General features: G+C 38.3%; 1 protein-coding gene across 2 annotated transcripts; it reads left to right on the top strand.

Annotated features, from left to right (window-relative positions):
* The first annotated feature begins 4,341 nt into the window (after positions 1–4,341).
* Positions 4,342–78,269, top strand: LOC137257711 (1-phosphatidylinositol 4,5-bisphosphate phosphodiesterase gamma-1-like). 2 transcript variants are annotated; one of them, XM_067795105.1, is made up of 33 exons: positions 4,342–4,549; positions 23,849–23,998; positions 26,764–26,857; positions 27,463–27,510; positions 28,376–28,457; positions 29,426–29,506; positions 29,655–29,704; positions 30,137–30,185; positions 31,137–31,238; positions 31,494–31,609; positions 32,245–32,330; positions 32,767–32,887; positions 33,256–33,341; positions 33,618–33,700; positions 33,973–34,107; positions 34,708–34,821; positions 35,503–35,672; positions 36,335–36,535; positions 37,392–37,514; positions 39,319–39,496; positions 40,130–40,198; positions 43,681–43,784; positions 45,330–45,475; positions 48,956–49,104; positions 58,779–58,875; positions 60,575–60,665; positions 61,346–61,516; positions 66,047–66,155; positions 66,895–67,009; positions 72,508–72,666; positions 73,253–73,341; positions 73,467–73,651; positions 74,706–78,269. In XM_067795105.1, the coding sequence occupies exons 1-33, from the start codon at positions 4,357–4,359 to the stop codon at positions 74,752–74,754; spliced, it is 3,795 nt and encodes a 1,264-aa protein (XP_067651206.1). In that variant the 5' UTR covers positions 4,342–4,356; the 3' UTR covers positions 74,755–78,269. The 2 variants fall into 2 exon arrangements, with proteins under 2 accessions (XP_067651206.1, XP_067651207.1); XM_067795106.1 differs by having other exon boundaries at positions 4,355–4,549; positions 60,575–60,660; positions 61,341–61,516.
* The last annotated feature ends 27,418 nt before the right edge of the window (positions 78,270–105,687 follow it).

The raw sequence follows: 105,687 nt of genomic DNA, 5'->3' as shown, positions 1-105,687 counted from the left end.
AATCGAACCTACAGGCCTTCGGCGTGAAAGATGAATCAACCACTGCGTTACCTCATTGCCATATGTGCTTTTGGACATAGCCATAGGCAACACGGGTTGTTGATTTGGGGACATATGTAAGTTTGAACGGCAGCTGGGTTCTATCCACGAAATAACTATACCAAATACCACGTACAGTGGTTCGCCCTGAATTAATTTCATTGTGTTGATATTTTCAACAGTGCTCTCCCAAGCTTTAAGTATTTCAAGAGTTATGTCCCTTCCACCACATATCTCTGGGAAATCTCTTCAGATGTTTTCCTGTGTGCTACGAATTCATCGGAAGTTGGGCTACTCGCATACTGAACAATGACAGTACTTCATCACAACTGTCAAACTATCTACAACAGTAAGATTTCCTGTAGCTCTCAATATAAAAGTAAGTACTACTTTCCTTAAGACTACCTTCAGATGTATTTCACTTGAGTGACTCAGTATTGTCTACCTGCAAATGTGTTTCTGTACATACATTTTATTTATTTATTTATTTATTTATTTATTTATTTATTTATTTATTTATCTGTTTGTTTATTTACACGAAAGATAAGATAAATAGCTTACAGCTATTCCAGTCAAATATATATTGAACTGCATCTATCCTGTTTACACATTCGAGACTGTATAACAGATGGAAATGTCCTGATTAATATTCATGCGAAATCGATCTCTTGAAATATATTGAGTTAGTGATTTTAGTTTTACGCTGCAGTCGATCAGAAATATTGCATCCATATGGCGGCGGTATGTAGATAATCCAGTTTGTACCGGACAAGCCATTGCTCAACAGCATGAGCATCGATCTACGCAGCTGTGTTACGATGGCGTGTGTCGATCAAGTCAGCGAGCATGTCCACCCTACCCCTTTAGTCGCCTCGTAGAACAAGCGTGGGTTGTTGAAGAACGATTATTTACAGACCGTTACCTGAAATTTTGGTGAGTGCGGCGAAAAGCCAAACTCACTCACTCACAGGAAGCACAGCCAGGATATGCTGTGATTCAAATAAACAATCACATGCTCCTTGCACGTCTAATGAACGCGAGTGAGTTGAGTTTTACGCCGTTTCAGCAAAATACCAGATATACGGCGGCGGTCTGTGAATAATCGAGCCTGGACCAGACCATCCTGTGATCAACAACATGAGCATCGATCTGCGCAAATTTGAACCGATGACATGTGCCAACCAAGTCAACCGAGTCTGACCCCCGATCCCTTTACTCGTCTCTAACGACGAATATGTAGTCGCCTTTTATGTCAAGCATGGCTACCCGGACCGTCAAGGGATTCTAAGGGACGTAACTCTACACAGCGAAATCAGCTCGTGGACAACCGGGAACTTATAAAAAGGTTCATCTGAGGTTGAACTGATTCAGATATGTGAGACAGGGATGGGCAGGAAACGATTAATAAACTCAAGGCAAACGACTGTAGGTGTCATTCTATCAAGTTAACCAACCGTTCGCGGAAATTTGATTAAAGATAAGAACTACCAGCATTACACGCGTAACGCTTCCCTAAGCTGTAATTGTCTACCGCCCACCATCACACCGTTTGTCATCGTGGTGAGGAATAGCAAACAGTCGATCTGTCATCCCAGAAATCGATTAGATTAGATTACAGATTAATCAAATATTTTCTCATGCGAATCATCTGATGTTACACATCTTGATCACAACGACTGTTGCCTTTCGATCTCGCTATCAGAGGCGGGGAAGGATGCAGGGTTTTGTACAATGCAGGCGGAATTTGGACCAGTTGTTGCATAATTAAGAAATAAAATTCGGTCTACCATAAATATATCCAAAAAAGTGGGTGATTTTGCGAGTATGCCACTAGCCGATGCCAATGCATATATATCCATACAGATGAAACATTTCCAAAGGAATGGAAAAATTGTCACATTGTGCCCCGCGAATCACTACATTGTTTAAGATGCTTTACGAAATGAGTGGAAAACTTTGTTATTTAACGAAATTTATTATAAATATGCATCATCCCCCTTGTTAAAGCAAACACATTTTTGTTAAAAGTGTATTTTTATAACACACATAACAACACTTGTGACATTTAAAGAAAGATCACATCACCACATGTGTACCGTTGGCAAAATTTGTGAACTCTCTATCTTATTATCTATTTCCAGAGTAACAACAATTTCTCTGAACATGCTTTCAATCCAAGCTCTTTTAATACGTTAATGTGTTTTGATACGTTAATGTGTTTTGATACGTTAATGCCCTGTGAATTACGGACATGTAACCCTCACGTATGTTTCAAGGATTTGTTTCGGCACGCGACAATACATACTACTCATCAAAAGTTCAGACTCATTCGTGTAAATGTAGCCACTTACTTCAGTCCACTGTTCTTAAGTAAAGTTTGCACAACAGTCCTTACTGTTTAAAGATACAGTTTACACACGGCCGGATGTATTGCAAAACAAATTCGTAAGGTGGAAAGGATTATTGTCATGAGTTCAATAAGTGATGACATTCAACAAGACTTTACAAGACTTTACACCAAAACGCAACATTTACAGTTTTCATGCCTCTCATCGACTTGATGCAATTCTTCTGCGTAAGGTTTGCGGCTGGTTCACCCAGGTTAGTGGAAAATTCGTCTTTGACGTAACCATATATATACAGACAAAAAAGTTGAGTGCTTTAAGCGAGTCTAAACTTTTGATGGGTAGTATACATATCGTGCATAGTTCCGGACAAATATCGAGTGACCCGTGATTTAGTCTGTTGTTCAGCGCCGCTCTCGGCCCAGCTCTGTGAAGCCAGACTGTAATTAATCACATCTGGATTAGTGATTAGCTATCTGACTGACTTCATGTTTTAGCTAGGTCCTGCAAACCTAGAAAGGTAGGCCACGGCTCCTGTTTGTCTCCTATAGGTGATAACACCAGACCACGGATTTATAATTCTTGTAGCATACCGACGGAGAAAAGAAAGTATCCACCTGGCGCCTTATTATTTCCCCCAAAACAAACAAGCCGCATAGTTTGCAAAGTGTTTTGATCGTGACTTTAAAGGAACGAACTGGTTACGCCAAGTGTTGTTGTGTTCCATAATCCTCAAATATGTGATGTGAACTTCAAGTGTGTAGGGGCGGTCGGGCTGTCAAATGGTTACGCAGCTCATTCTCGGGTTCGATTCCCCACATGGGTACAATGTGCGAAGCCCATTTCTGGGCGAAACGTGTAGGAAAAAGAAAACCACCGTATGCACACTTTGCGTACATCGGCAACTTTAACTTATACACTGTGCTCTCGGGCTTTTATGTTTATATCGACTCGTGAACATCCGGGTACGAATAGATCTTCAGTAACCCATGCTTGTCGTAACAGACGACAAACTGTATCGAGTGGTCAGGCTCGCCGACATGGTTGACACGTGTCATCATATGCCGGTTGATGCTCTTACTGTTGATCACTGGATTGTATGGTCCAGACTCGGTTATTTGCGGACCGCTGCCATAAAGCTGGAATATTTTTGGTCATTGCTTCTACAAACCAACCAGTCCATCTTTAGTGTTTATACCTACATAAAACAAAACAAAAAAAATAAATAAATAAATAAACATCATTCAGCTCCACCTCTGACACTGGTTATAAACACGGGCAAAGGAAGGTCAATCGTTCGTGAGAAAAAGACGCAAACAACTTTGCATGTTACAAGTCAAAATTGGCAATTGCTTCTGACATTTATTCGGTTACTGATGTGCTACATTCGGACTTGACTTCCACATAGGTGCCATAAAACTTTTTCAAACTCTGAATGTGAATTGGAATGTTGGAATGTTGGATCTTGAGTGTCGGATGATTAACTCAAATGCATGTGACCATTGTGCAATGTGAAAACTATCTCAACATCAAAAGATCCTGAAATGAACCGCATCTGTCGCATTCGTTGGTTTCACATTAACATAGGAATTCTCCATTGACAACTAGTTTGAATATCCCTTTCGTTTGCAAGGGAACAGCTGACACTATTAATGGAATTGATATGGAATTCGTTAAGGGAATCGTACTTTGGGAGAATGCATGCAACACCGAGCTTCCCCACTTCTGAACAGACATGCACGCATTACTTTCCAATCAATCTGAGCTCGTGACGCCTGACTACAATAGAGATATTGCTGTCTAATCTAATCCCATATTTAATGCCCTTAATCATTAATTCGTGCGTGCGTGCAAATTACATACCATCAGCAATCCGATGTAGCTAAACACACAGAAGCGACAGGCGTTCATTTGAAAACAACATTAGTCGGGCGGGTAGTAGTATTTGGAGAACAGTAGCAGAGAATCAAAGATGGCCGCCCCCATCACAAACGGTGGGTTGCCTGGCCCAGACGTTGTGGAAGTATTGCGGCCAATTGAAAGGGGTCTGGTCGCTACCGTCTTCTTTTATCGAAAGAAGCCAGAAAGAAGAACCTTACGGATCAAATTAGAAACTCGACAGTTGATGTGGATCAAAAGTCAGGGGAGCAGGCCAGAGGGAACGGGTGCGTGTCAAACTTCTAAGTTCTATTCCTCGTTTTAACTTGGTGCCAGATTTTGAATAATGGTCCTCCTCTTGGAAAAAAAGAGATTTTCGCTTATTTTGAGAAGATATAGTTTCCGTTTCTTCAGCAGAAGAAAGCGAATACATTGCATAATAACCGTGTACACACAGTCGAAAACTGAGCATTTTTTCACTGAATGTCAAAGGTGACTAATTTTCAGCTCTTTGAAAAATTCCAATCAGTCATGCAAGAATCAAGGACACATAGTTACTGAATTTTCGGGGACTCATGTCAGTCAAGTATTATAAAGTTAAAATATTTTCTTAAATATCACTTCGTATGTTTTGAATTGTGGTTACCAAGTAACACTTAAAAAGTTGTCTTCATTGTAATTAATGTAAAGATATTTAAATGAGTATTATATAATTTATATAAGTGTATTTGTTAGTACCTGTCATGGATTTACAGGACCTATTCAAAGTCCAATATTTAGACCCACTTCTTCTTCAGCAAGTGACAATGAAAATTCCTGAATTGTAATTAATATTTCGTGAATTCAAAATGAGGCAAATACGATACACATAGTGATGATTATGAATATTTGTTCACAAATACAATGACAAGTCAAAGCTTATGAATATTTTGGCCTGCCTGTAGAATACAGCACAACAAACTTTAAAAACCCGTAATAATACTCCCTTTACATAATTGTAGGTGATTAGGGTTAGGGTTAGGTGAGGTTAACCTAACCCTACCAGTACCATCATCACAAGAAGTTGTGGTGCTGTATTCTAAAGGTGCTCCAATATAATCTCTGAAACAGTAACAAGATATGATTTTATACACAGATTGACCGTGTTTGGTGAAACAAAATAAATTATACCCTTCAAAGATTTAAGTTAAATTATGTTTTTGACAAAGTTCACAGCAATAATTTTGACAGTATTAATTCATCAAGGCAATGACTAGTAGGAACGAATGTTGATTACTGTATTACAGTATAATTCTGTAAGGCTTAGATATGATCCATTGCGCAGATCTTGCGACACTTGACAGTTGGTCAGTTGGTCACTATCTTGTCTGGTCCATACTCTATATTTACAGACCTCTGCCATATAGCTGGAATACTGCAGAGGAAAAAAGCGGTTTTGAAAAAAATTTGTCTAGTGATGCAAGTTAGAAAGTGAAATCTGGCAGGGATACGGTTCCATTTATGGAGTATGTAAGTGAAATGTAACAGCCCAAATATTATCCCTGTTCCTGTTAATTATGTAAATATATACCAGCAGCAGCCATGGTAGATGTGGCTTGTATTTTCATTCCAACATGGCCAGTGAAAAGAACAGCTTTGTTTTCCTGGATGCTATGGTTTAGTGCTTCTGAATTTAAGAAACCACAAGGACTTTTTTAAAAAATACCAGTTTTGCACATTATTGATTGTTTTAACCTGGCATGCCAAGGGTACTCTGAGTAGAATCCTAGATAAATTTGATTGAAAACAATGTTATTGTCTTTTCTTGCCAATTAGCATGATTAGACTAATGAATTGTTTATGTAAATGTTCTAAGAATGTTTTTCTTAGTGATTGTGTTTTCACTGTGATGACAACTGTGACCTTAGACTAATCTTTAGTATCTTACTGTGCAGTGAGAGACATAGCCACTGGCTTGCAAGCCCATGACTAGTGAAAATTCAGTCAGGCCAGGAAATCTCCACAGTCACTGGCCAAACTGACCAGTAAAGTTTCACAGGGTCATTTTGTAAATATATCGCTGTCTCCGACTTGTTGAATTAATTATGAACTTTTAAATCATGCAAGATTATCATGATTATGGTCTGACAAAAATATTCATCATATCAGCAGCTTAATGATGAAACCCGTGTCATATCGGCAATATCTTGTTCTCATCTTTATTTGCAGTCTTTTTGTGCAGCTTCTACATTCAAATTTTGGGCTAGAAAATTATTTTGTTGGCTTGTAAATTTCAGGCATAGCTGCCCCGACTTGGTAGCAAAATTTGGAAACTATTTTGCACACAGTGAATATGTATTGTTTTGCTTGAAACAAACAATTGTTGTAATATTAAAAAGCAGTCATTGAGATGAAAGATTCAGAATCAGAAATTTAGGTCTCAAGCATTGCAGAAAGGGCTAGACAGACAGAAAAATAATGTGGCTAAGGAACTGTGACAGATTGTCTACAGATTACCATACTAATTGTTGATGTTTTTGGGGTTTTTTTTCATGCTATTTTTGAAAGCATATTTATAATGACCTTGATGTCAAAACAAAAGTTGTTGAATGTGAATTCTTTACAGTTACATGATATTACATGGGAACATTGTGGACCCTTGCTGTGGTATATTGCATAAGAGGATAAATGGGATATTTCAGCCTACAATTCTATTATAGAGCCCTTGTGTTTGGAATGTATGGAGCTCAAAAATTCACCCAGAGAGTTTATATATACCTTTTCTAAATAAATACAAACAAAGCCTGCTTCTACACATTATACTTTTTCATCAAGCAGTGTCACGGTAAAAGTTTTTTACACAATTTATGCATCCACCACTGACCTGACAACAATGAGACCGAACCAGGCACGGCAAAACCCTGCCGCCAGTACCATTGGTAGAGACTTGTGAAGTCATGGCGTCACAATGTGAAAACATGTTATGAAGTCATGAACCACACTGCCACCAAGATGCTTCTCTAAGTAAAGGCACATGCGTCCACAGTATTTTTGAGTGATGAGTACACACTCGTACGAAATGTGTAACGAGGTACACTCTGCCCCAATCTGGTCGTATGTAGTCTCCCTACCATTGCACATAGAAGCAGCATAAGTCTGTATTCATTCATTTGAGGAGTAGGGGCAGTGGGGTAGCTAAGTGGTCAAAGTGTTCACTTGTCACAACAAAGGCCCAGGTTCAGTTCCCCACATGAGTACAATGTGTGAGGCCCATTTCTGGTATCCCCCACTGTGATATTGCTGGAATATTTGTTAAAACGGTGTAAAACGATACTCACTCACTCACTTCAAGAGAAGTTGATAAAGTCATGCACCCCAGGAAGATGGGATGAGGTGGTCAGACTCACTGACATGATTGATACAGGTCATCCCACCCCAGTTGCCGTCATGTATGCATACGAAGTAACAATTATGTCACCACAGATCATGGTGCAGACCTCTTATTGAAACGCGGCTGTCATGTAGCTGGAATATTGTGCTGAGCATCAAACGAGATAAATTTCCAAATACTATTTTCCTGTAGACAAATCATTGTGTAAGAGTGAATTTCAGCAGTTTTTTTTTATATATATATGCTATAACCTAAATATATGATAAAGTGTATACTACAAGTCACACTGATCTTTTCATAATATCAAACCTTTTAGGCAGTAAATGGAAAATATTATTAAAGCTCACTTTTAGGATTAAAACTGAAATCAGCAGTATATCCCAAATGGGATTAAGAACATTCCCTGTTCATGTTAGCTTGTGATGTGATGGCTGACGCAAGGTCACTTGTGTTTCTTGGACAACAGGATCGTTCAGCCAGTCAGTCAGTCAATCCGTCAGTCAATCCGTCAGTCAATCTGTCAGTCAGTCAATCTGTCAGTCAGTCAATCTGTCAGTCAGTCATGGTCCACTCATGTGAGTTGTAGCGCAGTGATGTGCAAAGTTATGTCCCTTTATCAAGCAAGCATCCTGTCGATTTGAAGCCATGTTCACCCTCATGAATGTATTTGGTACTCTTATTTTCACTTTAACTCTACCTCTTTCAGACTAGTTGTTTGATTGGTTGTTGTTTATGGCCGCACTCAGCAACATTCCAGCTGTATGGTGAAGACCTGTAAATAATCAAGTCATGTCTAGGCAATCCAGTGATAACATCATGAGCTTTGACTTATGCAATTAGGATACAATGACATGTGTCAACCATGTCAGCAAGTGTTGAATATGTCATAGCAGCTTCACTCCAGGTTTTCCTCTTAGTTTTAGACTCTAACACTAGGCTGAAATGATGTACCAAGAATGAGTGTTTAACCATTTTAACGCACTCACTCACTCCATACGAGGAAGGGTGATTGGGTAGGTCAGTGGTTGAAGTATTAGCTTGTCACTGAAAACTTGGTTTCACTTCCCGCACTTAGGTGCAGTATGTGAAGTTTATTTCTGGTTTCCACCAGCAGTGATATCGTCATTTCTACCAGTGATGTAAAACTCACTCTCTCACTATGTGAAGAAGGCGGATCCGGTAGGTCAGTGGTTGATGCCTGGCTTTCTACACTAAACAATGGGTTCAATTCCCCCACATTGGTGCAATGTGGGGAGTCAATTTCTGGCTTCCCCAGCATTGATATTGTTGGAAAATTTCTGAATCTATGTAAAACCTTACCCACTCACTCATCAGGAGGCTCAGAACATATCAATCAAGCCTCTATTATACAAGATATACTTGATATACGGCCCATAATCACATCATGGTTGGAGGAAACAGAAGTGTACATGATTAAGAGCAGAGGAGGGTTGTTATGAAAATGACATATATTAGTTTCAAGGATAACACAAGGAACAGTGTATTACGTGGCCAGGTCTTCCAATTTAACAAGATAAAATCAGGACTAGTCAGTATGTTGTGTCTGAGTATTTTGTTGTGTTGTGGTAGTGTGTCCCACCGGGACGACACAATAACGCCAGCATTACTCTAGTCCTCTACAAACAGCAACACACAGACAAAACACCATGCATGCAGATCACTATTTTCGACCTGATGTTTGTCTTCCTCCTTGTTTGGAAAATAAATGTCTGCATGTTATACTGATATACAAATAGACAGACAGATAGGCCTGGTTGGAATGTTGATGTGCTGTATTCTGTGACTTTGCATTAAACCTTGTTTGGCCTACCCGGCCGATGCCATTGCAGGCCAGTGTTACCATGGTTGCTCTGTCAATACATCAGACTGAGGTTATATTGCAGGTAATGTCGTTCAGTTTTCATAGTAAATGTGCAGTGTACCAGATAAGTTTGCCTGCATAGCATTTACACAAGAATCGTTCCCATTACCTGATTGTTTTTCGTCTCTTGTGTTCAAATGCAAATGAGTCATTTGACTTTTGAATACGGTACTCTCTGTCTATCTGGACTCAGATTTCTGTATACACTGGACTGCACTTGCATAATCCTTCTTTATTTTAGTAATGGAAAGTGAATAAACAAGTTGTTGATTGGTTTTTGTATTTTGTCTTGCAGTAAAGGCTTGTTTACCTTTGATGCCATCAACACTAATTTATAAACTATAATTCAGTCAATAGATGGGTGAGGAAAAGAACTGACAGTTCTCCATCCGACCTTCAAGACATAGTGCTCAGCAGTGTTGCAGTAAAATGTCCGCCGGACAATACATTAACATAATATTAATGATATGAACCTTCAGGCAGATACAGGAAATTTCGGTGTAACTTGGGTTGCAGTCTAATTCAGACTTATTAGTCGGTCCCAAGCTGGACAGAGTGCACTATATTTATTCACATTTATTCAAAATTACATGTGGTGAGGCAGACTAATGGTTAAGGAGTTTGCTCATAAAGACCTGGGCCCTTATTCTTGAAGTGTTCATAGCCCTAAGAATTCTTAACTTTGATCGTAGCCAACGTGTTAAGAATGGGCTTAAGAAGTTTGTAGCACTACGAATGTTTCGAGAATAGCTAGCCTGGGTTTGACTCTGCAATTGCAGTGTTTGCCCAAGGCATAAAGTTTTGGGAGTCATCATGACTCCATGGTGTCATGTGAGGGAGTCATGGACATGTATTTGGGAGTCAACTTCAGTTTGGAACTTTCATCAAAACGTCAACTGTGATTGTTTTATAACAGCAAAAAACAAGGCAAGTCAGGATAGGTATTTAATCAGCACTGTGCAGTTGCCTGGCAAACATTTAGTTTTAGAAGTGTTGTCAGAACTATAGGCCCTGTAGCATTGTGTCAGCAATAACACAAGCTTCCAAATTCACTCTGCATTTGATATACAGAGGATGCTAAACGACCTTTCATGTACAATTTTGTTCAATTATTGTCATAAATGACACTTTTAGACAGGTTTTTGTGTTACATGCAGAATTTCTCTGCCTGTGATCAGGCAGTCACACTTATGAGTGACCCCCTTTCATTTAGTCACTTCTACAAGTAACAGGAAAATGTCTCATGTACGTGTTGAATCCTCTACTGATGTAATCAAAGTTTAATTAAACGAGTCAATGATTTGATGCTAAACCTTTAACAAGTTTAGTAAAAATGGTATTTCATGGAAACAAGTTTAGTATCCTGTTTACTACTCTACATACACTGATAGAAACGGCAGCAAAATTGCCTACAGTGTGATGACTCTCAGCTTTTCTGTGAATCTAACACCATTGCAACAGAGACATTAGCATTGTGATGTCATAACTTTAAACCATAATTATGTTATATGTCTTCATGTATTACACTAATATTGTAGTATAAATATTACACTGCAATATCTTCCAGGGGCCAGTAAGAATATTTGTGACAAATATGCAGATTTTCTGCATCATAGCAAATACTGCACATGGGTACAACCTGTGAAGCCCATTTCTGGTGTCCCGTGCTGTGACATTGCATGAAGATAGCTAGATACAATGCTATCTCATTGCATTCTCCTAGATGAGAGAAAACGTGTATGTTTGAGCTCCCATGGCTACAATGGGTGTAATGATGTCAAAAGAGATGAGACATCAAGAGAAAGTTATTTGCATGACATTCTCCATGGTTATGGAAAGAAGATGATTTCCATTAGCAAAACCTTCTGTATGTGCGCTGATCATGGAAAATTACCACTCAGAGTCTGAGGTTGTTGCTGGTGTTAAATTTGTCATCATTATTGATTTTTCAAAAATACCCTTAATAGTTTACTCTTATCAATTAGAAACTGGAAGTGTACTTCAGTGATTGGGACAGGGGATTTTGACAGTGAGCCATTTATAGGATTATTACCCATGTTCTGATTGTAGAATGGGCCACTGCCCTTTTAGTTTTACCAAAAGTAAACTTCAAAATTTTAATGAGCCATTTTTTATTTCAATTCTTTCCCAATCCCTGGTACTTATACATGCAGTATGATTTGAAGAACATGTTCCCTGAAAGGTCAGTGTGACCTGAATGTACTATGGGTTTAACAACTGATTAGAAATATTTCCCTTTCCTTTGGTGGAGATGAGGTTTTAATGTCATATGTGACAGGGAGGGCTGCTTGAACTGGACAGGAAAATAGTGCATTTGCTAGTAATTTCTCTTTCAATTTCCTTTGTCAATTTGTGTGAAGAAGGTGTGAATATATCATTGAATTTGTTGTGTTTGTTAGTTGTTGCTTAGTAGTAGTAAATGCTTTGTAGGTGACATAAATGTGTTTTGCCTTGAAGACATTTGTTAGAATTGATCTTCAGAGACTTGAGTTGTTCTTAGAGATGGCTGACAGGACTGGGTAGTTAGACTTGTGGCTGCTACGTGTCATGTTGTCCCAGTTGTGTAGACCGATGCTCATAATGTCAGTCACTGGATTGTCTGACTGAGGTCCCATAATTTGCAGACCACCATCATATTCCATATCTGGAATATGTTTTGCATTTAACTGCAAACAACAAACAAACCTTTCGCCACTTGAAGTTTCTGATGGAAGGAATATTCAGTATGCTGGTGGACATATTATGTGCTACTTTTCTGATGTTCATCAATTCAATAATGGAAGTTGGCCCATCTATTTTGAATGAGATCACTCCAAACTTATGGGTGATTTGAAGGCATACAGATTTTGTCACTAAGGCATGGCTTGAAACATTCAAACATCATATAATGACAAACATTATAAACATAAATTTATAAACAGTGAACAAGTGTCACATGCCACAAATAACACCTTCAGACAAAGTTATTGTAATATATTCAGTCAGACACTGGAGCCAGCAGGTTGGTGACTTCTGTCTGACCATTGCCAAATCTGCCAGATCTGTCAGAGGGTCAGGCACTATTCGTGAACACTGCTATGGACAGCCTTCATGGTGTATTGTGGTTGCTGGAGCGTCCACTCAGAGAGTGGAAAGTCATGGGTTTAATTCCTTGAGGCTTCATATCAAAAGCCATTAAAATATGGTACTTGTTGGTCCCTGCCTGGCATTTGGCATTATTGGGTACAGCAAAGACTGGTAAGCTCAGACTATAAGTTGGAGTCAATATAATGTGCCTGAGTGGAGTATTCATGCATAGCGAACCACTGCATGGTATTTCAGTGAGCTAGCACTATAAAACCAGCTTAAATCTGGGCAAGTACAAGCAGACACACATACACATGCATGCACGCCATCATATAATCAAAGTAATCTTAAGTACCATGTGAAACCCCATTTCACCTCACCTCACCTTTTATGTTACGAAGTTCTATGCTCTGAAACATTTTCACTTTTTTCTGTAATTAATCTGTAGTTAAGTATGCTTCATGGAAGCAGAAAGTAATGCACTGTCATTGTCGTTTATGTTCATCTCTCCCTATTCAGACTCACTAAGCAGATCAGAATAGAGGAATATTATGTTTAAAATCATACATAATTTCATTGTGTACAGCTTGGCTTTCTTGTGTACAGCTTGGCTTTCTTGTGCTTGAGTCATCCAGCCGATAAGTTCAGTGAGTGTATGTTATCTAATAGTTGTGTACGAGTCTGCCAAACATCTAGGCATGATCCAGACTTATACCATCACAACAACTATGTCATGTCTCAGGACAGTGTTCAAGAAGGTGTTTCAAAGTAACAGGACATTGGATCCTGTAAGTTTCAGATTTCTGTCTGACCCACTGAAAATTCACAGGACCCACAGAATAAAATTAGACAAACATTTCAGATTTGACATTTCTTGTAATTGGCAGTGAAATTATTAATTATTAAGATTTATAAACAGCAAACAAGTGTCACATGCCTCAAATAACAACTTCACTCAAAGACATTGCCGGCGGGTTGGTGATTTCTATCTGATCACTGGTGAATCTACCAGATTTGTTAGAGGGTCAAACGCTATTCGTGAACACTGCTCAGGGGCGGTGGGGTAGCCTAGTGGTTAAGGCATTCGCTCGTCACACTGAAGATCCGGGTTTGATTCTCCACATGGGTAAAATGTGTGGGGCTCATTTTGTGGTGTCCCCTGCCATGATATCGCTGGAATATTGCTAAAAGCGGCGTAAAACCAAACTCACTCTCTCACTCAGTATCTGTCTCATCAGTGATTTGATTTAAACATATTTTACTCTCAAATGTGAAAGAGATTGGGGACAAGTTACCCAACTTAGATTACTACTCCCTGATATTTACATACATGCTTTTTCTTATTTTATGTCGTAGGGAGGATGTGAGATGATATGTGATTTAAGGAGAGAAGAGAGGAAAGGACCCATCGTATGTGATCACATGTAAATGTTGTGATTTATAAATAAATTTTGTACACATTTGATATAGATTTTTTGATGACACATTCAGTCCATGTGAGTGGAATTTGGGATGTGTTAGAATTCTGTGAGCCAGTGCTGCATGGGTGTGCTCCAGATCCTTAACTGTTGTATCGTTCACCATGAAAAGGACCAGGACTCCAGATATTAAGCCCAGATAGAACATTGATATAACTCCATGCAAGCATTCAATACATAGCATTTACCAATGCTTTTATCACAAAGATTTTCTGATGTTGTGTTCAATATCCAGTGTGGCCACTGTCATGTGTTTTATGCAAGCAGGGCGCCCTAATGGACAAAATGGCCTGAGGCTTGAAGATGAGCTGAAAAACCCAACTGATCAGGTTACAAAGTATTAGATTCACTTGCCTGGAATGATCTGGAAGATAGTAATCGACCGCTCATGGTCATCTTTGAGAAGGATTCACACTTGTAGCCCATATTGATTCATCTTTATGTAAGAATTGTGAGTTTCTTGAACTGTAGCAGTGCATATGGCAGGGTTAGTGTACAATGGCAGAGTTTTATCTTAATATTTTCTCCATGTAGAATCATTAAACACATTCTCTTCCCACAGAGGTTACTTGCCATATCTTCCTACGAACCACTGTTCTAATACAGCGCTTTCATGATCCGAGTGTTCAAGAATCGTGATTGGTTGCCATCGGATTTAGTTGTGCAATCAGCGACGTCCTTTCAAAAGTAATTATTTGTAAGGCCTCAGTAATTTCCTTATGCATCGGGAAAACTAGACCCTCTTCACCAACAGGAGGAGCAAATGTTTCTTCCAGACAGAGCACATCCATGAAATGGTGATTCAATGGCGTCTCCATCGTCCTCGTTGACAAGAAATAAGCTAGCTTTTAAACTTGTGTGACACATCAACACAAGTCGCCTACTTGCTAAGGTTAGTCAAGGTGGAAGTAAGTCGATGTACCAGGCATTCTGATTGGATAGAAGAAGGGAAATACTTCGAGTTGCAATTATTTGCCGCTAGGGGATTTTATGGGAACCAGCAAATATTGCCATATTAGAATAGATATGACAAGTAACCTCTGTGGAAAGAGAATGCATTAAACAATGCTTTGGTCTGAATTCCTTAATCTCTGGGGTGGTGGGGTAGCCTATTGGTTAAGGCATTCGCTCGTCATGCCAAAGATCCCTGTTTGATTCCGCACATGAGTACAATGTGTAAAGCACATTTCTGGTGTTCCTCCACTGTGATATTGTTGGTATGTTGCTAATGCATCGAAAACTAATCTTGCACTCACTCACCAATATACAATGTATCTGCTAGTGGTAGTCTCATAAAACTTCCAAATTGATTCACAGTATTCCCATTGTCTATAAAAGCCTGAAATTAGGATATTTTAACCTAGGAAGGTCCAAACTTCCTTCAGCCTTGAAAACAGCCCCAGTTGACTTGCCTAAATAGTTCCATGTTAAGCAGACTTGTCAAGTTCTGAACTTACATTAAACTAAAACATAATACGAATGACAGTATGGTGTAATTTTCTCCATCACTAAGCAAAACTTTCCCAATGCAGCAGTGGAGCCTAGCATTATTTTCCCATGCTGAATAAGGCAAAATGTTATGGATGTCAAGTTCTTTTTTAATTATTGATGGTCGGCCCCACATTTGACTAACCTCGTGTGTATTCAGTTACTTACATGTGATATGTGTATCTATAGTAGTGTTGGGAATTGGTTGAAATCTTACAATTGATGATGGCTTCATTACGAATGAACAGTCATCAAAGAATAGTTGGTTAGGGTCATTTTCCTACCCAGGTAGTTTTTGCAGATATGTTTTAACATGATGCAACATGATACTTCAAAGTGAAAACCAATATATCATGAATATACACTTCCTGGAGTCTTCAAGAAATATTTTGTCATGACTTTTGAATTAATGAAGTGACTTTTCTAAGAATTAAAGTTTTCAGGCCCTGACAACATTGAAGAGATGTTCCATCATCAAATGTTTCAAGGACTAAAACAAAAGTTTTTAAGTCATTTGTGTTCCATTATGAGATTGATTGATTGGTCATTTGGTCATTGTGACCAGTCTTTAATTAATCGGAACACCATTAATCTATGATTCCGTAAGATATTGATTTGGCCTTGAAAAACTCATGAAAAGGCCCTGAAACTTATGGCTCATAACTGTATGTAACCTATATAATCATCAATGGCTTCTGGCCCTTAGAGTGTGAAAATTTGGCTGATGAAACATTACACAGTGATCAATTTAAGTAAATGAAACTTACTTGCACCCAGTGCAACCTTATCTCATGTTGCACCTGACAAAAAACAGGTTGCACTGACTCAGTTCGGAATTAAGTCAGGGATCCTTGTAATATGAATATTGAATGTAATTTTAGAGTTAGGCTTGGTGATTGCTTGTCTTTGCACTGTTTTGAGAAGCAGTGGAGTAGAATTGTGGTTGAGCATTTGCAGGTCATGCTGAAGATCTGGGTTTCATTCCCCATATGGGTACAGTGTGTGAAGCTGATTTGTGGTGTCCCCAACCAGAAAACCCCGTAAAACTAAACTCACTCACTGAACGGAAAAATGCTCATGGCATTGATCACTGGACTGTCGAGTTCTCCCTTGATCAGGCTTTTGGAATATTGCAGAATGCATCATTAAAACAATACACAGTGGAAGATGTTGTGCTGTAGTTCTGGTGAAAGTAATTGAAGAAATTACATGAAGGTACAGCACGATGTGTTGCTGTAACCATGGAAACTTATTGATGCTGCTAACTCAGATGCAACTCGGAAAGCTTTGATCATGTCATACCTACAGGTCTTTGACTTTCTCTCTCTTCTCAGATTATTTGCGTATGAAAAAATAACTGGTAGGCTTAAAGTGCATCAGTTATAACATGTTAACATCATCTGTTTTCGTCATTATCATGCCCATCAGGGATAGCAGGGTGTTTAAGTGTGTGTGAGATGAGTCTTCTACTTTTCCTGCTGAGCCTGCTTTTAAAGTATGCTAATTCATACAAGTGATGAAACTATTGTGGTATGAATAAATTCTCAATGTCAACACTCATGTTGATACATTACTTAGGTTCTGAATACGAATTACATTTTTGGCACAAGAATATCTAATATGATTATCGTAGTTAAAGTGGACAATTAAGAGACTGAAATTTCAGTTTTCAACATTTGATGGTTCAGTCTACTTCATGTTTTGTGTTTGTTAGATTAATTGCTGAGCTACATGACTACCATCCTCGATATCTCAAGGGTATACGTTCCGATAAATCTCCACTATACCCTGGACGCATCTACAGCTCTGCCCAATAAATTTATTACCTCCCTTGACTGTCTTTTGATCCAGTCAGGTGTCTACTCTGGGAAGTTGAGCGAACCAATCACAACTCACTTTCGTTTTTTGAATTATCTAACCTATTATACTTGGCAACAGAAACCATGTAGAGGTTCTCTGGAAGAATTAGAAGGCGTTCTTGCATATGTTGTTTTAAAGTTTCGGACCTGTCAATTTGTTTGTATGATTTCCCTAAAATCTAGGACGCACTGCGAGCAAACCTTTGCAGTTGCGACCGCTACCTTTGTTGACACTGGCAAGCTCAGCTATAACGGCGGCCTAGCTGATTGGCTACTGTGAGAAGGCGGAGCCAGCAAAGGGAGGTAATAAATTTATCAGGCAAAGCTGTAGATGCGTCCAGGGTATAGTGGAGACTTATCAGAACGTATACCCTGGAGATATCGAGGATGCATGACTACTGGTCAAGTCATGATTTGATTGTTGGTTGAGAAGTGATTGTTGGTTGACATTTGTTTGTTGGTTAAGAAGTAATTGTTGGTTGACATTTACTTTTTGGTTCAGATTTAATTGTGGTTTGAAACTTTTCTTTATTGTTGTTTGGGACGTATTTTGAATGTTGGTTAAGACTTGATTGTTGTTTGAAGCTTGATTGTTGGCTGACACAGTTGTGAGACAAGTAGAATATTTCTGAAAATCAAATGTGTGTGATTTACAGAGATTGACTCTTGTCCAGCTTCAAGTTCAGTTGAATGGTGGGAAATTGAATTGTGAAAAGTTGTAGACATGTCTTAGAGTTAATAAAAGCTTGAGCTCACTGACTTTTGAATTTCTGCATTGAATATGCAGGCAACTGAATGAATGAAGTGACACAGTCAGTAGTGGTCAGTCTGTGAGCACCTGTGAGAATTGGATCTTCAGTAACCCATGCTTGTCGAAAGAGGCAACTAACGGGTCTGGTGGTAATTGACAGATATCATTGTATCAAAATTGTGTAGACAGACGCACATACTATTGATCCCTGGATTGTTTGGTCCAGAATCCATTATTTACATTCCGCCGCCATATAGGAATAATACTGAGCAGGGTTCCAAGTCAATCAAATTAATCTGTAAGTGAGTGAATATGGTTTTACGGTTTTAGAAATATTCACAAACTGTGGAATTACCCTGAGTGTTATAACATGACAAGCAGGGATCCTGACCTGCCCCAGGTCTCTCTTAAAATACAAATTGGTCCCATGCAAGAGGTGAGATATACATGAACAATGACAAACTGAGTCAAGGTCAGGTGAAAGGCAATCAGCAATGTTGCAGAGCTTGGACATTAGTGCAGTTTTACCTCACCTCATTACAGTCATAGGTTGCTGGAGACCAGTTCCACTCCAGCTACCCATAAGTGTCTTATCTAGAGCTGTAGCAAATCCCCTAAGAATTACTTGGTAATGAATGTGAATGTTTGGTAAGGATGGAAATGTTGAAGAAAGAATACCAATATAGGGTAGCAAATGTGAGTAAGTGACAAGTAGTGATAAGCGAAAATTATAATAACTCGATCAAAAAAATGATTCAAAATGAATCTCGATTGTAAAAAAACATATTTTCGATTCATCAGAATTTTATTGTTTTAGTATAACATGCTTGAATTAGGTAAACTAGCCATTAAGTTTAATGAATATTCATGAACAAACACACTCTCAACAGTGTAAGGCCATGCACATTGTATTACTTTTACCACTTTGATTGTTTTATTTCAGTTCCAGGGTCTACTGCATGACAGTATTAGATATAAAAAAAAACAAAACAAATAAATAACATTAATTAGAAAAAAAAACAAACTTAGGAAAACCCCTTAAAAGTGTTTTTTATATTAAAAATGAATGTTCTTTGATCATTATCCATCACCTAAAGTTCACTGATATTCAATAGTGGATTTCATTTTCAGTTCCTAACACTAGAAACAAGTCAGCAGTTGGTGTATTTCACTTTGACATTTTAATCACATTATCATCAGATGAAATGCATGTAGAGTGTGGTCCAGCCTGGCCTTTTTTGTATTCTGTTTTTCATATCCTGATTTGAGAAATAACTCCCAAATTCAAGTAAAAACATTTTTTTATATATTTTGTTTTTTGCCCTCCCTCTCATTCAAGACCCACCCTCAAATTTGAAACATCACTTTGTCTGACAGTGAATGTTGGAGGACTGACCCAATTTGAATCATTGTACTTGATGCTTTGATTTCGTTCCTTATTTGTTCTGTAAAACACCTCAACAAGTACAAAGTGCTTTTTCTGAATACTATAGCAAAGTACTTTTCTTCCTATTGACGCTCAATATTACCACAGCAGAATCAAGCTGGACAAAATAGGGTAATAGTTCATTAGACCCGTCATCAGTGCATGATGGCCGTAATGTACTCTCATTCTTTACTGTGTTAATATTTACACAACATAAACAGTCAGAAAACTGCAGTGATCTGATAATGGTTTCCCAGCACCTAGTTTTGTATTTGATAAAACAATATAGTAAGTTTCCTTCCATTTGCAAGGTACACAACCTTGCATGTTAATGTTGATTTTCAGTAGTGGATATTTCAAGATATTTTGCCTCATGTTGTTAGCTATGAATTGATGAGACCAGTGTTAAATGTGTAGTCATTTGAATTTTGTTTGCTAATGGCTTTTTCTTATCGGAATTGATGCCACTGATTCGATTATTCCCTGGTATAAATAATAAGTAGTGTTAGCTGACAACTGATGTTCTATATAAGTGGCAGGCAGGATGAATTACACATATGTCAGACCTGGATTCAATGCGATTTTCGATATTGGACCCTCAATTTGATGATTTTCAATTAAATTCTTCATACAAGTAAAAAAAATTCAGATTTCATTCCACTCTCAGATTATTTATTCTTTTTGTGAAATCCATTGTCAGCTTGGTCCACCAACAATGTCTACCTACAACAAATTTTGTCATTTCATAATTAGCCCATCAACGAATCACATTTTAGACCTCCAAACTGCTGAAGTTAGAGTCAAAATTTAGTTCTGGCTGTGAACAAATAATTTAAATTTGTATTGAAATATTGAATCAATATAGTGTTGATGGTTATCGAAAATTGAAACTTTGATGTGGTCAGTATCAATTTTCGATGAATTCAACTGAATCTTTGCAGCATTAATATTAACAAGGATAGCAGAAAGGTAGATCAAAGGTTTAGGTGACCAGGTAACAGTAGTTCTAGTGCTGCAACCAGACTGCATAATTGCAGGATTCCTACTAATTGTACTTTCCTTGGCACTTTACTTGTAATCGTATATGCAAACAATGGCACAAATTTATAATTTGTAGTGCATTGTCATATATTGGGTGTGTAATTAATTTCATAATATGACTATTTTCATTGAAAGTGATGTCAAACATTGGGAAATCAAAATCAAAGTATTGAAACTTTCAAATTCTGAAAGAGGTGCTAAACTTCCTACATTGCTAGTATGTGTATGTGTATATGAACTGTGATATGAATCTCTGTAAGGAGCTTATTTTGCTGTACAGAACTAGACTTGATGAATTTATCATCAGATTTTTTTGGCTGTCAAAATGTCAAAGAGAAAGATAACATATTTTTTTCTCTTTTGGTTATTGGCCCACATTTCTTTCCCTATCTCAGGAAATCCTTTGCTGTGTAGCAGTTTGTTCACGCAAGTTGATCAAGCAGATATGATAAGATTCAGTATATGTCAGTCTTCATTCTTGGTAATCTTGAAAATTACCGTGACCATGTGGCGGTGAATACACTGCAAACTTAATTTGCTGGATTACGTGAATGATGACATGGATTTGGTTTAGTGTGTAACCAGATTTAAACTCAATCCAAGTACGACAAATATTCCCATTGAATTTTCAACCAATCATTTCCTACTAGAATACCAGGCTTGTCCTAAGAGGTGACTGAGTGGATCGAGTGGTCTGACTTGCAACAACCTTTGGTTCCATGATTGATGCTCATGCTGTTGATCACTAGAATGTTTGTTCCTGACTTGATTATTTACAGACTGACACCATATAAATGGAATATTGCTGAGATGCCAACACTCTGATTTTGTCAGATTTATTCAGAGTCATATTTTCAGATACAAAATCCACTCTCTGATTTGTCTTTACAATTTTTATGCAGAAGATTGTATGTTGCCTTGTTAAATCTAAAAGATATCATTGAGGAGGTCCCCCATATTCCCACCGTCTCAAAGGAGTGAAGCCCCAAAAGGGTCTTCTCATGCTCACCCCCAAATCTCATCTTTGTGGCTCTTCCAGGCTTTCTGCCAGGCATGACTCACTTTTTGTCCCTCCGGCATGTAACACGGGGGAAATATAGTCGACGCCTCGTCCGTCCGTAATCATTTTGTTTCTGGAGCATAACTCAAAAACCGTTCAATATTTTTAGACCAAAATTAATAGGTGTAATAATCTCAAGCTATGGTTGTGCTTTTTGCTATTTACGGATTTCAGGCATTTTTATTTTTTTTCTTTTTCCATGGAACATTTTTGTCCTAGTCTAATGGTGGTACGGGCTTTGTTTCCAGAGCAAACACTGTTCAATATTTTTCTGCAACACTGTCTAGATATTCAACTGAAAGTGGTGCTTTTACCGTTTTTTGTGATTTATTATTTTCTCGATTTTGATGGAAACGTTTCAGACTTTGTCTCAAAAGTGGGAAGTGTTTTTCATTTCCAGAACGGTAGATATATGTGGCAGACCCCAAAGTGGTGCCTTTTGCTGTTTACAGGTTTTTGTGATTTATCATTTTCTGGGTTTCCATGGAAATGGTTTGGACTTAGTCTCAAAATAGGGGGATGGGCTTCATTTCCGGAGCAGAACTCAAAAACGTCTCATTATCTTTCTGCAAAACTTGGCAGATATGTGGGGGAAACCCTAGAGTGGTGCCTTTTGCTATTTGCAGATTTTGGTGATCTATCATTTTCACATTTTCCAGGTTAAAGATTCTGACTAATATTCTCAGTAGGGATGGATGGCTTCATTTCATTGGTTCCCAATTGCGCAGATTGATGCTCATGTTGTTGATCTCTGGATTGTCTGGTCCAGACTCGAATATTACAGACTGCTGCCATATGGCTGGAGTTTTGCTGAATGAGATGTAAAACTCAACTCACTCTCTCACTCAATAATCCTTGCAGGGATTTAGTGGGAGAATTCGTCACATGTGACCCATGCTTGGTTGAAAAAAACCTGCCTTTATGATTGGTCCTGTGATCTAGTAGAAACATGTATGTACCAACCATGGGACAACCACCTATTGCAAAGTTGCTGCTGTCTAAAAGTGCCATTTGTCTTGAAGACAAGCCCAAAGGACAAGTGAACACTTCTTTCCACTGGCCCTCAGTTTGTATTGGTACATTATGTGAAGCTCATTTCTTCATGGGTCAGTATATCACAAATATTGCATAATGCATGCAGTGATAATTCAACAGCTGGTTGCTTTATTCCCAGAATACGATGTCATGCAATGTATTAAATCAAACAATGACAAAATTATTATTTGACAATGACAAATGTTCAAGAAATGTTGTCGATGTCAGCGTTAATCTATCATGACAACAGCTAGTATCAACATTACTGATAAATTATGATTAAACATTCTGTTTTACTGGTTACAAATAATGAATTGAATTGCTTAAGGGATACAGTTTTATCACCGAATACGCAAGTTTATTATAACACCCTTTAATATGTAGTTTCATTGTTGGATTTTATAGGCCCTCAACAGTTTTGTAGTTCTGTAGTTTGTTGGTAATGAATTTCGATTGCTGTAAAAATAACAAATGAGGATGAAATGGTTACAATGATTTGATTACTTGCCTTTGATTTCAACCTTGCTTTAGTTGTCCCAAAGTGGCAGTGGAGTAGTGTAGCGGTTACATACTGAGTTCGCTTGTCACGCAGAAAACCTTGTTTGATTCAGTACATTGGTACAATGTGTGAAGCCCTTTTCTAGAGTCCTTCGCAGTGATATCTCTGGAATATTGGTATATAGTTGCGTCAGACTAAAACTCACTCACTCACCCAATCACCCAACACACTTGTATATCCTGAGAAATGATTGTTTACATGCTTGAGTGTAATAACACTTTTCCTCACATAAAATAAATTATATTTTGTTACCTCTTCATTTTATGAATTATTTGATGTTACTGAATACCTACCATACAAATACAAAATCTCACGTTATATTATTGTAGTTAATTGTTAGTACAAATGGGCCATATTTAACACTTGCTCTCTAGACCCTTAACAACTAGAATTCTTGACAATCTTAAGTATATTAGTCATCAGTGGACCACCATGCTGACCTTAGTTTTGTGTGTTGCTTTCCAGTTGAACTGACCAGCTGACCCCAAGATTAACTCATTATTACACCCTCTCAACTGTCCTTATATGTCATTCTATTTTTTGTTTTTAGTAAATTTGCGAGAGGTTCGTGAAATCCGGTCAGGGAAGAACTCAAAGGAGTTTGACAAGTGGCTTGAGGATTCCCGGAAGGCCGACACAAAGGCATGCTTCACACTCTTCTACGGCAGTGACTTCAAACTCAAAAGTCTATCTGTTGTCGGTAAGGTCATTGTACAGTGTGAACATCTCATCCTTGTTTCTGTGAGGGATTTGTGTCTTAATATTTCTTTTATTTTGGGGCTATTGCAAGGGCTGATTAGTAAACAGTTTGGCTGGCAATTTTAAAACTATGTTTATAATATTTATTAATCATTGAAACAAAAGTGACTGATATTTTCTTAAGGTTTAGGGATGGTGGAGTAGCCAAGTGGTTAAAGCGTGTGCTCATTTCATTGAAGAGGCAGGTTTGATTCTGTATGTGGGAACAGTTATTGATGCCCATTTCTGGTGTCCACGGTTGTCATTTTACTGGAATATTCGCTAAATGTGTCTTAAAACTATGCTTAGTCACACACTTTTTAAGGTCTCAATTTTCAGTATATGAATGGCAAATAATACCATGAAATAAATTGCTTCAAATTAACAGTTGTTGCTCACAAGTCTGATGTTTTTATATGTTTAGTGTAGTAAGGATAACTAAGCAGTTATGTTTGTCCTTAGACATGACTATCGCTCACGTTTGGCGATGGAATAGCCTAATGGCGTTCGCTTATCACGGCTGAGACTCAGGCTCAATTTCCCACATGGATATCTGATATCCCCAGCAGGAATATTGCTAAAAGCAGCATAAAACTCACTCACTCACTAACATTGACTTGGTTGTTAGATTACAGCTGTCAATACATCAGTCACTCTAGACTCAATTACTTACAAACTGTTGTCATAGATGAGTATTCCTGATGTTCCATTAAAAACTGATCAGGATTATGCCGCTGTTCCATTACAAAGATCAGGCACGCTGTAATATTTTAAATTTAGGATTACTGTTTCGCAGTAAGTACTGATTCTAGTATTTCTGTTAAGTCCCATCTGAGATTCAAACCCATAGTCAGTCATGCATCTAATCACCAACACCAAGTCAGCTAACACAAGAATAGATAAAGTCTATATAGTGTTTTATATTCATGAAACTCTGTTGAAAACAAGGCACAAACCCACTCCTACATTCTGCCATGATGTTTTCCCTCTTAAATTTGTTCCATTTGGAGTGCTGACTCTAGAATGAAAAAATAAAGGTCGATGAGATTCTGAGATGAGCAAGGTGCACTGAAATGTAGCATGAAGCTCTACAGTTTTCTCGACTTCAACTGTCGAGGTTTTCAAGATAAAAGAGTGATATGAATATTTGATAAATAATGATTTCCCTTGGGAAATAGCTCTTCATTTGAAAATTAAAAACAAACAACTGTTTTCCAGCAGCTGGCGGAACTGTTTGGTTGCCATGGGGATTGCTGAAGCTTACTACTGTGAAGTTACTTACTTTGATTGCACTGCTTAGATTTGTTGGGATTGCATTTATCTTGGAAAAATCAGGGATGGGCCATGGTTATCATGGTTACATAACTGAGTTGTGCAGACAGTATTTTGGATATCAGTTTGTTTTCTAAAAAAATTAGAATGCAAAGTCATTTTTGATATGCCAACTTTGTGTGTCAATTGTGTTTGAACTATTGCTTTGTCTGGTCCAGAGGTGTGACCCATTCAGATAAATAGATGTATCCCATCCCCTAGACTAACAACTAGTCTCTGAAATGAACATATTTTACTGCAAAAAGGATCACAGTAAAAAGAAAATGATATAATGAAATGGAGACCTGATGCTTTCTTCGTTAACAACATTTAGACTTGCCACATTTTCTAGACATCTTGGATATATTTGCTTCAGTTTCTGTACGATAGACTACTCATCCCCTGGCTTTCAGAAATGCCAGTGGCTATGGGTTCAGATTCCAGTTAGATTCAGCCTAATTAGGTTTCTTGATTCGTCAGTGCCATACCAAGTTTCTTGGATATGCATCTTTTGAGAGATTGTTTTTCAGGGCAGTGTTAATATCTGTCTCTCCCTCTATCTGTTTTTCCAGTGAGAATCCATGAATAGTGCCCATGAATCTCATGCTTGTGTAAGCCTCTGCGGATTGTACATTGTAAGGTGCACAGATGCCCCTACGCTTTTGGCATAAATATTATGATTTTTCCCAATTAATTATGCCATTACACTTAATGTATGAAAATTACACTTTTTATACTGATTTTAGGACAATGAATAAAGTCTATTAAATTTTACAAGGAAGTGTTTAGTTATGTACTCATGTTTGGGTTAAGAAATGGCCTTACATTGATAGAAATCACTTACCCTTAGAATCACCCTCATTCCAATTAATTTTTAAGGAATTAAAGTATCATGTGTCACCTGACCAATAAGTTTTGATGAATGGAGTTTCATAGTGATTGTTGATGTGTATTTCTGTCTAGAATATTCCTTTCGTGAAAACGTGCACCATATTGAATCGACTCGAAGACAAGTATTTTTGGGGTGTACATTACACTTTGTGACATCCAGTACTACCCAAAATAGAGTTGGCATCTGTGTACGGTGTACTGAGTGCGGTTTTACCGATACATAGTAACATATAGCCAGTCTTCACTTGTCCAGTACATCAAACTGATTGCAAATGCAATATATTTTCTAACATGAAAATGCTTTGAGTGTTTCATTTAAAAACAACAATACAATTTAGAATAATGGGTTTCGTGTGAAATAACGTCAGCACTGGCAGATCGAGTCCTCAGACAGCATATAAGTGATATGAGTGATATAGTGAACATAAGTCAAGAATTGTCTTTAATGGCAGATAGTCTATAGACGCATGCACACCTTGGTTACCAATTCTGTTGCTGTGGCTTAGATGATGGTTGTTGTTGCAGCGAACTCCAAGGATGAGTTTGTGGTATGGATGAAGGGGCTGGACTACTTGGTGAGGGACACCAAGGAGGCTTCCTATCAGCTGCAACTGGAGAGGTGAGTGCCCGTGTAGTGGGGATAGTGGTGTGAGTAGTGTTGTGATCAGTCTAGTGTAGATAATGGTGTGTGGACTGTGGTGCAAGTAGTGGTGTGTAGATAGTGGTTTGAGTAGTTGTGTGTGGATAGTGGTACGGTAGTTGTGTATGGATAGTGGTGTGAGTAGTTTAGTGTAGATAGTGGTACGAGTAGTGGCGTGTGGATAGTGGTGCCAGTAAGGGTATGTGGAGACTGGTGCGAGTAGTGTGCGTGGATAATGGTGCCAATGGTGGTATGTGGATAGTGGTGTGAGTAGTGTTGGATAGTCTTGCCAATAGTATTGTGTGGATAGTGATGTGAGTGTCGGTGAGTGCATAGTGGATGCTGGAGTGAGCAGTATAATGTGACCACTGTATTATGTATAGTGGTATGAGCCAAACAGGGTCGAGTAGATGGTGGTGAAGTAGGTTAAAAGGTAATGCCTTAAGTTGCATATCCAGTAGTGCAACATTTTGCTACTGCCTAAAGTTACAATATTGTCTGTTGATAAACATTCGGCACTGTAATGGTGCATATCTTCTGTAACAGATCTAAACATTAATACTACTATCCCTACATTCAAACAGATGGCTGAGGAAAGAATTTTACATGATGGAGAAATCAGGATCCGAGATGTAAGTATAATATTGATGGCTTTATGTATCCTTTTATCGTCGTCACTGACATACTTAACACTTCGCAACAACAGCAGTTCAAGTGTGTATTGTGGATGCTGGTGATGTTGGCCATTGGATTGTCAGGTCCTAATTTGATTATTGACAGTCTTATAGCCTAAATGCTGTTGAGTTTTGCGGGAAACAAAAATCATTAAAACAACAAGGGTACTTCACTTACGGCTACTGCAGTGGCACTGATTATGATTATGCGTAAACCATACTTGTATTGAAAGACACTTGTTAAACTGTGATCTTGGGTGTGCAATCATTCTTGTGAATGTGAAATAGTTGCATTCTGTAAATATACTCGTGAACATATTTGGTTTATTGGTTGGATTAGCACCATCGGCAGCAGTATTCCAGCTTTATGGCAGCGTTGAAAAAGGTGCAATTCAATACATTTCATGAAATGACTGATTTCACAATCTGACTGTGACAGATACATACGTTACATGTGAAGAGCTGAAGGTTGCATGAAATAGACCCTACCCATATGCTTGCACAGTGCAAGTCACTGTATATGATATTTGATACAGAAAAATGTGGCTCAATTTCTGTTCACAATGAAATGTGAACTATGAGTGAGTTCAGTTAAGCATCTTGTCAGGATTGTTTCAGTCATAGCAAGACCATGTGTGACAAGTGAATCGCAAATATAATCCAGTATTTAGAAGCAAATGTGTCCTGTGTGTTCAAACAGAACCAGATATTTATGTTTTAAAATGTGCGCCACCAGCATCCATAAACTTCAAGTGGGTTGTATCGATACTCATTCTGTGCTAATGCAGTTTGTATACATTGTGTTGTCGACTGTGTGTTTCAGAGTGACCCTGAAGAATGTGAAGGCATGGCTACCCAGGATCAACTACAAGATGTCTACCAGCAAACTCAGAGAGACTTTCCAGGTTGGCACTGTACAAATTATGGTGACATAGCCCTGTCTTCAGGAGCACACACAAGGCCAGATACTGGGGTAGAATGGGTTTCCAGTGTCTGAGCTTGTCTACTTTTCTATATACTGGAGTAGATGGGTCCTTCAGTGTCCCATGTTTCTCTCCCTGGTGTCTATTGGTTTGCAACAGGTTTTCAGAATCCTTCAGTTGTCTCCTTGTATTCCCAGGACCACTCAGTTGTCTTCCTTGTATTCCCAGTGCCACCCTGTTATCTCCCTTGGATTCCCAGTACCACACAGTTGTCTTCCATGTATTCCCTGTACCCCATAGTAGTCTCCCTTGCATTCCCAATACACCTCAGTTGTCTCCCTTGTATTCCCAATGCTTCGCAGTTGTTATACCCTGCTACGAAGTAACTGGTATGTATATTCCATCTCTCCCGAAACTTTGTCCAGACCATATCTTTTAAAGTTTACGTGCTAGGTTCACCAAACTTCACACACATTAATCATTACCCATACATGTGCCATTTGCTATTTTGAAGTTTTTCATAATTTTGGCTTTTGCTATTTCCATGGAAACACGACTTAGTGCCAAATGTGTTTGATGGTTTTGTCCAGAGCATATCACGTAAAGTTTCCATCCGAGGTTCAACAAACTTCACACACATTAATCATTACCCACAGATTTGCCTTTTGCTGTTTTGAAGTTTTATCACAATTTTGGGGTTTATTTTTTGGAAACATGACTTGGTTCCAAATATGTATGATGGTTTTGTCTGGAGCATATCTCTTAAAATTTACATGCCAGGTTCACCAAACTTCAGACACATTTTTATCATTACTCGTTGATGTGCCTTTTGTGGTTTTAAATTGTTTTACACCACAGTTGTTTCCCTTGTATTGCTAGTACCCTACTTTCTTCTCACAAGGAAATCAGTATCAAATACAATGCCTTACCAGACTGACTTTGTATTGTAGGAGGTTGACTCGAGTGGTAAAGGAGAGATTGTGTTTGAACAGTTCTCCTGTCTGTACCACAGGCTGGTCCATGTGAAGAGTGTAAGTACACCTGCAGAAAGCCATCCTTGTTTCACAATTGATAAATGCAGCTAAGTGAACAAAATTCCTTATGACAGTCATAGATAATATTCAATAAAGTATTTAGAATGTTTCTACATCTTCCATTTCTTTTCTTCCTTGACTTCAGATTGCAACAGAACACTTCGAGAAGTATTTCGAATCTTTTGGTGAGGAAAGGTAGGTGTATGATAATTTTTGTTCACCACAGTTGATAATGCCTGTTTGTTTTCTTGAAGGGATGGATTGAATGCTTGTTTTTTTCAAAACATGAAAAAATATTGCTGTTGATATATTCAATATACTGCAACCCTAAGCAAACTTCCAAGCAAATGGAGTGGCTTTGTTCATCTGTGATGCACTGCCAGTGATGGGTCTGGATTAAGCATGTGGAGACAGGTGCTATAGCTTATCGTGAGTGTCCAATAAAGTTGATTAGTCATTGTAATCCAGTGGTGATGGACATGACTCAGTGTCAAGAATTGATTCTCATGATATGGTTGGAATATGTCTAAAATAAAACAGGAAACAAAAGGATTAGCTGTTGTTTCCCTTTGAATAAACGGAATTACTTTCCAAATATTTATATTGATTCAATCTATTCTTTAACAGGAGGATGACAAGTGAAAGATTCCAACAATTTTTACTCGAAGAACAAAAGGTGAGTGTGTTAGTTCGATTTGTTCCACATTTGTCGGTGGGAAACTTATCTTCAAACATGTCACATTAAATTCCAGGACAGTGATAGGCTGCCATGGTAATGAGCTAGGATCAGATAAAGACGTACTACTTTCTTAACTGTTATTTATTGATGAGTATATATAATGCTTCAGTCTTCAAATTTCACATACTTCTCAGGTGAAACATTATGATTTTAGAATTTTTAATAAATTCTGTTTTATGTGGTTTCAAACAGTGTTTTTTAGGTACCCAAATAGCATTCATTGTTGACCCAACGTTAGCAGACTTTGGCCCAACATTGGCAAACTTTTGGGCCAACTATGAATGTTGGGCCAAGTATGAATGGGTATGTTTTGAAATAACTTATATTATTAGCACTAGGTGAGAGATAGGTCACAGGTTATATGTGTGTAAGATGATGTAAAAGAACAGAGGTGTACAACAAACAGCTCAGGCAAATTCTTTAGTATTTCCTATCAATATCAATATAATACCCCTAACCTATGTTTTATATCCCAGTATCCCATTTTCAGTATCTGAAATGTAAGAACAAGTGATTTAGTTTTGTAATTCACTTGTAGAAAGAATTAGTATCAATATCATGACATCAGTACAAGTACTATGTCGAAATTCAAAGATTATGGTAGCATATTATCGTCATATCTGCGGCATCATGATTCTTCCATATAAACCCTTGAACATCCAGCAACATATGCTTGTCATAATGTGCGACTCATAGGATCGGGTGGTCAGACTCACTGACTTGGTTGACACATGTCATCATGTCCCAATTGTGTAGATTGATGCTGATGATGATCATTGGATTTTCTGGTCCAGACTTGATTATTTATGGATCGCCATTTATTTCTTTTAAGTGCAGTGTTAAACAACAAACAAATGATAAGTGCACATCTGTAATTTTGTGTTTCAGGATGTGAACGCTACGGACATCAGCTATGTGAGGAACCTGATGACGACGTTCCTGGACGAGATGGTGCGCGTAGCTGGTGGACTCTACTTCACAGAGATAGAGGTCAGTCGTTGTGCTGACCCATGAAGGCCTGGATTAGAGTTGAATGTGGTGTTAAACAACAAACATACACTGAAAGCAGATGTCACAGTGCTCGATCATAAGGTTGTCATGTTAGGTTAAGTCATGCACTGAAGTAATCTATAAAAATATGATGGAAAATCTGTCATGCATATTTGTCTATGTTCTTGCAAGATGCAAGCTATTTGTAGCCGTGTGGACTGAAGATGATATTCTTGTGTACGTCTGTGTTTTTAGTTCGAAGATTTCTTGTTCTCACCTCACAATACAATATGGGATTCACGAAACGATGCCATCACCCACGACATGAACGCCCCTCTCTCTCATTACTGGATAGCCTCATCTCATAATACGTGAGTATTGTTTCTGAAACACTCATGTCATATTTTTCATGGGGTTGTGTATGGGGTATGAAATAGTCATAAAATATTGTTTGCCACTTTCTAACATTAATTTGTGACAGCTAAGACCTGTGAAGATCTGGGCTAGAATTGGTCTTCAATATCCTATGCTGCTTGCAAGAGGCAAATAACACAATTGGATGGTCAGGCTCACTGACTTGCTTGACACATGTTATTGTTTCCAAGTTGAGTAAATCAGTGCTTATGCTGTTGATCACTGGATGTCTGGTGGCGTAAAACTGAACCCACTCACCCTGTTGTGACAGTTAATTTTGTCTGAACTGTCACTAATTCTTGGAATGAATCATTAAATCCAAAATGAAATCATGAATTAAATACAAAAGGGGTAACTCTTAGCGTTCATCGTCACTGTCAGTTTGTTATGAATATTGATATGATTTTTTTTTAAATTAATAATTTCAGGAGAAAGGGTCATTGGAGTAGCCAAGTGGTTAATGCATTTGCTCAAACCCTGGTTCGATTTACACATGGGCAAAATGTGTGGAGTCCTGCCATGATAATGCAGGAATATTGCTAAAAGCAGCATAAAACTAAACACACTCACTCACTCACTCATGTGGTTTCAGATACCTAACAGGTGACCAGTTGTCCAGTGAATCATCTGTTGAAGCCTATGTCCGGTGTTTGAGAATGGGCTGCAGGTGCCTTGAGTGTAAGTGAATTTTCAGTCATTGTCACGTAAGGGCTCAAGTTGACCATATTGAACTAATAAGAATCCAACTGGAGTTGCTTTTAGGACAGGCTTAAAATCACACTAAAACAGTCAATCAACAGATGTTGCCTTGCTTGCGTTTATGATTATTTGGGAATGTAGAAGGTCTGCATGCTACATATTTCTGATGGGGAGTGTTCATTAGAGAGGGAGCACTAGATATACTGGACAAGTTCGTGATATTGCTATTTTTATGATTGATATTTTGTCAGTGTGTCATTGAATAAATAGATCAGTATTCAAAATTTCAAGATTTGCATATATCCCTATCTATTTTTGCCCAGTATTCATCCCATTTATTGAACAAATGCTTCTTATTAGATACTTGTCTGTATGGTGGACAAAACTTGACATTATTCTGTTTTGGTTGTTTTAGTGGACTGTTGGGATGGCCCTGACAGTCATCCATACATTTACCACGGCCACACTCTCACGTCAAAGATCAAGTTCCTAGATGTTCTCAAAGTAATCAAGGAACATGCTTTCTCAACATCAGCGTAAGTAGACAGAAAATGTTAAATGGAGTGTGAGCTAGCATCAGATACTGGGTTTGTTCGTCATACATGTCAGAAACATATGAACGTGGGTCGAATCTGCGTTAGCTTTGATTATGTTTTTAGTTTTATGAGGAGCATACCAGTAACACCAAAATGGTAAATGTTAATCAGAGATCTACATGACTTGTCTCCCACATTGGGCCAAGATTTTGCTCACCGTGGTGTTGCTATTCGCTTACTAACATGAAATATAGCACCTTGTCCAGTACTCACTTTGTGAACCATCAGAAAAGTGACATATGTGACCCAACACTTCACTCATCTACCTGGTTGCACGACTCTGACTGATGTACGTCTTTATGTTGCAGGTATCCACTGATTCTGTCCATAGAGAATCACTGTAGTTTAGGGCAGCAGAGAAACATGGCTATGGCATTCAGAGAAACATTTGGTGGTGAGGAGGACATTTTCTTATATAACCAACATATCAGCATACTTTACATATTATATATTGTATTGAAAAGAAAATAGAAACATCTACTATCCGTCTAAATTTGTAGACTTAAGGCCTTAATATGTAGAAGATAGCATGTGCATGTACAACCAGTGTCAGCCACTGTTGTATATGACCGTACATCCTGCACTGCACATACGCGAATCACCGTACTTTGCAGTGTGTAATGTTTCAAATGCAGCATGTTGATTGAAACTCCTCCGATCTACGTTCCAGATAATCTTCTAATTGAGCCCATCAGTAAAGATGCAACCTCATTACCGTCCCCAGCACACCTGAAGAATAAGATTATTTTGAAGGTGAGTGTTGAAGCAGCCCTTCCGTGTTGCATGGTACTCTCAGTTTGGTTCAGTGTGCACTTGTCAAATGAAGTCTGATTTGTCAAATTGTTTTTAATGCGAGTTACAATGGCATCAGTTTGGTCAACATGGAAATGTAATAGTGAAGATCCTGTTGTCCAGTTGTAGCCTGTGAAGATCTACTCCTCCCTCACTTGTCCTCCCTCAACCAGCCCCCAATCACTCTCCACTCATTTCTCCAGCCTCAGTTAACCTGTGTTCTCTACTTGCAGCATAAGAAGCTCCCTGAGTGGGTAGATGGCAATGAGTGGAAGTACACAGTGTCCAACGATGACAGCAATGTGGATGTGGATCTCAGCTCTTCTGTGAAGAACGGGATGATGTACCTTGAAGACCCAGTCGACCATGTATGGTGCCACAAATTACTGTTACCATAGTTACGTCACAAGTGTATATAATGCCTTGTCATATGTACATTACATGTATGTATGTGTTATTGTTTGTCAAAGTAAATATTTTTTTTGTTCCGATTGCATCATGATTTAATTATACATAAGGAATATTAGTGCATTTGAAAAGAAATAATTATCTCTCTTTGGGCTTATTGTTAGAAAGTGTTTCTACATATTAATGCATGTTATATCTTGTGACTTTAACAGGAAGTTTAGACATTAAACATTTCAATAGCAAAAGAAAGTCTTACTTCAGCCTCAAAGCAGTAACAGTTATGCACAAGGAACAAGTCTCTTGTTCCTAAAATATATTTCTACAGTGGGGACATATGCTGGTCACAAGATGAAACCACATGAATTTTGTGGTCATGCTCTGTGGCTTGGATGATGGTATTCCTTGCATCCTGACCTCATTGGTCACCATATCAATCACAGGTTTGTCTGCTTCAGACATGATAACTCATGAACAGTCATATCATGGCTGTAGTCATCCTAAGTATGTTTTGAATCTTTCTCCTCATTGAGATGCCTGCTGTTATGTGTTATGTGTTTCAGACATGGCACCCTCACTTCTTTGTGTTGACTCACAGTAAGTTGTACTACACAGAGGAGACCCAGACGTCAGACATGGACGACGAGAACGACGATGATGACAGCGCATCTATTGAGGTAATGCTTTCATACAAGTGTGCATGAAAAATGGAAAAACCCCAGTAGTGTAAAAAGAACAGCTTCTATGCCTGATGGGTATAATGTATGAAGCCCTTTCATAGTGTACCCTGCCTAGGTATTGCTTGAGCACTGCTAAAATCAGGGTAAAACTAAACTCACTCACTCACCCCAACTGGACATCCTGACTCATCTGTCCTGATTGAATGCATACATCAGACCTTTGAAGTCAATAATAGACAAGTGCTCTGTCTTATGTATTGCAGCTTGGGCGACATTCAACTCGTGGCAGTAAAAAAATGTAGACCATTAGTACACAATGTAAATCATAACATGAATAAATATTTGGAGGATTCAAATAGTCTTGAATGATATCTTACTGTCTTACTACTTCCTGTAGGGACACTGGTGTAGCCTAGTGGTTAAAGTGTTTACTCATCACTCTAAAAACTGAGTTTGATTTCTGACAAGGGTACAATGTATGAAGCCCATTTCTGGTGCCCCCAACTGTGAGATTGCTGAACTGTTGCTGAAAGTGGTGTTAAAACACACTCACTGACTCCCTTTACTTTTACAAAATCTTGTATCCTTTTCCTTGGAGTGTTAAATGGCTTATATCATACACTCTAGTTCAATGTTGATATAAACTCTGTGATTTTCTCCCTGCACTTTATCAATCAGAACCGAGCAACAGAAGAACTTCACTTCAGTGAGCGCTGGTTCCATGGCCGCTTGGAAGGTGGGCGTCGACGAGCAGAGGAACTTCTCCATCAGTACAGCTACCTCGGTGATGGCACTTTCCTTGTCAGGGAGAGTGACACCTTTGTTGGAGACTTCTCTTTGTCCTTCTGGTATGTCTTATCTGTTTCTTGACCCACAACAATGATCTTTGGTTGTAATTCGTATAGGCATACGATTGTTATAGGATGACGGTTAGGTTCTGGAAATTTCCACAAGTACCCTGGAGGCATCAATGGCTCGGCTTGCTATTTTTATTACCTCAGCATTTTCACAGTAGCCACTCATGCTAAGCCGCCATTACAACGCAGCTTGCCATTGCCAACAAAGACAGTGGTTGCAGCCGCAAAGGTTTGTTCGTAGTGCATTAACAGGTCTGAAAATTTAAAAAGTACATGCAAGTACTCCTCCTAGCTCTTTCAAAGTACATCTGTACCGAGTGTGTTGCCATGTTTTATTGTTTAAATAAGAAGTGAAAATGATTTGTGATCGGTGTGATCAACGTCATACCATAAACACTTGATTGGATTTAAAGCCAGTCAAGGGAGATAATAAAATCATTGAGCCATTGATGCATCCAGGGTATTGTGGAGCTTTATCAGAATATATAGCTTGAAGATTATCAGGGATGCAATTTATGGGGATCCCAAACTTTTTGGGAAAATTGTTTCCATTCTTGTGTAATTAAGTTGTAACATTACAGATTGTGATGTTTGTTAACCTGCTCTCACGTTTCTTGAAGTTACTGTTATCTACACAGTCATCTATGTTGCAGGCGCCAGGGTAAGGTGAACCACTGTCGTATCCGATCGCGACAAGAGAGAGGTCAGGTGAAGTACTACTTGATAGACGCTGTGACCTTTGACTCCCTGTACAGCCTCATCACCCACTACCGACAGTTCCCACTCCGAAGCTCTGACTTCACCATGATCCTCAAGGAGCCCGTACCTCAGCCACAGAGTCATGAGGGCAAGGAGTAAGTAGGATCATGGTTTTAGTAGGATCGCTGAACAGCTTCATGCATCATAGATGAGGCTTCTCTGTACTACAGAGTCATAGCCTTAGCTTGTTTGACGTCGGAAATTCATCATCTATATACAACCCAGAGTCATAGTGTGATACACACCACCAAACCATATTGTTAAGCCATTTCTTTTATTACTGGAACTACAAGAAAAACATGAATGTTTTTCACAAAAAAACTAAAATGCCTCAGAAAGAAAACAATTCAAAATCATTCTTGATTGGTTGGTTTCCACCTTGGTAATCAAAATAGTGCAAATCTCTATCAACTGATAATGTCCTATAATGACCGTAATACTGAATGATAATTATCATTAAATGCTTTTCCAAATGATAGCACAGTGAACACTGAACTGTAACGTTGCTACCCTGATTGTCACTGGAATGTCATACTGCTCTTCCAAGGCACCAAATGCTGAATTTTTCTGTAAGCACATGTTGGTTTCCTTGAACTGTTTGTCAAAATTACTTGAATGTTTGTTGCATGACACTTCTCATCTCGATCACTGAATTGTTCAACGACCTTGCCCAGTTGCCAGAAACAAGTAACTCCATTTAGAGTTGCAGAGTTGCATCCCTTTGGTCCTCAGAAATCTGTTGTGAGCTTGGAGGTTCTAGGTGTCTTAACCTCATCCCATGATCATTAGTTTCAACACTGGTCTGAGACCTGGACATGCATTAAACAACATCAAGATGACTTGTAATATATCTGAAAGACACTGATCAAAGTAAAAGTACTCATCTTTCATTCAAACTAACTTCAATCCTTGATGCTTGATCAACGTTTTATGTCTGATGTGTTTCTACAGCTGGTACCATGACAACATGAGTCGGGCAGAGGGAGAGGATCTGTTGAAGCGGATGCCTCACGATGGCTCCTTCCTGGTGCGACACAGTGGGACTGACCAGTACTCTTATGCTATATCCTTCAGGTTGGTTGCAGCAGTCTGTCTGTTCAGTGCTGCGAATTGACAGTTGCAGTCAGCATGTATTTGATTCATGTTATTTCATATTGTTTACATACAGGTGGGGCAGTGGGGTAGTCTAATGGTTGAAGTGTTACTAGTGATCCTAGTCACATGACGCTCCACTTCTGTAATCATCAATATTACACAGAGTTATGTCCCTTGGAACGCTCGTTACAAATATCCTATAATGCAACTTGTAATGTGTGACAGTTCAAACTGTTCACCTTGATGTTTCAGCTGTTGATTTCAGGCAAGTCGTAAGGGATAACAGGTCTTTTAATGTATCAGTGGAAAGCTAAACTGAATGCATATGCCCCAATGTATATTTCAAACCAACATATTGTCGAAAAAGCATGAAATTGTGCCTTTAAACACCTGGGTTCAAATCCCTTCCAAGATGCAGTGTGGGAAGACCATTTCTGATACCCACTACAGTGATGTTCCTGGAATATTCCAAACAGTGGAGGAAATCAGTACACAAATATGTAATTTTTGGACTACATAACTTTTTGTATAATGGTGTAACCCTCATGTCATTGTTCCAGTTAAGGTGGGTTTGACTTGGTGCCATAAGGATCCTTTTCCAAATAGTGCCACGCCAAACTAATTTTTGGTTTTGATTTCAAGTGGGGAAAGAGTCATTCATCAAACACAGTGTATGTGTTGGAAATAATGCTTACTAGTTCAAACAAGATCAGTTGTTGCCACTTATTGAAGAATTATGTGTCATGAAATGCTGCATGAAGATGCTTTGTGAACAGCCACCTAACAGGGCTCGATTTAGTGCTTTGTTACTTGCAATGGGGCAAGCCAATATCACAAAGTGGAACCTAGTTATTAGACTAACTTGCACAAGGTGCAACTCCATATTTTAGTGGATGAACGTCTAAATAAAACATCTAAATAATTTAGTAGTACATTTCTTTCATTACATATTGGAAAAAGTTGTGCAAGTGGAATTTGGTGCAACTAGGTTTTTGTCTTAGGTTGCAGCTCGTGCAAGTAGATTAAGTTCTCTTAAATTGAGCCCTGCCTTATATAGCAGCTGCCAAACCAAATATGGATGGTGGGGTAGCCCAGCGGCTAAAGCATTTGCTTATCACGCCAAAGATTCCACAGATGGATACAATGCGTGAAACCCATTTCTGGTGTCCCCTGCTGTTATATTTCTGGAAAACTGCTCAAAGCAGTGTTAAACCATACTCACTCCTCTACAAATAGTTCCTCCCTTGAGCTACTTGTTTGGAATTAAACAAGAATGCCTACAAGCAAGAAAAGTGCAACTGTTCAAAATCAACTATTCCCATAGGATACCTTTGTAATAAACAAGCTTGGCTCAGGCTAGCTGGCTTCTGCCTGCTCTTACTAGAGATCCGAGTGAGTGAGTTTAGTTTTATGGTATGTGGCATGGCCTAGTGGTTAAAGCGTTAGCTCGTCCCCCAGATGATGGGGTTTTGAGTCCACAATGGGTACAATATCCCATTTCTGGTGTCACCTCCTCTGATATTGCTGGAACATTGCTGGAATATTGCTAAAAATGGTATATTACCATACTCACTCACTCCTTGACTCTAAGAGAAGGTGATAAAATCATGCACCAGGTGATCATACTCACTGACATGGTTGATACACATCATCCTGTCCCAGCTGTCATCATGGATGCTGAAATATTGCTAAAAGTGGGGTAAAACCATTCCTTTTCATTTACTGACTGTGAAACAGGCTGCACCTTGTCAGATGGCCTCAGAACGAACTTGTAATGTTTCAGGGCGGAGGGCAAGATCAAACATTGCCGGATCAAGCAGGAAGGACGACTCTTCCTCATCGGCAATGCCCAGTTCGAGAGTCTGGTGGAGCTGGTCTCGTACTATGAGAAAAATGCGCTGTACAAGAAGATGAAGTTGAAACATGCTGTCAATCATGAGGTTGTCGACAGACTGGACATGGTGAGAAAGTGAAAACATCTCAATCGCAAAGTCCAATGCAAATTGCTGACATCAACTAAAATGTCTCATGAGTTGTTACTGATACCGCACACTGATTTGAATAGTAATGAGACCTGATCATATAGTTCTGATGATGCAAAGGAGACATATGTGATCACCAAGAGAAATTGATAATTTACAGTAAAGGGCTACAATTAAGTTCAGTTGCATCTAAGTATGTAAATTACTACCTCATAAATAGAAAGAAATAACCATTGAAATTGTATTCCCTTTATCCAATATACAACTGAAAATGTCATAGTTCTGATTTCAATATGAAACTGATATTAATTTACATATGTATGAGTAAAATAATGCATTTGCCAGAGGTCAATGTCCAAGAATCCAGATGCCATTGTGAGTTCCTTCTGTTTCAGTGCGAGTTGTTCCTCTTTCACTTCAAGTTTTTCAGTCCTGTTTCAGTATGAGATATTCCCCTTTCATTGAATTATTCCCATTGAATTATTTCATTGAATTTATAATGAGATCTGGCCTTTTTGGCCTCTTACACTTTGAGTTCTTCCCCTCTATTATGAGTTATGCCCCTTACATTACAAGTTCGTTCTTCTTCATAATGAGTGGTTTGACTTTCAGGCCCCCGATGAGACAGGGATTTATGGCACACCAGATTTATATATCAATCCCAATGATTTCACAACCAAGGTAACGGACGGTGTCGGTCAACTTGTGGTGGTAGTTTGCATGTGATCTGTTATCGTGGGCTGGTTCACCGCTTTACTAATACCAGGTTTTCTTTCAGCAGTTACTTACATGCACTCGTTTCTAGTTCTCATAATCTGATCTTTCAATTTTCATTTGTTCTCTGAAGAAAGCAGTAACATCCAATTCACTGTTTGAATTATTCATAGTAAATTCACATTTATCAGAGTGGCATTAAATGTATTTGATTTCAATTCTCATGTCTTATAATCACCCCTCTAGTATTAGTCATGAACTAAGTTGGTGATGCCCAGTTAACTTAAAATCTTCTCCCTATCACACTGTTTAATCCAGCAGTGGAGTTAGTTTTGCCAATTTCTTGTGTCTCCTGCCATGGTATTTTATTAATAATACTAAAACTAGAAAAAACATAAAAAGTACACTTTCTAAACTCTCTTACTTTTAACAAGGAAGTACAGATCCTGTCAGTGTATAATAAAACCTTTTCCAAAAATGTATTCACCAAGTCCAGATTTGGAGAGTTGTTTGGCCTCTTGTATCACTGGAATTGTGTTGTAGTACTTTTTAAAGGATTTTATCTGAGTGACACTGATATATGGCTTTCGTCAGTTCTTCAACAAATGAAAGATTTAAAGAACAGATTTTGCACAGTAGGTGAACACTTTCTTCATGATCGCAAACATGCTACCTATCTTTCTGCCAAAGGGATTTATCTTCAGTTCTGAACAAAGTGCCCATGGTAGACAACATCAGAATGAAACAATTGATTTTTTCCAAAATTTTGAAATTGTTTAAAGTTTGGGATTTTTTTATATTTGTATCAATTTGAACTGAATTTCAACATGTTCATCATCTTTGAAGGATTTCTGGTCATGTAAGGGCTTAAACAAGATTCACTGTTCAAGGTTGCATAGTTTTGACTATTACCAAGTGAATTCTGACAAATTTTATAGATGCTAGGATAAAATACAGCCTCTGAACAGATCCACCTAAATCCTTGTCCAGTACAAAATATATGCATGGAATGTCTTGCACTTGAAATGTTTAGAAAGCTAGACAGCATGTTGTCACAGTGCATGGAATCTCAACTACAGCCAAATATGTGGTTCAAATTCCAGAAATAATCTTCCTAAAGCATTGGCATCAGTTTAGGGTATCTGCTTTTTTGTTTGATTCCATTAATTTGTGTCGTAAAATACTGTTTCAGCGTCTGCCTTTGATAAAAGTGCAGAAATGAACTGAAGTTTAAGTTAACCCATGTTTACAAATTTTATCTTGATGAGAAGTCAGATAGCTCATCCCAAATAATATTTTGTCAGGCTTTACAGTTTAGCTATGCCACTGAACATTTGCAAAGGAGCACCCATATTTAGTCATGCTCCTTGGCAGTTTTTGAGTAGTATATGGTTATTACAATCATCTTTTGTTTGTCTTTCAGAAGAGTTTTATTTTGAATGTTGATAGCATCAAGTAACCATGACGACACACCTTTCATTTTGGCTGCACTATCTTGGCATATTCGCCCTAAATAAACTAAGACTGATATGAGTGGTGTCAATTTGTTCCCAGTTTGGCGGCATGTCCTTGTGAGAGATGTCTGAAACTTTCAGAGAATTGGAACCACATGTTTCTCAGTTGACCTGAATAGATTTATCTCTTGAAAGTTTGAACAGCTGGTGATTGTGCTACGGGATAACCTATACTAACCATCAGCTGCTCTAACTGCTGACGCTTTTCTAGGCTGACGATGATGGGGATGCAACAGTTTACGAGTCGTGGGTATACCATCTTCCCAATAGTTATAGGTCCAAGGTAAGGATGAAGGATCATACAGTGCTACTCATATAGCCACACTTATATGTGTGTCGTATATCATAAAACTTATGATAGTGTGACAGAAATGAAAATATATTTAGAAATAATGTAGAAATGAAAAACTATTTTCCTTTAGACTCCTCAGAGGCTGTTGTTACTAATATCCCATTTTCACTGAGGTATAGTGTAGGTGGTTAGCATAGTGGTGAAAGCGTCCATCCAACATGCCCAAGACCCGTGTTTAATTCCCAAAATGAGTTCATTGTGTGAAGCCGTTTTCTGGTGTCCCACGCTCTGCTATTGCTGGAATATTATTAAAAGCAGCTTAGAACTAAACAAATTCACTAACACTGAGGTAAACTGGGCCAATGTGATCCAGTTCTGTAAGGTTCTCCAGTTTATTGTGTGGAGTTGTGTCCCTTGCACACCCCAGACTTCTGTAAACAAGGGCTCAAAGCTCAGATTACCTAGATGTCATTCTCACTGTTTACCACTTGTCTTTTTAGGTTTCACTAAATTGGTAAATACTAGGAACTAAGATCTGCATTATTTCAGGCTTTCTTCTATTTGTTAGCCTCGGAGAGTTGAGAGTCTCTAACTTTCATTTGGAACCAAAATCGTTGACCATTTTTTGTAACCTTTCTAATTGTCTACAAAGAGGGATTGCACCAACCTATTTCGAAGTGAAAGAAATTCCCAATTATTTGCTCTTCAGCATAAATTTCAACAACATGTTAAGTGCATCTGACTATTTTGTGACTAGGTAATTTCAGTGAGTGAGTTTAGTTTTACGCCACACTCAGCAGTATTCTAGCTGTAAGGTGACGGTCTGTAAATAATCAAGTCTGGGCCAGACAATCCAGTGATCAACAGCATGAGCATCTATCTGTGCAATTTGGAACCGATGACGTGTCAACCAAGTCAGCAAGTCTGACCACCCAATCGAGCTATTCGCCTCTTACGACAAGCATAGTCGCCTTTTATGGCAAGCATGGGTTGCTGAAGACCTGTTCTACCCTGGACCTTCACGTGTCTAGTTTGTTTGAAGTGATGTGTGCTTTCTTCACACTTGTAGGAGTGTATCAAATGTATGTGGTTGTTGTTGTAGACCATTGGAAACAGCATTGTGCTTTGGTTGCATGATCAAAGTCTTGTAATATCTGACACTGCTTGTCGTACTATCTACTTAGATAGCCTAACATTTGTGTTGACTAATACTTCACATTGTCTTGGCATTGGCAAGTTACTGCATGGATTCTCTTTTTCTTATTTTGTTGTTTAATTTTTTGCTTTTTTTATTTTGTGGAAAAGTCTTTTTTGTCTTGCTGTCAATGAAATTAAAGTTTTTGAATTCTAAAATTTGTGGATCTTCTGCGTAGTTCTTGAAAGTTTCTTCAATATTGTTCATGTTAAAGTCTGAAGGTATTTTGAATTTAAAAGAAAATAATCATTTACACTAGTAGATAAGGGAATGATAGCTCCCGTAGTCTATGTGTGGCCATGTCGGAGGGCAGGAGGCAGATTGAGAACAATGGTTTTGTGAAATAAAATTTATGAAGAATATTTTGTTTTAGAAAAGTTCATCACCAGTTTCCATATCACCTGCATTGCCACAAGAAATGGAATTGAGTTTTTATATTTTTATTCAGCTGAGAGTGAAGGCTCTCCATGACTACCAGGCCAACAGGGCAGATGAGCTGTCCTTCCTCAAGGAGGCCATCATCACCAACGTCACCAAGCAAGATGGAGGATGGTACGGCCATTTTGTTCGTTATGTCCTGTGTCATGTTTTTTGTGAAATGTTGCTATTTGTCACCAAACAAGATGGATGATGGTACAGTCATTTTGCTGATTATGTTCTATGTCTTATTTGTTACAAGTTGCCGCTCTTTGTCTCCATGGCATAAAACAATTTTGACTCAACTGATGTCATATTGTTGAAATGTTGTAAGCTGAAAAATGGGATGAGATAGGGATATACTCAGTTGCCCACATGGGCACAATATGTGAAACCCATTTGAGGTGTCCCCTACCTTCATATTATTGGAATAATGCTAAAAAAAAGGTGTAAAGGCACTCATTCTTTCACTCTTAAGTTTACTTAAAAGTTTGTTTCAGTGAAGCATAAGTGTCATTACCTCTTCACCGAAGAACATGCCATACTTCAAGATCAAGAAACAAGTAAAACCTAGCCATCCCTGTCACAAATGCACTGGGTGTTAAGTGCAGCTCCACATCAATTGCAAAACATTCTCCCCAGCAAGCCTTGATAGTCAATTTTACTTTATGAATTCAGACATTCAAAATCAAAGTAGTAGTAGTAGTAGTAGGAGGAGTAGTAGTAGTACTAGGAGTAGGAGGAGTAGTAGTAGGAGTATTAGGAATAGGAGTAGCAAGAGTAGTAGTAGGAGGTGGAGTAATAATAATAGTAGTAGTAGTAGCAGGAGTAGTAGTAGGAGGTGGAGTAATAATAATAGTAGTAGTAGTAGCAGGAGTAGTAGGAGTAGTAGTAGTAATAATAGTAGGAGGAGGAGTAGTAGTACTAGCAGAAGTCGGAGGAATAGTAGGAGAAGTAGTAGTAGCAGGAGGAGGAGAAGGAGGAGGAGTAGTAGTTGGAGTAGGAGGAAGAGAAGTAGTAGTAGGAGTAGCAGTAGTAGTAGGATGAGTAGTAGTAGTAATAGTAGGAGGAGTAGAAGGAGGATTAGTAAGAGGGGAAGTAGTAATCGTAGGACCAGGAGGAGTAGCAGTAGTAGTAGGAGTAGTAGTAGGAGGAGGAGTAGTAATAATAGTAGGAGTAGGAGTAGTAATAATAGTAGGAGTAGTAGTAGAAGGAGGAATAGTAGGAGGGGAAGTAGTAATCGTAGGACCAGGAGTAGCAGTAGGAGTAGTAGTAGGAGGAGGAGGAGTAATAATAGGAGTAGTAGTAGTAGGAGTAGTAATAATAGGAGTAGGAGGAGTAGTAATAATAGTAGGAGTAGTAATAATAGTAGGAGTAGTAGTAGAAGGAGGAATAGTAGGAGGGGAAGTAGTAATCGTAGGACCAGGAGGAGTAGCAGGAGTAGTAGTAGGAGGAGTAGTAGGAGTAGCAGTAGGAGTAGCAGTAGTAGTAGGAGTAGTAGTAGGAGGAGGAGTAGTAGTAGCAGGAGAAGGAGGAGGAGTAGATTTGGTGTTTGTTTTATGTTTTAGAGGAGTTATTTGTTTTGAGACATTTTGTTACTTAGAGAATGAGAAGTCAAATTGTTTATGCCGTAATATTTAGATTGTGAAAGTAAGTCATGTTTGTCTGCTTGGAAACCAGGTGGAGGGGTGATTATGGGGCGAAGAAACAGCACTGGTTTCCCTCCAACTATGTTGAGGAGCTGGACTCTGAGAATGATTCTGCTGAGTCGGCACCTTTAGGATCTCTACAGCAGGGTTCTGTGGACGTCCAGGGATGTATGACAGGTGAGAGACACATATGTGACAAGGACTGTACGGGTTTCGTGAAATTGGTTAGTTTTGTTGCTTTGTTGTTTAATGCCACACTCCGCAATTTTCCAATTATGAGATGGCGAACTGAAATTATCAAGCAATCCAGTGATTGACTTTATGAACATTGATCCACCCAGATGGGATATGAGGACGTGTGCCAGTCTGACTACCTGATAACACTAGTCAGCTTTTATGACAAGCATGAGTGGCTGAAAACCAGTTCTAATTCGGTTCTTCGCAGATGGAAGTTGAAACATTAAAAAACATTAAATGTTGTGCCCTTATTCAATCACTGACTGATCATTTTGAGAGAGTTATGTACTGAAGGGGTGACACTCTATTGTACAATGTGTTCCTTAGATTAATTTTCCTTCCTGTTCATACCCGTGAAGATCTAGGTGAGCATTAGTTGTCAGCAGCCCATGCAAGTAGTGCCAGTGTTGGCATACAACCTGCGATACAATGTATCATGATCCTAAAATTTTAGTCATACCAAAGTATTGTGCACTTGCCCTGCGATAAAATACGAATCCCAATAAATGGGTGGCAATACGATACATATCACGATACTAAGCTTTTAAAGTCTAACATCAACTATAAAATAGCTACGATCAAAACAATACCAGTTTTAAAGTATTTGTCAAATTCCGCCATCGTTGTTCAGTGTTTATTCAGAAACAAGATAATTAACTGCATGTACTTGTGAATGTTTATAACATGTGAGCATTATGTCTGACACAGTTCTTGACTCAAGAATTTAAGAGAAAACATTTACTTGTGAAGTTAAAATATGTAACCATAGATCTTAATCCTGAAACAAAAGTAGGTCTTTTTTCTTCACAGATGTCACAATTTGGCAATATTCAGCCTTAAACATCAATGTATTGTGACTCACTTGAAGTATCATATTGGGATTTGCAAGAACAGGGGTGCAAAAATATGTTGAAAAGTCACTTGGTCCTGACTAATATTCCACTTGCCCTGATTTTATCACACAATGCGTGATGTTAATGTTTACTGGACTATTTATGGAAGAGTGATAATTTCACTTTCTACTGGCTCTATTATTGCGAACTTTAATAGCTACATTATGAGCAGACATGAAATGAAATCCAAGATTATTTGCTGTTTGAAACCATAAGTGGAAAATATCTAGTAGTCCAGTGACAAGTAAGATACCATTATTTGATTGCCCGAAATGAAAATGCTTTGTCACGGGCGTCAGGCGATAGGATTTTTTAACCCCTGAACAATGTAAAACTTCGTATCGATTCACCATATTGGCATCCAAGGATTGATGCATCATTATATATTGATGAATCGTCACACCACTAGTCGGGGATTTACATTGAGTAATATATTTGAGGGTCCTGGGAATCAAACTCCTAATTTTCAACAGTCCTGGACTACGAGTTGGGGGTCCTAGACACTTAAATATTATTGTTTTAATGTGTTTTAATATTGTTGTAGTTACGGTTCTGTTATTGTAGTGTGTATGATGATCATCACATTGTTACAGTGATTGCATTGCAACTGATAGCATAACCCAGCTAGAAGCAGACTGACTCAGTGATAGCTTATTGTTACCTGATCAAAATTTTGACAAAAAGTATTTGGACTATTCCTGTGTCCATATGGATGCACCAATCAACATTGCTGCATCCATTGTTAATTTGTATAATTTGCAGGAATTTGTGTCTCGTAAATCCAAGACTCGTAAGTGGTGACTATTGGGTTGACACATGTCATCGAATCCCAGTTGAGCAGATCGATGTTCATGCTGTTGATCACTGGATTGTCTGGTCCAGACTCGATTATTTACAGACCGCCGCCATATAGCTAGAATCTTGTTGAGTGTGGCGTAAAACTAAACTGTCCAATAACACAACCACTCCTTCACTTGTTCACTGACACAACCACTCCTTCACTTGTTCACTTACACAACCACTGAATCACTTGTTCAATCACACAACCACTCCTTTACTTGTTCACTGACACAACTTACACAACCACTCCTTCACTTGTTCACTTACACAACCACACCTTCACTTGTTCACTTACACAACCACTCCTTCACTTGTTCACTTACACAACCACTCCTTCGCTTGTTCACTTACACAACCACTCAATCACTTGTTCACTTACACAACCACTCAATCACTTGTTCACTCACACAACCACTCCTTCACTTGTTCACTCACACAACCACTCCTTCACTTGTTCAATCACACAACCACTCCTTCACTTGTTCACTGACACAACCACTCCTTCACTTGTTCACTTACACAACCACTCAATCACTTGTTCACTCACACAACCACTCAATCACTTGTTCACTTACACAACCACTCCTTCACTTGTTCAATCACACAACCACTCCTTCACTTGTTCACTCACACAACCACTCCTTCACTTGTTCACTTACACAACCACTCCTTCACTTGTTCACTTACACAACCACTCAATCACTTGTTCACTCACACAACCACTCCTTCACTTGTTCAATCACACAACCACTCCTTCACTTGTTCACTGACACAAGCACTCAATCACTTGTTCACTTACACAACCACTCAATCACTTGTTCACTCACACAACCACTCCTTCACTTGTTCAATCACACAACCACTCTTTCACTTGTTCAATCACACAACCACTCCTTCACTTGTTCACTGACACAACCACTCCTTCACTTGTTCAATCACACAACCACTCCTTCACTTGTTCACTCACACAACCACTCAATCACTTGTTCACTTACACAACCACTCAATCACTTGTTCACTTACACAACCACTCCTTCACTTGTTCACTCACACAGCCACTCCTTCACTTGTTCACTTACACAACCACTCAATCACTTGTTCACTGACACAACCACTCAATCACTTGTTCACTCACACAACCACTCCTTCACTTGTTCACTCACACAAAAACTCCTTCACTTGTTCATGTACACAAGCACTCAATCACTTGTTCACTTACACAACCACTCCTTCACTTGTTCACTTACACAACCACTCAATCACTTGTTCACTCACACAACCACTCCTTCACTTGTTCACTTACACAACCACTCTTTCACTTGTTCACTTACACAACCACTCAAGCACTTGTTCAATCACACAACCACTCAATCACTTGTTCACTCACACAACCACTCAATCACATGTTCACTCACGCAAGCACTCAATCACTTGTTCACTCACGCAACCATTTAGTCAGTGTTCACTCACACAACCTCTCATTTACACAACCATTCAATGGCTTGTTTACTTACACAACCATTCAATGGCTTGTTCACTCACACAACCATTGAATCAATTGTTCACTCACACAACCACTCATTTACACAACCATTTAATGGCTTGTTCACTCACACAACAACTCACTCAGACACCTTCTGAATCACTCACTCACACAACAACTCACTCTTTGACTTCACTGTTCTAGAGGTGTCTGTGGGAAGAGGCAGGAACTTTGCCTTCAAGATCTTCAGTCGGTACCAGGCCCACCCACTGGAAGTCGCATGTGAGACAGACGCCGACATGAAGGACTGGATGGAAAAGATAAGCCATTGTTCCTCCAGTGCTGTGCAGAGGGTGAGTACAGTAACTCCTGGAACAGGGTCTTACCTGGCGGCATGCCAGTATAGACAGATAGAACTCAGAACTTATTACCTGGACTCCATGTCTGCTTAGACATATAGGAATCAGAACTTGTTACCTGGTCTGGGTTGAGAAAACTAGGGACTTTTTTTCAGTTGTCGGTAGCAATATGTTTAGGTTCCTTTATTCATTCTATATTTCATTCATTGTTTTGTTCATTCATTCTTTCATTTGCTCATTTGTTGTTTTACTCATGTGTTCTTTCATGTTGTCTTTCATCAGTTCATGTCATATTCATTCAGTCATTTCATTCAGAGCTTTCATTAATTCATTCACCCACTCCCTCATTCATTCTCTCATTCATTCATTTTTTTCTTTCTTCATTTGTTAGTTTGTATATATGTTATTTATATATGAGTTGTGAGAATAGTTTGCATTGGAGAGCCCTTAACAACTAGTTATACAAGTAGCCTAGTGCATGTTTCCTGGACCGTGTTTTGTCGGTATTTTGAATGTAGTTAGAGGCACTACCTAACTGTTTGGATCTTAAAACTGTTTACTGATTGTTCTCTTTTCCTTTCAAAAATTGAGTTCGTGAATTAAATCGATTTTGTTTTGATGAAGTCAATGACCAGTTGTTTCAGGTTTCATATTTGGTTGCTAATTGTGCAAAACGTATACTCATTGGTGTCCAATATGTTTTGGTACATCTTATGCAACCACTAAAAGTGGATGTTCATGTTTTGAGAGAAGGAGAGCATTGAGCTTTGCCCCAAATATAAATGCTTGTATCAACACTGCTAATGTTAGATAATTCTTTCAACTAATTTTGCAAGAATAGATAATGCATGTTGTAAACTAATGAACTTATTACTAAGTATATCCTTAGAAGCAGCAGTGTGGTAGAATTGTTGTTTAAGCGTCGCATTTGCTGATCACACGGAAGGCCCGGGTTTGATTCCCTACACATGGGTACATTGAGTAGAGCCTATTTTTGTGTCCCCCGCCATGATATTGCTGGAATATTGCTAAAAGTGGTGTAAAACTCGCTCACTCACTATTCTTATACAATTGGTAAAAATCATGAGTTTGTAGCAAGCTTGTACTGAGTTTGCATTAGGGTTAAGGGTCAAACATCTTCGATAATCTCCAGGGTATATGTTTCAATAAATCTCCACTATACCCAGGATGCAAATACGGCTTGATCCGATAATTTTAGTACCTTCCTTTGCTGGCTCCGCATCCTTACAGTGGCCTATCAGCTAAGTCGTTGTTACAGCCGAGCTTGCCTTTGTCAACAAAGATAGCGGTCATACCTGCGAAGGATTGTGTGCAGTGTGACAAAAATGTGGGGAGAAATTATACAGACAAATTGTGACTTGTCTGAAATTTTAATAAAAGTAGTTGCAAGAACTCCTTCTACAGCTTTCAGAGTACCTCTGCATCAGTTGTGTTACCAAATTTAATAGGTTAGATAATTTAAGAAGCAAAAGTGAGTTGTGACTGGCACCCTCAACTTACCAGCACAAATACCTAATTAGATCCAGGGGAGGTAATAAAATCATCGAGCCATTGATGCATCCAGGGTATATTGGAGATTTGTCGTACCGTATGCCCTGGAGATTATCGGGGATGAGGGTCAAAAGGAAGTAACTGTTCACATGAAGCATATATGTCTCTCCCTTGTTTCCAGATGTCGAAAATAACTAAACATGACTTTGAAAGGATGGTACGTAAGGGATTAACACTCAAGCTTTTTCCTATCATAGCTGAAAACAGGAGGATTCTTACATAGTTAAGAGTTGAGGAAAGACAATAAAATAAAGTAAGAGCTATGTTCAAGAGTAAGATTAAATTGATGTTTTTTGTCTTTTTCATTAAAAGTTGGAATAATTTTTAATTATGAGCATAAGTAGTTTTTGTACTTTTTAATGAACAACAATTTTTAGCAAATACAGGAGTGATGATTTTTGCCTGATTTCTAAAGATATCTCTTACGATTTGTTTTGAATGAGTAGTAGTTAAATCCTCTTTAACTCTTTAAGATTCCTCCTCCTGTCCTTTTGAAGCTTATTTTTATCATCTTGTTATGTATTGCACAGTTTGCAGATGTACCAACACATTACATTTTTTCTTCATTTGCTGTGCAGCATACGTGTAACTTTGAAGTCTTTATCCTGTGTACTGGAACCTTTATCCCTTCTTCATCCGCAGCACATGATTTGTTTCTTTAGCTCTGCAACTTGATGTAATGGCATCCCTGCATCTGCTGTTATTTTCATTTTTCTTAAGTTTTATGCAGTGGTATTTCATGTTAGCAATGTAGGTAGGGGTCAGTGTTGTGTTGAAGAACCACCTGTGTCAGGTTCAAAAGGAATTGACTGATTAAGGCTTGTCAGTTTATATATGTCTGGATGGATTCACATCAGTCATCAAACCAGGGACTTGTTTGTTTTAATGGTGGTCCACAATATTCCATGTCAGATTCTAGGACAAACTAAGTACACAGCAACAGATGTTCGATTCTGTGGAGAAATCCAAGTTTATTACAGTTCCATGGCAGCATACGTTGTCTGATAGCTGATTAGTTTTTATTGGGTCTGCTTATCAGCATGTGAGACTTGGTTGATTGCACATATTGTACCATGATAGCTTGGGTTATGCTCATTGTATCCACAAATATATTGTCTTGTCCAGGATGGAATATGTGCAAGCTAGTGTCAACATGATCCTTTGTACATGTGGGAAAATATTCAACTCTAGTATAAATACATGACATGATTTATAGATTAGAAATTATTTATATTGTTTACTCGATGTTTCAGAGCTAGTTCTTGTTCTTTCATCAGGTGAATGATTCCATTCACCTGTTCACATTCACGGAGGACGGATCAAGAATTAGCTCTGAGTAAAGAAACACTGAGTAAAGAATATAAAGCTGTTGTTACATAAAACATGTCATGTACTCATGTTCATCCAACTTCAAAATGTCTTTCAATAACAACTCGTCTGTCAACTATCATCCGCTATAACTGGGATTAAAACAAGAATGGGTGGGACTATAGTTTTATTCTGTGCCCTGTCACCAGCCACAAGTTCGGAAGTAAACTTTTGCACATTTATCCATTTGGAGGTTTTTTAATGTTAGTGGACATTTGACTGTTACAAAAGTCCATACAATACATGTTCTCTATCTTTTGCCTCTCTGGAAATATTTTGCCAAATCTTGCTTTTATGTCTTGAGAAATATAGGTTGACAAGCCTTTCCTCTGCTGCATGGACATTGTGTGTTGTGTGGATGATGACTGAGTCAATCTCTGACTTGACTACTAGCAACTTACTCCAGTGTTTTTGCTCCTGTGATTTATATATGAATTATCTCTGTTTGCAAGCATGTTTTCAGAAGCCCTTGAATTCCTTCAGATGGTACTGTCTGGCATTCTGTACCAAAGTTATATCTTTCCATTCATTGTTATATAGTTTAGAAACACCATATAGGCATGACTGAAATGTGAAATGTGAGATGTTTGAAATTTGTCCATAGCCAGTGATTTTTCCAGTGTCTTTGACATAACATGAATTGACAGTTGACATTACTTTTCCCTGGACTGTATCAAAATGGTTCATGGGAGTTCTTTTGGGCACATACCTTTCAAGGTTCGAGTTAGAATTTTTTTTGAGCAAACCATAATTGTCGTAAGAGGCGACTAATGGTTGGTCAGACTCGCTGACTGGGTTGACACATGATCCCCAGTTGCTTAGATCTGTGTTCATGCTGTTGACCACAGGATTTTGCCCCAAGGTCAAGGGCCTTGCCAACACCTCTACTTTCAACACTGAATGTTTTGTAGTTTAAAACCAAGTTTAAAATGGCTTTTTTTACAGGACTTTAATACTGAATGAAAAACAAACTTTTATATTTTGCTTTATGATCACAAACATTTTAGCTGTATTACTGGAACTGGACAGACATCAAGGAGTTTTTTGCTCTCATGTATTGTAAGGAACAGATGACATAATATTTCTATTTAAGAAATACAGTTTGCTCTACCACCATGTATAGTGTAATAAAGCACACTTTCACCCTGTACTATTATAGTTAAAACAAGAAGACGCTTGAGTCCGAGTGCTTTAACGATATAATAGTTCAGGGTGAAAGTGTGCTTTATTACACTATACATGATGGTAGAGCGAACTGTATTTCTTTTCTAAGATGCCGTATTTAATCATTTCTAAGACTAATTTCGATTAATCTAAGGCAGAAAACAGCGGTGTCTGTGACCTATATTAAGAATAATCCTCGTAAGGGGCTAACTGATGTGCTGTTCTTTTGACATGTCAGCCCCTTACGTTAAGACAAACGTTACTAGGAAAACAAATGATGAACAGTTTGGTGACAGTTTATGTTCGGGTTGAATATCTTCTCTACATCATTTTACATCTGTGATTCTCTTAAACCATATAAGGCAATATGACCATCTCATTTCTACTACCAACGAAAGTTTAGATCAGTAGATTCAACTGAAACTGACTAGTCATGCGCCATTCCGCGATAGCATTTTGGGAATGTAAACATCGCAAACATTACCATGTCTCTGTAAAATTTTTAGTTGAACTATGAGACATTTTATCTGTTGGAAAACAAAAACATAATGTTTCCACCAGTGATGTTAGCTCTGTGATACAACTGCAAACCAAGAAAAGGGATGGGATGAAGCAGTTTACAGTGGGAGGATGTACGAGGCTATGGCAGCTGACATCCATTGTGACATCAGTTACATTGTGACGTAATGTAAAAAAGTTCGATTACGAGAGGGCAGACTGGAATGGCGCAGTGACGTCACCACGTTGTGACATAATGCAAAAAGTGCACATTATCATCTGATAAAGTATTGTCGGCACCTTTGATCTTTCACCGACACATCTTAGAATTGTGCTTATGATATTTGACTTACTGTTATGACGATGCTAAGTGATTTTAGCCTGGTAATGGGTAGGCAAGGGAAGGTCACAGATGCCTATGTTGAGTCTGTGAGGTTCGGTTGGTTTATTGTATTGGTTAGCATTAGTCTCCCAACTCTTTTGTAGGAGTCTGTCATACTCCTCTTGCAGCGCTTGTCCAAGTTCCACCAGCATGACTTCTGGCCTGTGATGTTAACACACAGGTGCCCCTTTTCTGTCCCAGATGGGTTCTTTGGGGAAACAGCTCATTGCTGGATATGATATTGTGTATGGGTTACAGCTGCTGGAAGCCAACATTGACATTCATGCAGCATGATCATTTGGTTTTGTTGACTCACGGGGCATGGTTACGAATAGGTCTAGTGGGCAGCAAAGAGGACTTCCACTGAAAATCTGAAGTTTCTGTTTTACTGTGACTATAGCCACAAATACATAATTTATAGTAATGATGTATTATAAGTAGTGCTCTTAGAAAGATAATGATAACCCTTTCCAAGGTTGCAGATTTGTTAAGAGCAGATATGCATGTTGGACACATCAATCTCTGATTTGTCTTATATGATAATTGTCTAATTTGCAGAAATGTCAATGAGGAACATGTTGTCCATCAATTTTTCTCTAAAACTAATAGCTTTGTTTACAATTACATGTAACCATGCCCTGTTGTGGTTGTGATATATTGTAATGTTCATAAACGAACAAATTATGGTAAATAAAAATCAAACTATAACAAACTACCTTCCCATGTTTGGTATAGTTAAAGATACATTTCATAGTGCCCATCACGTGTTACTTATTTTGTTTGTAGGGTTAACATAAACTATGAGCATATTGGTAAATATCTCAATGCAATTCAAGGTCAGGAAAGGTCTTTAGCAACTCATGCTAGCAATAAGTGAAGGAACAACTTTGGAGGAATGTGTTGGAAGAACTTCAGGATAACAGGAGGGGTTGCTTACATCAGGGGCATTTCTTTGTGTTCAAAGATTTGACTTGTCTGACCAAGATTTGTTTCTGTACAGGCTGACTTCTTTAGTCCATTAGTCCTGACTTGATTGCATACAGACTGTTTGGTCCAGACATTCAGACTGTACATACAAGTTTCAAAAGACTTTATTACAGTTTGTAGACATAACAACTTGAATATTCATATGACAACCAATCAATGTATACAATCATGTCTGGATAGATTATACATACATGTAACTAAACTCACTTGTGAAAGAAATCTTCTCACAGATTAAGCGTTTGTGGCCGGTCACCTTCAGCACACTGGATGAAATGCTTGACGAGATATTTCGTGTAGTGAGCCTTGAAAGTTCTGTGATGTGGTGTCTGGGGGCAAGAAATGAACGTTGGTCAGTTTGACATTGGCACACTTGTGACTGGCAGTATTGTCACAAAATAAGATCACGTGTCAACCACATGATAGCATCTGTCTGTCAAATGATCGTAGCCGGTCACAAAACATATCCGATGTCATCCATGCTTTCTTGTTAAACCGATATCGGACTTACATTTCTGGATTAAAGTCTCTTCCAAAACATCTGGGACGTCTAGAATTTGCAATGACAAACGGCTTGATTTTGACTGATCCAGTTGAGTTTTGCACACAAGGCGATGGTGATTCTTTCTTTTGATTTCTTTGTGCCTGCCATTTTCTTGTTTGCCAGGTAATGAGTTTACATAGTAAACAAGAGCGAGCTATTGTTTGGATATCGCGGGAATCGGATTATCAGGGTCCGGACTAACGCGGCCTGACAGTATTCTGAAAACAAGTGAGGAATTATGAACTATCTGTCCCATGTGAATAGAATTTGTTGTCCATGCTAAAGTGAAGAGCTTTAAATGAGAGTTCATGTGGGACAGGTATTCTGTACTTGCGTGTTGTGGTTATAATCTTCTTTATATTACTCATAGTCTTCACTTGTGAGAGATTCTAGAAAATGTGTTTTCAGATCTCTATTTAAGACATCAGTTCAGTTGTGTCATAAAATCATGTTAAGCTGTCAAATACTGGAATATCTGGTCCAGACTCGATTACTTGCAGCCGTCAGTGGAAAAAATTGTGAGTGCTGCATTGAAAAACAAGCACATACACATTCACCCTGTCAACCACCAGGTAGGGCGGTGGTTTTGCCTAATGGTTAAAGCATCTGCTTGTCCTGTGTTCAGTCACAGGCAAACTGTAGTGCAAATGGTGTTGTGAAGCATAGAGAATATGATCAGTCTTCTTAAATGACAAAAAGTATTTGGACTATTTCTGCATTGGTATGGATGCATCAATAAACGTTGCGTCCATTGTTAATTTGTATAATTTGCAGCAATTTGTGTCTCGTAAATCCAAGACTCGTTGTAAGTGGTGACTATTTGGATCAGATGGTCTGGCTGACTTCAGAGACTCAATAATGCCCGATGGACTTCAGCAACCCATGCTTGCCATTAAAGGCGACTATGCTTGTCATAAGAGGCAACTAATGTGATCAGGTGGTCAGGCTCACTGACTTGGTTGACACATGTCATTAGTTTCCAATTGTGCAGATCGATGCTCATGTTGTTGGTCACTGGATTGTCTGGTCCAGACTTGATTATTATTGCTGGAATATTGCTGAATGCAGCATAGAACTGAACTCACTCACTCTTAAATGCGAGTGAAGCAAGCAAAGGTTGGCAATATACTTCCCTCGCTTCTTTTCGAAAAATACTTTTCATTTCAAAATATGACATCACCACCATCGAAGGCACACTCCCATTTCCTCCCTTTCTTTGTGCTCTCAGATTTCCAACCCCATATTTATCAGTTACTCTTGTGAAATATTGCCACTCGCGGTATTTAGATTTAGATTTAGATGACATTGCAGAATATTACTAAAAGCGAAGTGAAAACCAACTCACTCACTCAACTGCTAGTTTATTATATCCTGATTATTTACAAGCTGACTTCATTGTCTCCAAATAGCCTCTTCTCTCTGATGTTTTTCACTAAGCAATCTCATGTTGTAGGTGGTTATATTATAGCTGGTAGACACTGTGAAGACTAAGTTGCCTGAAAATATCAATACATTATAGGTCATGCAATATTTAGCGTCATTCACTGGCAGTCACATTTAAATGTCATTGCGAACACCCACCACATCAGCCATCAGTCATTGTTCCTTATGCACGTCGGCTGGCTGGAAGTCAGTAAACAAGATTTGCTAGTTTTTCAGCACTCAGTCCTGAACTATTCCTGAACTTATTAGTTCCCACCAAAATGGAAACCTGCCTTCTGTTCATCCATGGAATTAAATCACTGCAACTTGCCCTGCTTATATGGTTGTATCCATCCAGTAATTAGACTGAATCAGGTTACAGTAAGGACATGTAAAACCATGTTAAAGGCTATGACAAACAATTTTAATTAACTTTCGGCCTGCTGAAACTTTGTCTTGTGATACTGCATGTTTAGCTTTGTCCTTTTTGTGTGAAATTTGAGTCAAATACTCAATTATTTATGTCAAAGTTAATCCTGAATCTTTTGTCTAATGGTGTCGTGATCAATGGTATTTTGGTAATGGATTATCACTCAGTATGAACCCTGTGATCTTGAACTTGCTGTGTCAAATCGCCAGTTGTGTGGGATGTTCCAATAGACACTTGCTATATTTACAACTACCCAAAGAAGTATGTTTTGAAATCCTTGTTCATTAGTGTCTCTCAAGATTTCAAAAATAACTTCAAAGTGAATCCTAAATGTCAAGCTAAAATTATTAAAACACAGTCAGACCAATTTTTTTTTTCTGGTTTACAGATCCACCGGGGTCAAAGTTTTTTGAGAATAAGAAAACAAATAGAAAGGACTTTTCCGCACTCAAAAAATGATAACTTAGTGTTTTCATTGGCCAAAAATGTAAACTTACCAAAAATTGCTTTTAGATTTTGATTTTTATTTATATATGTACTTCATAAACTTCCAACAGTAAAATACTTTTAGTTTGGAAAAGGAATATTGCTTTGGTGATTTTTTTTTTTTTTGATAGCTCTTTCTCCCCCTGCCTTGATATAGGTTTTCCCAAGGTAAAAAATCTGTGAAACAAGAAATATAATTGATCTGGCCTTAAGAACAAGTTAGAATGGCTTTTGTTAGTACAACTAGACTTCTGTACATAAATTTAGATGTAATAATAATTCTGTTTTATGTATTATTCACAGGTAATTTAATGTTATTTGCTCTGTGATGTCTGAAGTCATGATCAGACTGTGATACAAGACTGATGCCTTTAATCTATCAAATGATTTTTCTCATTTTAAGGAGTTTCCGTCTTCAAGATTCGACTGGTTTCTAAATAACTAGTAGAATGCCATTGTCATGAGTCTGTTCATTAATTTTCAAGCTTGACTTGAGCAGACGTTTTCCCCCAATTTGTTTTGAATAGATATGACAGATGAGTCAATATATATGTGAGAATATGTACAGTGTATTATATGTATTAGTAATAACATCATGGTATTGTATGTAGCACTGCTCAACAAAAAGGTCAGGGGGCATGAATATTTTTAAGTGATGTTTGCTTTTTGTTATGAAAAAGGGCACAAAATTTCATACAAATATCACAAAATATGATGACCCCAGATGTAATTTGTTCAATAAGCTGGTATGTACGTAGCTGTCTTTACGTTGGACAAAATGACTAGGTTTCTTTATGGTCTGATTTGTTTTGTTTCAGACATCCGAACAGAAGATGCTGGAAAGGACGATGAGAATAGCTAGGGAGTTTTCTGATCTGATAGTCTATTGCCGAGCCGTCCCATTTAATCCAGAGGGTAACAGAAGGCATCTGTTTTTGTAGTTTAGAAATGTGTTAGAAAAAGGAAATATGGAGCTAGCTGTACGGCTGAAACAGTGTTAGGATGTTAAATTTTAACACTTTAATGTAGGCCTGTGGATTTCTGATGCAAAAAATATATCTTTTTAGGCACTATATTTTTCTTAAAATTGACATTGTATTTCCCTTATTAGTACTATCAGCCCCCAGCAAATAAAAGCTACCATATGATTTATTGTGAAAAAAATATGTATTAAGATTACAATGGAAAATTCAAAAGTTTGGAGGAATTAATGCAACATTGCATAGACTCTTACTCCCACTACTGACTGAACTTTATTTCAAATGAAAGCCATAGAGTTATGTCCCTTGGATCACCCTTTACGAATATCCCATAATGCAACTTGTCATTGAGGCCAGTTTGACACACCTCAACAACACCATGTGGGATAGTTTTCAATATATGAAGCAATTGTTTACATTCCATATGTTGGCAAGTGTTGTCTGTTTGGAATTTGTCCGACTTGAAGTTTCAGTTATCAATTTAAGACAAGTTGTAAGGGGTAGTATATGCTCCAAAACCTTGTGTTATTCTCAGTGAAGGAGCTGAGATCCAGAAATCTGTCTTTTCGTATTCCGAACTTTATTTGCACTGAAACCACTGTCAGTGGAAGTAGAGGTACAGAATTGACATCATAATATATCTTAATACGTGTATACATGTAAACAATGTGCATCAACATCTTCGCCAAGAAGTGAGTACAGATACAAGAGAGAAAAGGAAATAATCAATTGCGAAACATGCAGTTGGGGTTAGATTTTAGAGTAATGGTTTCTAACATTTTGTTAAGTGCATAGAATTTAAATTTTTTCTAGTTTTTGACTATTACAAAATAAGTTTGTTTAAAGAAGTTTAGTTGGGTCTAAAAATATTTTTGAAATAGCTGTTTTCTGTTATTTTCCCAGATTTGACTGTTTAAACAAGTAATGAAGTTCATCATCGAAATCAGTTGATCGTAAATGTCGACAATTTCTTTCTGTACTTGTACTTTTTGTCCTTCTGCCAGTTTCATTACAAACACTTTCTGGAAAATTTAAGAAAATTTCAAAACTTTCACATGATTCATTGGGAAGATGTTGCCATTATAACTTTCCACAGTTGAATGTTGATGTTACAGAGTTTGTTTTTATGTAAATTTTTTAAGATCCTGAGTTTGAAAACTTTCCTATACATTTTCTTTGTACAACAGCTTGTAGACGAGAAGAGATAACTTACATGCTTTTTCCAGATAGCAGTTTTCCTAATTTTAGTTAAAATGCCTAAACAACTCAAAACAGTTATTGATCTCTCGTTTGCAGACATTTGGGGGTCTCTTTTGTTTTTGTAAATTGGCACTATTACCCTTACAACGCCTTGAAATATAAATTAATAAAAACATGCATAGTATTTAATGCATGAATAGTATTTACAGTATACTACTAAATGATAGCTTGAGGTCCTACAAAGCTTTACTGACCATTGTGACATAATCAGTTACTGTGATATCACAATTATATGACATCACTATGATTTGAAATTTGAAACTTGTGATCAGTAATTGGTAAAACTTGATTGTTATGCTATTCAAAGGTAATTTTGAAAGTTGCAGTTTGGGTTTAAAAATAATTAATGATCTATTTTCACTGGTATTTTGCAGAAATCCCTGGTCCGTACTATGAGATGTCCTCATTTCCAGAAACAAAAGTTGAAAAATACATCAACCGCAGCAAAGCCAAGTTTTTCCTCAGATATCCTTTCACAAAATGCCATGTTTGCAAGGATTCTCTAATAAGAATGGGGCAGAAAACATCATCCTAGAGGAGTCCATACTTTTGAACATCAAGTGTTCATTGGCTAGAAACATTGAAAAAAAGTATCATGTCTGAAATGTTGTTATACAATCTATTTATCTTCTTTAAGGTAATGTCATGTGAAAGTCTCGAGGTTTAATAGGCCTTCCGCAACCCATGCTTGCCATGAAAGGCGACTATGTTAGAGGATCGGATGGTTGACACTTGTCACCAGTTCCTAATAGTGCAGTTTGATGCTCATGTTGTTGATCACTGGATTGTATGGTCCACCCTTGATTATCTACAGACTGCTGCCATATAGCTGGAATATTGGTGAATGCAGCTTAAAACTAAACTCATTCACTCACTCTTTAGGGTAATCTTATAAATGACAGATTTCATCGTTGTGTCCCTTGTTGGAGACTGAAACCAGCTGAGGGACATTAATGACAATGACATCTGCTTATTGGAAAACCTTAACTTTGAGAATGCTTACAAATATTTAAGTTTAATGTTTGAAAAGAAAATATGTAAAGTCCCCTGCTTAATTCTATTGCTGGGATGGGACTCCAGAGTACTCATATATAAGAGGATGGTGTTCAATATGAATGACTATACAAGCTCCTTAGCAACGCCACTTACCACCGTAGCCAGCTGAGTCGAGTGTACCCGAAAGGGCAGCGTGTTGACTCATCGAACTACGACCCAGTCCCAATTTGGAACACAGGATCACAGCTCCTGGCTCTCAATTACCAGACCCCAGACAAGGCCATGCAGGTGTACCAGGGGCGCTTCCTGCAGAATGGAAGGTAGGATGTTTTTGCAGTCTTTAACTGAGACATAGGAGAAGGCTTTGTCCACCTGTTTTATAGAATATGACTCATGAGGCATTTAGTCAATTTTCTTGTGCAATTGCAGACTACCGGATAACTTGTGTCACGTCACCCTAACCCCAACGAAAACCCCAAATCTTACACTAACACCTAAACCTTACACAAACCTTAAACCAAACCTTTACCCTAACCTAACCCAAACCCAAACCAAATGTAAACTTGTTTGCTTTCAAAAAGCCACTTTTCTGTACACATTTTTGCTTGATGTCTCCTATTTCTTTTATTCAAAATATCCTTATTGTCATGTTTCTGTAGCAAATTCTTATTTGTGGGTCTAGCATATTCTTATTTTTTGCTGTAACCTATCCCTATTTTTTTGCTATTGCTCACCAATATTTGTTGCTATGACTTATCCTTATTTCCTGTTATAACATATCCTTATTTCTTGCTGTAACTGATCCATGTTTGTGACTGTAGCTGATCCTTATTTGTGCGTCTAGCATATCCATATTTTTTGCAGTAACATGTCATTCATTTTTGCTGTAGCTGATCCATATTTGTGGCTGTAGCTGATCCTTATTTGTATGTCTAGCATATCCTTATTTGTGGATCTAGCATATCCTTATTTGTGCGTCTAGCATATCCGTAGTTTTTGCAGTAACATGTCCTTACTTTTTGCTGTAGCTGATCCTTATTTGTATGTCTAGCATATCCTTATTTGTGGGTCTAGCATATCCTTATTTCTTGCTGTAACAGCCATATTTGTGGCTGTAGCTGATCCTTATTTGTGGGTCTAGCATATCCTTATGTGTGGGTCTAGCATATCCTTATTTCTTGCTGTAACAGCCATATTTGTGGCTGTAGCTTATCCTTATTTGTGTGTCTAGCATATCCTTATTTGTGGGTCTAGCATATCCTTATTTTTTGCTGTAGCCTATCCTTATTTGTTTCTGAGTTTATCCTTATTTTTAGCTTACATCGTCCTTGCCCTTATTGATTGTTGTAGTTTAAACTGTCGCTGTGACACATCCTTGCATGTCACTGTGAAGCAGGGTTGGGTCAGGAGTATGTTAATATCACTGGATATCTAACCTATTGTATCTTGGGGCTGTTCATGATGTAGAACAATGAATTTGAGAATGAAACAAACTTAATCTAAACTCTCAAGGATGTATCTTGCCCACAGTATTGAGTTGAAGTAAGTTAGTAACTTCAGAATGAGGTCTTTCCCTGATCAGAAGCAGCAAAACTGAGAATCATTGAATTAAATCTGAAGTTTCAAAAAGTGAGGCATTTTTTTCTGAGAGGCCGACAGCAAGTGTGTCATGTATGCAGTCTAGAGTCCTTGATGAGGTAAACATTGGTTATATGCTGCCCAGGATCAAAATGATTTCTGTTCCTTAATATTGTGCTCATATCAAGTGTTAACAATAATTTGTAAAATTAATCTGTATTGGTAAATTAGCACTAGAGGCATCCAAGCTAATGGAATGTGCAGGATTAGGATTTCGTAATTTGCCCTAATTGAATTTACGTTGTTATAACTTCCATTCAAAACTTTTAAAACACTTTTAACAATGAAATGGGGGACTGATTTAAGAATTTCCATGTTCCAAGAAATTTATGATTTTACATTAAGTCTCATGCGGACACTTGAACTCAAGTGGAGTTGTGACAATCTCTGGGAAAAGACAACAGATTTTGGGTCTCTTTGTTGCCTGGAGGATTTGCTTAATTTTAAAACATAAGCTATACTTTTCAATGAGGCACTCTGATTTTAGATCTCAAACAAAATTACATGTAAAGGTAATGATCAGATTCATCAGAAGGCTTGATTTCAGAGATTTCCAGGATTTTTCATCCACACTGATTTTCTTAGAAGAAAATAGAGACATATATGTAACAGTGGAAGCTGTTTAAACAGGCACTTATAGGAACTGAGGAAATAATTTGGTTTAGACAGCATGCCGGATAGTAAAGGTGACACTGTTACTTACAACTACTGCTGAACCAGTTTTGTCCCTCCCATATACATTGTTGTATCTTGTGGTTCTCTGAATTACTGCATACGGAAGGAAGATATAACTTTTCTTTGTTGGCAACCATGTAGTTTCAACACAGGATTAATGGTGGACAATACACATCTGGCCGACTCCTTGCCATGTGCCGGATTAGACAGCGCTAATTAGTGTATAAACACATTTGGGCAGCTCATTTCATTCCAAGATCAAGTATTGACAGCTGACAGATTGCAGAGCTTTCAAATGATGGTAAATGTAAAAGCCAATAACAGGAATAAGATTTTATGCTAGTGTTGACAACTTGCCAGATTGGACAGCTGCCGTTTTTGAGAATTTTGACTGTATATGCATCCTTAATATCTCCAGGGTATATGTTTCCATAAATCTCCAATCTATCCCCTTGAAGCATCTACTGCTCAGCCCGATCATTTTATTACCTCCCTTGGCTGTCTCTTTATCTAGGTGTTCAGCATATCATCACAACTCACTTTCACTTTTTAAATTATCTAACCGAATAAACATGGCAACTCAAATCATGCAGAGGAACTCTGAAAGAAAGTTTCAACCTGACAATTTGTCTGTATAATTTCCCCAAAATCTGAGTCACACTGCCAGCAGATCTTCCCAGCTGTGACTGCTGTCTTTGTTGACAATGGCAGACTTGGTTGTGATGGTGTCTAAGCTGATTTGTGGCTTTGAGAATGGTGAGCCAACAAAGGGAGGTAATATAATTATCAAGCCGTAGATGCATTCTGGGTATCGTTGAGATTTATCAGAATGTATATGCTGGAGATATATAGGATAAATATATGTACCAAAATGTTAAATTTGGAATAAAACTTTCTGAGAAAATTACTTGTATAAAGTTCTTGTATTTTTGTTTTCTTCAGTCCCATCTGGGCTCTTAAAACATTCAAATGTGGCAGCCATATCTGTTTACACTTATCAGAGGGGTAAACAAGTCTTTGATCTGGACAATACCAGTTTCCTGACCATCATTTCGTGGAAGCCACGGTGGCTGAGTGGGTTAGAGAGCTGACCTTTGTGTGCTTGTGTTAAGGTGCCTGACAATGACAGTGTAGGTTAAAATCCCAGGAAGGACTTGACCTAATACAACTACAAGAATCTGTACTTAACCTAGAAAATGTAGTCCCAAATTTATGTAACATTTGTTACATTTAACCAGTTTCTAAATGTGTAGCCCATGAAGATACGGGATAGAATTGATCATCAGTAGTCCATGCTTGTTTTAAGAGGTGACTAACGAGATATGGTGGTCAGGCTCTCTGACTTGGTAGACATGTGTCATCAGTTTCCAAATGCCCAGATTGATGTTCATGCAGTTTATCACTGGATTGTCCGATTCTTGATCATTTACAGATTGTCACCATGTCGCTGAAATATTGCTGAGTGCAGCGTAAAACTCACAGGGCTGGATATTGCCCTGAATTTCATATTGCTATATGTTGCAAAAATATGAGAAATACTGCAATATATATTGTGATATACTTAGTGGAAGGTTTCTAAGTGCATACATCATAAATTCATATTGGCTGTCTGTGTACGACAACATCTTCTTACTTGCTGTTAAGCTATACTTTGAGGCTCCCCATTCTCATTGTGTATGGCTGTATGCCAGTGGTCTACAGATATGCAAAATCATATAGAGTCTTAATGTAGAAGGTTTTATTGAAGTACTGAACGACGTTTTGCTAGTATGATGATAAAGGTAATAGTGCAGTATGATTTTCATGTTTCGCGTTGTTTTCTTCACAGAATGCACTTCAGTGCTCTATATTTGTGTCATTACAGTTATGGTAGGTCAATGATTCATTCAGATTCAACTCCAGTATGTACCTGTGACAACATGAACTATTGCAAAAGGAAAGAATAGTATGATTTATGAATGTCGACCTCTTTAATGTAATAACACAGCACTTCGGAGTGTGTACTTGCTGTTGCATGATTTGATGAAATGAAGGAGCAATCATACGCTCAGAAATGTCTTGTTATTGAAGCTGGCATCCATAAATCTTGCTTTTCTTAAAAGTTGGGTCCATTTGAGGACACTCAGTATCTCCAAAATGTCACGTCTGAAATCATTCAACCCCACAAACCTTTTGGAAGAATATTTTGCTCTTTTGGAGCCACTTATAAAGGCACTTTCACTTATAAAATGTTACATGAAACCAACAGAAGTTAATGTATGTTTGGTACTATTACAGCACATTTGGTTGGAAATCAAGGGCAGATAATTCAAAGGGAGTTAACTCGGGATGACCCAATATTGTAATGATTCGCCACTAATGATGCTTGGCATACCTGGAAAAAAGTAGTCAGGGGTCATAATCATTCACATCCAGAATTTTCCATTTGTGTTTAAAAAGCTTCTTTTCAGTCATTTGAAAATGTTTTATCTGGTTTGAATATTGCTGATTGCGGCATCAACTAGGTTCAGCCCTCACACCTTGTCCTCTGGTTTCAGGTGTGGCTATGTTCTGCAGCCAGAGGTGATGAGGAAGGAGTGCTTCAACCCCTACGAGAAGAAGTTCCTCTCCCAGCTGGAAGTAGAGCCTCTTGCACTCACAATCAGTGTAAGTACCCTCTGATTTCTTCTCGTATACCATTCAAAAAGACTAAGGGATGTTGATTTACAAGATTGATAGCGTGTAAATGTTGAAGCCAAGGAGGAAACAGATGAAGAGAAATTCGGGGAAAATGTGAAAATTATTCCATTCTTTTGGAAGTGATTCCTCTGTATGGATATATATGACTTTTTCACATATGCATTGGCATTGGCTAGTGGTATGCACGCAAAATGGGATATCCCCTACTGTTTTGGAATGGTACAGTCATCCCTCACAATAATGCTCTTCGCGATACCTCAGTTTTTCTTAAAATGTGGGGTAATCCATGGCTGCCATAAAAAAGAATTGCTCAGCAATCACACACCTACAGGTCATCGAAAATGGCACATCAACAAATCCGTTGTTGAGCTCTGGTGGATCACTTAAACTAGTGAAATTCAGTGCAGATTGCAATTATCAGTGTTTATCGTGTAGATCCATGGTTTTTCAGATGCTTAAAACATGCAGGTTTTTCTCAATAATAATCAGTCAGTGAAGCATCATAGTAATTTATAAAAGACAACTTTACCAAAAAGACATCGGTTCCCAGTTGCACAGATAGATGCTCTTGTTGTTGATCATGGGATTGTCCACACTCGATAGGCAAAATCCTGAGTGTGACGCTAAACAACAAGCAAGCAAACAAATTGAAGAGACATCAGCATCAGCTTACTCCCATCTCTCACCATGTATTCTCTCTCTGCAGATTATTGGTGCTCGTCACCTGGTGAAGTCAGGGCGTGGCATTGCAAGTCCATTTGTTGAAATTGAAGTCATGGGAATCGAATGTGACAATCAGAAGTTCAAGACAGGAACCAAAGGTAAGATGTCTGATGTGTTCTCCAATAGTTCCTGGAAATGATTCCTGATCAGGAAAGTCCATAGCAACCTGTACTGATTATAAGAGGCGACCAAAGTTATTGGCTCGTATTTAGGTAATTTTCAATCATTGTCAGTCATTGTTTATCATGACCAATATTTTTAATGGATAAATCTTCTTTTAATTCTTTGACAACATTTTGGGGTCATTTCAGACACCTTCATCAGGTGAACTGACATAACTTTTCAGGGTCGTTTCAGTTCATCTGATGAAGGGGCCTGAAATGACCCCAAAACGTTGTCAAAGACTTAAAAGAAGGTTTATCCATAAAAGATCTTGGTCATCTATAACAACTTCTAAATGCTGCTAAAAGACATCATTGTCATCATGTCAAACAGGAATTGTTGGATGTACATATATCACAGGATTGTCGGATCCAGAGTCATTTATTTGCAAGGTGCTGGTATTTTTCGCTTTGATCATTGGATGTCAATCTCAACGGTACATGACATTATTGATCTCAACTCCATGGGGGCCATACAGCTCTTGCCGCCACTAGGCGCACTGAGTTAATAGGACTTTCTCATACTTATGAGGCACCCAATCACTGCTGGGTGGACTGGGACAGTCACAGTACCTTGTGCAGGTTTACTGCAGGTTACTGTACCTGCAGTCTAGTGTTCACATGGCCACCATCTGATCTACCAATAGATTCATGGGTTGTATTAAGTGCACAGGGTTGTGTGTTGTGCATTTGAGGTTGTGAAAACAGTGAAGGAGTATTGTGTGGCATTAAACAACAAATTTGATGAAGGTCGTTCTACAAAGGGGAAGTCCAGTTGCAGCAAAACACTGAACACCACATCATGTGATGAAGTAGTACATGTCATTGTTAGTATTTTAAGACAGGTTTGATGAAAGAACTATTGCCGCACTTTATATATATTCAGTCAACCACACAATTCACTTTTACAAGAACACTTTCTCTGGGCTTTTAAAATCCCAGGGACAAGTCAGTTTTCGTTTCAGGCAATCAGATTATGTTATCTTACTTGTCTGTAGGCTACTAGTTAATTTCCACTTGCTTTATCAGACTGTAGGTAAACGTGGATTTTATTTCATATCTGGTCAAAATGTAGCTATTACATTTCTCAATGATAATGAAGTAGAGTTATCTTTCTTTGCTATTTATCACTTCTCGATAAATAGTCCAGTAAACATTAACATCAAATACCATGTTGATTTATTCTTTTTTAATCAAATCATCATAAAAAAAAATCCACAAAATCAAGGCAAGTGGAAAATTAGTGAGGACAAATTACTTTCTTAAAGTCACTTGCCCTGTAGCAAATATTGTTTTTTCTTTAAAAAAAATTGGAACCCCTGTGACTAAATTGGGTGGTCAGACTTGCAGATTTGGTTGACAAATGCCATTGTATTCAATTGTGTATATCAATGCCTGTGATGTCAGCAATTAAACTGGCTTATTCAGATGCACTTATTTGCAGACTGCCATTATATAGCTAAAACATGGCTGAGTCCAATCAAAACCTACCTTTTCATTTCATCCCTTATAGTATAAAAAAGTTTTTGAAGTTGTGGTCAAACTGTCTTTTGAAATTCAGATTCTTCTGCCCAAGATACTTTTTGATAAGATCTTCAGTAATCCATGCCTGTTCTGACATGCGACTAACAGGATCGTGTGGTCAGACTCGCTGACTTGGTTGACATATGTCATTGTATCCCATTTGCGTTGATTAATGCCCATTGTGCTGATCACAGGATTGGCTGGTCTAGACTTGATTATTTACTGACTGCTGCCCTTTTTGTGGCCGCCATTAAGCGGCTGCAACGATGAACTGGTCTGTGCTATTTTTAATGTCACGCAAGGAAGTATGACTTTGCAAACACGTCGAGGCAGAGCCCAGTCAACACTTACACTGCGGTAAAGCAACGTCTCTTTAATGGGTCAGTTCGATCTCAATTTAAAGGTCACATGCAACGTAAAATACAACTTTGCAGATTCTGGTACCTTTCGGTATGCACTTACCGAAACAAATCATAAAAAATGCTAATTCAACCTATAAAGTTGAAAAAAAACGCGATGAAAAAAAGCCCGCGAAATCGGAGTTCAAACGTTTCACTAAATTCCCCCCAGCGCTGGGGGGAAAACTGGTTTCAACAGCTGTGCTGCGCTTCGCCCATAACGCATGCGCAGTGAATAGGTTCGCGGAACTTGAAACAGTATGCATGCCCAGCGTCTGAGGTCGTGAGCAGTAGTCTAATCTTGGTTGTGTACACAAACAAGTAAATGATCTACTCGTTACGTAAAAAAAACTTGTTGATTGTGGTAAGCAGTTTCGGTCACAGAGAAAGCTCAGTGTCTGGTTTATTCACACCTATATGTCTGCCTGCCTGTCTGCTAAAGACAACATGCAGTACACAGCTTCAATCATTGACCACGAGTAATTTGAACTTAACACCTATCAGAGTATGCGACATAAAGAAAATAAGTTGATTTATGACTCGTGCACCCGAGTCCCGTCTCTGCCACATTATGTAATTAGGCACGTGTGATACACATGACGTTTTTATGTCTGTGGGTTGCAAACAAACTACATTCACTTTTTTCGGATGACTGGATCTGACGGAAACTGGTGCAAACTCTTGTCAGTTTCAAGTCCTGCCTTGTACTTGGACGAATGACAGATTCCAGCCATCGAGCGCAAATTCGGAGAACATGTATTTTCAAAACCCAACATCTCTATATACATTCTTCATGGATAACGACTTGTTTTAGTGTGTATGATTTTGTTTGACAACAGTATATGAATCCATACTGAAACGACGCATAAAGTACACAAAAAGAAGTTGTTATCCATAAAGAATCTTACTTTCTTGTGACTAGCCATACCAGGGAGCCTATATAGAGATTATAGAGTATCCCTGGCCATACTTATAAAATGCCCATGAAACAGATCATCTGTCTGTACACACAATGAACCATCAGCAGATCAGCAAATGAAACAGCCAATCAGAATCCGTCGTTACACTTGAGTGCACATCCAGGTACTAAGACTGGGTTCGGTCTCCCGAGGGCTTCGTTTCGGGGGAAGTAAGCCCAAGTACAAAATATTGCACTTTTGAATCGCGATTGTACGCTTATAATTTTGTCTATTTGTTTTTTTAAAAGCAGCAATGTATATTATATGTCATGAATAAGTGATAAATGTGTTTTAATTACGTTCGATTTTTTGGCTGCATGTGACCTTTAAGAATGTCTGATATCGTGTAAGACAAACACAGAATGTGAAAAAAATATATAAAGTACAAAAGTTTAAAGCAATGATCAGGTAACGTCAGTATCATGTGCACTTTGTGGTAAGTCATGCAATTGAAATTTTACATGAAAACGGAAAGCCTTTTAACGCACATGTATTTAATGTGACACTTATAGTCCGCACGTATCTTATAAAGCATGTGTTCTGAACTTGAACTTGCATGTATTTTCAAATTTTTCATTTGAGGGCATGTAAATACTTTCAAAGATATTCCCCTAATGTTGTCTGTTTTTATTATGATTTTATGTTTCGAGGAACATTGCCAGTATTATTTATTCATATAAAGTTTATGTCAAGATTTGGATGAGTAATATCTAACTGAATACTCAGAAATGACCACTTACTTTTTAATGATGTAATACATCATTAGTAGGACTGTATTGTACATTATGTTAAACTTAATGTACTCTAACCTTCATTTTATATCCCAAATGTAAGACTGAATCAGGATTTTGTTTTGGGGATGGCCATCAGAAAAGGAACTGAACGTATCTGAAGAAAAGTTATAAAAATAAAATAATTACATTTCGATTTAGCCAATGTCACTCGACTGCCTACAATAGGTTATCACTTTTTCAATATATACTTTTTCACTCCTGTTAAACACTAGAGCCTTTATGTTTTTGTGAAAAAAAGAAATACTGACAATAAAGTAATTCTTTACAGCTGTGTACAGCAACAATACATGAATGGTAAAGTAATTATGTAATTAGGGTAAGTTAATCACATAACGTAAATATTAAGTGAAGATGTATGCAATTCTGTGGCACAGCTTTACCCTACTGTACAGCCCTGTACTGCATGAATAACAAAATATCTGACGTTTCGTTTCAATATATCTGATTTTCAGATGGGATAACCTACTGTGCCACTAATTATCTTGATAAGCACATACCACACTGCTATCAGATGGGTGAAAATTGATCTGATTAACAAGTGACATCCAAATATGACGACGATCTCAATTCACATGAAACCTATGGAGATGATAGAGAAACAGACAGGGACAGTCCTTCTGTGGCATTTTTATCGACAGTAAAGAGTGATCCTTTTTGGATCCTTTCACAGCACAAATTGTCCCTGATCCACATTCATAATATAAGGTCTACTTTTGTCCTTAGGCATATTTTCGAAAAAAAACAGCAAGTTCCCAGATGACAAACGTCAGTTTCACTTTGCAGCTGCTTAATGGCAGACGACACTAACGCCACCACAAAGCAGGATAACTGAGGGTGGCACGAAGCACTGCTGCGTAGAAAGGTCTATACCGGGAATATTTCTGAGTGTGGTGAAAACAAGGCTCTGACTCTCTCATAAAGTTCTTCCGTCTTGTGATTGCACTTTGAAAAATGTTTTTACAAAGTTCTCAGTTCAAATTTTAGAAACTTAACAAAAATACAATCTGAATGTCAAATATGTGTTGCTAGTACTCCTTGTCAGCTTTAATAATAAATATCAAGTTATCAAGTTGAAGTGAAAAATGATGATTTTTGGCGGAATTTGTCCTACCACCCACATCTGCTGTCTTTGAGAACCCTTCATGCTAACCTTTTCAAGGTATCATAATCAGAAACTACATTTAGACTCACGTTCCCAGTCAGGTTATCAGGGTTCTGATTGGTTCGATGAAAGGTCATGTTGACCTTACCTGTAATGGGATATTGTCAGTTCCATGTGGACCTGAAACATGATCCAATATAATGAGACTGAACATTGTTTAAATTTGGAACCACAATCAAATCAATCAGAAAATGGGATTTTAAAATGCCACACTGCCTTTGATAACACAAGCAATATAACACCTTGATGGACGAATTAAGAGGAAATGTTAACCTTTGAAAAGTACTTGTTGTCAAATCATTCTGTCACGTATTCTGCTGCACCTGCCATCGAACATTATCAGCAGCAATGACGAGTCATCTCTTACTGTACAATTGATTTAGTTGTCTGTTTCCATAGCAATTGAACTGGGTAAGGAAATGTAGAAATGTCATTTTGCCTCGTTTTGTGAAATTGAACTTATTATGTGAATACAACATTGATGTTTATGTGCCAAGTATTACCTTTGTCTCGGTCATGTTATGGTTTTTATGAATGTTATGTCATAGCATATGTGCCATCCCAGTTTTGGGTGAGAGTTGAGTTCTGCGTGTTTCAGTTGACAATGGTTTGAATCCGGTGTGGAGTGAAGGGTGTATGTTTGATATCTACTGCCCCGAAATGGCGCTCATCAGGTTTGCTGTCATGGATGAAGACATCTTTGGAGACCCCAACTTTCTTGGACAGGCTACTTTCCCTGTACCAGGCCTTCGCTCAGGTGAGAAACACGGTGGCATCCATCAGATCAGACATAGAGACGGGAAGGGATCATGACCCAGGATACTCATAAGGGAGAGGGCGCACAGGGAGGGGTTTGGTGACGTGAGTCTGATCAGACAGAGAAAATGGGGGAACATAACCCAGTCCAGACATGGAGAGGGAGTGTGACATCACTCACATCAGAAACAGAGAGGGTGAGGGGACGTGTCATGGGATAGACATAGAGTGGGAGGGGAATGGGAGACATCAGCCTTGTCAGATTAACTCAGGTTAGTCAGGGAGAGGAGGAGGGGAACATGACCCAAATCGTACAAGGAGAATTATCAGGGGACATGACCTAGGTAGGGGGGCATTGGGCAGATGACTCAAATACATTTGAAATGGTAGTTTGATTAAGCCTTCGATTCAGTTGATTTATTGTTCTCGAGAGAACAAAGCCGTTTGAATGGAGAAATGAACATGACATAAGTTTGTAAAGTACAGTAATTGTGTAGTGTGTACTTTTTTCATTAGACTTGAAATATATGATAACATCCACGTGAGAAAACGTTATGTTCATGAAATAATTATGCTGTGTGTCATAGGATTCCGGAGCATTCCCCTGAAGAATGGCTTCAGTGAAGAACTGGAACTGGCAGCACTAATGGTCAGCATCGACATGAGGAACCCCAAGGTCAGTCACGTAAATGCTCGCATACTCTCCAAACTTAAGTGCCTTACTTACCAATGTTGTTCTAGATTTACTCAGGAATGTGTCAATGTGAAGACTTCTCATAACTTGCATTGGATGTTTTACAGGAGGGTGAGGAGAGCGACATCTACGCCTCCATCCAGCAGCTGTGTGATGAATCAGACAACCTGGAGGCCGTGATCGAGGACCTGGACCGACGCGGGGATAAGGAGTCGGCCAACATCAAGCGGGTTGAGCTGGAGGAGACAAAGGGTCTGCTGCTGGCCAAGAGGGAGGAGCGGAGGATGAGAAAGTAAGTCATCCCCAAGCCAAGGAATGCCTGGATCGGGGGATTCCTGGTTGGAATGATTCTTGGATCAGGGAATGTAGACATTCCTTGAATGGGGGATATTTGGATCAAGGATTCCTTTTGGGAGAGTTTGAGAGTAATGTTGACATTTTACTTCATCTTAAACTATGACCTTCACTTTCATTTCTTTATAAGTTTGATTTGATAACATGTGCTGGGGGATTATGTCACCATAGTGACAATGCTTGTTGTATCTTGATCTGGAAACTCATGGATGGAGGGATTCATGGCATCCTGGATCTGAATTGGGAGACTCCTTGATCGGGGACTATAATACATTATTCGGATAAAAAAGGTTCTGCTTGGGAGCATTTGTTGTACAAGCTGACCAGGTTGTCTTCTGTTGTTAATTTGAGTTGAGCTTTTGAGGATTGAGGTTAAAATTAGTCCACAGTAGTTAGAGGCATTGATGCTTGTTGTGTAAGGTATCAATATGGGATCAACATTTTCATATGCTAACTGCATGGATTCACTAGATTCTCTGTCCAGAGTCAGTCAATTACAGACCAGTCTAATTTGCCTTCTAATAGGTCCCAGTGACCTACCTATTCTGTGTGTACAAGTTCTTGCTAGGACTTCATTTTAAGAGATGTGGAGCCAATTTCTGGTGTTGCTGGCCACTCAATAGCTATATTGCGGCCTCAGTGATATTCCTCCAATATTGTTACAAGCAGCATAAAACTATACTAGTCACAAGTCATTGAAAGCAGCTTTGAACCAAACTCATTCACTTACACATGTTCTAATGATCATAGTTTATGTAGTCAAATGTTGTGCAGTTTACTTGTCTCAATTATTTTACAAGGGGGATTGGGGTAGCCATGTGATTAAAGCATAGGCTCATCACACATAAGACCTGGGTTCGATACCCCACATGGACATGATGTAGGAAGCCCAATTCTGGTCTCCCCACCATCATTTTGCTTGGATATTGCTAAAAACAGCGTAAACATATACTCACTCACTATTTACAGTGACAACATATTTGTACTTCCAGATCTGCCATCAGACATCAAATCATCTACAGACGCCAGTCTAACAACTGAAAGAAGCAGCCATGTTTGTTGTATCATAGGAACCACAGCTGTGTACAGCGGTCAGCCGAGTATGCATAGATTATGTCATGTATATATGGGTCAATCCGTTATGTCCATTTATATAATATAGTATTCCTTGTGCAGAATATCCCATTTTGATGCCTCAAGTGTTCCTTACCAATGTTCATTATAATATCTGATCACCAGTGTGATACACATGCATGTTTAGGGCTGATGTTTCATGTTGGTTTGGCCCAGACCATGATAGCTACATGCAATTGCAAGGCTGTTAGAGTGAAAAATGCACCAAAACAGCTAGAGTCTGGTATGACCTTTACACAGCTTGCCTTAGGTCCGAGATTTAGAAGGAAGGGAAGTCACACGTGTGACCAGTCCAAGGAACATGTGACATGTGATCTGGTTTTTGATTGGATGAAATGGCCTCTCATTGTGATCATGGAGATGAAGTATCTTCATTTGTCCAGTCGCATGTTGATATCGGTCATAGTCAGATGAAGTTACATTTGCATGATAATACTTTTGGAAGCTCAGTGCAACAGGAGCTGGTTGATCTTTCATATGTGTTATGTATTGTGTAGACGAATGTTTTTGTCCAGAGTTGGGTACTGACATTTAGTGGGTTAAGGAAGATAGTCCCATTAATCACATGTATAGGGCTGCATCACAAATATTAACTCAGGGGTGGATCCAGTGGTGGGGTGTGCAACCCCCTCTTTCCTCAATTTTTATTCTCTGGAGGATTTCCCCCAAACCTTTGGACTTCAAGATATATGTGCAAAATCACCCCCCAAAGACCCCTCTCCAAAGTCTGGGATCCGCCCCTGTAAACATGAATGAACCATCATTGAATGAGATTCAGATGTCAAGTAACCAATGTACCCATAGATTTAGTTTAGAAATGGTCAGTCATGTTGTTTGACCTTAAACTAATACTAACCTACACAATCTTAGGCAAGGTCTTTAAATCTGATTTTGCACAGAAGTTTAAAAAAACAAATAGTGAAGTTTGTGCCAATGGATCTTAAACCTTAATCCTAAAAAACATAAACTAATCGTATATTGTCCATTCTCATGCAGTCTTTGAAACCGATGTTTTTATGGCCTTTATGGCATATGGTTAATAGGTCTTAGTAATGGGACAATGTATAAGCTGAAAAGAGGAAGGTTGAGTGTTATAAGGATGGATTAGTTAAGGATTAATAACAACCCCCTTGGACTCGAGAGAGCAGACCTAAAGATTTGCACTGGTTATATTTATAGCAAGGACGTCTGCAGTGGCCCCTGGCAAGACCAGTGGGATATGAGTTCAGTGATAATGCTACATATGAACTGTGGAACCATCTTTGTATGCAAGTTCCTGTTTACTACATAATGGATATCCTACAGTATGTTGTTCATCCGACACACTAGATGCTAATGTCTTTACAGTCATTCAAAGTCAAGACTTTTTAGATAATTTACAAGTGTTTCTAATCTGAAAAGTGTGAAAAGCGATTATTGTTTGAAATTGTAGCTATTTGCTGAAATGCAAGTCATGAAAAATATGTTGATACAAAAGGTTAGATTGTGAGACAACATGCCTAATTAACAAAGCTCACTTTGGAACATTGAGAATTGTTTGTGTTCATGTTTTTTCACTTACTGTCCAGGATTTATCACAAAAAAGTCCCTAAACCAAGAAGATGTTATAGAAGTCTGGTCCAGCTGTATTTTTACATCTGTGTTCATCAATAAGCTGAGTCTCATATAACTCAGTGTCCCATGTCCATAATATTATGTCTTCATTGTTTTACTATGCTTGAAAAGTTACTTTAGCAAGCAACTGAGATATTGCTGATGCGACTAAATCATTATTTACTCGCTCACTCATTAAATAGATGATTGTTTGAAAGTGATAAATATTGTTGAAATGAAACCTTGCAAACAATAGAAGTATTATGTCATGATCATTTCAGAAATGGTCCAAGCTTCTCACATGTGCCATAGTTAAGGACACAGTCTTTTAATTTTCATTAATACCTATCAAAATTACATATTTTCATCCGCATTTGACAATAAGAATGTGTGAAATGTCATTGTAATGTATCTGCATCTGTCATATTAACTATTAACAAATGTGATCTGCATGAAGCTCAGATGATTTATTAGTGAAAGAACAAATATAGCAATGTTCAGGGTATTACTCATAATCTTCACTTTTGAAAAATTGTAGAAAAATGTGTTTTCATATCTCTGTTGGAAACATCAGTTCATTTGTGTCATAAAATCATGTGAAGCTGTCGAATGCTGGTTTGTCTGGTCCAGAATTGATTCCTTGCAGCATTCAGTGGATATATTTATAGATGTTGCATTAAAAAACAAGCACATACACATTCACCCTGTCAACCACCAGTTAGAGGCTGTGGTTTAGTCTAGTGGTTCAAGCGTTTGCTCATTATGCCACGCTCCAATTTCAGTGGGTACACATGGGTACAATGTGTGAAGTCAATTTCTGGTGTCATCTCTCTCTCTTCTCTCCCATCTGCTGTAATATTGCTGAATGCCACAATGAGCCATACTCTTTCGCTCAGGATTCATGGTGACAGTAAATTGATGAGAATAGGTGGCAGTGAGAGGGGATTAGAATGAAAATCTAATGATTATATGTCATGACCAGAGTGTTCAAGGTTTATGTTTTTGTCCTTGATGGATATTCATTATGCGAATATGTGTTTATCATCCCACTGTATGTTAGGATTCAAAGTGGATTATTGACCCAACCCTCTCACCCAGTAGGATGGTAGTCATGTTCCAAATTAGTCAACCTTCATCTCTTTATGCTGATCAGGACCAACAGATTCTCTAGTTGCCTTAATCCATGGATGACTTTTGCGATAGTTTGCCAAATATTTGTCATTGTTTTGTTGCTTTTGGGGGTTTTTAGGGGTTGTTTTTTTAATGCATAGCTAGAAGTCTGAAGTTTGGACCAGGTGTATTCTCTGTGTTGCTGTTTTTTGTGAACTGGTTTCTTTTCATTATCTCATGGCTTCCAACAATCTTACAAATATGTTGTATAGTACTACAGAACAGGATGTTTCTAGTTTCTTTGAGCGTCATTTTAAAACATGGGAAGTACAACATGGAACAAACTTTATGGATAACATGCAGGTATGCTTGACAAGGGTACAAGAATATGTACTGAAACATCCCAATCAAGAATAGAAGTTTGGATCCATAAAGTTTGTTCTATAAGGTCACTCAGCTTTTGCTGAAGGAAGTATATACAGTTGGTTTTGGACAATTTGGAGGGTATCAAGATGTTTACACATCAATACAATCAGTTTTTTGTGATTCATAAGGCAGTAGTTTGATTTTTCTTTGCATTGAAACTGTTGTAATTCATCTTGGAGAGCAAGAGTCAGTATTGAAACCATGTTAAGTAATTAATTAGTAGTGAAACCGTGGTTACAGTTTGCAAATCATAGTGAAAGGGTGATAATTGTATTATGCATAGTGAAACCATAATAACACTATTGTGTATAGTAAACCATCGTTGCCATTTTGGAAACATGTAATTTTTATCTTAATCGGGCCTGCACATCTTTCTTCTGCCAAAAATGTCTGCTTGAAGAATTGGTACATAATCATTAAGCTACAATTCTGAAAACAGACCCATCATCATAACAAATGAATACAAAATGGAAGCCTGAGAATATTTCAGTTGAAACAATGGCTTTTATGGTTTTCTGTGCAAAGTAGTTACGTTTAGAGTGTGGGGGATCATCACTATGGGGTGTTAAGGATAAGACTTACCATTATCAGAGCCATATGATGACGTTGAGAAACGGATCCCCGGTGCCATTGTACATTGCAGTTCCTGTCTTTCACGTGACCTGTTGCTTTGTCTTTATCTACAAAATGGATCAATATATGTAATTTGTAGTTCTGTGTTAAAGCTTGAGAGTTGAAATCGCAGTAATGGTACAATAGCTTTGTGGAATTGCTTCCTGTGGTCCACAGTACTGCAGATAAGTAGGTCAGTATCAGGATCTGCTGAATGTTGGTTTGAATCAATGCCAGGATCTGCTGATTGTTGACTTGAGTCAGTGCCAGGATCTGCTGATTGTCGGTTTGAGTCAGTGCCAGGATCTGCTGATTGTTGATTTGAATCAGTGCCAGGATCTGCTCAGGAAGCAATCCTTGATTAACTGAGACATACAATTTCATAAAAAGTATTCATGGTTCTTACTTTTTTTTCATCAAAATATCTAAATCAGTGAGCTCCTCGAAACATGAAACACAGATACATCTGTTGAAAAAATCACATTATTTCCGAAAAAAGTAATTGGGTCTCTTTTCGGGTAAGCAAAGTAGATATTCAACCAAATGTTCCAAATGTTGAAAGTTAGATTCAGTTGATAGTGAATAAAAATGTACTGACATGATTCTTATTGTTCTGCTATATTTTGGACATCAGTCATTCTTTCGTCTGCGTTTGTCTCTGTGTTGAAAAAGCATTAGATTGTATATGTTATTTTTGTGATAACCCAAGTCAGCAGTATTTTATTTTGTCACAGTGACTTTTTTTGTAATCTTTACATATTATCATATTGATGAATTTGTGTTTTGATGTGTAGAATTTATGATTGTCAGTATATGTTGTTGAGACAATAAGGCTAGTACCATGGCTGTATATGGAATTCAAGGTTGTATTCATCACCAATTTTCTTTATTCATTGAACCAAGTACATGCTCCTAACTATAGCTCTTGTTCATTGGTTTTAATACATTATTCTTTGCTTTGTTATGAACACTAAATGTTAGGGTTCTTATCCAGCATTGTGGTTGAAGTGTTGGTTCTTCAAAATGAGTATTGAGTGGTAGGGAGGACAAGTATTGAGTGGTAGGGAGGACAAGTATTGAGTGGTAGGGAGGACAAGTTGGTAAAGTATTCCCTGGTCAATCCAGGGTTTGATTCCCGCTTTGGCATAGTGTGTAATACATATTCCTGTATATTCCTGTAGCCCCTCACTGAAATTTCTGGACTATTGCCCAAAGTGGTGTCTAAACCAGGGTTGGAAATAATTCTTGAATTGCTAATGTACTCTGGTACAGTGGCCCTGGTAAAATCACTTGCCCTGATAAGTTTTCCACTATACTAGCTGATTTTCTTGTTGATTATTTAAATAAACAACATAATTAACAATGGAAAGTCCACTGGACACCGATACAGAGTGATATACAAATGAGCTTGCCCGACAGAAAGAACCTCTAGACTTGCACGTCCAGCAGTGGGTTATTTCCACCCCAGGTAAACCCAACTCGCACAAAATGAATAACGGTTCGAAGTGCCATATTTGTAAATCCTGTTCCTACTGTCCCCATTGTAAATATAAAATATTGCTTTTGGTTCTAAAGACCCAGACTTGTCACATCAATGTTGACCTGTGAGAAATGGACCTCGTTGTCCATGTTTTTCAGTAAGTCTACCCTGTTTTATTTCAGCTTGCTCAAGTGTAGTTTATCTCGGTAAACTATAGCCATTTTGAAAAAGGTTCATTAACCAAAGAGCTTATGCATCCTTTTAATTTTCAAAAGAGATGTTAATCCTGTACATTAGCCTTTACAAGAACAAGATTATTGGTAGAAACTCTCAAAGCCTAGGGAGATCCCAGGAGATGCCTAGTGTTGATACCTGTATCCCTCTACCATTTTGTATATCTAAATACAGACAAGTCCAGCAATATGACTTTATCATTAGTCGAGCTTTGACTGTTTCACTCAACACTGCATGTATTTTGAAAGAACTTTCTTATATGGTATATATTCCGGTCAAGAGAGCTTTACATACTCTACAACCATGAACAGACCAGAATGTTTATATCTATACATGGATTAATCTGTAGTCGATGTTAAAGCATAATGTCTTTCACTGAAAAAGTTTTTTGTTATGCCATTTCTACATGTTTTGTAATCTTTACCAAGTATGCCTCTCATCACTTGGTGGATATGCTGGCATGATGTACTTTGTTATGAAACTCAAGGGTTCCCATTTGAAGATATAGGGGTGAAACGGTATACTGCGGTATTAGTAGAACCACTGAATTTTGCCCTCTGTTTGGTATACTGCAATGCAATCCAAAAATTTGAGCTTACATGAGCTTACATACCATCATATCTATCTTAATCATGAAATGACAGTTTTGTTCAATCAAAATTAGATAGATCATTGTTATATATTTTCCATGTTATTAAACAATATATAATTTGGCTCTTGTCAGTTTTCTGCATTACGATCATCTCAAATATCCAAACAGACCGAACCGAAGGCCTTGTACCACAATATGTACAGTACTGTGGTAAGAGCATGCCATTTCACCCCTAGTAACCTTTCGTCTGTTGACCTGATTCCTCATTTCCTTCAGATGTTCCAGACTGTCCATTAGAAGGTCATTTCAGATAACTTTCTCATCACAGTCAGACTTCCAAATTCTTTGTGTGATTGAATGAAGCATTCAGACAGCATATCCGATTTCTGTGTCTTGAAAATGATCTTATGGGGCCAGTTCAGAATGTAAGTAATAAGGGCAGCACCAATTTAAAGAATGTTCAAACATCTGATCTGTCCTTCAAGCCAAGGTATCCACACTCAAACTGGAATACCAAATGGATACTTGTGCTCTGTGTGGCTTTTCATGTACTAGAAGCAGTTTCGAAATCAGCTTGAAGAAATAAAGCCAAATCATTTAAGAAAACTGACATCTGATTGGCTCAAGAACCTGTGAGATATGCTATTCACAGTTTGCTAAGGATCAAACCATGGATTCAACAGAAAAGTATGATGTGGAGGCAAATTTGGTTAAATATCTAAGCCTGTTGTAAGGATGGATCCAAGTTTCAGTATGTGACCGCATCTTGTGGATCCCCGACGTGCTATTGACTGGTGTTGTGTGCTTGTTTATGACTTGTTCCATGGTATTCAAAATGGTTGATTGGTGCCATGAAAACAATTTTTAGGTGATCACTCAAGTATAAGGTGCATAAAGTTGGATTGAAGTGACATTTTGCCTAAAGAGGGGTTACCATATCATGATTTATCTACTGTTTGATGTATACAAAATATAAAGGTGACTATGTTTATCGCAAGAGGCGACTAACTGGATCGGGTGTCAGGCTTGCTGACTTCGTTGACACATGTCATTGGTTCCCAATTACGCAGATCAATGCTTCTGCTGTTGATCACTGGATTGTCTGGTCCAGACTTGATTATTTACAGACCGCCGTCATGTGGCAGGAATATTTCTGAGTGTGGCGTAAAACTAAACTCACTCACTGACTCAAAATATAACTTTACAATTTAAGTAGGATTGTGAATTTTTGCGATCCTTAGCAAAGTGTGAGTAGTATATATTTGCTGTGGATTCACTTGAAAAGACCTGTGGAGGAACTCAAGGATCATCTCAGAGAGGTATACTAGTGGAGTAAAATTTCTTAAAATAATAAGACTGTTCAATGGAAATGTTCTGAATACCATTTTTATGAGATATGTTAAATCTGACAGCCAGATTTGTGTTTTAATGTCCCTGTCCAACATTTGTCCCTGGTGTACATTTCACATCTTGTTGTCATGGAGCTGAGTTGTCCTCTGCCCATGTGACATGAGCAGGTGATGGAGATGAAGGCATCCTCTTTGTTCTTTCTCAGAAATACAAGATGACAAATGTAATGACGTTGTTTATGTCCATCCAGTTTGAGTTGAGCAGTTTTGATTGTTCTGTGTCAGTTTTCACAGTTTGTCCTTTAAAAGTGTGTCGTGAAATAAGATAGTTTAGCTCATGTAATTAAGGGGAAAACCTACAAGTTTTGAAGTGGTGTTTAAAAAAATGTCCTGCTTGTAACTCCAAGCCAGGGTTTGCTAGACGATGGCATGTATTTCTTAAATCAGAAGCAAAATGCTCTTAGGCCAGACCAATCTTATTTCTCGTTTTACGGAATTGTCCTCAGAAAACCTGAAGCCAGACAGGAAAAAAACTAGAAATAAAAATCACCAGTCAAAGTATTCCTTCTAAATACTAAGAATAGTTCACTTTTGACAATGTATGAAGTGTAAATGGGCCAAAATACAATCTAAAAATAATTCTTGGAAGTATACCTTTTTGGCCAATAAAAACATTAGTTTGGAGCGGGTAAAATTAATCTCTTTTGTTTATTCCTGTTCTTGTAAAAATGTTACCGAACCCGAAAAAACAAGAAATAATATTTGTAAGGCCTTACTTGCAATTGCTCAAAGAAGCAAAGTGCAGTGAAGTTTTTGTCCATACTTAATTGACTCAACTAGCAGCCCTAATTCCTTTCATAAACAGTAGTTTGTCTAATTTCTTGAAGCCAAAATGTTTCATTTTATTAATTATCTGGCTTGAATGTTCATTTATTACAAATATTAAAAACCAGATCCTTTGTCACAATGAATTAGGAAAGAAGATTCAATGACATGTTCAATGTTTGTGATATTTGTACCATGAAATGCACGACATGATTTTTTGTGGCAACAAATATTGTTAGAAGACATAATGGTGATCTGTTTTCAACTGTCAAGTCATAATAATTTCACAGTATTCTCACAGTTTAGAAGTACTGGAGATATGTGTTGGACATATTTTTGTTTTGGGTATATAAAGTTTGTACAGTGTGTAAATAACCTTTTTTTCACATTTCATGTAAATAACACTAGTGCTGATTTCTATAAGAATTTTAATGGAATAGTTTGAAATAGATTGGTTTTGTATTGTTATCCTACAGGTTAGATGCAGTCTCCTTATGACATCAAAGGACAGCTGTGTAGTATTAGGTATGAAGAAAATGAATATAATCATACAGTTAGTTCTTAATGCAGATATAGTGACATACAATGGCAACAACACCCAAGAGGCTTAAGGATGCACTATATTGTTCAGAATGGAATTACTTCTATCAAGATCTTTTTTAAATTATGTTTTATTTTTTTCATTTTCTTTTATTTTATTCATTTATGCATTTATTTATTTATTTTTTGTTTTGATTGAAATGATATCTGAAAAGTGATTAGTGATTGGCTGCAAAAGTAACTCATCCATCATTCAGATGGTCAAAGGTCAAAGTTCATGTTTATCTGCACATGTCAAGTTTTGCTTGAGGAATCTTTCATGTGAAATGCTGTGAGAAACAGATCTATTGAATGAGATTGCAAATAATAGGATCGTGTAAAGCTGTTATTAATTAATCAGCAAGTGACCTAGAATGTTAAATATGTTTACAGATTGGTCACAAGTCTGTTTAGGCAATTCTGTTATCTCAGTCATGCCAAAATATTGCTGCTGCCATAAATGTATGTCCCCTTTCTACACCATTATGCACTTGTCATAAACGTCTAGTTGATTGTTGTAATTCACTGATGATTTTTTTTGTAGAATAAGAAAAATGTTACATACAATTGTTTCCTTTTGTATATATTATTGAAAATTAACAATCAGAATGCTATCAAAACTTGAGAATGTCAATGTCAGTATGAGTAGAGCACAGATGATGTCTCTCAGACATCAATGACTAAGAATGTCTAGACTTTGAGTGTTCTGTTACAGCTAATGCTTTACTCTGGTAAGATTCAGCTCTGAATGCAGATCTGGGTGCAATCCAACCTTAGCATTACGACTACCTTGAGTCTATGTTAATTTATTGGAGTTACATTCACCTTAGCACTAAGAGAGTTTTGTACAACACCCTGTCCTATTTTCCATTAGAGGCCTGTCTGGTGAACCTTCTGCAGATCAAGGCCTTCTGCATGGCATGAGGGGGCAAGTGAAGCAATGACAGCATGAGAGCAGCGTTCCTGATGCCACTATCTGTAAGGGACAGCGGTTGACCCTATTCTCTGAGGTTTTGCTTGTCATTGTGCAGATGCACGTCCCTGGGATAGGCCTGAAACCTATGATCAGTGTTTAGGTTTGTTGTCCGATTTATAGAGTTAAACAAAAAAGTCCCTCATGCGTGTATCTTTAAAGGGGCACTGATGCGGAGCATTTTCCGTGGACTGGTGTAAACTTTTGTTATTGTTTTTCTCCCGTGAGTACCCGGATGATATCCCAGAATTCGTGACTGGTTCGTGACCTCTGCTGCGCAGTCCGTAAGCGCAATTGATAGTTTAATTATAGACAGATCAACTGAGGTGAAGTCAATTGTACTTCATTACAAATGTATTATGAAAACAAATGAAACACTTTGAAGGTTAATCATCTGCCAGTGGTAGAAATGGTAAAAAACTATTAGGACGGAAAAATAACGAAGCCAATGTACGTCTCTATATTTTGTCTCATAACCCTAATTAGTTTATTGTCATATTTGTATGATTCTGAAAATTAATAAAAGAACACACGATTTGCTTATACTCATAGTAAATTTCTAACACAACAGCAATATTTATACATTGTATAGATTGCCAATGTGGATCCTATTTCACACACATACGCGATCTAGTGTGTGTTTTCTGTCATACAGATTCTGCTGAATGCTACAACAAATAAATTAAAACAAAATGCAAATAATGAACGTAAAACAGACTAATTTTATAGCAACAGTGTCAGGCTACTACCTTGTTCAGGAATGTATCCATCAAAATCCACGTAAAAGAAATCGTATTCCATTCATCTGCAGCTGGTAAATAATCCTGCTCTGTATCGCGTGTCTTACAACTGTCTCATTTGCGAAAAAGTAACACATCGTTTCACGTCTTTCGTTGGTGAAAACTAGATAAACCTCTCATTGGTCTCCCAAGATAGCACACCTGGCAACTAATTGTATGATGTCCACTATTCTAAGTAATTTAGTTGACCAATATTGAGCAATCAATCAATCAACGCAAGGGTGGTTAATTCTTTGAAGGGAGGATGTTGTTTTTGCACTCACACTTTACGACAGGGTGTAGTCATCTACACACACTGCCTTTTGACAAATCCGCTAGAACAAAAGTAATTAATCAATCAGTGTGTTATCGGTTAATCCTTTGATCGATGTTTGTTTTTGTAACTCAGGTGATAAACCCTCTTGCATCACTTACATGCACATATTACATAACATACAATACATTTGCCATTACAGACCTTAATTTATAATGTTGAGTATTTACTCCAGACAGGAGAAATGCCAAATGGGAACCTTTGTTGAGTAACCGAAGTGGTGTTGCTACTAATTATACCTGTTATAAATTCATGAATTGACCATCAAGAGAATGATGACAAATAACACGTGTAGGTTTACACCATCAAACGCGAGTTACAGCAAGGAGGATGTAATCTCTGTGTCGCATGCAGCCTGAAAACACTTATGGGCCGAAACTGTTTTGAGGATACCAACGGAATTTCGTTACATAAGGAATACACACAGGCATTTGCTGTGTACTTTGGTAAATAAGTGAAATAAGTTTTTTTTACGTAAGACAATTTTCAGATTTCTCTACCAAAGCCAAGGTCATCGTTTTTTTTGTTTACGAATTCAAATAAATCAACTGTGTGTTTCATTATCATAAATAATAAACCATTGTAGCTACCAAAATTTACGTATGCTATTTGCTATCACAGCTCAACCAACACTCAAAACTACCTAAATATACAGCTTTGCAATCTTCCGTACTGAAACAAATGGCTTGCTACGTGCCTGTAGACATCATATTTTCATGTAACATGATTAAATATCGAGGTTAAAAACACAGAAATAGGATCAACTTGGATCAGTAAGTATACCATCCAAGCATCCGAAAAGAACTACACTGCTGGGATATATGGTTACGATCAGACAAGGAATACCATGGATATTTTTAAACAAATGGCATGTTATGGGCATCCGGCCTCCTGACTGTTTAAGTGAAGAAATTTTGCTAATATGGACAGGAGCCCAGTTCCTTTGTCCGTCACAGTCGAAGGAGTGGGCGCTGACCAATTTGCGGTCTGCTTTCGTAATTAGACCTTTGGCGAGAAGCATTATTCGCTCCGCATCAGTGCCCCTTTAACACGCATCCTAATGGGCAAATCATGATGGAAATAAAGAGGGCACTGCTAAGTTGAATACATGGGTTTATTGGTTGAAATCAGGTGGTACTGGTAACTGAAACCAGATAGATTTAAATGTTCAGTTGACAGGAACCATCTTAGAAGTTTGGTAATATCTTGACAAGAATCATATTGAAGAGCCGATTTTAAGGGACTGAAGAATTTTGGTGCCCATAGGTCTATAGAGATGCTCAGAATGTAGATTTGTGTCCAGTGTTCACAGGTGCATATCGTTGGTTTCAATTCTAGATTCTCCCTGATTATAGTTCTTGATTTCTGTGCACCATCCTCATAGGATCCAGTTAAGCAGCTCCTGACCTCATATGATAAAGTTACACAGTGAGGTAAAATTGAAATACTGTGCAAACTGTTCCTTTGTTCTCATTACAGATCAATTTTTAGTATGGAAACATTCTGTTTGTATCAGTATATTCATAAGAAATCAGTATTAGTTAACTGGTATTAGCAAAATGCGGTTCGGACAAAAAATATATTTGTTTCATTGTTCCCATGTGAAAGTTTTTTTGTTTTTTGGGGTTTTTTTTCAATTTATCATCCTAAAATCATTCAGGTCTATGTGGTTTTAATCACTACTACACCAGCACTAAGACAAGGATATTACTTTGTTCTCTTTCTTTTAAGAAGATTAAAAGATCTTGATTACTAGTACTGGTAACTGAATAAAGTAACTTATATGATTTGTTATAGAAGTTGGTTTTCAAACTGTTTGGCTTAAAATTCCAACTTAGAATTTCAAAAATGAAAAATCTAAATTAACATTCTATTAATAAATAGAATATTAATGTTAGCTTTTACTGGTTCATCACTATCTTGTGATAGAAAATCCACTTATCTTTGGGAAATTGGTAAATCTTGAGCATATCTGCATTTTGTTACTGGTGATTGTATGCATATTGCTGGGACCAGACATACATTCATTATCAATCTAAAGTAATTTTATGGGGTTTCCTTCAAATTTTGTTGTTAATGTCAGATTTTTAAATCAACTAATAAAATTACAAGGTACTTTAGTCATATTCATAGATTATTTTATCAAAGCTTCAGAATTCCTTGATGTAAGGATAGCTGTGTCTCACAATGACAAATTGTGTATGCTTATGTTTTCAAATGGCAAAATCCCTTGCAATGATCACAGGAAACACCTGCTTAAATGCAAAATCCTCATACACATGTGCTATTTATTCACAATGATATTGTCATGATGCCAAGTATTTATGAAACAATGAGAATCACACACAAAGATAAATCAGTCACTCACCTGAAAATCACAGGATTAAATTCATGATATGAATATGAATTACATCTGCCATTGTTTAAGTCACATTGCATCAGATTTGGAAATATCTACTTGTTACTTAACCAGTAGTTGGTGTTGTGGTGTTAAGAGTGAGTATTTGTAGAAAATTGCTAACTGGACCTGACAATTTTGGCTGCTACGAATTCCCCAGGTCTTGATTTGATTTGACTTTCGATAATGGACCTTCAATTTAAATCATTTCTTTTCGATCTTTTACACTCAAGGAAAAACATCATTTTTTGTGTAACTTTCAGAGTCGGCCTTTTAATATAAAATCCATCATCCACTTTGTCATGTCTACAAATGAAAATTCTCATTGGATAATTAACCTCACGTCAACCAATCACATTTCACCTTATTTCAGTGCTCGAAACTGCTCAAGTCAAAATTATGTTCTGGAAATATTTTAAGTAAGTCTTCAAATATTGAATCGAAATAGTAATAATGCTTATTGAAAATTGAAACTATGGTGTCAGATTTGATTTTCTATGAATCACACTGAATTGTTGCAGGCCTAAGTTATAAAACATGAATATTATATTAACTGATACAACTGACACCATGCTTAACATTGGTGTGTGTTGCCATCACTTTGTAAAATGGTGAGTAGGAAATATGCTGCTTCTATTTTGTAGGATAAAGATGATGTCACTGCAAGACTTAAAAACCTCCAGCTTCCTAACATTACAGTAAAAAGTGCAAATTTTAAATAAGGATAAAACTCCCTCATAGCAATGATCTGGACCAAATTTGATAAGAGAATCATACCAGGATGCTGTTGAGATGCAAGTTTATGTCATATGGACTTACAATTACTAGTATGTGATGATTATATTGATAATATGGGATCTCTTGCCACTGGACTGTGGTAAATGGATCTACCTGCAGAATTATTTCAACTGTTTTCACACATGTTTAGATTGACACAGCTTGAGGGACCAGGATATCACCTCATAAACTAGCAGCAATTCAATTAGGATCGGAAGGAGTTCCACAAACACCCTGACGAAAATTTATTGAAATGGTGTGGAACCGTAATTTATCTGAGTTTGTTGAGGAGAAAAATGTTTATGCTTTGAGTGATCATCTTGTGAGAATGCAACCACTAGAAAGCTGTATTAAAGATACTGTGTTTTACATTAATCTATCTGTAGATTTGGTTCCCAAATCGGTTCCCTGCAGATATATTCCCTGGTTACAAAATGTTCATAAGTATTTACGATATTCACATATGTACAATATATATGTATATTATGAACAGTTAATGTTTATATATACAATATTAATACTTAAATCAAGAACTGATCCCAAACCACATTTTAATGATGAAACGATCTCAAGGGATTTTAAAAGCAAACTTTACATACATGCATGACAGACAATGTGTTAGGGGATTTATCTAACTACAATTGTTTGTGTGCATGTAGCAGGCATTCTGATGATATCATGGATTTTCAATATTAAGTTTGGGGGAAGGTTTTTGAAAGATTTGAAGACGTGTACGTCAATTTTTCCTCTTGACGTTGCAAAGCAATCTCAACACATGGGACAATATGTTGTTCTGTTTGAGATTTACGTTACATATTGTCAAAATAACAAATATAGTCATATTGTATTAAAGATCTATATAAAATTCTTACCGAACTACACTGTTAATAAAGTACACCATGATTATTGTTGAAGAATAAAATATTTGTGCATAATGAAAATTGTTTGGTTGTACTGTTTTCTGTTTTGGTTTAAATTGTTGACATGCTTTCCATTCTAGACGTATCTATCTGGCGTACTTTGTGCGATTTGTTATCATTAATGACGATTATATGCCACATTGCAGAATCAAAATCAAAATATATTCGTCAGGACGTGGTTTCAACGTTTCTCCAATATTATCAACATTCGTAACTGCTCGTGTCATTTCGGAAAGCCGGATGGCGCTTCTTGGTCACGGGAAGGGACGAGTAGTTACGAATGTGCCATCAACCACACCCGAGTCCTACCGATATATTCTGATTGCTTACGAAGGACAACAGCATGGCTGACCAAGCTATCGACAGCACCCCGTATTCGAAAATCCCAAAATTATCCTTCGATCATAAGTGTAAAGAGAAATACACATCCATCGGCATCCCTGGAATAAGCAGGTCCACTAAAGGAGCCAAGTACGTATAACACAGTATTGGCCCTGCAAAGAAAACTCCCACTATGCAGAAAAATGTAAAATCGTAGGCATTTCGTATTTCGATCCAGTTTAAGCGATATCTCCACGGTAAAAGTGGACCACATATTCAGCATTTTCGGCACAATAGGAACGTTGTATTGAGATTTCCCTGAGAGAAAATACATTGAGTTCCTTAGCCAAAGAGCCATTTTCTCATCAGCCAAGCAGAGAAGCCTTACAAGATATTTCCCCGTGTCCATGGTAGGACAAAACGTACTGTTTATGACGAACACAAAGAGACCACTAATTTCCACTCGCTGTAAATCTAGTTAGTTATAAAGTTTTAGACTGAAATATACAGCAAGTGGTATGGACGAAACAAACTTATATTCGTCATTTCGTTGCAAGCCGGTTTTTACAATTCATCTATACCACTAACATCCTATGATAAAGGTTCAAACAGTATTTGCTCTGTGTTTGTTGCTAAGTGTAGTGATGCTACAGATGTGTTAGAGCCAACATTAGGATTGTACTAGCTCTTTACTCAATATTCCCTGAAAGGAGCATGCTGACTTCATTTAAGGGAAGGTAATTATTTCTCTTGCTCATGTTTCATTGCTGTGTCGTTTGAGAAGGCATGTTGTTTTGAGGTCTAACAAAATGGTACGTGAATTATTTCATTGTTAATATAATTTATCATTGTGTTTGAGACATGGTAATGCATAAAATATTTTTATTATATTTTTTCCAGGATTTATTGTAGTGTTTTGATAAACGTACTCAGTTTTCATGTACTTGTTACATTTCTTCATTCAATAGATTTAAAGTGTCTTTTATGGAGTTGGATGCTGGTTCATTTAGTTATTTTGTTCTAATGTTAAGGTTAATTTCCATATAATTTCAGAGCTGTTAAAGTAAATATATTTCATCTATTGTTTTTCTTTTATTGACTGTAATTTTCCTGGATGTGTAGTACTCTCGGAACTTGTTACGATTTTTTGTTGCATTCACAGTCAATGGTTTCATTCGTCTGAGACGATTTAGATAAGAATTATGACGGTGAAATATTATGACATGAACTCTGAACCATGAACTTGAGGAACATGAACTTGAGGAACATGAACTTGAGGAACATGAACTTGAACAAGAGAATGATCATGAGCATTTCCATGAGAAATGAAATAAAGGAGCACTCTGGCGATGACACGAGTCTTCATTTTGTTTACTAGGAAACAGTTCCCTTCGTTCCGAAACGTCCTTCTACAGTACTGTAACAGAGGTAACGCAATGTGGTTTGACCCGATACAGTGGAAGCTGTCAAAACCGGCGGCTGTCCAATCCGGGAAGTTGTAGACACTGGCATAAAATCTCCGCAGCTTGTACATTTATCATCAGCTCTACATTTCGGCACATTGTCTAAACCGGATTATTTATCAGTCCCAGTGAGTGCCGGTTTAGACAGCTTCCACTGTATATTGCAATTAATGCTTTGGTTTTTAGATATATTTTGAGTTCTTGTGGTAATTGTTGTGTTAGGTTTTGTTAAGGAATTTAGTATAGATTAATTTGCGGATATTATTTGAGATGGGCGAACGGAGGAACTCTTTCCGTAACGGCTGAGGTTGTATGCGATTCGTTCGGTTTTAAAAGAACGGATGATAAACACTGTCGCCCTATATGTGTTATTCTCAACTGTTTGTTTGTTGTTTAATGCCACCCTCTGCAATATTCCAGCTATGCGATGTCGTTCTGTACATAATCGAGTCTGTAAATAATCAATCAACAGCATGAGCATCGATCTACGCAATTGGGATACGATGACGTGTCAACCACATCAGCAAGCCTGACCACCCGGGTATGCTAGTCGCTTCTTGCGACAATCATGGGTTACTGAAGATCCATTCAGATCTGGACTTTTATTTACAAGCCGCACCCAGGTAGCTGGGATCCTACTGAGTGAGGCGTAAAACTGAACTCACTTACTCACTCACTCACTCACTCATACTCATCTATGATCGTGGATTTCATCAAAGCAGGAATAACTTACAACCAGTTAGTCTCCCTGAAATTGATAAACAAGCAAGACCTGCATCGCCCCGGGCGTACCTCCCACATTAATTCCTCTACGAAGTGATATAACTCGAACACTGTTCCTAGCGCCAAGTTTATTACATGTCTGATATCTACCACATGCAATTCGAGTTACGTAATACGATCCTTTGCACAGTGTATCGATTTTCGCTCCAGCCTTATTACTAGCTCAGATGACGTTAGCTGAAAACTGATTTGGAATGTAACAAAATACCAGTTGAAACAAATGGCCTTTCAATAGACGGCGAAAACAAAGTCGAAGCAGAGACATTGATTCAATTTATAGACACCTCGTCGCGGCAGCGACACGAGAGTCTTGCAATTAAGCAGCAACATCGTTTCATGTGTTTTCCTGTGGGTTGATGGATCGTCCATCTCAGGTGCGTTGATGGCACTGCCCAGAGGGTCTTTGTCATAAAAAACCCCCAAAAACCCGTTTGGAGGCAGCGAGGACAGGCAGGTTAACGGCAGGTGTTTTCAAGTGCAAACGCCATTGTACGATGAAACATATCTTGATATTAACTGTAAAGCCACATGTCAACATCAGCTGTAGGACAACTTGTCAACATCAGCTGTAAGACCACTTGTCAACATAAGCTGCAAGACTGTAGTCAACATCAGCTGTAAGACCACTACTTGTCAGCATCAACACCACTTGTCAACATCAACTGTAGGACCACTTGTCAACATCAGCTGCAAGACTGTTCTGGTGTTGCTGGTGGAATGGTTGATTACAGGTTGTTCCATGGTCCCGAGTGGGGCATGGGTTGATGTACCCTCGAACATAAACAAACATCGAGGGTACACCAACCCATGGGCGCCGAGGGACCAGTGAACAAGGTCTTTATCTTACCGAACACCTCAGTGTTTCTTTTGAATTATTTGAAGCATAGGTATCGGGTCCTACACTTCAGCCATCCTGTGTGAATCAGTTCATTTGAATCTTGAATCTTGCTGTTTTAACAGCAGGTATTGTCACAGTGAAGTCTCTGCTGTGTCATTCCCCTGCTTAAAATTCACTACGTTTTGTCAAAATGTATTCACTGGAATGCGAGGCAAATATTTTCGTAGCCATCGCTAGATTTGGTGGACGACACAAGAAAAATAGATTTAGAGTTATCTTCCTTCCATCGATTTGCATTCGCAAAACATCGGTAATTTCCGTGCATCGTGCGTGATTCAATATTATTCGGGATAGAAGAAGTACTTCCAAGAAGCACCGAATGAGTTGCCAGTGGCAGCGGGGTACATTGAAATGTACCTCATATGTAAGTGGGGCACATTGAAAATAAAAATAGAAGAGCGCTAAGCCAGTCAGAACACGACATTTATGTGTGAAGGTAAGATAAGATTTAATGTCAAACACCATTCAGTGTAAATGTACTCAGTTATATTTCGTGTTATCCAACGGTCGATACAGCGCAAAAGGGTGGCTAAGAAAAGAAGAGGTATAGGGACCTTGCCTCGTCCCAATGTCACGAGTCTCTTTGGAATAGCGGTGCTAGAATGGTTAAAGATGTAAACTCAAGTTGAACGAGTCGGTAAATACTTCTTGTTATCCTACATTCCACACAACCGCTATATGATGACTATTGAAGGAAAGTGTAAAGACCTTGTCTCGATCTCATGATTAATCTGAGTTTCTTTGGCACATTTCCAACACGGAGTCCCTGCTAGTTCCATGAAAAGACAATGGCGCTCTGTGAGCTAATGGATAACCAAGATGTCTCTCTCAAAGGAAACAGATGTTTCTCATTGATATTATGATTTAAATTTCTTATCAACACATGCTTGTCGTAAGAGACGATTAACTGTATCGGGTGGCAAGGTTCTCTGATTCGTCATCCATTGACTTATGGCATCGTATCCTAGTTGCGTAGATCGATGCTCCTGCTTTTGATCATTGGATTGTTTGGTTATTATTCGGATACTTACAGTCCGCCACCATATAGCTGGTATATTGCGGAGTTCAACGGTAATCAAACGCATAAATCATTTCTCAACGGCGTTGTTTATTTTTTCCTAATCACCCGCTCTGCACAAGTGGGTGTAGCTCAGTCAGGCGGTTAATACGTTCGCTTGTCACGTCGAACACCTTGGTTCAGTTCCCCACATTGGTATTTTATGTGAAGCCCCTTTCTGGTATCCCCCGAATATTGCTAAAACCGCGCGAGATGTACAATCTGAATGCCTCCGTAAGTGAGTGAGGGAGTGAGCATCGCGAAACGCCGATTCAGCAACGTGGCTGCGATTCAAGGCGCCAGTACCTAGGATCTGAAGGTTTACTGTCATCTCAGTTTGAGTTCCGGCGTTTTATAACCTTACACCAACATTTGTACAGCAGCACGGTTGGCCACAACAATCGCGTGATCAGTTGTCAAGTCATTGGACGTCAGTAGAAATATTGATTTCTTTGAACCGGTTACTGCACTTAGTACGCCCACAGAAAACTTGTGTTGGGTTATAACAGTGGAGAGGGACTTCAAGGCTATTGCACTGCTATGGCGACGCGCATGAAACCTGGACTAGACAAACCAGTGGTCGATAGTATGAGTATCCACTAGGGCCATTAAGATAACCATTCTTCTAAGACACTACGCGAATCTTACAACTACCGTGAAGGAATCAAGAGTAGTGAGGGAGGGAGTATGGTTTACATTGCACTCAGCAATATTCCAGCAATATTCCAGCAATACCACAGCTGGAGACATCAGGAATGGTGAGTGAGTGAGTTAAGTTTTACGCCGCACTGAGCAATATTACAGCTGTATGGCGGCGGTCTCTAAATAATCGAGTCTGGACCAGATAATCCAGTGATCAACAACATGAGCATCGATCTGCGCAATTCGGAACCGATGACATGTCCCAACCAAGTCAGCAAGCCTGACCACCCGATCCCGCTAGTTGCCTCTTACGACAAGCATAGTCGCCTTTTATGTGAAGCATGGGTTGCTGAAGGCCATTTTCTACCCCGGGACCTTCACAGGTCACATCAGGAATGGGATTAGAAAGCCGAATGTCCGGCGTGACGAGCGAAAGTTTAAACCATTTCGCCAACCAACCGCCTCCCAAACCCAGAGTAGAAACGAAGAGTTGCCAAAACATGCCAAAATGGATTATCTCGGATTTGAATTCTCTTCGGTGTCGGAATAATAGAATCTGACACCTGCTTCACTTCGAGATATATTTCCTCATTCATTGACGCGTCGTAATGTAATTGCTGTCAAACAGTTAACTTTCAACATGTCAGCTTTCGACCCGAAGGTTAACTCAGGCTGTTTCACGACAAAGAAATAATGTCTTCAAACATCAGTTGTTTTTGCTTTTATAAATTCAACATTCATTTTGTCAGGATGATTCATGCGCTCAGTTAAAGTGACACGCTGTTTGCAAATGCTAATAACCCTGTGCTAAAGGGTTCGTACGCTTTTAACATCGTGTCCAAACCTCTATGAATCACTGTCAGTTGGAAATGACAACATGTTTGCGAAATGGTGAGCTTTCCGTCCCTACCATAGACACCTATCACAGACGCATGCAAAGGCGAGTCAATTTTCTCAGATGACAAAAACACGCATCTATATGGTACTGTTCAAAATAAGGAACCACATCTCACACTATGTTGGCACTGCAGCTTTGTAATAACTATTTACATATATGTAAAATCGTCTTCTGCTGTGTAGGTCACAAACACATGCAAAGGCGACCCAATGTTAAACTGACACAAACACGCAAAGATATAATATTGGTAAAAATAAGGATTGATATTTTGGATTTTGGTATTGCAGTGTTGCAATAAATGCATGACACATGTCAAAGTATCCCAAATGCGTAGATCGATGTCCATGCCGTTGATCACTGGAGTGTCTGGTCCTGACGCAATTATTTACAGACCGCCGCCCTATACAACTGAATGCCGCGTTAAACAACCACCCCCCAATATCATTCAGTGAATGGGTGAGATAGTTTCAGCTGTAATTCAGGACTACCAATGCTGTCGAGAGGAATCTCATAAATGAACGCAGAAAATATCGTAATACCACAGGCCGTAGACATCTGCTCAACCTTTAAGCAGAAGTAAGTTTACTGTTGATAATTGGGTCTTACTGAAAGATTAATGTACTGTCCAAATGTTACTAGTCTAAATTCAGTCGGCCAAATACTGAAATGTTGCTCAATGACGCAGATATTCTCGATGTTTACAACAGCTCTCTGTCAGCAGCGCTTGTCGTGTGACCTTGACATTGTTTACTGCAACTCAAGAAAAGAAATTTCTGTACGAGTGATTTAACTGGTATTCAGATGAGGTCTCCAAGACATATAAATAGTTGTTAAGAGTATCTGGTTTGCGTGTCACTGTTACATATTCTAGCGCATTTAAATTTAATTATAGTTCAATGTTCAAAGTTTTATTGTTCTATGTTTTAGTTCAAAAAAGATTTTCTAAAATCAAACAGAATGCGGCATCATGTTCGCGAGACACACGTTTGTTTCAATATCTAGTTACATTGGTTTCAATAGGAAGTTCAGTGATAACAATACTTCCTCTAGCTTTACCGGATAAGGTCGGATTTGCGGTCTTGAGTACGTGTCTGTGCGACCCGTGAAGGTCCGGGGTAGAATAGGCCTTCACCAACCCATGCTTGCCACAAAAGGTGACTACGCTTGTCGTAAGAGGCGATTAACGGGATCGGGTGGTCAGGCTCGCAGACTTGGTTGACACATGTCATCGGTTCCGAATTGCGCAGATCGATGCTCATGCTGTTGATCACTGGATTGTCTGGTCCAGACTCGATTATTTACAGACTGCAGTCATATAGCTGGAATATTGTTGAGTGCAGCGTCAAACTAAACTCACTCACTCACTCACAAGTATTGACCTCCTCGTATGATTATTTTGTTTGACTTTGAAGGTCAGCCCAACTAGAAATGTGTACGCACTTTTGACTGCAGTGTATGACTGGGGAACTGAAAACATTGAAATCCGCCGTTTTGACCAGACGTGGCCTCGTACAATGTTCATCGCTTTCAAAATTTGAACAAAAACTCACTGAAAAGGACTATGCAAATGATGATGACGTCATTTCTTCTGATGTTGACTCTTAACACCACCAGGAGGCACTGGAAAGTACCAGGTCCTCGTTCTTGACAATGGTATGTGATCACTTTAGATGTATTTCAACCCAACACTATCAACAGAGTCCAACATAGCAAGGCTGGCAATCTTTAACAGCTACTTGTGTGATGGCACCTGACTCATCTTGACTGTCATTCAAGGCTGCTGTACATGTGATAGCATGACGTCACTGACTTCTTACTTTATACAAGGAAGGGCAGAGTTGACACGCTGGATTATCGTAAGCGGGACAAAAAAACAGATCTGGAAATTCATCTGTCGTAAAATTTCACTGCACTGACTTTCAACAAAGTGGCTGTCCAACATCACACTGAGTGAGTGAGTTAAGTTTTACGCCACACTCAGCAATATTCCAGCTATATGGCGGCTGTCTGTAAATAATCGAGCCTGGACCAGACAATCCAGTGATCTACAGCATGAACATCGATCTGCGCAATTGGGAACCGATGACATGTGTCAACCAAGTCAGCGAGTCTGACCACCCGATCCCGTTAGTCGCCTTTTATGGCAAGCATGGGTTGCTGAAGGCCTATTCTACCCCGGGACCTTCATGGGTGCAGTGCCCCTTTAAATCTGCGGTGTTGCGAGCAGTATCAAGGTGGGGAACAGCAAAAATCCTCTTCAGACATTACAATCTTCTGTAGAATCGAGCCTGGGTCGTCGGCGTGACGAGTGAACGCTACTCCATTGCTCCTACACTCTTGAAAACAATAACACTCCAGTAATACAGCTTGTCTTGACACCCTTTGATGAGGATACGAAGTCACAATATGTCTGATGGCGTGTCTGCACCTCCAGATGTCGTGACTTATTGTTCATGCTCTCGACCTCTTGGACTTCCTGTGATTTATAACGTTCATAATACATATCATATAAATGTGTTCATTAACCCGATTATTACGAACCAACTTGACTTACCCTTAATATAGCTTGGTGATGGGGTAGCCTAGTGGTTAACGCGTTCGCTCGTCATGCCGAAGACACGGTTCGAGTCCCCACCTGAGTACAGTGTGTGAAACCAACTTCTGGTGTCCTCCTTCGTGATATTGCTGGAATATTACTAAAAGCTGTGAAAAAGACATACTCACTCACTCACTCACTCACTCACTCAAAATATTGCTGCATGGAAACGACAGCAAAAAAAAACAAAACAATATTCACTCACTGTGTGTCTGGACGTTTCTCGTGTACTGCATAAACCCAGTCCTTTTACAAGAGCAATCACACCTGCCAGAAACAAAACAAAAAAACTCATTTGCGAAATGATCCACACATTAAAGTAATTAAACAGAAAACTCGTTACATAACCTAAACAAGATGAAACACCTGATGACATGGGCAAAGCTTTGTGCCAATAGACATTAGAGAGATGACACACTGAGTGCCACCAGGGTCGGCTATTAGCAACTGGCAGGCCATTCATCCTTGATTAACTGCAGCTGGTGAGGCAATGTGTCAGTTCAGACTAGGGTGGAGGACTAAGTCATATTTTTCCCGGTAGGTCAAAGAGTACAAGCATAAACAATTACCGTCTCATTTCTATAAAGCGCCACCTTGCTAAACTGGACTTATGTGATAAAAGCAACCATTGGGAAATAGATGATTAGTTTAGCGGGTGTAATGCAGTAGGTTAATGAGTTCACTTCTTTAAAAAACGACGAATGCTTTTACTTCTGTTCAACTCTTAAAGAACGAATAAACTCACATTTTGTACTCTTTTAACCCTTTTAACCATTAGAGTCATATGTGGTTAGTCCTAAGCGGAGCATCAAATTCAATCTGAAGAAAACGCATGGTTAAGTGATATCGAGCGATTAAAAGTTACCAAGAACGTCTGCTTCACTCTCGCCCGCCAAAGAAACCACCACAGTCAGAGAGGTTACTTACCTTTGTCGCCAGAACACTGAAGGGAACTGCTGTGACGTCATGTGAGATTTTCAACCAGTTATCTAAACTTTGTAAGAAGCTCGTCGATTTGAGGATTTCTCGACATCAGCAGAGACATGCGGAATCGTTAGGTTGCCAACAAATGCTCCCGGGTGTTGGGTGATGGTGTCACCATGCACACATTTCCACCGGACCCCTCATTTCGTTCTACATATGTTGTTTGTGCGAAGCGACCGTTGTTTGAGTCTTTGCGTATTAAATGGATCCGCGATGGTTGGACACCTACCTCGCTTCCAAGACTGAAGATGCCATTTAGATTTGTTTTCTTCGAGTTAAAAAAAATCAAAACAACGTACCATAAGCTGGTTGCAGTAAATGACCCGGTGAGCTGACCAAAAGGCTTTTGCATGACACAATTTGTAACATAACTTCTTCCGTGGCAGCAAGGTAGCTTGTGGTGAAAGTGACAATAATGCCATAAGCACGGTATTACCCTTTCTCTTCAAACAGAGGTTACTTGTCATGTCCTTTCCTACTAACCCCTGTTCTTAAACGGCCATATTTCGCGATTCTCACACAACCCCCTAGCGGATAAAAATGGAAGCAGATTTATCTCCCTTTCTCTGTCCAATCAGAACACGTGTTACATCGACTTAGATTCAACTTGACAAATGCAAGCAATGTGGAGAAAGAAATATGACTTGACTGAGTTCTGTCTAGAGGAAACATTTGAGCATCGCGCTCAGGAAGAGGTTCTAGTTTTCACGATGCACCCGGAAGTTACCGAGATCTTGCGAACGATCGCTTTTGAAACAAGGTCGCTGACTGCACTACTAAATCTGATTGCCCCCAATCACGAGACTTGAACACTCGCACTATGAAAGGGTGAATCCTGACCTACAAGAACTATTTTTAACCATTATGACAACAGGCGATTTTGACAGGAATGCCGATGAAAACAATTTGTATCTCGGAAAATTACCAAAGCACTTGACCAGATTAAACAGCAGTAGATTGTGAAAACAAAGACTTTTCATTTTTCAAAAGATTTTCCACGACTGCAGGTTAAGACACACCAATAAACAATATAATCTACCCCCAGAAATGTTCGCGGGAGAGAATTGTGCAATGCAGTCAAAAAGCTCGATTTAAGGTAAGTAAATGTCGAAATGAGTAGTTTTGATGACGGGGTTTCACTTATAACGATGTCAATAAATGATTTATGTATCTGTACCCCCCAGAGTGAATGTGATCTTTAATAAGATAAATGAAGTCTTGAGAAAATCAATTGCTTCTTTATCTGCAGTTTCTTCTGTTGGGTTCAGTCTTAATATTGACAAATTGTTTTGTTCCTGCAGGGTGAAATAGATCCATCCCACTCAAATACCAGTTGTATAAGGTCTTTAAAGCGACACATCGTTTGCCTCCACTTACAAGATCCATGTCTTCTTGGAAAATTCGTTAAGGTTAGGATTAGTGAGGTCCGGGATAAAATAAGAGGCGACTAATGGGATACATTTCATCGGTGCCCAATTGCACAGATCGATGCTCATGCTATTACTCACTGGGATGTCCGATCCATTTTTTATTATTTCCAGTTCGTACCGTATAGATGGAATGCGACTTAAAACTGAACTCACTCACTGGTTTAGTTTAGGTTTAGGTTTAGAAATAGTTTAACGGATAGCACCGTTTCGGCTCACGCCTCACAAATGTCTCATTGTTTCCTTTCTATACAGAGTGAGTGAGTGAGTGTCAAGTAATTCAAGGAGACCGATCATCCTATCCGTTTAGTCTTGAATGCGCGTGAATGGCTAAGTACGTCAGTGGGTTTTATGCCAGATTATCAATATTCCAGCAATATCACAGTGAGGGACACCAGGTTTGACACATTGTAACCTTGTGAGGATCCTCGGCGTGATGAGCGCACGCTTTACCCACCAGGCTACCCCATGGTTCCTGAACGGCATTCGAGGTTACAGCTCGATCAACTCACTAACTCATGCTGCGGAACAAATGCTCGTCTGCCAAAACAATTAACCAGGAATGTTACGGGTCCACTCTATTTGTCTGTTTGTTCACATTTTTCTAATCTCTTCTACATGTATTGGCGACGATCAGGATTGTTAATAAAACCGTGACAGTCGTGTTTTGCAAATGTCATTACACAAACATTTAATCTAAAGAATGAACATTTTTTCCAGGGAAAAAAACTGTTCATCATAAATTACCATAAAATGTAATGAAAAGCAGCCTAGAGACTTTCTTCATTTTCAGACTTGCCACACATTCTAGAGTAACGAGGGATTTCCTTAATGTATCAAATGTTGTTTGAAGGTCTGTATACCAGTCCAGCATTTCTTCCCCAGCATCAAATTCACACACATTACAGAGACATGCATGTGTAACAGCACAGACTTTGCTTTTACTTTCCAATAAATGATAAAAAAACCAATATTATGTAACTTTCAAAAGATTTTATCCACATGTAGATATAAGTATGTGATTTATGGAAAAAGATTGTTAATGTTAAATGGCAGTATTTCCGTGACTCGATGAAACGTGAGACATATTTAAGTCAAATTTCACGTAAGTCATATTTTCTCTAAATTTCATGTTTCATTGATGACATTTAACTAACGAGGTAACAAAACATGACGTCAAACCTGACAGTATGTTCTCGTTATCTTTGCACTTCACAACGCGAAAAAATTTTTTTTTCCCCATTGATTTCGACAGTGACGTTATGCATTAAAATTAACTAAGCCAATTGTTATTATACATGTACAGTTGAGCTTGGTCTAGCCTTAAAGAAAAAGTAAAAATATACAATAAGGCTACCTCATCCAACTCCTTTTTCAAGTACCGGAAGCTACACAGACCAACCATAGATCCGCACAAAATGGCAACCGCTTGAAAATTCCAGTGATCATATTCCGTCACTTAAAAAAGGACAGCACTAAATATTTAGAAAAAATATGGTAGTTGGATGTATATATAAAACACCAAAATCATACACAAAATCAACCAATCACAGTTGTCAGATGGTTGACACTGAAAGCTCGTACGATTTGTACAGATTATGATTTGGTATAGTAGTCTGTATGCGTTTGATAGAGGGTAGAGGCCTTTGGGGTAGGCTAGTGGTTAAAGCATTTACTCGTCACGGCGATGACACGGCTTTGATTCACAACATGGATATAGTTTCTGAAACCAGTTTGGGTGTCGTGATATTGCTGGAATATTGCTGGAATTTCTGCAAAAATAACCACAAAACTAACCTCACTCACTTTGTTGGACTTGGTCAAATATATTGGGTCTAAATATTTATGAAATATATTCAAACACTGACATTTTTCTTTTTTGAGGAATATCATCTGCAGTCGAGCAGCGTTTGTCTGGGACTAATAAAAAATATCGAGTTACCCGAACTTCGAAACGTAGGGTATAGCAGGACAAATCATAATGAAAGAAAACAAAACAAAAAAGTATATTTCATGTATATATGTATTTTCATATACGTGTTATCTATCTATGTATCTATCTATCTTAAATGTTTACTCTGATATGTATACGGTTTAATCATGTCATCATTAGCTTATTAGCATGTGACAGAATAATAAAATGTTATTATTCTTCTTACAAATTACATAACGTTTCAGCAAGACTCAACATCCTCATCGATGTCGGTAGGCGCCGTTTGTACAGATTTTGAATACGTCAAGCACATTTTGTGGTAGAGAGCATAAACTCATCCGTTTTCATTTGAACCTCAATAACTTGCAACTAGTATCATTTGGACGTCGTTCGGTCTTATGCCCATAGCAACAATGACGTCACTGCGATTCCAGCAACGGGCTCTACAAAATGTTATTGAAAGTTACCCGGAGTGAACTGAGGGGTTTAATTATCAATAAGGCGACATTAAATATATAATATTAGAGGTAGGGTTTTCACAGACAGGAAGGAGTCGGATGCTCAAAATTTCCAGACGCATGCCTTGTTCATGTTATACAGTTTGAAAACATGTAGCATTATTAATCTTCTTATTTGTCAAAATCAGGGACACTGAATATATGTTTGCAGGGGCAGACATTTCACAGACAGGAAGGTGTCAAATGTTCACAATTTCCTGTCACATGCCTAAAGTAATGTCCGGAAATCGACAAAATGGGGTTTTTTTTCCACGTTTATCGCTACAATTTATGTGGTTGAAATGTGAAAAGTTCGGCCTAACTACAGTACCTGTGGTAGAGACACGACATGTGAAAAAAGAAATTTACTGAGAAGGACTTGTGCAGAAATGAGCAATGCGGATTATAGCAGGGAAGTACACGGCCTGTCCTAACATGTATTACGATATCTCGTCCTGTCGGTTTTCGGGTATTTAAGTATTTTCAGTATTTTTAAATACCTATGTATTTTGATTGATTTAATTCAATGCTCTTCTGTTGGTATCAGGTACCATACTTTTTACATATCCTAACATAAACTTCATGAAAGAAAGACACGTAATTTGTTTATCAGTAGATGAGACATATTCGACCCACATAAAGTAGCACGAAATATCCCTGAGATGACCCCTTTCGTCAGTGGCCATTCCGACGTCATACCTGGGTGAGCGATAATTGCCATCTATAGTCTGATCTATTGTTTTCAGCACCTAATCATATGTTTTCTGGGGTTTGCCAGATTTTACGAGTAAACATGCTTTTCTGGATACCCTTTTGCGCAATCCACTGAAAGCTAAGTTAGGCCGAAGTGAGTTATTGTGACATATCATTTTTGCGGTTGTGTATTTTTGAGGGATACAAAGTAGCATCGCCGTTTAACATTCTGTGGAACTGTTTCTTACTGTAACAAAGACTTTGCTGAGCTGATGTTAAATTTATGACCCATTACTTTAGATTACACTCAGCTGCATTGTACTAGAAACCTCTGTTGTGAATCATTGTACATCGCTCTTTGGTCAATACGTAATATTGAATATTTTAGACTTGCCAGTGTTATAATTTTCTGGTATATAGGGGATTTCTTATACCTTTTGTCACGGCAAATTATTGACCGTAACAGTACTATATGTGAAGCCCAATCTGAAGTTCCCAGCCTTGACCTTGCCGGAATATCAATATAAAGCCATACTCACTCACTCACTCAGTACATTCATGACCACCTCACTGGTACAGTGGGCAGTGGAAACTGAAAACATCATGAAGAGGTAAAGGGTTGAGAAATTAGGAGCGAGTGAGTGAGTGCGTTTAGTTTTACGCCGCACTCAGCAATATTCCAGCTATATGGCTCCGGTCTGTAAATAATCAAGTCTGGACCGGACAATCCAGTGATCAGCAACATGAGCATCGATTGCAGAATTGGGAACCGATGACATGAGTCAGCCAAGTCAGCGAGTCTGACCACCCGATCCCCTTAGTCGCCTCTTACGACAAGCATAGTCGCCTTTTATGTGAAGCATGGGTTGCTGAAGGCCTGTTCTCCCCGGATCTTCATGGGATGATTAGGAGCGAGGGGAATGGTGACTGACCAAAAGGAAAATAAGGTACAGGGTGTTAGCTGTGATGTAGGAGCATTGTCTGGAGGTATATGTTCCGTTTCACTCAAAAGTGGACCGATTAATTGCAGACTAGTTCGAAAACTGATGAACATAACATTCTCAGTGAAACGCTGATCATAATCAGAACATCATACCAACTCTTTGAGGTTTTTGCAGGATATTTTTCCGTAAATAAAAAGGTTGTTTAACAAACTATCATTAAAATATTGACACAGTTCACTTAGTCTATTTGTTACGAGGGAGGAATGCAGAGAAAGGGACAGCCAGGTGTGCTGGAAAGCATGGAGACAGCACAGCACAGGGTAATGAAGAAATAAGTTTCTCGGTACTTGTGCACGTGCTTCTCGAACACCTGGCTGTGCCTTTCTTTACAATCCTCCCTCGTAAATAAACGATGAATGTTTTGATGATAGTTTGGTAAACAAGTACAAACACTCAACAAAAACCTTACAGAGTTGGTAAAATGTTTTGATTCTGATCAGCGTTTCATTGAGAATGTTATGCTTATTAGTTTTCGAGTTTCGCTTTTGAGCCAAACGGACTATAGCAAAGCTGGCGAGTGGCAGAATGGTGCGCCCAACTCTTGATGTTATGATCACTAGGACCGTCATGGAAATTATCTTGAAGCACCACTCATTTGGCTTAAAACTGAAGCCTCACAGCCGAAGTCTTATGAGTAATCACAGAGTGGGATGACCAGGATAC

The sequence above is a fragment of the Haliotis asinina genome, chromosome 12 (assembly GCF_037392515.1).
Source record: "Haliotis asinina isolate JCU_RB_2024 chromosome 12, JCU_Hal_asi_v2, whole genome shotgun sequence".
Lineage (NCBI taxonomy): Eukaryota > Metazoa > Mollusca > Gastropoda > Lepetellida > Haliotidae > Haliotis > Haliotis asinina.
Note: the sequence above shows the minus strand (reverse complement) of the source record. Positions and strands in the feature narration are given on the sequence as shown.

Coding starts and splice junctions, on each gene's coding strand:
- LOC137257711 (XM_067795105.1), top strand. CDS start 4,357: ATGGCCGCCCCCATCACAAACGGTGGGTTGCCTGGCCCAGACGTTGTG. Junction 49,105..58,778: donor CCTCCAGTGCTGTGCAGAGG/GTGAGTACAGTA, acceptor GTTTTGTTTCAG/ACATCCGAACAGAAGATGCT. Junction 73,342..73,466: donor TCGACATGAGGAACCCCAAG/GTCAGTCACGTA, acceptor GATGTTTTACAG/GAGGGTGAGGAGAGCGACAT.